The sequence below is a fragment of the Triturus cristatus genome, chromosome 7 (assembly GCF_964204655.1).
Source record: "Triturus cristatus chromosome 7, aTriCri1.1, whole genome shotgun sequence".
Taxonomy (NCBI): Eukaryota; Metazoa; Chordata; class Amphibia; order Caudata; family Salamandridae; genus Triturus; species Triturus cristatus.
In genome coordinates this window covers 1,562,371,088-1,562,515,266 of record NC_140590.1, presented here as the reverse complement: position 1 = coordinate 1,562,515,266, position 144,179 = coordinate 1,562,371,088, and the positions used below count along the sequence as shown (strand labels likewise).

Here is a 144,179-nt window from a genome sequence, read left to right as displayed (position 1 = left end):
CTTATAAACATAGAAGTGAAGATCTTTGCGAAGATCATCTAAGCCAGGCTTGGCCGGGTGATTTCTACGCTGATCTACCCTGACCAATGCGGGTTCATGCCCCACCAAAGCACCCGGCAATGTGTACGCCAACTACAGATGGCCCTAGCCCGGACCCGCACTACACCAGGGCCTTGTGCACTCTTGCTCCTTGACTTCGAGAAGGCGCTCAATTTGGTGAACTGGGGCTTTATGCAGGCAGTCCTGCTCAAGAGGAGCTTTTGCCCATTGATCCGAGCGTACATTGATCTTCTATATTCTATAATCCCAGCCTATGGCCCGGTTGTTAATAAATGGAGTGAACTCTGACTCTTTCCCTATAAGAAGGTGGAAAAGGCAGGGGTGCCCACTGTTGCCCCTCTTGTTCGCCCTCACTATTGAACCACTTGCCCAACTGATACGATGTGATGCCCAGACAGGAATGGCATTGGGAGGGATGCATGGAGGGTAGAATTGCTCTATAAGCTAACAACGTCCTCCTGTACCTGGCTGAGCCCTGGTTGACCGGACCTAGATGCTGTTGTCTTCTAGCACTCAATGAAGAGGCTTTGGGCCTCAAAATGAACTGCTCTAAGTCCCTATTGGTCCCGATCCATGGCGATAGCAAGACCATGAACTGGCAATCCTACATACCCATGAAACGACTGAGTTTCAAATATCTAGGCATTCACATAGCCCTCCTTCCCCAGTTGATCTGAATTCTCAACTTGGTGGATCTACCCGGTGGTCCCCTCCGCCTCTTAATATACTGGACCTCTTCAAAATTATGGTCCTCCCGCAATATCTTTATATACTTCAAAATTTCCCGCTGTTGATTCCTGACCGGTGGTTTAGAGACCTTACCTCCAGTGTCCGTGACCTTATTTGGGCTTCTAAATCACCCCATGTGGCCTGGTCTATGTGCAGGCTTTTAGTGCACCATGGCTGTAAGGCAATAGCTGACCACCAATTATATTACTGAGCCATGCATATACTCATGATTAATGATTGGCTGACTGGTAGGTGGATTGACCCTACATATCGAGCAGAACTCGCCTTGTTAAACATGGATAAAGTAAGGAGTTTGCTGTATGGGGACCCAATCCCCACAAACCTCCCAGAGGTAACAAGGGTAGTCTTTCAGGCTCGGAGGATGACTATGCACTTTCTCTGCTGGCACAACAAGCTCACACAACAGACCCTACTATGGCAGAGTCTCTACCTCACTCATACCTCCGGTTGAAGAACCAGAACCTTTTGGACCTGGCGGCGCAGGGTACGCCTTAATCTCCTGGGTTCTCCTGCTTAGCTACACAGAGACACGGGGACACTCTGCCGGCGTAAAAGATTAGATTTATTAGCTGCAGCTAGTACAGTTGTCCTAGAAGTACACACGGTATGTTCTCAGGAGACTGCCACTTCACTCCGTGGCGCACAATCTTATATAGTATATATGTGACATATACATTAACTAAGAACACACCTAAAACATATAAAAGGAGCCAATAAGGAAAGTTGGAAAACAGAACGGAACCAATAGGAAAGGTTTGAAAACAGAGTATCGAGTAACTCGAAGAGGCCTATCCTCTAACTGTGTTTGTTACCCCACCCCATGAGCTAATTCATTAACTGACTTGTAGCTGTCTTGCAGGTGACGAGATACGTTTGTGTGTTTTTGGAGGATAGTTGTGAAACAAGAGAATACGAGCAGAGGACAGCGAAGGCCAGACGATAAGATAAAATCAGAAGAGAATAGTGTGAACCAACAGATAGTTGAGACAGGGATTTAGGAAAACCAGACAGGGATTAATGTACTCGGCCAGTCTCAAACACCAGCTTTTGTAAACAGATGCACAAGGTTATTAATACACTATTGCAGGAAAAGCAGAAAAAGACTTTGATCGTCGTGCTGCCTGAGTGAGGGCAACACAAAATGGCGGCGGAGCACAAAATGGCGGGTCGATACGATCACGATCGAAAATCGAAGTTCCTCACGGTCTGCATGGATTTCAGGGGTGTGACAATATTGGAAACACAACCCTAGGAGACATCTGTAAGGGGAGCCACATCAAATCCTTTCAAGATCTCCAGGCACAATTAGACCTCACCAAGACACAATTCCATAAATGTCTGCAACTTAGACATGCTCTCCTCAGGTACAGGGACTGTCTGACCTCATTATCGGAACATGGCCCGCTGGAAGCTCAACTACTAATGGGCACCTAGGGAAGGGGAGAATTTCCCATATTTACTGCACAATGTATTCTATTCTATTCTATTTGTGCGGACTTATATAGTGCATGGCTACCCAGAGGCTACCCAGCGTTGCAGCAGACACAATAGATGGTGAAACCAGACTTACAGGTAGGTAAGTAGCAGAAAAGCCAGGTCTTCAAGGCCTTGCGGAAGGGAAGTTGCTGCTCCAATAGGTGAAGTTTCAGTAGTTGAGTGTTCCAGAGTCTAGGGGCCAGGAAGGAAATAGAAGGGCCACCCCAACAAGATCTACGGATCCTGGGGACCTTGAGTAAGTGTGCTGAAGAGGATCTGAGGACTCTCCCCGGCAGATATGAGGAGGCTAGAGGTCTTCACAAAGAAGGGTCTTTTTTATTGATTGCCCTGTACATAATGCAAAGAGTCTTGAACTGCACTCGGCATTCCACAGGAAGCCAGTGGAGATCTCTCAAAGCCTTGGTGGCCGATTGATGTTTGGGAATGTTCATCAGGAGTCGTGCTGCAGCATTTTGCATGGTCTGCAACCTCCTGACAACATAACGGGTGAACCAAGTAACAGGGCATTCCCACAATCGAAACGAGACGTCACAAGGGCCTAAACAATCACTCCTCTTGCAGGTCCGTAGTGAGACCAAAATCAAGCCAGATCCCAAGGTTCTTTATCAAATATTTAGGGGTGGGCAATTGACTCAGGCAATCTGGAAGTGGAGTGGGCTTAGGACAGTGCTGCAGACATTGTTCCCCAACAGCATGACTTCTGTCTTGTCCTCATGAGTTTAAGTTTGCACCTGACATCCAACTGGCTATTTCCTTAAGACAGAAGGTCATGGATAGATGACCAGAACTGGAGTCAGGAGAGATCAACACAACCAGCTGGGTGTTGACAGCATAGGAAACCAACAAAAGCTCATATGTTTGAATAATAACAACAAGGGAAAGCAGATAAAGGTTAAAGATAGTGGGGCTCAGGGAGGAGCCCTGTGGAACCCCACAGCAGAGAGGGAGACTGGCACAGAGACAAGACTCATCTTGGACCTGGAAGGTGTGATTATCCAGGAAGGAGAAAGCCAGTCCAGTGCTCTTCCCTCGATACCGACTTTAGAAATTCTCTGCAAGAGAAAGTGATGGTCCATGGTATCGAAGGCAGCAGTGAGATCTAACAGAATAATGTCTGCAGATCTTCCTTGATTCAGGAGACGCTTAAGCTCTTCGACCACCGCCAGGAATGCTGTTTCAGTGCTGTATAGAGGGCGGAAGCCCATTTAGGTAGGATAAAGGAATTGCTTAGATTCCAGGAAAGTGGAAAGATTTTTATTGACATGTTTTTCTAGCAATTTAGAGGCTCCGGGTTACGGGGAAATAGGTCTATAGTTGCTCAGATTGAGAGGATCAAGATTCGATTTATTTAAGAGTGGCTTGACTATCGCATGCTTCCACTGAATGGGCACTGGCCCACAGGACAGGGAAAGATTTAACAGTTCTTTCAATACTGGAGCAATGAGACCAGACCCTTGGAGAAAATGTAAAGAAGAGCAGGTTCCAAGAGTGAGCCTGATTTTACAGTATTTAGAATATCTTTTACTTCACATACGGTGAGAATTGGAAACACTGAGAGAGAACACTCTAGTGAATCCAGAAGAGATTTGCTGAGACCAGAATCCACGAGATTAGCAGTATTCGAGAAGAAGGAGTAGATATCCATAATTTGTTTCTGGAAGAAGTGAGCCAATTCAACCGAGGCCACTGAAATGGGGCTGGCTGCTGTAGGCTCTGTGATATCTTAGAGAATCGTAAATATCTCTTTTGAGCAGCTGGAGGAGTTGGCAATTTTTGTGGAATAAAAAGCAGCTTGAGCGACTTTTATCTCTGCATAATAGCGCCTAATGGAGTTCCTATATTCTGATCACGTCATAGGTCTTTCTCAATTTACTTTCCAGGAGCTTACACTCCTTCTTCCGAGACATTAAATGGGTAGTGAACCAGGGGGATTCATGAGTACGCTGGACGTCTTTTTGCCACCTTACTGCGAGAACCAGGTCCAATGATTTTGCCACCCTCTCACTGAACTGCCAGATTGACATGATCCAAGGGATTGGGTTTGAGGCTTCTAGGGCTCTAACCAATTTACCAGATTGAGTTTGGGCCTGGGTCATTCCAACCATCTGACCAAGGGAAGAGGGGCAAGAGGGAAGGCCAGGGGAGGGTGAAAGGAAGGAGAATATGGTCTGACCAGGTCAAGGGTAGAGGGGTCTGGACATGAAGGTTGCAGATGTTACTAACATCAAGGTCAATGGCGTGACCCATATCATGAATGGAGCTCTCCGCTTGCTGCAACAGCCATGTCGTGCAATAACGTTTTGAAAGCACTGTCCTTCATATCATCCACATGTAGATTGAAATCACCAAATAGAGTGAAATTGGGCCTTTCCGTAGCTAACCCAGTGATTGACTCTGGGAGAGCTTGGAGAAATTGTGAGTAGGGGCCTGGGGGTCTGTACAAGAGGATTCCAGAGAGGCAGAAGGGGGGACATAGTGTAATAGAAAAGACCAGGCTCTCACAGTTTGGGATGTTAAACAGCGATGAAGTACATTTTAGCGCTTCCCTATAAACAATTGCTTTCCCCTCACTGGCTTTGCCCTGCCTATCTATCCTTGAGATGCCACAACCAGGAGGAAGGGCTTGAGTGACATCAGGCCCAGAGTCCTCCGACAACCACGTCTCAGTAAGAAACATGCATCCAGACTAGACTCAAGTAAAAGATAAAAGAGATCCAGCTTATGGGTGGCCAGGGAGTGACAGTTAAATAGATAAAGGCACCAGTCTACAGGAGGGGAAGTGGGGGCCTTGTAAAGCTGACTTGAGCCGGGCTGCGCTGGCAATTAACAGGTGCTACAAGACCACGAGGGTCGACTAAGGTCGATAGCATGCATACAAGAATCTAATGGTGTTGTAAGTGCTAGCAAAATGGCCACGTGAATAGGGTACCTTTTCAGTTGCAAAAAATGGCAGCATCCCTGGTCTCAGAAGGGCGCATACGGGATTGCCTTAGGCGTGCCTTCGGCGCACCAGCGGAGCGTCTCTGCCACATCCTTCATTTAAAGCTTGCCAGCCTCAACAACTAGAGCGTGAGAAAATGGCCACACTAGGTGCAAACAGTGCCAAAAAGAAAATCACAAAAAGATCCTCACTTCCCTTCGTCCTGCCTCCTAACAACATGAATCCCAGCAATTCCGCACAGCAGTTTTGACAAGAAACAGATATTTCAAAAGCAATTGTGCATTAAAAACAAGCATTTGAAATGCAATAGGTCTCGCATTTGCGAGAGTTTACGCTATTGGCATTGTAAATGACAATGCCTTTTATATATTTGTTTTGATAATTAACACATAAATAAAAGGCATTGTCATTTACAATGCCAATAGCTCAAACTCTTGTAAATGCGAGACCTATTTCATTTCAAAGAAGCTGTAGCCATTGTCCCGGGCTGCTTGAAAAGTGAAAGGGCGCATGGCGCGCTGAATTTTGCAGGAAAGCATGTTGTGCCTGCAGTAGGAGAAACTCATTAAAGAAAATAACGCTTACAGACTAAATAAGACATACTGTGTAACAACAGAAGTAAAAGGGCCAGTCCTCATGGGAGGTTACACATGAAGACAAGGCTAAGGAGGGACTAACAAGCCTATTAACGAATCAGAAGCCAGCATTTATAAAGGACAATGACACAAGCCAATGGAAAATTTAGGCGGAGAGTGGGCGGAGCTTCAAGTCCATACTTGAATACAGCATGCCTCGCAGAGCAGCACATGCGCTGCCCAGGCTCGACCCAAAAACGTGAGCACACAGCGCTAATCAGTTACACTCAGTGTCAATACCTAGGTATCCTTGATTAACAACGCCCCAATTGTCCTCAAAACCCTGAGATGTAAATTGGAGGCATGGATTGATGCCCTAGAAGATGTGGCTGGCATCTAGCCCATATGGTTCCCCTCAAGATAGCAATATCCTCCCATCACAGGCTGATCAAGATGCACTACTTTCACTACACCAGTAGCGGCCCGTGGTGGGAGTGCTGCTGGGCGCTGACGGGGGGCGGGGGAGGGGCAGGGTGTGGGGTAGTAAACTACGGATTATGGCTGATTAGAAGTAAGTAAACATATAAATAAATAAACGAAGTTCGTTGTGTGCGCTGAATCGCATTTGGCGATGCAGCGCGCGCAACAAAATTCGTTTTATTTATTTATATGCTTACTTACCTCTAATCAGCCATAATCCGTAGTTTACTACCCCCCACCCTGCCCCTCCCCTGCCCCACGTCAGCTCCCAGCAGCACTCCCACCACGGGCCGCTATTGCACTACACACACATAACCCCCGGAAGTTATGGCAGACGGGGAAGCAATCGACTCCGGCCTGTTTCCGATGCCCCTACCCAGATGCAGACATGACATGGTCCTGCCCTCCGATCACCCTATACTGGGAACGCAGAGCCTCTACTCTTTCACTTGTTTTAGGACATACACTCACACTGACATCCAGGGCCGGTTCTAGGATTTTTGGGGCCCTGGGCAGAAAGGGATCGTGCGAGGCCCCTCTAATTTACATAAATGACACTTTCAGGGCTCCAGGAACTGCTCTGTGCAGACTCCTTCTGGGTCACAGCCCCTCCTCTCAGTCACCTACAAGCACCTCTTTACAGCTCCTATCGAGCTGAAGGTGTGAGAAGTGTTTGTTGCCTGAAAGTTAAAACCATGGGGTTGCTTGAGTGCTAAACAAAGGGCGTCCCGTGTGTCTCTGAATGGGCAGCCTGGCAGGAGGCATAATTGCAAGACAACCCTGCAATATGTGTCTCCTTGCAACTGGGACAAGAATAAGTGTCTCCCTCCCCTAGGCCACCCCTCACCATCCCTGAGAGGCCCAATTGCAAGGAGACACCTTTCTTTCAGTTGGATTGGCAGGGGTACAAGAGACCTTTGTGTGTTGCACTGGTGCGGGCCCCATGCTGGTGGTCTGAGTACGAGGCACTGGGCAGCTGCCCACACTGCCCATGCCTAGCGCCGGCCCTGGTGACATCCAAGGAAGCTTTATAAGGTATATTGGACGACCTTGGCAATACTAGGGGGGAGGTACGTTATCAGAATGGCCACAGTAGTGGTGAAAAGAGACACAGCCTGAAACAGGGCTTTCAGTGGGATGAAAAAATTGGGGGATCTCTCAAAGGTGTGGCCAATGTAATTAGGGCGTGGCTTAAAACTCATAGTCTAAAAAATTTGTGCTTAGCATAGTGTCTCACCTTACTGGTAATTTACTGCTTTTGTTATTACATCCAGATATATAATACAACAAGTAACATTCAGGGCTTTAAGTGGGCCGGCTCTCACCAGGTCGGAGCACCGGCTGTTTTTTCAAGGGGGGCTCGAAACGGATCTCTTTCGGGCTCTGTTTTGTGCCTACTGTCACTGCAGGCCATTTTTTCCTGGACTGGAGTGACAGCAGGCACATCGATGTGCGCGTGCTCACACTGCTCTCTTGTCACTAGTGGAGAAGTGCCGGCATAACGTCATGCCAGGTGAGCGTTGTAGGGGACGGAAATCCCTTAAAGAGAGTCATTTTCTTTCTGGATTTCCCTTCTCTTTGTGAAACTCAGGGAGCAGCAACACTGTTGTGGTGTCACCAGGGCTTTAAGTAGAAGCTTTTTCAATATTATATATAACAAACCATAGTTGCTGCTTATTTATCTAATGCAACTAACAACCATTGACAAAGCCAATAGTCCTGACATGTTGTAGGTATGATGTTACTTGTTGTATCATATATCTGGATGCAGACAGAAACAGCATGTCGGGGGCATTGTTTTAAGCCACGCCCTTAATTACATTGGCCACGCCCCTTTGAGAGACCCTCCAGTTTTTTCATCCCACTTAAAGTTCTGGTAACATTACACTACAACAAGCCAGGTCTATTGGCTTTGCCAATGGTTGTTAGTAAGTTAGTAACATAAGATAAATAAGCAACAACTATGGTTTCGTTGTATAGAATATTGAAGATGCTTCAAGTATGAAATGACAAGACTATGAAACAACTACAAAGAGTATCTTTGAAGTAACAACAAAGGCCTTGCTGCAGCAGAGTTAATATTTGTTTTTGCATCCTGAGGGTGAGGGCAAAAATGGAAGGCGACCCTTCTCAGCACGTCCTTTTTAGGTCGAGGACTACCGGTCTGCCGAAGGCAGAACCGGAAGTCGGAGATTTAATGTTTTCTAGAGTGGCTCTTTAGCCCGCCTCTCTTTTTGCCTCTCCTCCATTGGCTGGCTTCCTAAACGGAGGCCAGCCATTGGAGGAGAGAGCCGTCCCTCCAAATAGGCTCCGTCTTTTTCAGATTCGGGGGCGTGTTCCTTGCTGTTCTTTCCACTTTTTAGCCACGCCCTTTTAGAACAGCAGGAACACGCCCCCGAATCCGAAAAAGTTACGATTCTTCCATCCGCCATTTTATTGCTGTCCTCTGGCCGTGAGGATCCATCCGTCCGGCGCCGTGTTGTTGTGCTGGTGGAGGCGCTGCCGGGGCTTTCTTTAGTAGGTGTAACATGCGAAAGCAAGAACCTGTGGTAGAGAGAATCTGCTCCTTCATAGTGATTCCCTTGTCTATCGTAACTGCGAGGATGTTTACCTCCTCACTGGGAGCGGGGGCCTTGCGTAGCTCCGGGGCCACCAATCCAGACTCCGCAGATCTCGGGCTTTCCCAAAAAACAAAAATCTCAGTTTCCCCTGGATTCAGCTGGAGACGTTGTCTAGCATCGAGCCTTGAAAAGCCTTCGGATGTAAAGAGAATAAAAGTCCTCTCATTCCTATAGGCTCCATGCAGGCTGCACCATGCACGCGTTGGGCATTATTGATTCGGATGCGCGATAATACCGCCCGGTAAACACCACATGTTGCTGTGGGATCGGCAATTACCGGTGCAGCGTTACTTCCACAAAACATGGGCACTGGGTAAAACCTGGGAGGGCTGAACCTGCTTAAACTGGTAGGAAAGAGGGGAAGTGCAGGTCCTGGGGACACAGAGTCTGACAGCGCAGATCATCCTTAATCCTAGCTCTACCTGACTTCCAAACCCGTCATGAGTGATCCTCGACACCTCAACATTGCCGACTTCTAGGAGCCCAAGAAGCTATTGGCATCTCCCTGCCTTCAGAGTCCCTGGTCCCTGCTGCAGCACTGCCCCATCACCTCTCACTGCCCTTGGACACGGATACCTGTCCGGAGAGTCTCTGTGGAGCGATAAGTTGGTCTTAGGTAGTGCTTTAAACCACACTTCAGCCTTTATCACGCCCTGAAACTCACAATTGATAGTAGGCTCCTGGGAACCTTCCTCTAGGCTGATAAGAGACTATATTTTCGGTAACTTCCTGTTAAACTTGTTACGCAAAACTTCTGAAATTATATTACGCCACCTTGCTTAATTACACACCATTCCCAGCAAAAATGTAACATCAGCTCACAGGCAAATGCAAGAAAACACGAGAGGCTGCTGTCTCCATCACTTACGTTGTTGTGCTGTGTTTGCATTTTGCATCATTTTACAGCATTTTTGTAAATGTTCACCTAATTTTGCAAAACAAATTACACAGATTTCTCACACTGCTAATAATTACCAACCTAAGAAGAATGAAAGGCTAATTGGCCCTGCTAGTATTCAGGCTTCTTACCCGAGTTCACAGAACACTTCAGTAGCAAGCATTTATTTCGCTGAGCCATCTTGAAAGCTACAGATGCCCTCGGTGGAGGGGACTTGTGTATACTGTGCTGAGCTGGATGTGTGGGACTTGGATATACTGTGCTGAGCTGGATGTGTGGGACTTGTATATGCTGTGCTGAGCTGGATGTGTGGGACTTGTGTATGCTGTGCTGGATGTGTGGGACTTGTGTATACTGTGCTGAGCTGGATGCGTGGAAGTTGTGTATACTGTGCTGAGCTGGATGTGTGGGACTCGTGTATGCTGTGCTGCGTGGGATGTGTGGGCAGGCTTTTTATGTATAGTGCACTCTGTTGGATGAGTGGAAGTTGTGTGTACTGTGCTGAGCTGGATGTGTGGGACTGTGTATACTGTGCTGAGCTGGATGTGTGGGACTTGTGTATACTGTGCTGACTGTTGGACGGGCTCTCCTAGCCCGTTGGAAGCCAGTCGGAATGACCGGTCGCATTCCTTTCTGACCGACTGCATCACAATGGGTCGGTCCGAAAGGAATCGGACCGGCTGATTACGATGCGGTCAGAAAGGCTCAGACCAACCGTCAGAGCCCTTTCCAACCGCATTGTAATCAGCTCCTGAGTGTACCATCTCCTTCATAACACTAGGGCCCTCTCAATGAGTGTGTCGACAATTGGTACCCGCTGTTGTCGCACATATCGCATTATGCTCTTTGTGATAAATGTTAGCTGGTCAAACTTGCCGACATCGATCGGGAGTTAAATACCCAGTATTGACCGGAACACGTGGATTTTGATGCCAGCACCAGAATCCGCAAGATCTTCCTCTAAACTTGAACTTCTTATTTTAGGTCGTATTTACTGCACCTGATAAATTCTGACTCGGCGTCGTTGGACTATATCAGGGGCCATTACTATCACACTCCTCGTGATAAGCGCGACAGTGAAATAAAAAACACATTCCCCTTTGAATGTGAGCAGGTCCTACCTGTCTTAATTTAAAAGGAAACAAGCCTGGTATTTACCGGGACATACAGATTTTTGTGCATCAAAATATACATTTTATGGCCCAATTCCAAGGGCAAAACTCCGGATAAGCGATAATTATTGCTTCAAAACACCTCAGTGTTGGAATTTAAAACCAGGTCACTTGTAACGAGTGCCTGGATCAGCACCTCACAGCTAGACGGATTTAAAGGGGCAATGTGGCCCCTAACAAGCCAACATGGTCACGGCTGCCTCAGACACACACTCTCCACCTACATGTGAAAGTACATTTAAACTATTACATTATTAAATTAATTTAAATATATTAAATGAAAATAATTTTAGATTCATTAAAAAATCCCACCTACAGTATAATGTTTGTATTTACTTAATATGTATCAACAATTACAAAAAGCTATGTATAGAACTAACTGACATTCATTTAAATGTTTTTCTTTAAAACTTAAACTTGAATTTCTTTTTAAATTAAAGAGTTTTGAAATTTTTTATCATAACATTCTTTCTCATGTATGTATATTTTTTAACCTTCAGTTTATTTTGTATATATATTTAGGAAGTCAGAATAAAATATTTAATGTAACATGTTTTCCTATGGGATGAAATTTGAAGTCCCTCCCTCCTTTATGTTTTGTGGGAGGGAGCTGCAGTGTCGGTGGATGGCCACGTGGGGCGCTGGACTCACTACAATCACTAATTCACTCTCTCTATCTCACTACCTCACTCTCTCTCTCAAATACACTAAATCACTTACACTCACTCTTTCACTACCTCACTCTATCTCACTACTTCACTACATCACACGCTGTTTCTATCTTAATACCTCACAACATCCCTCACTACCTCACTCTCTCTTTCACTACCTCAATCTTTCTCTCTCACTACCTCACATCACTCACTGTTTCTATCTCACTATGTCAGAAAATACCTCTCACTCACTAACTCACTCTTTCACTACCTCACACTCTATCTACCTCACTCTCTCTCACTACATAACTCTCTATACATCACTACTCCCCTCTATCTATATCACTACCTCACTATCTCACTACTTCTCTCTCTAAAAAGATCACTACCTCACTCTCTCACTACCTCACTGCTAATGCAATAGGTATCACATATGCAAAAAAAAGCTAATGCCAATAGAAATGACAATGCCATTTATTTAGGGATACAAAAATGATAAAAAAATAATGAGCAATACCAATAGCTCTACCTATAATATTGCCGAGACCATTGCATTGTAAATGCTTGTTAGAACTGCCGGTGCTGAGCACCGACAGGACCCGACCCACGTAAAGCCCTGGCCTGAAACTGGAAAGGGGCCACTGCACCAACGTTGACTGTGTGGAGGAGGGGAATGGATCAGTGTACCCCACTGGAAGAACCCATTTACGTGGCCCGGGGGTGCCCTCGCAAACATGAGCGTCTATATGGAAATGGATGAAATACTACGGCCTACTGGCTTTTACTAGGACTGTTCGTATATCCTTCTTTGGAACGTGTTTAGGAGGGACAATGATTGTGGTGGCAATAGTAGTGTTGTGTTTGGCTTTTCCTTTTGATTCCTTTTCAATGTCAATTTGGTTATAAAAAAAAAGAGGCAGCATGAGTGGACCTTTGCCTAGGTAAATCCTTGGCTGGCTACATAAAAAAATGAAATACTTAGCATGGCAGCAGCTGTTACCCTCGCTGCTGCTGGTGACTGGCCTCTGAACACAAACATCTTCCACCTCCCCAGAATCGTCCACACTTAGGCTAGTTCCAAGTTGTTTGTTGTGGTGGGGAGGGGAGGGGGTGTTGGTGTGTTGTGGTAGGGGTTGAAAGGTAGATGGGAGGGAACAGAAGGGGCTGAAAAGGTATACAGCGATCGCAACATGTTAAAGCTATTAGAACTTTAAACTCAATCGCTGTAGTAAAAGGAGAGGGACCTTGGACCGTAATGCAGAGAGCTCATTAAGCCCCTCTGAAAACTGGCGCCCTGGGCCCGGGCCAAGCTCGCCCATGCCAAACCCGGCTCATGCACACTACAAACTCCATGAGAATTTTGAGGGCCGCAAGAATAGTGCAGCTCTGATTACTTTGAACCCGGTGAAAGTCAGCTGAAACAAGGGGTTACTGGGGGAAACAAAACCGTTACCAATTGAACCTCGTTATTCCCCATTTCTTAGGGTTCCCTTCCCTCTGGATCCAATTCGCAATGGGAAGGGTTTTTTTTTTCCTGACACCATTTACTGGTAACCCCAGTTTTCTGTAACTGTGGAGGTGGGGCAATACAGGACTATTTCCGGGGCCATGACTCGTAATAAGGGCCTTAGTGGGCTTCCGTACTGCCGAGAGAGTAAAGAGGGAGTCTCACAATCCAAGCTACACGCCACCAGGTGTGGCTTCTAGGCGCGGCGGAGAGCGCCTAAAAAAAGGTCTCGAGAGCCCTCGGCACAGGCACGCGCTTTCGAGAATCTTCGGGCGGGATTTCCGGGCTGGTATGCGTGGGAATGGACCCATATAGGTCAGTGGGGAGGAGGGCGAGATCTGATGAGGGTCCCAGTCCCATGGGGGTGCTGCAGCTGCGCCTTCTGAGGGGGAGTGGGGAGTGAAGAAGAGGAGGAGGTGAAGGAACATGACAGCTGAACCATCATCCTCCTGCTATTAATAGGGCGTCCCAAGAACGAGCGAGGAAGGAGCACGCGCGCGTCTTGTTGCTAAATAAGGAGGCGCCGCTCTTCGCTAGATTGGAAAGATTGACCAGCAACTGCCCGTCGGTCGCCCAGCTCTGAGGCAAGGTTTGATCCTGGGCGTACTGCGCGCGACGGGGCACCACGTTACCGACCACAGCACTTATCAACCCCAAACACCCACTAACTCGAACCCAAACAAGCATCTGCAATGCAATAGGTCTCGCATTTACGCGAGTTTGAGCTATTGACATTGTAAATGACAATGCCTTTTATATATGTTTTGGTTTTTAAATATAAATGAAAGGCATTGTCATTTACAATGCCAATAGCCTAAACTCGCTAAATGCCAGACCTATTGCATTCCAAATACTTGAAGGCATCTCTGAGTTGCCCCCTTCTGTCTCCCATGGCCCCAGAGGAGCTCCCCGTTTGCGAGTTAAATAAACAAGCCGGTGGTCAGAGCTTCGCACAAAAGACCCTCCTGCAATAAGAGAAACTCATTAAATGAAATAGTGCTTACTGCTTACAGACTAAAGAAGACGTACTCTGTAACAACCGAAGTAAAAGGGGCAGTCCTCATTGGTGGTTACAAATGAAGACAAGGCGGTGATAAGGAGGGACTAACAAGCCTAATAATGAATCAGAAGCCAGCATTTACGAAGGACTATGACACAAGCCAATGACAAATACGAGCGGAGAGTGGGCGGGGCTTCAAGTAAATACTCCAATACAGCATGGCTCGCACCTAAAAACCAAAGAGCTCTTACATCCTAGCTACCCGGCGTGAAACAGTCACGTGACCAGTCAGAAACGAAGACCTGGTGCTCACATGACCACCTCACAGAAATTATGATATTCTACGGGTTTATCTCTATAACTCTCACTCGCGCTGAGTAGTTTGGGCCTGTGGTGACTCATACCTAAAGATGTCAGACGTGGGGCGCAACCCCTCCCCCAAAGAAAATGAGGACAGTGATGCCTAAAATGGCCACCACCTGTGGTATGATGGTCCGATTACTAGTCAGGCCGCCTACTAAAATTATGCTGAGTGGGCCCCTTGGTACAGTGATCTAGTGGTTGAAGCGGAGAAACATATCTATCACCTTTCTCCCAGGGACATACAGTGTCCATAAAAGCCACAAGTATGGGGTATCCTTGAAGTCACATATTATTTCTGTGAGGGGCCAGGCCTAAGTGAAATTTTAGGGGATGTCATCATACTTTACAGGGCGTCATCTTTTTGTGCACCGCTATTTCTCTCACCTCATGGGTAACAGTGTGGGCAGGCACTGACAGAATCCCTTGTGGAGATGGTACTGCTTGTGCACATCCCAGCTGACTTCACTGTCACCAGGTAGCATGCTACCCCTCCCCAAAACACTTCAACACCTCGTCAGAGGTAGCAAGCGCTATGTAAATACCACAATACAGTCCAGTACATCAGTGACTTAGGGCTCTGCCTGACCTGGAGCTCTGACGGTACAATCCAGGCATACTTACATTCTGCCCCCAGCGCTTTAAGTGGGCCGGGTCTTGTTGGTGCTCAGCACCAGCAGTTCTAAAAAGCAGGGGCTGAGACGGGCCTCTATCGGGCTCTCCATTTTTGCCCTCACCCTCAGGATGAAAAAAATAAATCTTAAATCTGCAGCAGGACCAACCTTCACTACTACTTCAAAGAAATTTGTTACAGTTCTTTCACAGTCTCAGCATTTCAGTACTAAAGCATTTTCAATATGCTATACAACGACACCATAGCTGTTGCCTATTTATCTCATGCAACTAACAAGCATTGACAAAGCCAATAGTACTAACTTGTTGTAGGTGTAATGTTGATTGTTGTATTATATCTGGATGCAATGACAGAAGTAGCAAAATACCAGTTGGGCAGCACACTAAGCTAAGCACAGATTTTCCGCTTACTTGTTTTTAAGCCATGCAATTCATTAAATCAGCCATGCCCCTTCGAGAGACCCCCAGTTTTTTCTATCCCACTTAAACCCCTGTCTACCCCAAAAATCCAGACCTGCCTTGAGCTCTGACCCTAAAACCCGGATTCACTTAGAACTTTTCTCCTAAAACTAGAGTTGCTTACAGCTCTCCCCCTAAAATCCAGAGTCACTTACCGCTCTGCCAATAACACCTCGATCTACCTGCCATTTTGCCCCTAAAATATGATTCACTTAGAGCTCTAACCCTAATACCCAGACTCACACAGAACTCTGCCCCTAAAATACAGATCCACTCGGAGCTCTGCTCTGAACAGGCAGACTCTGCTGGAGCTCTAACCGCAATACAAGGCCGAACCTGCCTGTAGGCAGGGCCACTGCAATTATGCGGCAGGAGGGGGCTAATTATGCAGCAGGGTTGAGTAAATTATGCAGCAAGAAAAGGCAAATTATGCAACATATTTTTCGAGAGTATTACTTCATTAGTTCATCATTTTTAAATTTGTTAACACTGTCTGGGCATTAGATGCACATCTTTAGTACCAGTTTAACACCCAAATATAGAAATAAGCTACAGAAAGGTGGCCACTTGATGTTTGCAAAGTGTCTTCCGCTGTGCAGCAACATGTGTTGCGGCATTTTTAGTAACTTTTGAATCGTTTGAGCTAGAAACAAATTATTTATCGTTAAAATCCGCAGATTATCAAGCAGATGATGGATTATGAAGCAAATCTAAATTCCTGCAAAAAATCACTGCAGCAGCACAATGACATAATTCCAGTGGCCCTGCTTATAGGGCACAGTGGCAGTGCTTTAAGGGTTAGGCTGATAGTTGACTGTGTGGGCCGATGTTTTTGGCTGTTTGGGGGCCTGTTTTATTGCTTAGTGCAGTGACTCAAACTGTGGTCTGCAGCTCCCTGGGGGTCCGTGACTCTTACTCAGGCGGTCCGAAACTATTCAGAAAATTAAATAATATTGGTAGGGCAGGCTTTATGGTTGTATCACTGCACTGGGCGGCAAGTACAGGAGCACTTCACTTTAAAATATCATATGGGGTAGCAGGCATATGCTGCAGAGTTCTTCGTCTGATTTGCAATTATTGGGCAATAATACAAATATCAAGTTAACTGTCGTGATTAATATACTTGCTGGAGAGATCTAAGTTTTGTCTAGTGGAAGTTTTGATTCATCACATAAAAAGAGGGTAAATGATCCTGCTGCAAAGCACACCGTTTATCATCCAGTGCACAGATTTGTATTTCATGTAGATAAACCCAGTGGGTTATGATTTTGTCATAGAGATCCTCTTATTAATTGCATGAAATACAATCCATATAATATGGCACAGTAACCAGCATCAAACAGCGGAATACAAACGTCATTGCACTGGTCTTAGAAATGTATTGTTTTTTTTCCATCAATCTCTTTTTAATTCTGAGGTTGCTTAAGAGTGTGCCTTTGTGTAGTAAAACTTTCATCAGGGCAAGCAACTCCAACCACTGTGTTACACTTTAAATTCTGACTCTTACTCCAGGCCAAGCAATCTTAACATTCAATTCCCACCAGTTTGAATATAATCCAGCTCATACACCCCGTAGCCCTCATTTCCTATACATTGATTTACACACTTGTAGGAATCATAGTCGTTGTATAATATGTGTTTGTGTGCGTGAGCTGTTAAATGCTTTGATACCCTATATTTGGAGGAGTAGCGCTGTAAAAATATCAGCAAATATGAGGGAGGGGCGATCAATAAATGAGGGGCACCGCTGGTGGTTGCAAGTGAGAAATCCATGGAAAAGAAGGTGATTGTGGGAGTGTCAAGAAAGATTGCCATATAGTGCGCCATCAGCGCTAAGTCCAGCCCTGGATTCATAAAGTATATACATATAAATATATATATTTATTCCTGCACGAACTTCCGGTAGTATGGGGCTTAGCTGCGCGGCGGTCTGTGGTTAGGATCCGGAATCCCTCAATATCGCAAGAATACTTTCTCTGCCTCAGAAAAAGAAAGCACGGACACCCAAGGATGCTTGATCTGTTTATTCCAAAACAGATGCCCTTCTACCGACGCGTTTCACTTTTACGTCTTGTTCACAGTACCGTGAACAAGCCGTAAAGGTGAAACGCGTCGGTAGAAGGCGTATATATATATATATATATATATATATATATATATATATATATATAAAGATAAGCGTTCCTGGCTTGCTCCTTATCAGCAAAGAAAACAGGTACAGACCACAGCGTGCATTTTCAGTGCAGGTTTATTGCATCCTTATTCAGCTAAAATCGTACAGCAAGTGCCCGGCATGACACGTTTCGACAGCATATAAATTTCCCCTGAAGATATCCCAAGCATGTGTCGGACCCGTTTTTTAAAGAAAGGCGGGATTGGTGTTTGATTAGTGTTTGATGTTATGGCAGCAGTCGGCGCTGCATTTCCGATGCGCCTCTCGTTCTGGTGCTCCGCTGAAAGCCGGCATCTCTTCTGGTGTGACGTGCTGAATGCACACAGCGGCGCCCCCCTGCCCAAGACAATGCTCATGGTATCGGGGAGAGAGCAGCAGATTCCTGCTGATTGGGACATCTTCAGAGGACGATTACCGCCATATGTTCACGCGGCAGAGAGTGGGTGGACTCGCAAGCTGACATTGTCAGGGCATTACCTAATGCACGAACCGGTTACTGAACCTGAGCTCGCGACGTGGGACTGCCTACATGCTCTCTGTGAGTGTAAACTTCTCGGACTGCAAAGCATTGTGGGGACTACATCTACCAGCAACCTTAGCGCATGCTGCATACAGAGGTAGAAACATCGAGCCTCTGATTGGATTATCTATGCTCCAATGGGAACACATCTAGCAGTTTGTTAAAGCCCCGTGCAAAACAACAAAGACTAAACACATAGCTGGCAATGATTAAGGCATTCGCCGAAACGCGTCTGCCTGGTGTTTCCTGTTTTTATCCGGATGGTGGCAAATAAATTTCCCCTGAAGATATCCCAAGCATGTGTCGGACCCGTTTTTTAAAGAAAGGCGGGATTGGTGTTTGATGTTATGGCAGCAGTCGGCGCTGCATTTCCGATGCGCCTCTCGTTCTGGTGCTCCGCTGAAAGCCGGCATCTCTTCTGGTGTGACGTGCTGAATGCACACAGCGGCGCCCCCCTGCCCAAGACAATGCTCATGGTATCGGGGAGAGAGCAGCAGATTCCTGCTGATTGGGCCATCTTCAGAGGACGATTACCGCCATATGTTCACGCGGCAGAGAGTGGGTGGACTCGCAAGCTGACATTGTCAGGGCATTACCTAATGCACGAACCGGTTACTGAACCTGAGCTCGCGACGTGGGACTGCCTACATGCTCTCTGTGAGTGTAAACTTCTCGGACTGCAAAGCATTGTGGGGACTACATCTACCAGCAACCTTAGCGCATGCTGCATACAGAGGTAGAAACATCGAGCCTCTGATTGGATTATCTATGCTCCAATGGGAACACATCTAGCAGTTTGTTAAAGCCCCGTGCAAAACAACAAAGACTAAACACATAGCTGGCAATGATTAAGGCATTCGCCGAAACGCGTCTGCCAGGTGTTTCCTGTTTTTATCCGCATGGTGGCAAATAAATTTCCCCTGAAGATATCCCAAGCATGTGTCGGACCCGTTTTTTAAAGAAAGGCGGGATTGGTGTTTGATATATATATATATATATATTACCTACTGGCGGTCGCCAGTAGGTAGTTATAGTTAGGACAACTTTTCCATAGGAAATCCGCAACATTCTATTTTGAATAACTTTGGCGCCGGTCGATGAATCCTTGCGAATTTCTCAAAATAGGTGGGGCGCTATGCTCCGCTCCTACCCTGAAAGTCTCGGGGGGATACGTCAAGCGGGGGCTGAGATAAAAGGGGGGTCCCAAAACGCGTTTTTCCCATGCATTTTTCCATAGGACCTTTAGAACGAGCTACAGCCCGAACGGCTGAACAGAATTACTAGAAATTTGGCAGAGAGGTAGTCCCTATGTCAAGGAAGTGCCTTTTGTAGGTTTGGTGTAAATCTGTTCAGTAGATTCTGAGAAAATAGCCTTTAAATCAATATATATATCTGAGCCCGCTTACGGTACGCTTACCGTACGCTTACGGTAAGCTTACGGTACGCGTACGGTGGCGTGCGCGAGCGCGATTCTGATTGGCTGTTAGATCTTAGTAAACATTCGAATCGGCCGAAACCAGGAAGCGGCGGCCGCCATTTTGTGTGTTTCACTCAGAAAAAAAAGAGTGAAAACAAGAAAAGGGGGCAATGAGGAGAGTTACAGACCCCCTTACATTTGTGAGGGGGTCAAAGAAGGACTGTAAAGTACAAAGAAAACATTTATTGATTTTAAAAAAAATCACGGGGTACGCATACGGTAAGCTTACGGTAAGCGTACGGTAGAAAAAAAAATAAAAAAATAAATGAAATTCAGATTTAAGTGTTTAGATATTAGGGGGCTCTAAAAAGAGCCGTTGTGTTTATGAAATGATTTTTTAGTGGTACCTACAAGTAAGTACCGATGCAGAGTCTAAGGTTCAAGAGGAAGACTCTGTTCCCTTCATCATTGAAGTGCACACCATCTCCTCTATAAATGTCTTGCATGTCATAACGCAAGTTGTTGTGGTAAATGGCACCCATACCATAGTCACGGAGGAAAGCAGAAACAGATTTGTTGACGTGCTTTCTTGCTTTGTCATCGCACCGCGTGCCCACCGTGCGTGCACGGCACTAACTGCGTAAAGTGGGCGCGCGGTGCGCGAAGCGCACCGCGTGCTCACTGTGCGCGCACGGTGCGCGAAGCGCACCGTGCGCGCACGGAACGAACTGCGTTAAGTGGGCGCGCACGCCACGAATGGCGTAAAGTAACTTAGCATTTAAAAAAACGTACAAATTCACAGAAAAAAACCATAGGTTTCACACACGTTATAGTTAGGAATTAGCATTTAAAAAACCTTGCAAATTCACTGAAAAAACCATAGGTTTCACACATGTTATAGTTAGCGGAAATTTTACTGATAAAAAACCAATGAAATTCCCCCGTTATAGTTAGTGCAGGCAACTATAACTCACGCGACCGCAATCTTCTGCTGATGACATATGTGTCTTTATGAAAAAAAAATATTTGTAATATATGTATAGCTAAAAATGTATGGAAGAAGACATGGGCAAATAAGTGTCTAAATACAGTATTAGCATCAGTAGAGGATTGCGGTCGCGTGAGTTATAGTTGCCTGCACTAACTATAACGGGGGAATTTCATTGGTTTTTTATCAGTAAAATTTCCGCTAACTATAACATGTGTGAAACCTATGGTTTTTTCAGTGAATATATATATATATATATATATATATATATATATATATATATATATATAGCGAGAGAGAGATATGTGTGTGTGTTTTATATATATATATATTTTTTTTTTGTAAACAAAGCTAAATTAAAAATGTTTAAATGCTCTGTAAATGTGAAGGAATTTGAAAATGGAGGCTAAAAATTAAGATGATATCCTTAGCTTGACTCCCAGAAAGAGTACAAGTACTTCAAACAGTGGTATGGATGATCAGTGGCCTCACTTAAAGCACTAACATGCTCTGACAAAAAGAGAGAATGCAATCATGGCAAAAAAAAAAAAGTGATACGGTGGAGCATAGCATATAGCTTGTCTTAGAAATAAACCCAGATTCTGAAAACCTCCAACCTTCCCATTTAAATTATCATTTCAATTTTGGTTTGTGAATTCAAGAAAACATTTCATAATTTGTTTATTTATTTGACGTATAATTATTTCTGTAGTTGTGTATTTTTTTGCGGTTCACATACTAGAAATGTTTTAGACAGGGATACCTGGTTTCACTAGTGATTCACTGGGGGTCCACGGAAGTCAAAAAGTTAATAACCACTGGTCTAGTGGGCTGGGTTTTACAACTGATTTTCCTAATCTTACTACAAACAGTGCCGGCAGCAAGCACAAATGCATGCAGTCTCCCATACCTTGCAAAACACCTATACAGCAGTTTTTAACAAGTTCAAAAGTGCACTGGTTTGCAAACCAGATGCGGGTCCCGGGCTCACTGTACCACTGGATTCAAGCTAGCCTGGTTGAGGAGGGGGTGATACCCCGAAACTGGTCCCAGGTTGCTTGTTTCTGGTCCAGAGTGGACCTGGCTTGGCAGTTTGGACTGAACTGTTCCCATGAGGAGCAGGGTCAAAACTGATTTGCATATGGCTGGGTCTAAACTGGGGTGGCATGGTGAACAAAAGAACAATGGATTTAACCCAGATCTCTTGACTGAGTGAATGTTTGATTTGTTCCGCATTCCGTCCATCATTTACGTGTCTTTTGCTTTGCAAATGTGAGCCACTTATTTTGAGCTATCTGATTCGCTAATGGGGGGTCACTTTTAGTTTGTTGCCTGTCATTATTTTGTTGTCCCAGTCCAACCCTCTACCGAGACTAACTTAGAACTCAGCCACTAATACTCAGACTCACTACTAGGTATGACCCTAAAGATCAGTCCTTTTTAGCCTTAACCCTAAATCCAGACTCAGAGATTTGCCCCCAAAACACACACTCACTCAGAGCTCTGCCCATAGCACCCAGACACTTAGAGCTCTGTTCCTAATACCCAGACTCATTTAGAGCTCAGCCCCTAAAACCTAGAGAAACGAATCACTCTGCCCCAAAATGCAGACTCACTTAGAGCGCTGCCCATAATAGTCAATCATTTAGCGCCCTACCACTAATATCCAGACTGCGCCCTGCTTCTAGAACCGAGATTCACCCAGACCTCTGCTTCACAAACCTGGGCTCATCTAGATAGCTAATCCTACAACCCAGATTCACAATGTTAGTTCTTTGTAATCTTTTCCGTATGTGAGCACAGTGGGTCAATGCACCTGGTGTAAACATCAGGTTGAGAACTGTATGACACACGTTTGTACCCACTAATGCTGACTCAGGCCTTCATGCTTCGGGCATTGAGATAAACTGAGCAATACTTCAAGTGCAGTAACATCTGTTATTTACTGAGCTACAAAGCGACTGGATTGTGGCAGTGAGCTCTATGTGAAAAACAGTATATATTACATGGTTTTTTTTCTCACACTTCCTCTCTTCTAATCTGTCGCACTCCAGGCCTCTTCCTCTTTTCTCCCTATGCTATTGGAATACTCTCTCCGACAGACTTATCAATCGGTGCAAAGGCATAAAAAGTGATGCAATCCCACAAAAATCATGGCTATAGTAGTTATTTTCCACTATAAAACTTTATTCAAGCTGGAAAGTAGCATTATTATAATAGAAATAGTGCTTTGTGCTACTTTGCGAAGAGGGGGTGTTTCGTGGGTGTTACATGGGCGTTTCCACGCTTCCCTCCATCGATTTTGGTGCAAAGGTCTGTTTACTAACAATGGCAGCCAGGCCTTTGTGCTAAAAAAGAAGGCCTCCTCCAGGACTGGATTTGCCGTAGCGGGCACCGGGTGCTTTCCCGGTAGGCCGCAAGAGTGGGGGTGGTTTTCCGACATTGGGGGGGCAAGATTTGTTACTGGGGGACAGTTTTGCAGCACTGCTGCAACATCGGCCCCCTGTAACAAAAGCGGCAGCAGTGCTAAAGCGGCAGCTGTGCTGCTTCTCATTAGCACCCACCTTGCCGCGCGGGGCCGGGCCAGCAGAATTGCCAGGGATGGATTGTGCTCCCAGTCCGGCCCTGGCTTCCTAAAGATAAGCGTTAGGTTAAAGAAATCTTTTAATTTCTCCAAACATTTGCCGCACTGCTTGCGAGCTACACTGTACACACCCATACAATGTGGGGAAAGTGTTAAAGTTAGTCTAAGCATAGTATTTTGTAATGAAAAAATACCCTGCCAGTGCAAAACCTGTGTACTACTTCAGTCCCACAGCTTTGCACCATAATACAAAGGTACATGCGTGGAGCTATGTTTGAGCAGCAGCGCAAGAGATGACCGCAGCAGGGCTACATGTTTGTAGACGGTCTCAATGCGTTTTTTCCCCCTGTGCAATGCAGCACATTCCTTTGGTTGCTGCACTACACTGCACAACTTTTTAATAAATCTACTCCTCTGTCTTCTGCTTCTATTTTGTTCTCTCTAATGTTTCTATTCCTCTGTTTGAAAGTAATCCTTGTTGACACTTTGGATCGAAGAGGGCTCAATGCTAATCACGGCTGCTCCGTTTAATGCTTTCTGTGATTCCAGACAAATCATTCGGGCATTTGCGTAATTTTAAAATGGACACAAAGGCACTTGGCACCATTTAAATGATAGTACCTAGTAGGAGTTGAATGTAAATTGTACTAGCACTCGTTATTAGTGTCGCTACTTTACATCGTATTTTTTATTGTATAGATTGCCTGTGCTAATTGACAAAATGGAGTAGTAAAATCTGAAGTTCTTAGTGTCTGAACATTATGAGGCTTTGTGAATAATAAACCATACCATTCTCCTTCCTCACTCTACACATTGGACATTGCACCTTTCTGGCACTCAACAATAAACGAAAGAGGGACCCTGAAAGAGTTAAATGGGTGGGGAAGAAACCAGGGAAATAGCAACTACCAAACACACAAAACTTCCCTCACACATGTACATCTAACATTGGCAATAAGTCCATTAATTAAAGAAACCCACCGACCAAATATTATTTTTATAGAAAAAAAAATGTTGTTCATTTATTTATCAAAATATATCTTTCTTCATGATTTTCTATGCATTTTTTTTCATTTTCATATACAATATACAATATTTCTATAACAATAATTTTGGTCTGTGGGTGACTTATTGCCAATGTTAGATGTACATGTGTGAGGGACGTTTTGTGTGTTTTGGTACCTTTCTGGTACTCTCCATATAATGGCTTTCTCCGTCTCATAAAGTTGCTTTCTTTCGTCTTGCCACCCCAGCTCATAGAAGATACACAACAGGAGAAACAGTCTGGCTACTCACAGTCATGGCCGGGCTGGCCAGCCAGGCAAGCGGGCAATCCCATGGGAGGCTGGAGCCCTAGGAGGTCAGTTTTGACTCTTGGTGGCAGGTTTCAGCCTCCAGGAGCGGTGGTGCACATTATGCAATCCCGACGGCAACTTGAAAGAGTTGCTCTGGTTCTAGCACGCATTAGCACTTCCGCACATGGGGGCTGAATTTATCATTTTTGCCAGGGCTATTTTAAGTTCCCAGTCTGGCCCGGCTCATAGACACATTTTTTCAACCTCTGTTTCCACTCTGTGAGGACCAAGTATCACAGGACAGGAGAAGGGAACCTGGCTCAGATCCTTGTGTCTGCTTCACAACCCCCTACTTCCCTCTCCAACGACTTTCAAAGTTTCAGCCTCAAGGTATCCTGGTCCTCAGGCAAGGCGCATTTTGTGCCATCATACTTTATTTTTAGTTCTAGTTTGACAGTGCCGCTGACCGTAAGACCTGTCCTTTATAATATACATAGAGCGGGCTTTGGGTCAGTCCCTGTTAACCATTGGCTTATTTGGAACCGACTCTTTCAGCCATTGGCTTGATACATTGTCAACCACACTTTGGCTCACCTCAGAGGAGCAAAGCTTTCTCATCTATTACCATTGACTATTTGGTTATCTTCCTGCCACCTAAGGAGTGCTTGAACTGTAATGCAAGGGGGAATATTTTTCATTTTATAAAGTACACTCAACCAAACCTCTTTTTGTCACATTCAATTTTAAACCCAATCACCCGTTGTATACATAAAGGATTTTTTTTTACTACCAACAATCCAAATACCGTCTGCACTGCCTCGAACACCACCACGATGCCACAAACCCACTAATTCTACACACCACCAATACCATGACTCCCAACAATTCACCAACAAACCATTCACCACCAATTTGAATAATCCCACCACAAATAATAAACCATTGTAGGAGAGTAGGGTCTGCTATCCTATGGTCACCCCAAATTTTTGCTTTTTGCTTCACTGGTTTTTGACATATTGAGGCTGTGGGCCTGCTAATCAGACCCCCAGCCTGCTGTTCTCTCTAACTAAATTGACACTATGCACCCTAGGTGCATAACCAATTGGAATTGGATCACCCTGTGAGCCCCTGTACCAGTGTACACTAGGTACCCAGGGAATTGGTGTATCTAAGACCTACCAGGGGCTGAAGCATGTATTATGCCACCCCAGGTCTGGCCTAACAAATTTGACACAACTGGCTGATCACTCAGCTGGGGTAAGTTGGTGTAACCACCTCTTACTTAGGTGTAGTATACCTATACCTAACCTTAAATGGGACACCTGGTAACCTATAAGTCACTCCTATGGCAGGCCTTAACAATCCTGAAGGCAGAGTGCTTGGTTCCATGTGAGATGGTGCTCTGGCATGAGCTGAGCCTGTCTGCAGTGGTCGGAACAACTTCCTTCTACCGTTTCCAGATATCGTCATACCATATACTCTTGAGTGCATTATGAACCTCGCGGTTAAATGCTATCTTTGGTTTGGCTTTATCAAAACATGTCGAGTAAGGTGTCATACGAATTGGAATACTAACCCCTCGCCAATTCTGGCGACGGGGCTAGCATTCCACCCTTCTAGAGGGACACGACATGTACAGTAGCTGAAACCCGGGTAAAATCAGACATAGCCTCAGCTCCACAAAATGGATGCTGCCACCACAGACACAAGTCTGCCCTCCTGCTGCTGGGAGACTTCCAGCTTGGGAGACATGGGCAAAGGGTTTCCTGCCAGGGGAGGTGCGAGCACCACCCCAGACAGGATTTTGTGTATTGGTCAGGTAGGGCTTGAAAGGAATCAGACATGCCTGAGGCTCACAAGGAGCCTCGGTGCATATGCCAGTTCAAACCGGTCCTGGGGCACACCAGCCCCGGACCTGGGGCAAGCTGGACAAAGGATTGGGGGTGTAACCACGCCCTTCCTGGTCCCACCCTTAGGGAGGGACCTAGCAGGTAGTCCGGCCCCTAGAATCCGCTTAAAGGTAGGAGCTGTGTCCTAAGACTTCAGACATCCTGGAATCAACTTAACTATAAGAAGAAGACGGGAACTTCGACGCTCTGCTGCACAGAGGACAGAAGGAAATCTCCCCTATGGTCAGGGAGTGACCATCTTGCTAACGCAAGCACCAACCAGCCATTCGACGTCTGCTTTGCCGCCGCCTCCCGCCGGAGCCCGAGCCCAGAGCCCGACAAGACCTGGACCTCCAGACCTCTCACCGCCCGATCCACAGTCCCTGAAAAGAAGGAACCCGTGGAGGCACCGAGACACGTGGAGCCAGCCATCTTGAAAGACCGATGACAAGCTGCAAGCGCAACAACAGAGGCTCCCTCCAAGTTGTGCTTTGGGTCCTGAGAGGCCCAACATCCGAGCAGCATCTGCACCAAAGGTGAGCCCTCCGGCATCTCCACGATCTGCGTGGGGCCCCTCTGCACTTTGCATCTCGACGCGCCTGCCCGGTCCCTGGCCCGTTGGCTAGTGGCCATTTTGGCGACCTTGTTTGAAAACTACGATGCTGGTCTGGTTGCTCCAGACTGGCCCCTGCTTCCCTTCAAAGGAGCAGCCCCTCTGACCTTGCCGGTCAGAGTAATCAGCTTTCTTCATTCTTCACAACTTCTGCTTTTACCAAGGCTTGTTTGCTTCCTTCGAGTTGCCGACACCGCCGACAGCGAGAGCCTGCGTGCTACAGCTCGTGAACCTACTCCTGGACGTCGTTGACCTTCAGGGACCACGTGGCTGCGGAGACAAGCTACACCTCATCACCTGTTTGCACCCGACATCGCCTGGTACCTACCTGGTGCCATGCCGGTCACTGGCTAGTGACTGTGAACACTGTCCCCTCTGCTTTCAGGTCTTCTACAACTCCGATCCACTCTTGGATCCACCACATCTCTTCTGGACCGACCGCCTGCAGCATCTTTGTCATCAGGCTCCATTGAATCGATAGAAGAAACCCGACGCACTTCGAGACCTATGCACCCGCTTCCTGTGGGTGAGGTAAAGCTGGCACTCCGGTGCCCAAGTGTAGAGAAACATCTCTAGTGTCTGTGTTTTGAATCTTAAATTCGTAGTCCATCCAGAAGACCCTTCTAGCAGTAACTTTTGAACTTTTACGCACCCATTGAAAACCTATGGGAGCACGCGTGTAACTTTCCTCACTGCACACGCGACCCGTGGACCTCCTGGTCACTAACTGAAGTTAGCTCCTTGTAGGCCCAGAGATTCTAGAGGCCCTAGGCCTTTTCCCTTTCCTGTTCGTGGTACTTATACCACTATTTTAGTATATGGTTTGATCGGCCACCAGGGCCTATCCATATAAAGTGCAACTTCTGTATATTATAACATTGTCTTGTTTAACGATTTGTGCTCCTGTGCTCATAAAGAGTCTAGGGGATACTTGGAGTAATAAATACATATATATTTTGAATATATATCTGTGTGGTGTCCTTTCATTGGTATAAAGGGGGGTTACATATGGTAAAACAGCTTGCTTAACACGCTTTAACGAGTTTAGCCTCAAAGACTGCATAGCCTACGCTACCACTAGGGCAGCTAGTCCGAAAAGGTTGACTTACAACCACACCATAAGGGTTGCTTGGCATGGTACAAGGTGGTCACTTTAACTAGTGAACAGCATATACCAGGCCAACTTCTCACATTGGTGAGCAGCGGTTGGATTTGAGCTTGCTGTGTTTTACCTCTGTAATCTCTTTGTTACCAATTGAAAGATCATACAGGTACCTTTAGGTACATATAAAACAAGATAGATATACTTAAGTTCTACTGAACTTAGTTGTTGTAGAGCAAAGGGAGTAGCACACCCTGACTACAACTACTAGATAGGTTTAGTAGGAAAACCCAAGTGTAGGTAGATTGCAACACATCCACCCACACTTAAGAGCAATGGCTGGGGCAGAGGGGTCCAATGTACCCATCTCTGTTGAGAGTGACCCCCAGAGGGCACCATCCATCTTTGCTACCCTAAACCAAAATGAGCTCAGGCAGTTGGCAAATATCAGGGGCCTTAAACAGCCTAAGAACCCTACCTCTGCTGAACTCAGAGAGCTTTTACAGGCTGATGAAGATCAGAAAGCTCTCAAGAAAGCCTCCCAGTTAGGCCCCTTAGGGACTGGAACAGGAGGCCCCCCTTCTGAAGATGCTACTGAGGTACCCCTTTCCAATAGTCACCCCTATGGACAAGGGGAGAGGTCTCCGGGGAGAGCCGTCTCCAGCGATCGTACAGACGAGTAACTTCCCCCCCACAGATGTACACCACACTAAGATAAGGTTTAACGTTCTTTATAAGCAATCTTTAGGTACGATAGAATGGTACAAGGAGGTCAGGACTCAGGGGTCCCCTCGATTCTAGTCTCTTGGTTGGGAAAGGGGGTAGCGGGACAGTCTTGTTACCAATCTGGTAGATGCGATGATATGATGGATAGCTCACAATCCTCGAGCTCGGTGTTCTAGCTGGACGGGCCGCGGCAGCGCCAGCAGGTCCCGGTGAAGGGGGTCGTTACACGGTCCGCGGCAGCGCCAGCAGGTCCCGATGAAGGTGGTGGTTACAACGGTCCGCGGCAGCGCCAGCGGGTCCCAATGAAGGTGGTAGGTACAACGGTCCACGGCAGCGCCAGCAGGTCCTGACGAGGATGGAGGATGCAGAAGGCCGCGGCAGCGCCAGCAGGCAGGATGATAGTTCACAAGGCAGGGCTACGGCAGCGCCAGTAGTCCGTCAAGGATGAGTTCTTCTCGGTGTCTCTCGACTCCAGGATACAACTGCCTTCCTGCTCTGGAGCTGCCCCAGTTATAGGTCTGGCGCCCTTTGATGTCCGGACCCTCGCACTTGGAGGTCGGGAGGTCCGGGATGAGGGAGTCCAGACACCCAGCAGGGGGGTGGAGCCAGCGCCCGGGGGAGCTGGGGGGCGATCGGCACCTGGTGGGAGAGAGCCATCGACACTTCTTTCTCCCATCGACCTGCCAAGTAGTCCGTTCACCTCCTGGGTGGATGGTGGTGCCGGGATGTCGGGGCCTGGCCAGGCCCAGGGTTAGGGTCGAGCTGAGGCCACGCGGCCTCGTGGTGCAGTGTCCAAGATGGCGGCCGGGCCGGGCGAGGGAGCCGGTAGTGGTTCGGCCCCATGATACAGAGATGTCCGGGGGCAGGAGTCCCGGCTGGAGACGGGGTGTGGGTTGTTTCTGTGGGTAACACCTGGAGGGCCGGGGCTCGGGCCCTGTCATGTGGGGAGGGAGCAAGCCCTTCATGTGGCCTGTCCAACATGCGTCCCCCCCAGCTGAAGGCGGGGAGAGTCATCCATCCTCTTGGGGACTCTCCTCATCGAGGCGGAAAAAGCGTGACAGGCCATCTGCGTTGGCGTGGTCTTGGCCCGGTCGATGTTCCACAGTGAAGTCCATCCCCTGCAGGGAGATGGACCAACGCAATAGTTTGGAGTTTTCCCCCCGCATCTGCATTAGCCACTGCAGGGGTCGATGATCTGTTTGCACCCGGAAGTGGGTACCGAAGAGATAGGGCCGGAGCTTTTTGAGGGCCCACACCACTGCGAAGGCCTCCCTCTCGATGGTGCTCCAGCGCTGTTCTCGGGCCAGGAGGCGTCTGCTGATGAAGGCCACCGGTTGGTCAAGTCCCTCGGAGTTCAACTGGGAGAGGACCGCCCCGATGCCGTGGTCGGAGGCATCTGTTTGTACGATGAACTCCCGACTGTAGTCGGGGGCCTGGAGCACAGGGGCCGTGCACATGGCGGCTTTCAGCTTCTCGAAGGCCGCTTGACAGTCTGGGGTCCAGTTGACCTTCTTCGGGTGGTTTTTGGATGTGAGTCCCGTGAGGGGCCCCACAATGCTGCCATAGTCCCTCACGAACCGCCGGTAGTAGCCGGTGAGCCCCAAGAAGGCTCGGACCTCGGTCTGCGTGACTGGAGGCTGCCAGGACTGGATGGCAGCAATTTTGAGTTGCAGAGGGGCCACCAGACTGCTTCCCACCTGGTGTCCGAGATAGGTCACGGACCCCTGACCAATTTGGCACTTGCTGGCCTTGATTGTGAGGCCGGCCCGTTGGAGGGCCTGCAGGACCTCTCGGAGGTGGTGGAGGTGGTCGGACCAGTGGCGGCTGTACACAGCGATATCGTCCAGGTAGGCGGCGCTGAACTCCTCGAGCCCCGCCAAGACCTGGTTCACCAGTCGCTGAAAGGTAGCTGGGGCATTCTTCATGCCGAAGGGCATGACTTTGAAGTGGTAGTGGCCATCGGGGGTAGAAAAGGCGGATCGTTCTTGGGCCCGGGGTGTGAGACCGATCTGCCAGTAGCCCGCTGTCAGGTCGAAGATGCTGAGGTAGCGGGCAGCACCCATGCGGTCGATCAGTTCATCCGCTCGGGGGATGGGATGAGCGTCGGTTCTGGTGACAGCATTCAAGCCCCGATAGTCGACGCAGAATCGGAGCTCAGGAGTGGTGCCGGGGGCAGCAGCTTTGGGGACCAGCACGACCGGGCTGGCCCAGGGGCTGTCCGAGGGCTCGATGACCCCGAGCGTGAGCATCTTTGATACCTCCTCTTGGATGCAGGCCCGTACCCGATCTGGTACGCGGTACGCCCGGTGTCTGATAGGGGGACTGTCCCCAGTGTCCACGTCGTGCAAGCACCAGGGGGTGACCCCTGGGGTGAGGGAAAACAAGGTAGCAAACTGCAGCAGGAGGTCCCGGCAGCCTTGGCGCTGTTCCGGGGTGAGGGCATCGGAGAGCCGGACCCCATCCACGGAACCATCTTTCTCACGAGTCTTCAGGAGATCAGGGAGAGGCTCGGAGTCTTCTTCCGCTCCACTGTCTGTAGCCATCAGGAGGCTGAGCTCCGAGCGCACAAAGTGGGGTTTGAGTCTGTTGGTGTGGAGGACCCGGAGGGGGTTCCGGGGAGATTCCATATCGATGAGATAGGTGACGGGGCTCTTGCGTTCGACCACTTTGAAGGGCCCCGTCCACTTGTCCTGCAAGGCACATGGTTCGGTGGGGGACATCACCCACACTTGTTGGCCAGGTTCGAATTCGATGGAGGAGGCATTTTGATCGTACCATTTTTTCATGTCCTCCTGACTGGCCTCAAGGTTCGCTTTCGCCATTTCTCGGAATCGCCTGGTCTGATTGCGTAGGGTCAGGAGGTACTTGAAGACGTCTGGAGGGGTCTTTAGGGGGGCCATCTCCCAACCTTCTTTGACTAGGCTGAGGGGCCCTCGCACAGGGTGCCCGTACAAGAGTTCGAAAGGGCTAAAGCCGAGGGACTTCTGGGGAACTTCTCGATAGGCGAAGAGGAGGCACGGAAGTAGTACATCCCACTGGCGACGGAGGGGCTCTTCCAATCCCCCAATCATTCCCTTGAGCGTGCGGTTGAACCGCTCGACTAGTCCGTTTCCTTGAGGGTGATAGGGGGTCGTGAACCGGTAGGTGACCCCGCACTGTTGCCAGAGGGACTTCATATACTTCGAAATAAAGTTTGTGCCTCTGTCGCTGATGACTTCTCGGGGGAAGCCCACCCGGGAGAAGATCCCCATTAAGGCCCGGCCGACCACCGGGGCTGTTACAGTTCGCAGGGGCACAGCCTCGGGGTAGCGGGTGGCGTGGTCCACCAGTACCAGGATGAACCGATGTCCTTGTGCTGTACGGGGGTCCAGGGGCCCCACAATGTCTATTCCCACCCTCTCGAACGGGGTGGTGACAACTGGGAAGGGTTGCAGAGGTGCTTTGATTTGCGGCCGCTCTTCCCGCTGGCCTGGCACGTGGGGCAGGACCGGCAGTGGTTGAGGACGTCGTTTCTCATCTTCGGCCAGAAAAAGTGGGTCACCAGGCGACTGTAGGTTTTGTCCTGGCCCAGGTGTCCAGCCAGAGGGACATCGTGGGCCAAATTTAACAGGAAGTCTCTAAAACGGAGGGGCACCACCAGCACTCGACTGGCCCCTAACTCCGCGATTCTCTGCTCACTGTACAATAGGTCGTTGTCCCAATAGATCCAATGGGCTCCGGTGGTGTCCCCTGCGCTCTGGGCGAGGGCTTGCTGGCGGAGTCCCTCGAGGGAGGGACAGGTCTTCTGTTCTTGACGGAACTGTTCCTGGGTGGGCCCCCCTCCTTGATGCCACTGATCCAGGTTGGGAAGGTCCTGGGGCTGAGCGAGCCCTTCGGGGGTTTGCTCTGGGGGGTTGGTATGGTCGGTGTCCTCTACTGGAGCGATCGGGGGAGGAGGTGCTGGCCATTCTGGTTCTTCTGGTCGGGGGATGGCACGGGCGGCCATGGACCGGGTGGTTACGCACGCCCAGTCCGGGAGGCCCAACATCCCCAGGTGCTCTTTTCTTTCTACGGCGGCCCACGGGGAACACTCAAGATCATTCCCCAGGAGACAGTCCACGGGGGCATCATCTCGGACCGTCACCTTCAACATGCCGGAGACTCCTCCCCATTCGAAGGGGACGCAGGCCATCCGACATAGACTCTCCGAATTGTCGGCTGAACGGACGGGGCAGAGAATGTTCGGCAGGATCTGCTCTGGTTTTACCAGGTGACAGCGGACGGCCGTCACACTGGCCCCCGTGTCACGTAGGGCTTCGGCCCGGCGTCCATTAATGTTCACCCACTGACTATATTTTCTGGTGTTGGCGGGTAGGGGGGCCCGCGGGACCATGTCTCTTCCCCCTAGGCACGCTAGAACCATGGCGGCCGGTTCCCACTCTTGTTGTCCCTGCTCGTATTCTTCCTGTTCTTCGGAGATTTGTTCTCCCCCCAGGGCGGCGGCAGCTACCTGGCGGGGTCTCGGAGTTTGGTTCTGTGGACAGTTCGGGTCATCGGTGTAGTGGCCGACTCGCTGGCATCGGTGACACGTGACATTGGCTCGGAACCCCGGCCGCATCGGGGGGGTTGCCCCGGCTGGCCGGGGGCGGGGTGCTGGCAGCGGGAGCGGCCGGGACGGTGTCTCTTCCTCGTCCCTGGCCTCCTCCTCCTCCTCGGGGACGGTGCTGACCTTGGTTGTTCCGGTTCTGTTCGTGCGGCCCTCTCCGGCCCACTCGGGTGCTTTCCCACCGGTCAGCTTCGGCGGCGAGTTGCCGTGGGTCAGTCAATTTACTGTCGAGGAGGTGCTGCCTGAGTTCGACGAAGCAGTTGTTAGAGAGGTGCTCCCACACCATGAGATTAAAAAGTTGCTCGTAGGTCGTTACGTGGCTTCCCTTGATCCTACCCTCGAAGGCTCGGCTGAAATAGTTGACATATTCCACCCAAGTTGTACCCGGGATTCGGGTGCAGTCTCGGAACCTCTGGCGGTACATTTCGGGTGTGAGCCCATATCGGGTGAGGAGGGCAGCCTTCATGTGGTCATAGGATGACATCAGATGGTCTGGGAGCTGTAACAGGGCATCGCGGCCTTCATTGACGAACCTCCCCCATAGACCGGCTCCCCAGTCACTTCGATCGATCCGGTGGGAGGTCATGGCGATCTCGTAGGCCTTGAACCACTGTTGTATGTCATCCTCTCGGACATACTCTCGAACGACATCCTTGGGGATGTGGACTTTCTTTTCTGTCGCTCCCGGGGTGCGCGGTCGCTCGGGCACCTCCAGTTCTTTGTTCTGCTTCCGTAGGTCTATTTCTGCCAGTTTGCGCTCGTGTTCGTATGCTAATCTCTTTTCTTCGAGCTCTCTCTGCTTCTGTTTTTCTTCCCGTTCTTCTCGGAGCCGCAGATGTTCTAGGTTCAGTTTTTGTTCGGCTAATTTTAGTTCACCGTCCATTTTGAGCCGTGCCATTTCTAGCTCATGTAGTCTGCTTTTTTCTCTCTCTTGGATCTCTTCCTGCGAGAGACCCGTTCTTCGCTCCTCGGGAGCCGTGGTGTTCCTCTCTGATGCTGTAATGTTTTGGTCCGGGGATCTCGCGGCCCCGGTTTCTGCCCACGACTCAATGGCGTGCTTGAAATCGTCTTTGGTACTCAGGCCGGTGGTAGCAATGCCTAGTTCAATGCAGAATTGTTTCAATTCACGATGGCTGTACTCTTCCAATTTCTCCATCTGGAATTTCTCGGTGGATCCGCTCTCTTTGGTTGACATTGTGGTTTCGTCGTGGGGTGAGCTACTCTCTGTACGATTACGCGTTGATTCGGATCGCGCCGCTGGCCACCAATGTTAGACGGACCGGGAGGGTCGGCCGAGGACAAGGGGAGAGGTCTCCGGGGAGAGCCGTCTCCAGCGATCGTACAGACGAGTAACTTCCCCCCCACAGATGTACACCACACTAAGATAAGGTTTAACGTTCTTTATAAGCAATCTTTAGGTACGATAGAATGGTACAAGGAGGTCAGGACTCAGGGGTCCCCTCGATTCTAGTCTCTTGGTTGGGAAAGGGGGTAGCGGGACAGTCTTGTTACCAATCTGGTAGATGCGATGATATGATGGATAGCTCACAATCCTCGAGCTCGGTGTTCTAGCTGGACGGGCCGCGGCAGCGCCAGCAGGTCCCGGTGAAGGGGGTCGTTACACGGTCCGCGGCAGCGCCAGCAGGTCCCGATGAAGGTGGTGGTTACAACGGTCCGCGGCAGCGCCAGCGGGTCCCAATGAAGGTGGTAGGTACAACGGTCCGCGGCAGCGCCAGCAGGTCCCGACGAGGATGGAGGATGCAGAAGGCCGCGGCAGCGCCAGCAGGCAGGATGATAGTTCACAAGGCAGGGCTACGGCAGCGCCGGTAGTCCGTCAAGGATGAGTTCTTCTCGGTGTCTCTCGACTCCAGGATACAACTGCCTTCCTGCTCTGGAGCTGCCCCAGTTATAGGTCTGGCGCCCTTTGATGTCCGGACCCTCGCACTTGGAGGTCGGGAGGTCCGGGATGAGGGAGTCCAGACACCCAGCAGGGGGATGGAGCCAGCGCCCGGGGGAGCTGGGGGGCGATCGGCACCTGGCGGGAGAGAGCCATCGACACTTCTTTCTCCCATCGACCTGCCAAGTAGTCCGTTCACCTCCTGGGTGGATGGTGGTGCCGGGATGTCGGGGCCTGGCCAGGCCCAGGGTTAGGGTCGAGCTGAGGCCACGCGGCCTCGTGGTGCAGTGTCCAAGATGGCGGCCGGGCCGGGCGAGGGAGCCGGTAGTGGTTCGGCCCCATGATACAGAGATGTCCGGGGGCAGGAGTCCCGGCTGGAGACGGGGTGTGGGTTGTTTCTGTGGGTAACACCTGGAGGGCCGGGGCTCGGGCCCTGTCATGTGGGGAGGGAGCAAGCCCTTCATGTGGCCTGTCCAACAACCCCTTAGATGAGAATCATACTACAGAGGATGAAAGTGATAAGGGTACTGAGACAGAAGGTAGTGGGGATGAAGGGAGAACTAGCCCAGTGCCAAGTGTTATACGTGGCCCAGCTAACCTAAGGCTACTGGGGACTGACAAGGGGATCATCCCATTGGATCTCCCTGGTGGACTTAACCAGGGGTTTGGGAGGCAAAGGAATCACTCAGGTGAATCTAATGCTTCTCATGCCTCTAGAGGCTCTCAAGGTCACTCCAGAAGAAGGATGACCACCCCTCAGAGGAGGGAACATGAGGCCAGAATGAAGGAAGCTCAGCTGAGGATCAGGAGACAGGAGCTAGAAGTAGCCCTGATGGAAGAGAAAGTGAACAAGGCTAGGCAACCTAGAGAGAGTGGGTCTATACCCACTGGTGGCAGCATTGTCCCTAAAGACAAAGATAGGGTCTTTGACAATAGGAACCTGTCCACGGTTGTGCCCTCCTACAAAAGTGGGGATGATATCCACAAATGGATGACTGCTCTTGAGAGAGCCTGCAAAGTGCAGCAGGTTCGTGAAGACCAGTGGGCAGCAATCTTATGGCTCTCCTTTGAAGGAAGAGGCAGAGATAGACTCCTCACTGTTAGAGAGGAGGAGGTCAGAAACTACAGAGCCCTGAAGAGTGTCCTAGTTGATGGGTTAGGCTTAACCACTGAACAGTACAGGTTAATGTTCAGAGACACCCAGAAGACACAGACTCAGGACTGAATACATTGAATGTGCCACTAAGGCTTTGGAGGGTTGGTTGCTGGGAAGTAAGGTATCTGATTATACAGGATTGTACAATTTGATGATGAGAGAACAGATTTTAAATAACTGTCAGAACCAGCAACTGCATCAACACTTGGTTGACTCAGATCTGACCTCTCCCCAAGAATTGGGAAAGAAGGCAGACAAATGGGTCAGAACCAGTGTTAAGCAAAAGAACCAGAACCAGGGCCAAGGGGGTGATCAGAAGAAAACAGACCAAAAGGGTGAAGATCAGAAATCTAAAGACCAGAAGTCTTCAACAGGGCCCCAAACTAGTACTAACGAGGGTGGGTCCCAGCCTAAAGGGAAGAAGAAAGAAGGTCCAAAGAAACCCTGGTGCAAATCTTGCAAGAATACAACTCACTGGACTAGTGATTGTAAGAAGGGTGGAGCCCCCAACACTGTTGCCCCTAAGGCACCTGCTCCCAGTACTACTGTTAGCAGTGTTGGTCCCCAGACAAAGGGTGTAGTGGGAATCACTATGGGAACTGAAGGAGATTCTGACTTAGACAGAACCCTGACACAGGCAGTCTTGATCTGTGATGGGGACATGGATGTGTCCCTGACTGTGAGCCCCAGTATCCTGGGCAAGTACAGACAGACTCCTTTAATAAATGCAAAAGTGGCTCAAGCCTACAGGGACACATGTGCCAGTGTCACTATGGTGACACCAGGCTTTGTGGACCCTGGACAGTACATACCAGGTGAGAATTACCTGGTGACCAATGCCAGCAATGCCACTACTTCACATAGTGTGGCAGTTGTTAACTTCTCATGGGGAGGGGTAACTGGCCTCAAAAGGGTTGTGGTTAGTGCAGACCTCCCAGTAGAATGTTTGTTGGGCAATGACCTAGAGAGTTCTCTATGGTCAGAAGTGGAGTACAGGACACATGCAGAGATGTTAGGTATATCACCACATGTCCTTGCTGTGACCAGGTCACAGGCCAAAAAGTGCCTTACTGAACCACAGGTCTTGGATCCTGGAACAATGGACCAAGCACCTACCAAGAAGAAGAACAGGAGGGTTAAGGCTGTGCCTTCCCCCCTGCCTCCAAGTGATGATCAGCCTTCCCAGGAAGATGATCTAGAGGACCCTGAAGGAACTGTCCCTGAAGAGCTTGAACCTGATCAGGTTGAGTTTCTGGGGACAGGGGGACCTTCCAGGGCTGACTTGGGGCAGGCTCAGTTAACCTGTCCATCTCTTGAACCCCTCAGACAGCTGGCTGCTGCTGAGGCTGCTGGGAATGCTCAAGGTACCCATAAAGTGTATTGGGATGATGGGCTCCTTTATTCAGAGGCTAGAGACCCAAAACCTGGTGCAACCAGGAGGTTGGTTATACCTCTGCAATTTAGGGGCTTCCTTCTTACCATGGCCCATGATATTCCTCTAGCAGGACACTTAGGCCAGAACAAGACTTGGGACAGGCTTGTCCCTCACTTTCACTGGCCTCACATGAATGAAGATACCAAGGAGTTTTGTCGCTCCTGTGTAACCTGCCAAGCCAGTGGCAAATCAGGTGGCACAACAAAGGCCCCCCTAATACCACTACCTGTGGTGGGGGTTCCCTTTGAAAGAGTGGGAATAGATATAGTGGGTCCCATGGATCCTCCCACTGCATCTGGGCACAGATTTATACTGGTGGTAGTGGAGCATGCCACCAGGTATCCAGAGGCAATTCCCCTTAGGACCACTACAGCTCCTGTTGTGGCCAGGGCCCTGCTAGGAGTATTCTCCAGAGTGGGGTTTCCTAAGGAGGTGGTTTCTGACAGAGGTACCAACTTCATGTCAGGATACTTGACAGCTATGTGGAAGGAATGTGGTGTCAACTACAAGTTCACCACTCCTTATCACCCACAATGCAATGGGCTTGTTGAAAGATTCAACAAGACCCTAAAGGGTATGATCAAAGGATTACCTGAAAAGTTCAGGCGAAGATGGGACATCCTTCTACCCTGCCTTCTGTTTGCTTACAGAGAGGTCCCACAAAAAGGAGTTGGCTACAGCCCCTTTGAATTGTTGTTTGGGCACCCTGTGAGAGGCCCACTGTGTTTAGTGAAGGAAGGATGGGAGTTACCTCTCAAAAAGCCTAAACAAGACATAGTGGACTATGTACTTGGTCTCCGCTCCAGGATGGCTGAGTATATGGAGAAGGCATCCAAAAACCTTGAGGCAAGCCAGGCCTTACAGAAAGCTTGGCATGACCAAAAGGCTGTCTTGGTTGAGTTTCAGCCAGGACAGAAGGTATGGGTGTTGGAGCCAGTGGCCCCAGCAGCACTCCAAGACAAATGGTCTGGACCCCATACAATCCTGGAAAAGAAGGGAGAGGTTACCTACTTGGTGGACCTAGGAACTCCCAGGAGTCCCCACAGGGTACTCCATGTTAACAGGCTAAAGGCATATGTTGACAGGGCAGACATGGGCTTGCTCATGGCTAAAGATGAGGGACAGGAGGAAGAGAGTGACCCTCTCCCAGACTTGTTGTCTCAGAACCCTGAAGATGGCTCAGTTGAAGGAGTGACCCTTGGAGGCAACCTCACTGATCATCAGCAGATTGAATGTAGACAGGTTCTACAATCATTTCAGCATATGTTTTCATTGATACCTAGTCAAAATGACTGGTGTACCCATGTGGTGGACACTGGTGACAGTCTGCCTGTAAAGAACAAACTTTACAGATAACCTGACCACGTCAGGGACTGTATAAAGGCTGAGGTACATAAAATGCTGGAACTGGGTGTCATTGAGCCCTCAGAGAGCCCCTGGGCTAGCCCAGTGGTTCTGGTCCCCAAACCTCACACCAAAGATGGCAAGAGAGAGATGAGGTTCTGTGTGGATTACAGAGGACTCAATGCTGCCACTAGGACAGATGCACATCCTATTCCAAGGGCAGATGAGCTCATAGATAAACTGCTTCTGCTAAGTTTTTGAGCACATTTGATTTGACAGCTGGCTATTGGCAAATCAGATTAGCTGAGGAGTCTAAGGCCAAAACAGCATTCTCAACCCCAGGTGGGCATTATCAATTTTTGGTGATGCCCTTTGGTCTGAAGAATGCACCTGCCACCTTCCAAAGGTTGGTGAATCAAGTCCTTACTGGGTTGGAAGACTTTTGTGCAGCATATCTTGATGACATTGCTGTCTTTAGCTCCACCTGGGAGGATCACCTGATCCACCTGAAGAAGGTACTTGAGGCTCTGCAGAAGGCAGGCCTCACTATCAAGGCTACTAAGTGCCAGATAGGGCAGAGTAAGGTTGTGTATTTGGGCCACCTTGTAGGTGGAGGCCAAGTTCAACCACTGGAGAGTAAGATACAATCCATCAAGGACTGGTCTCCTCCAACCACCCAGACTCAAGTTCGAGCTTTCTTGGGCTTGACTGGGTACTACAGGAAGTTTGTTAAGAACTATGGGTCCATTGTGACTCCTCTTAATGATCTGACATCCAAAAAGATGCCCAAAAAGGTTCAGTGGACAGTAAGCTGTCAAAAGGCATTTGATGACCTGAAGAAGGCCATGTGCTCTGCACCTATCCTGAAAAGTCCTGACTACTCCAAAGAGTTTATTGTCCAAACAGATGCTTCTGAGTTGGGTGTGGGAGCTGTGCTGTCACAACTTAATGTAGATGGTCAAGACCAACCCATTGCTTTTATTAGCAGAAGGTTGACCCCCAGAGAGAAGAATTGGTCAGCTATTGAGAGGGAGGCCTTTGCTGTGGTGTGGGCCCTGAAGAAGCTGAGGCCATACTTGTTTGGCACTCACTTCAAGATTCAGACCGACCATAAGCCCCTCTTGTGGCTAAATCAGATGAAGGGTGAAAACCCCAAACTGCTTAGGTGGTCCATTTCCCTACAGGGGATGGACTTTACAGTGGAGCACCGGCCAGGTACAGACCATGGGAATGCAGATGGTCTCTCCAGGTACTTCCACTTAGGACATGAAGACGAGACTGGTCAAGGCTAGTTTAATGTCCCTGCGTTTGGGGGGGGGGGGTTGTGTAGGAGAGTGGGGTCTGCTATCCTATGGTCACCCCAAATTTTTGCTTTTTGCTTCACTGGTTTTTGACATATTGAGGCTGTGGGCCTGCTAATCAGACCCCCAGCCTGCTGTTCTCTCTAACTAAATTGACACTATGCACCCTAGGTGCATAACCAATTGGAATTGGATCACCCTGTGAGCCCCTGTACCAGTGTACACTAGGTACCCAGGGCATTGGTGTATCTAAGGCCTACCAGGGGCTGAAGCATGTATTATGCCACCCCAGGTCTGGCCTAACAAATTTGACACAACTGGCTGATCACTCAGCTGGGGTAAGTTGGTGTAACCACCTCTTACTTAGGTGTAGTATACCTATACCTAACCTTAAATGGGACACCTGGTAACCTATAAGTCACTCCTATGGCAGGCCTTAACAATCCTGAAGGCAGAGTGCTTGGTTCCATGTGAGATGGTGCTCTGGCATGAGCTGAGCCTGTCTGCAGTGGTCGGAACAACTTCCTTCTACCGTTTCCAGATATCGTCATACCATATACTCTTAAGTGCATTATGAACCTCGCGGTTAAATGCTATCTTTGGTTTGGCTTTATCAAAACATGTCGAGTAAGGTGTCATACGAATTGGAATACTAACCCCTCGCCAATTCTGGCGACGGGGTTAGCATTCCACCCTTCTAGAGGGACACGACATGTACAGTACCTGAAACCCGGGTAAAATCAGACATAGCCTCAGCTCCACAAAATGGATGCTGCCACCACAGACACAAGTCTGCCCTCCTGCTGCTGGGAGTCCTTCCAGCTTGGGAGACGTGGACAAAGGGTTTCCTGCCAGGGGAGGTGCGAGCACCACCCCAGACAGGATTTTGTGTATTGGTCAGGTAGGGCTTGAAAGGAATCAGACATGCCTGAGGCTCACAAGGAGCCTCTATGCATATGCCAGTTCAAACCGGTCCTGGGGCACACCAGCCCCAGACCTGGGGCGAGCTGGACAAAGGATTGGGGGTGTAACCACCCCCCTTCCTGGTCCCAACCTTAGGGAGGGACCTAGCAGGTAGTCCGGCCCCTAGAATCCGCTTAAAGGTAGGAGCTGTGTCCTAAGACTTCAGACATCCTGGAATCAACTTAACTATAAGAAGAAGACGGTAACTTCGACGCTCTGCTGCACAGAGGACAGAAGGAAATCTCCCCTATGGTCAGGGAGTGATCATCTTGCTAACGCAAGCACCAACCAGCCATTCGACGTCTGCTTTGCCGCCGCCTCCCGCTGGAGCCCGAGCCCAGAGCCTGACAAGACCTGGACCTCCAGACCTCTCACTGCCCGATCCACAGTCCCTGCAAAGAAGGAACCCGTGGAGGCACCGAGACACGTGGAGCCAGCCATCTTGAAAGACCGATGACAAGCTGCAAGCGCGACAACAGAGGCTCCCTCCAAGTTGTGCTTTGGGTCCTGAGAAGCCCAACATCCGAGCAGCATCTGCACCAAAGGTGAGCCCTCCAGCATCTCCACGATCTGCGTGGGGCCCCTCTGCACTTTGCATCTTGACGCGCCTGCCCGGTCCCTGGCCCGTTGGCTAGTGGCCATTTTGGCGACCTTGTTTGAAAACTACAATGCTGGTCTGGTTGCTCCAGACTGGCCCCTGCTTCCCTCCAAAGGAGCAGCCCCTCTGACCTTGCTGGTCAGAGTAATCAGCTTTTTTCATTCTTCACAACTTCTGCTTTTACCAAGGCTTGTTTGCCTCCTTCGAGTTGCCGACACGGCCGACAGCGAGAGCCTGCGTGCGACAGCTCGTGAACCTACTCCTGGATGTCGTTGACCTTCAGGGACCACGTGGCTGCGGAGACAAGCTACACCTCATCACCCGTTTGCACCCGACATCGCCTGGTACCTACCTGGTGCCACGCCGGTCACTGGCTAGTGACTGTGAACACTGTCCCCTCTGCTTTCAGGTCTTCTACAACTCCGATCCACTCTTGGATCCACCGCATCTCTTCTGGACCGACCGCCTGCAGCATCTTTGTCATCAGGCTCCATTGAATCGATAGAAGAAACCCGACGCTCTTCGAGACCTATGCACCCGCTTCCTGTGGGTGAGGTAAAGCTGGCACTCCGGTGCCCAAGTGTAGAGAAACATCTCTAGTGTCTGTGTTTTGAATCTTAAATTCGTAGTCCATCCAGAAGACCCTTCTAGCAGTAACTTTTGAACTTTTACGCACCCATTGAAAACCTATGGGAGCACGCGTGTAACTTTCCTCACTGCACACGCGACCCGTGGACCTCCTGGTCACTAACTGAAGTTAGCTCCTTGTAGGCCCAGAGATTCTAGAGGCCCTAGGCCTTTTCCCTTTCCTGTTCGTGGTACTTATACCACTATTTTAGTATATGGTTTGATCGGCCACCAGGGCCTATCCATATAAAGTGCAACTTCTGTATATTATAACATTGTCTTGTTTAACGATTTGTGCTCCTGTGCTCATAAAGAGTCTAGGGGATACTTTGAGTAATAGATACATATATATTTTGAATATATATCTGTGTGGTGTCCTTTCATTGGTATAAAGGGGGGTTACATATGGTAAAACAGCTTGCTTAACACCCTTTAACGAGTTTAGCCTCAAAGACTGCTTAGCCTATGCTACCACTATGGCAGCTAGTCCGAAAAGGTTGACTTACAAACACACCTTAAGGGTTGCTTGGCATGGTACAAGGTGGTCACTTTAACTAGTGAACAGCATATACCAGGCAAACTTCTCACAACCATCAATACCACATATATCACCACCAGCAGTGCCACCAGCAACAACATCACCTCGACCAATACCACCAATACCACAGCAGCAACGCCAACACCACCAAGCACTGGCAAGTACAGTATGCCAGCCTTTAAAGTGATTGTATGATTACATCTTTTCTGCATGCCTTTGTTTGCATGCGCTGTTGTTTTAAACCCAGAACTACTGCGTCCTCATTGCTTATTTTTCCGTGACACCCACAGCAGGTGGCGCCATAGACAACTTATTTTACACTGCATCTCCAGCAGGTGGCGCCATAAACTACTTCCTTTACCCTGATTCCCCAGTTGGTGGCGCCATAGACAACTTCCTTTACACTACATCCCCAGCCGGTGGCGCCATAGACAACTTCCTTTACCCTGCATCACCAGCAAGTGGCGCCATAGACAACTTCCTTTACACTGCATCCCCAGCTGGTGGCGCCATAGACAACTTCCTTTACCCTGCATCACCAGCAAGTGGCGCCATAGACAACTTCCTTTACACTGCATCCCCAGCTGGTGGCGCCATAGACAACTTCCTTTACCCTGCATCACCAGCAAGTGGCGCCATAGACAACTTCCTTTACACTGCATCCCCAGCTGGTGGCGCCATAGACGTCCTTTACCCTGCATCACCAGCAAGTGGCGCCATAGACAACTTATTTTACACTGCATCCCCAGTAGGTGGCGCCATAGACAACTTCCTTTACACTGCTTCCCCAGCAGGTGGCGCCATAGAAAACTTCCTTTATACACTGACTCCTATGCCTGGAAACCACTCTGCCTTTTCAAGCGCACAGGCCGTTCGGAAAATCTCCCAAACTTCTAATATGCAGCAAGGGAATAAGAACATGTAGGCAGGCAGTTTAGGCATGCTTTGAGGGTGAGAATCTCCAATTAACCTGCCGCCTTGTCCAATTTCTAGACGAAGCAGAAAAAATGTTAACTTCTAACTGGGAGACACTTGGTAGGGCCATCTTATGATTCACCTAAGCTCTACCTACCTTGGTGCCAGGACCGGATAGAATGTGTACCTGCTCGTCTCACCCACTGGGAGATATCCAGCGTCCAAGCGCCTGCACTATCTGTAATGTACAAAAAGCAATAATCTTAAAGCGTTTAACAGAGCACTTGCAAAACCAATAATTATGGGCCGGCACAAGTTACCAGGCGTACAAGGGCTCGAACTTTAAACAACTCAGCGATTATTGTTTTATCAAAGTGTATTTTAAAATAGGGTCTTATCATATTGTACTTTTTTGACATATTGCTTTACATTTGCAATGGTTTTTAGTAATCATGCAATAAAAGTTATCTTATCTAATATGCAGCATGGCATGACGTGTGCCCAGGGCCACCAGAATGAGCAGACCACAGATATGAATATGTTGCAGCTCACAAAATCTCTAGTAAATAGGATACAGTATAGTGCCCATAAAGTACCCTGTTTCAAATGTTAAAATGCCGCTGACAAACTCCATCCTTTGTAACATCGATTGAACAGAATTCAGGGCTTGTATATCTGCGTTGAGCAGGTGACTTCAGCAGGTTACGTCAAGCAGGAGATCTGGGGGCATATTATCAAGGACCATTTCGCCGCTTTTTTGGCTTTAAAAGCCAAAAAAGCGGCAAAAATTACATCGCCCTATTTACTAGGCGGCGCTAACATGCATTAGCGCATGTTAGCAGCCGGATTCCTAACGCCTCGCCTCGCATCTCTAATGAGTTGCAAAGTAGGCATTCTCAGAGACAAAGTAGGCGTTCATATGATAATACAAAATGGAAGATGGCGCTACCACACCAGCGCTGTATTTACAAGGCGGCCCTGGACTTGAGGAGGGATATCAAAACTGCCGCTAACCGCGGAATTCGCAGGATGCTAACGTCTGCTCAAAACTTGACTTAAGCATGTGTAACATGGGAGGTGGATTGACATACTAAATCCACACTCCCATATTAACAAGCTTTTCACTTGCGCTCATGAATTATCGCTGTATTTCCCGCGATATTGGTGCCTATAGCCGCTATAGCTGGATTTCATATCGACTTTGGGAAACGCGTTGGTAATACCGCGCTGACTCGGCGATGAAATCCAGCGATAGCCGGCGATAGGAGTAAAAGCGCTTATCGCGCTTTGTGAGCATTATCGCAATTTCTTGTTAATATGCCCCCCTTTGGCCTTTTATCCTTCCGAGGTCGGAAAACTATGTCCCATTACTCTTGAGCTAAGCAATCGCAGCATGTGTTATTTGCAGCGCTTAGAAAGGGCAGACGTGTAGTCGGAAGTACTAAATAAAAGTTATTATTATATGACAGGTACACGTAGGCAGTGTGTTTATAAAATCTCCAACATCCTTGTACAGAACAAAGACTTTCCCACGCGCACATAACTTTAGCTATTGCTATTCCCCAGTGTGCAAATCTGGAAATTACTCATTCGAGGAATTTCTAAATTTAAATTGGAATTTCCCACAAATGCAAGCGTGGTACTCGGCGCTGACATGTATTTACACACTGAATGGGCAGTCGGAGTGCGTGGCACCGCCTTCAAACAAAATAGGAAGAGGAAGTGATGTGTCTTTAAAGGTGGAAAAATAACCGTACAGCCCTAATGAGAAGTATACAGGGTACCCATAATGCCCTTCGGAGGTTTCTGCACAGAAATAGTGGCATTTATAAAGCGCAGTGTTCACCCAATAAAAGATTTTGGCGCTAGGCGAGTACCAATCCTGGGACAAGGGCACTCAACTCGGCAATAATTCAGTTCACAAAACATATGATCATTTCCTATGAAGGTGCGTGATTTAAACATGTCATTTCCAAGAGGCGTGGATGAAACATACAGGGAAATCCCAGCAGGTGCAGCATCTCTAAAGGGAATTGCCACTTGTGCGAAGACTGAATCTACAGCGTGCCAGGGTGTGCTCAGACTGAGGACAGAGAGGAACGCTGCTGCACTTAAATGAAACACCCCCTTTTTCCCCAGTCGCACAATGGTTGGACCCGTGCCTCCCAAGGGCGCTCTCTCTGTAAGTGGGTCAGGACGGCGGAGTTACCACAGGAATGCTCGGAGTACGTATGCGGTGAGATGTGGCAAGAGCCTCATTCCTGGTGTGGGAGTACCCCGTGACTCACCAGCGGCCCGGTGGGCGGAAGGCACCCATTGGGCCTGCAGCTTTCACCGGGAGAGCCCCGTCCGACGTATGCCTGCTGGAAGGCCCCACACTCCACACTCAGCAGGTGCACCCGCACAGGATGGCCACCGAGGCAGGATGTGGCCGGAGGGTACGGGCAGGGGCCAGGAGGCAGGGCTTCGAGCGGCGGACCTACATCTGTATCAAGGACAGGCAGGCCGGGTGAGTACAACCGTACGCTTTACTCTCTATGTGCTGGGCCGCCTCTAAGGCAGCTGCCTGGGCGCGTGGCGCACAACGGGGGATGTGCCAAATAGCCATGGCTTCCTTTGTGCAGGGTGGGAGGGGCAGACTGGCTCTTCCGCCTGGGTAGGGGCATGCATCTTACTGCTGGCCATGCTCAGGTGTGTGTAAATGAAGCAGGACCGTGGTATTTTCTATCTTCCTCAGCTGAGACGTTGGGTCTGGGATTTCAAGAGTTTGAGGCCTGGCTCCTCAGCGGACACTCTGTGTGATCCCGGACCACTGTCCTTGATTGTCATTCCTCGCAAGTATATGAATAGTTGTATCAAATCCAAGCAGGGCGCAAGTCCTAAAAAAGAGAAGTGAGAGGATTAACCACGTTAAGCGGTATGCAAGTGACATCATGGTGCGTGATGTCAAAGTGCATGAAGTCACAGCGGGTGACATGCAGTGGCTTCACAGGAAGTGACCTCTCAAGAAGTGACATCATATATTAAGCTCTCACACATATATTTAGCAGGTCTATCGTGAATACATTTTAGCGCATTTCATAATTTAACACATTAGATTTTGTGTCGGTGGTGTGCCAAAAAAAGTGTTGCAACCCGACACAAAAGCTGGGCCTCGACTCATACATTTTTTTGTAAACACTGCCACAAATAAATTGGCAACAAGGAGACATATGGCATTTCAAATATCTTATGGGATTACCTGCTGCAGAGATCTTTCTGTGCCCAGTAAATCTCAGGGAACAATAATAATGGTAAAATTACTCTGGGGGTTAATGTGTTTGTGTGAGAGATCTGTGTTTTGTCTGGAGCCAGCCTGGAATCAAAGTAGCACAGAGGGTTAATGTGTCTCCTGCTAAGCACATCGTGTAAAATGCAGATGAGAGATTTGTATTTCATATAGATAGGTTAAGTGGGTTACTGATTTTAACATAGAAATCCTTTTGTTACTTGCAGTTCATAAATTGTAATCCTCTTAATATAGCACAATAAGCTATGAAGGACCTCTGACTCCTACACCTTGTAACACTCACTGTCTCACATAACACATGGTACATTGATTTACACACTGGTTTATTGTCAATATATAATATTTACATGTGATGTAAACAGTGGGCGAAGTGGGGGAAAAAAAGTAGGGGAACTGTGGGCGGAGAATCAGAGGGCGGGAATAACCCAAGGATTGGATCAGTGGGCGGAGCCAGAGGTGTGGCCAGAATGCGCAAACATCCCAATTTTTAGTATCTGTTTGGCATTTCACTGCCCAGTTTAATCAAACAATGGATACACATAATTATTTAAGGTTATAATGAGTTATTGACAATAAAATACATTCACAAAGTGGGATATGCTTTTAATCACAGAATGTCCCAAATACGATAAAATGTGGACGCACAAGCCATTTGTCTCCGAGCTATGGAGTTTCTGTCATCAGCACTTCTCCCTTTTTCCACAACAGCAGTTCAAACATGGATGGCAAAATATCCTAGTTTGCAAATGTTTTCTATATAATTATGGTTCTGACATATTTGCCTCATAATGCAAGATCTGCTGCATGATCTGACCATTTAAACTAATACATTGTTTGTAGCTCAAACGTATTAAAAGTTAATAAAAAATGTGACTTGTATTGCCGCGGAGTGGATGGCCTATTGCAAAGGTTGACTGATCACCTTTCTAACTGCTGCATTTGTACTGGTACTAATAAGGCAAAATCTTTCCAGAGACTGTTAGTATGTGTACACATGTCAAAATAATAAAATATCAGAAAATATCCTGCATTACGCTGCAGCCTTTTTTTAATGCATAATTTAGTCAACACTGCAGCATAATTTTGTCCTCCTTTGCTGCATAATTAATTCCAGTGGCCCCACAGCAGGTAGCACATGTTAAAAGTGCTTGTGAATGAAGCAGAGGGACTGTGAAGTGTGCAGCCTTAGCACTAGTGGTGCCCTGTGCATTAATGTTTGTTAGTGCCCCCCCAATGACCACCTCTGCCATGGATTCCCACACTACCACCCTTTAACAGTGCCCCTCAAGTCTCCATAACCACACTCTCTCTCAGATGCATTTAATTTTATTTACAGAGCCACTTATACCATATACCATTGTAGGGTGTCAGAGCACTTTACATCACACACATTACACAGAGACAGTCAATATGTGTGTAAATCACTGTATAGAAAATGTTACATAAGACTAAGGACTACAAGGTGTAGGCGTCACATGACAACCATACTACTAGGCCGTATAGTTTAATAGTGATTGGTCTTGAGAAACACAAACTCAGATTTTAAAATGTAATACCATGGTTGGGGGTTCTCTTTAATAATCAGCTTTGATTTCTGTCCAAAAGAACACTTTTTGCAACATTAGGATAATCAAAGACTGGGGGGAAAAACATAACACACTAATATATACCTTGCAGTTTGTATGCAGCTCTTAGATTGCAGTTAATAGCTCACTGTTCTATGTTAGGATTTTAACTTATAAACTGCAAGCAACAAAAGGATCTCTCTGACAGAAGCAGTAACACACTGACCTATTTACATTATGTGCACTTTGTGATCTGCATGGTACATGTTCTTTGCAGCAGGCACATTCACCCACTGAGTTACCTTTCCATGAGTCAAAACTTCCACTAGACAAAATTCCGATCTCTCTCTAGGAAGAACATTAATCACAAGCGTCTTCTTGACATTTTTATAGTTGCTGAAAATTGCTGGAGGCCAGGAAGGAGGAAGCAAGCACTTTTAACCATAATATACTTGCAAACATAATGCCTCCACCCAAAGTCAGCACCCGGTGCGGTCACACCGTTTGCACTACCCTAGAGCAGACCCTTCTCAAGGGTCCTGGACCTCAGTGACAGAGTCACTGTTGTTCTAGGGTGTGCTGCTTCATAGGCCTGCCCGCAAGACTGGAGGTGAACTTCAATATGGATTGTGGTGGACAAGCCTTGAAGGTTAACCCACACTTGCCACTGCTAGGGTCCACCTGCTGATGCTAAGACACCAGGGCTTTTAAGGTCTTACGAAGCCTTCTTAGGTCTAGCATGGGATTGTGTTCCCTCATAACAGTGGTCTGGTGGTCTGGTCATTAAGGCTGAACCTGGTTCCCCAGTTCCAAATTCGGCAGCTCTGGGCATAGTGCCATATCCTCTCCCCCACTGAACACCAAACTGCCCCACTGAGAAAAACTCAGACTGCCTTCAACTACAACCCAATTGTTGCCAGCTATAAACACCTGGATGCGGTTCAATTTAAATTACGCACTAGATAAGAGCAATTTGCAGCCGACAGAAAAAAAAGTAACATCATCCTGGAGAAAGCAAACACTCATAGGGAATGCAAAATTTAGCAAACCATGTGAAATGTAAGCAGGAACAACATGGTTACCTCAACTCTTTTACACTCACTATTCAGAAATCAGTGAGTGCTTTTGCCTGAAAAGTTAAGGACATGACTATAGGGCCCTGAATGGTCCCATTTCAATGTCCATTGCTTATATCCTTACAAATCGTATGGTAAAAAGGCCACATCCCTGAACGCAGAGCCGCAGTACACATTTTGTTTTCCAACCCATGCATTGTAGTACCTCCAGGATTGGTGCACTAGTTCCAAGAGTAGGGTAAACAAAGACAAGAAAACAAAAAAATAGCGCTTCACTGGCAAACTCTGTAAAAGTGGAGCCTATTTGTTTGGGTGTGAATAAAATCAATCTGGCCAGTTTGTTTCCACTTGGTCTTACTTTATTTACTTATTTTTCATATTTTTAATCTTTTATTACCGATGCTGCACTTTGGAATTAAAATGTCAGAAAAATACAACATTTCCTGCAAAAGAGTTTTTCTTTTTTTGGATCCATTCCACAGGGAAGAAAATAAAAGAAAGGAGAGGAAAGAGAGTGAATATGCTCCGGTACGGCCTACCGCCCCCTCCTCCCCTTTGGCTGTGACAGAAACCAAGGCAAACATTTGTTTGGAATAGGGGGTCGTAGACCCCCTATCGTATTTATTAACAAAAACAAACATATTTGAAAACAAATATACAATTACGCAGAAATGACAAGACAGGATTTGGTACATTTGACTTATTCCTAGCTTTAACAAAACTCTAATACATAATGTTCCTATCCTAGTCTATGCATATTGATGATCACATTTCTGCGTATTACTTTGGGCCTACGGCAAGGTCAAATGTTGGCCCCTCCCCCTTTAAGCCAATTGTCCAGCGCCCCCTAACCAGAGTGCGCATGTGCAGGGGGCCCAGCTGACCCGGAAGTACTTCCCACCAGGCAACCCCCATACGTTCAAGACTTACTCCATAAAGGGGCCATGCAGACAGCGCAGCTTACTTACGCCCGCGTGCGGGGTGGCCAACCAGCCAATGGAAAGCGTAACCCCCCTTTGGCCCCGCACCCTTCCAACCAACCGGTTGTAACTGCCCCTGGAGTCTGGTGAGAGCCACATATCCCTCCCCTCTGGGCGCCCCACTTAATAAGGCGCCCCCAAAGATTTGTAAATTTAATCTGTCCAACCGATGACCTTACCGCACAGGCCTGCATAGTTGACCGACTATTAGGCCCCCCCCCAAGCCCTAGGTCATACTCACCTTTGAAATTGGTCCAGCCAAGCTAAAATGTTGCCCAGGAATATCTCGTTCCCCAACCGAGAGAGGTGAACCCCATCCCGCAAGTAGCAGACGTTCCCTCTTATGCACCCATGAGCAATAACTTGTAATCTGGGGGTCCTAAACAGCTTGTCTATTTTATTATTGATCCTCTGAACCGAGTGGTTGAGAGCCCTCACCAATTCCCCTCCCCGTCACTGAAGCCTTGGGATCATGTGAGACCACACAATAACAGCACCTGGGCAGCGCCTGGCCAGCCATGCTGCCTCTGACAGTACTGTCTCAATCAGGATCCTCCTATTTAGGTGCACCAAGTCGTTACCACCAAGATGTAAAATGATAGCATCGGGGGGAGTGCCTAAGGAAGCAAGCATGTGACCTATCCGTTCTCTGAACCTGTCTAAACGCAGCCCCCCGTGCCCAAAAAAGGAGACCCTGAAACCTAACCGCTTTGCGCGCGCTGCCCCATTTCCTGCAATAAAAAAGTTACTTAAACGGGAGACATAAGAATGGCCAAAAATACACGCATGACGTTCCAACTTGGCGTCAAGAGAATTTACTTTCGTCTTGGTTGTGTCTTCTTCTTGGTGAAGTGTCGCTGTCTCTCTTCCTGGGTGACAGGCCAAGGGAACTGACAAGAAAACGAGGAAAATAGTGCTATCAGTACCATCGTCAGGGAGTATCATAACATATGCACTCGCACATAGCGCCTGAAACAGTTGGAGGACCACCGCCCAATCTTCTGTACCTCCCCTTCCCCAAGGCCCCGTGCGACTGCCTCGGTGGCAGCACCTATCCTGAAGGAATGTGTTCCAAAATCACTGGGGTCCAGCCCCGCTCTGCCTACCGCCATATCCAAGACCCGTTTAAATTGAAATTTGGTCAGTGGGTCCCCTCCCGTGTGCATTAACAGCGGCCCCCCCCTGTTAATTGGTCTGTATGGCATAAACGCCTCCATATGTGACACCGGGCAGCAAGGGTTCCCCGGTGCCCGCCGCAAAATGACTACCTGCCCCCGTCCCTCCTGATCTGTCTTGGATCTTCGAATAGTAACCTGCAATGCATCGTTATGTAAGAGTATGTCACTGAGCTGCAGGCCTCCCCCCAGGTCCCCTTTATTCTTAGCTACCAATTCCCCAACCATAAAGGCACCATAAAAATCTAAGGTGAAAGCTGAATTGAATAATAAACATTCCATCACAGTAGTGCAGGTCTGCTCTAGCACCTCCAAAATTGATGCCAAGGTAGTAAGACCTATCGGGCGCCTAGTGTCAGGTGTGGACCCCTGTAGGCGCTGCCAACCTTTTAATGCCTTGCACACTACAAATGTCTGAGTGGGGTCCCGCCTGCCACTCATTTGTGCAAAAATGGAAATGGCTGCCATGTGTCTCCTAGCTGACCCCACTGTCCGCCCTTCATCCCGCAAGTTTTGCAAGTAAGCGCACACCATAGCCGAGTTCGCCCAGTGCCCCTCCCCCTGGCCCCCTAAGAAATTGCAGTATGCCCCAAACGCCCCTTCGTATGCCTTCCTTGTTCCGGGCGCTAGGCTAGCTGCCACCAAGTCCGTTAAGTGGGGGCACCAATCTGCCAAAGCTGTTCGGGGAAAGGCGTTGGGTGTGGTGCTGCTCTCGGGAGATGCGATCTGAAAACCTGCATCTTAAAACGAGACAATACGTCAGCGGCGTGATTCAATACCCCCGGGACATGTTTTGCCCTAAACTGTAAGTTTAACTGCATGCATTTCAAAACTATCTCCTTGATCAAACGTAGGATCATTTTACACTTTGCCGACTGACTGTTTATGCACTCAACTACTGTCATGTTGTCAGACCAGAAAACAACTGCTTTGTTTCCCAGTTGTTCCGGCCAGACGAGCAATGCCACCCAGATGGGGAACAATTCAAGGAAACCAATGTTCGCCGTGAGTCCAGCGTCAATCCACCATGCCGGCCAACGCTGTGCCACCCACTGAGTGGCCAGTATGGCGCCGAACCCCTCACTGCCCGCGGAGTCTGTCATTAATCCCAACTCTGCAATGGAGGTGATTGGGCCGGGCCACAGGACAGAGCCATTGAAATCCCACAGAAATGCCAACCAAATACGCATATCCTGCTTGACCTCTTCGCTCAGTCTGGTGTGATGTTGCTTCTGCTTTAGGCCAGACATTGCTTGCGCAATGGATTTAGAAAATGGGCGTGCCATTGGTATGATACGCAATGCAAAGTTCAGTTGACCCACCATTTGCTGCAACTGATGTAACATTACCCTTTTTGTTACTAAGCATTGCCTCAGTGAGTCTCCAAACCTTTTCACCTTATCCTTGGGGAGCCGTGAGCACCCCACGATAGAATCTAGCTCGATCCCCAGAAATTCTATGACCGCGGCTAGTCCCACGGTTTTTCCCTGTGCCAGTGGTACCCCAAAACTCTTCATCAATGCACAAAATTGCTCCAGCGCCTGCTCGCACACCGTGCTCCCCGGTGGCCCCAGAAAAAGGAAGTCATCAAGGTAATGCAGCACATGTCTATGCCCCATCGCCTGTCTGAAAGACCATTCTAGGAAGGTGCGCAAGACACAGAACACCCCATAGGCATGCACATGTCCATGAAGAACTTGCCCTCGAACTGGAAACCGAGTAGGTGGAAATCGCTCGGGTGGACGGGTAGCAGCCTGAAAGCAGATTCTATGTCTGATTTAGCCATCAGCGCCCCTGGGCCCAAACCCCTCAAGAGTTCAATTGCCTGATCAACAGATGCATAACGCACAGAGCAGAATTCCTCATCAATGGAGTAATTTACCGACTGCCCCCTTGGAGCTGATAAATTGTGGATCAACCTGAATTCCCCTGGTTCTTTCTTTGGGACCACCCCCAGCAGAGAACACACAAAGTTATGCACAGGAATCTTGTCGAACGGCCCACCACTCTGCCCAACCTACATTCTTTCTCCAATTTTTTGCCGCAGCTACCCTATTGTTCTGAGTGACCGACAATTGGTTCCTGCAAAAGGATGGACCCACAAAATCCGCCACTGGGATTCTAAACCCCTCCCTGAAACCTTCCACCAGCATCCTCGGCGTGGACGTGCATTTGTATCTGTTTAACCAGGGTGTCATTGCATGCAGAAGAATCGGGGACCTAGCCTTACTGAACCCACCTTCAATCCAATTTTTTGCCCCCCCTCTCCCTCTGTTTTTTAAGACATTTGGCTTCGGGATGCCCTGAGTTGCCACAGAAACTACACACATGTTTGAATCTGCATGTCCCTGGAGGCTTATCGCAGGTGCGCCTATTGAAATCCCAACAACATCCCTTCTTCCCAGCCCCCCCACCTGGTGCAGATGAGGGGAACGACCGAAAGGGCTGCGGCCTTGGCGCGTCCTTTGCAGGCTCTGCTGCCAGACCGCCCAAGTGATCTAACCAGGCTATCCCCTCCACCTGATTCCATCTTAGAGTAGGATCGGATGCCCTGATTCGCCTGAATTTCTTGTCATATTCCAACTACCCTGTGCCCCCCTTCATTGCCTGCGCCGTGCTGATCCTGGACAGATAACAAGCCATTGCGGGCGCCTCTTCCGGCAAACGCTCTGTCATCACAGCCATGTAAATATTGAACGCCAGCATCCAATGCCTGATGTTCTCCTCTACCCTGTACTTCTGCATTTCGTTCGCCCAATCACGCGCGGGCAAATAATCTTTTTTCTTCCTCATCTCTTCCCTCTCAACATCATCTATTAAGAGTTAAAAAATGTCAATGTATGTCCCCTTCCAAATCCTCTCCTTAACCTCCTGCGACAAATGGCGGGACAATGATTCATACGATGTGCGCGATTCACCCGCACCTAACAATGGCAATGTCTGCGGCTTACCATGCGAAATTCCTGCAGTGTCTTTGGGGATCACAACCAATGGAACTTCTTTAAGCTTGCTTTGGTCGATTAGCTGTCTTGCCTTTTCCAATGCGTCCGCCCCGGCAACACCTGCCGCACTCAAGTTCAACCCCATGCCCCCAAGCCAGGGAAGCACGGCTGCTAGGCTGGAGACAAAATCAATCGAAGGCGTTGGTACCCCCCCGGGTGCGGTTGGAACACTTAGAGAAATGTTGGGCACCCCTGGCACCGTTACCACCGCTGTGATGCTAGGATGTACTGGTGCTGGTGGCAAAACAGGGTGCACCGGAGGTACCGGAATTAGTGCAGGGACCACGGGACCTGGCACCCCTACCGGATCTACGGGTGAAGGCTCGCTTGCCGGTGGGTTGGGGGACGCGGGCACTACAGGCAGAGCTGGCTCCCAGGGACAACCTGCGATCCTTTCTTTGCCCTGTTCTTTTTTGGCAAGGGCGGGAAAGCTTCTCTAGGGGGTAGAGCGTCCCTACATGACCTCCCTGAAGACCCATCCTGCGCATCCAGCCTGTCTGCCAGCTGTGTCATGGTGCTATCCATCTCCCCAATCTTCCTCATCAGAGCGTCTAACACCATTGTAATATTAGGACGCCGCTCGCCGCGCTTAACCTTTGGGGGCATGGTAACCCTACTCCGAAAACGTTACCACTTGTTGTAGGAGGAAACACGACTGGCCACAGCACCCACGACACCAGAGCCTCACTACTGGCTAGCCCAGCAAGGCAGGTGAGCAATAGGCTCCAACCCGCTTGGCTCCTAGCAGCGCCGGGATGCAGGCCCTGTACGTGTCCTCAGGCACCCTCTGATCCGCTCCGTGACGGCAGGCCCTCTCGAAAGACGACTCCCCGGGCGTCTTCCCGATGTGCACCACGCCAGACGCTCACTCAATGACTCCCACGATTCTCCCCCCCGAGTCCCGCTGGATGAAATCTCCGATGCGCTGCCTCAAGCACCCTCCGATCTGCTCTGCTACAGCAATGGCGGCCGGATCCGCTCTCCCGCTCGTCGCCGGGCAACCTGCAGGCAGGAGATAAAATTGAACAACGGAGACCCAGAAGTCCGGCGAGTCCGTATCCGACGAAACTGTAAGGACAAAGGAAAAAAGGTTAGAAAACCCTCCCGAGGGAGGGGGCACACGCGACGGGTGTGCTTCTGAGGGGAGCGGAGTGCAAAGAGACTGCACTTCACGCTCCCCGCGGCTTTAAAGGGGTGACCAGTCACCAGTTGGAACTGGTTCCAGGCAAGGATCACCCGTGACCCGGAAGTGATCAGATCACTTCCGGGGCGCGGAGGAGCCTTCCATGACCCGGAAGTGATCCAATCACTTCCGGGGCACGATCCTCCGACCAATGCGGTGCTACGGGACTTGAGAGAGACGGGGGCACGGCCGACCACCATAATGGCGACGGGGCCGATGCCGGCCCCGCCTTCCTCAACTCTGTCTTGAACTCACGGTTTTCAGTAAGAGAAGAACTGCTAGACAGACAGAGAGGGAAGAAGGGAAGAAGAAAAGAGGGGGGGGCAGCTGAAACGGCAGAGCCGAACTGGACACTGTCTTTGTCTTCTCTGGGCAAGAAGGAAAAGACAGAGTCCTGTTACTTCTCTGCCGCCCGCCCGTCATGAACGCCTGGAACGCACAGCTTTATGTATAGGCGATGGTGATTTATTGCATCCTGGGACGCATTTTCAAAATAAAAAAGTTGGGGAACGGAATTCTTATAATTAGAGAAGTAGGGGCACGCCGTGCCCTTCTGATCCCGCCCACTTCGGCCACTGGATGTAAAGCGCTCTGACACCCTGCATTTGGATGAGTAGCGCTATAAAAGAAATAAAATAGTGGGATTTAAATTCTTATTTGTGTAAATACTGGGACAGACCAACACATCTAACATTTTTACAGTGCATGCAGATAGCAGACATATGTATGCACTGTAAAAATGTTGGTCTGTTCAGGGGACTGAACAAAGTCACTAGCATGACTCTCCTAAATACCTGAGTACCTGTGGAGTGATACGACAAGCTATGTGCATTTGTTTCTTCTCGGTTGCATTTGAATGGAAGTGTGAGGCACCAGACCACGCCCAGCCAGGACACAGCAACAAAAGGAGGCCTGATGGCCCCTTACGTCCGCCTTTATATTTGGCCTAACTGGAGAGACAATAACAAAAGCCCCTCATTGCCTGCACCCTGATGCTGGGAATGGAACGCAGACAACGTGCAGGAGCAGCTGAACATGTCCCGGGGTCTGGTCTGAAAATGACACCAGGACCAGTTCAGCCCATTTCAGTGGGCCCGCTCCTTGGAAGGCTGGACGGCGTATACTCTGCGAAAATAGTGGGTGGACGCCGTCTACCCGCGGGCTTGTGCTCTGAATCCAAGGAACCCACGTGCTGGCACAGGGTGCTGTTTGTGACGGATATGTTTACAAGGCAAACAACGTTTCTTGTTGGTAAGGTCTCCCGTCCACCGAGACAGCTTCACCAGCAGACCAGTCTCGCCCAGTGCTGCAGTGGAGAGAGACGTCATGTGCATAGGGAAGCAGCAGCGCTCAGTAGGGTGGCGTCTGAGCGCCGCCTAGCGACAGAACATGGGCTGCGTCGTCGTTGCCGATCCAGCTGTAATCTAAGCATTTGTGAAGGAAATAGACTTGGGCCCTAAAAGGATGAGCAAATGGGTTTCAGACTGGCTTCTTATTGGCCGCATGTGAAAGCATGAAGCATGACCAATAAATACGTAAGCATCGGCAACAATTCTGCAAAGTCTTTATTATGTAAAGAACAGTGCGTGCTCGAAAACGACTTTCTGAATCAATACACTGCTCAAACTTTTATGAAGAAAGATAGCAATAGGTTTCATAGCTTTGTGTGCCGCAGGACATTTAAGTGCCCATCAGAAGCGCCTGGTATAGTACCAGCTTCACATGCAAACAGTGTGTTTCTTTCTATTGTATTACATCCCCATATTGCATGTTATATTCCTCTGTACTTCTAAAATCCAGCTTGAAAACTGACCACTACTCAAAACTTCGGATTGTCGATTTTCCTTTTTCTTTCAAATGGCCCTCTCTCTCCCTCACATCCTTTTCAGTCCTCCTTTATTTGAGCAGGTCCTCCTCGGAGTCACATGTATGTGTGCTTTGAGCTTTAGTAAAGTATTTTTTGCAAATTGCCCTCAACTTATCTCAAACATCTCACACACTCCTTCCTAGTAAGTCATGACCTGCAACCTAATATTACCCAAATACAGTGCTTAATAAAAAAAAAGTGCCAGGGCTCGCGCCAGGAGGCCACAGCAGCGTGCATCACATAACGCCCCTGCCATGCTGCCAGTGGTTTTAACAACACAACTACTAACCATCACACTCCTACAAGTGTGACAATTCAGACTATTCCAGGCCCCCAAAGCTATGAGAATGGCTTGGGCAGCAGGTAATAGTCCTTTTTAATGTAAATGGAATTAATAGTTGACTGTTGTGGTCATCTCAGAGAGCGCCACCTTGTGGCAGACTGCTACAAGTGCCGGTGTTGATAATTGAGTGCTGGTGCGGAGCACCTGAAACCACCGGCTCAAATTAAGTACTGCCCAAATCTCTTCTAGTGCATGTATAACCCCATAAACCATCTGCATGAACTCATATACCCTTCCCCAGACCAACTAATGATCAAACCTAACTCTTGTTAATTTAATTTATCACAAAGAAACTGGAGTGAATGCGAGGGATGGTTTTGCTTGAGAACACAAGACTAGTCCCTATAAACATTAATAACCAATGATACTGGTTTAATCGCTTAACTTGGGTTCCGGAGCATCGTGCCGTAAGGTGCTTCAAAGACTTGTAAGGAGTACTAGGCACTATATAAATGCACTTGCAATTGCACGCGATGCATATGCCTTGTGCGTCTTGACGCATTTATAAACATGCATATCGAGGCATGAAGGACAATTTTTAATTTAACAACATAACATGGAAGGTGGCCACATTATATTGGTAATTTAAAATTAAATAGTAAGAAGAAGTGCATGCAAGCGCAATAAATATGGCAAACAGATTAGCAGCACTTTGCATTTGCCAGACCCCCATAAAAATAATAAATGAATGAAACAAAAATATGAAGCAGGACGGGCATTGAGGAGCAAGAGAGGGGTAAAAACTGAGCATTCATAGGCCTCTAAGTATTGTTAGGTTTTGGAACCACAGATCTTGCCAACAGGCACCTAAAAGCGTCAGTAGCTAGGACCTATAAAGGTCTGAGCCATATGAGGTGCATTCTAAGTTTAGGCCCTTTAAATATAGAATAACATCACTATGAACCACAGATCAATACAAGAACATTTTAGTCAATAACCCTGATTTATCATCTTGATGTGTTATGTGTTGTGCTTTGACGGCTTCTCAGCACCACAAGCCCCAGTTCAAGGAAGTAGCTGTTCCGTGCAAAAATATACCACAAAACACCCAATACACAGAACTAAGGTCTTTTCAAACCGCACAGCGTACTAGGAGAGTTTCAGTTTCAACCTCACCTCTCTAACTCAGCTAATGTGGGAGGCTCAATGCAACAAGCCAGAGGTGGAGGAACCCAGAGGACTTCCACACGATCAATCACAGACTCTCTGCTGATACCATGGTGGCATATTTCGGACCTTAGCGGAATTTGAGTTCTATGGCAGTGCCTGTAGATTGGGAGCTATACCGCTGTGTGCAGATGAACACCAATGACAGGCGGGATTTGACATCCAAAAAGCAGACTACATACTGTCAAACTCACATTTTTTTAAATCTATGTGTTAATGGGAATCTGTTCTGAGTCACCTCTCAGAAGAAAGGTGAGTGGAAGACAGAGTGGCATGCACCTCCCCATTTCAGAATTGTAACCCAATACATATACACCAGTGGCGGCCGCTAGCTGGGGAAACCGGTGGGAGGCGCGTTATTGAAAAAAAATAAAAACGTACCTGAAAGCATGACATCCGCTGCCTCCCACCTCTTCAGCTCCAACGTGATGATTCTCACACAGGCTCCCAAAGTGCCCTGCGCCAATCCAGACGCTACTCTCATGCTGGTATTACCCAGCATGAGAGGAGCGTAGGGATTGGGCAGAGCGGGCTGGTTCCACGCTCCAGCTCGGACTGCGAGCCTGTGCTCCCGAGCCCTGCGGATATCTCAAAGCAACAGCCTGGAGATATCCAAGTGCGCAAGTCAGATTGGCCAGCCGTGGATGACCGGCCAAACCTACATGAGCACTACAGCCAAACCTGCCATTCACTGACTTCACTGGTGGCCGGTGAAGGAAAGAGTAATTTTTAAAGCCCTCTGTATCGTTCATAAGTCCCTTCAGGGGAAAGGATCCCCCATTATTTTCGTCCATGATTTACCCATACAAAGCTAACAGAAAACTCCGGTCGGACGACCTCTACCTTGTGGTGGTACCTAGAGTTAAGAGGGCCAGAAGCGGTGGTCGTCTCTTTTCTCTAAATGCTGCCAAACTATGGAACGCATTGCCACTCCAGCTCCGGAGGGAACCCAACCACTTAGTCTTTCGAAGACAATTAAAAACTAGTCTGTTCCCCTAAGTCACCATATCTCCATCTGATTAGGCATCAGATGGGAGGCCTCCGGGTAGCCATGCACTATACAAGTGCCCTTTCAATTCAATTCAGTTTCAATTCAATTCACTGGGAGTGCCTGAGCTCACCACTCCTCCTGCTGCCGGAAGCCCCGCCTTTATTATCATTTTATTTTATGTGCGTCTGCTGGCTCCAGCAGCAGGGCGACGCCTCTCAGCTATAATGTAGGAGCCACCCCTGATAGACACAAAAACTGAACTATTCAAATTTTTATCGATGGGTAGAAATATGCTTCTGTTAAACTATGAACAGTGTCATCTTAAGGATTTCAGGGGCCTTGAGCAGGAAATATTTTGGGTCCATATTCTGAACAGCTTTGAATTACATTGCCCATTTTCTACTAATGCAAGCACCATTATACCGGGCAATATTAACTTACACATTAAAGGTTAAAATAGAGAAACAGGCAGAAGTTAGATAGTGAAAAAGTTCACTTTCACAGGACGCCCTTGGAAGGGGTGAGTCCTGGGCAATTGCCCACCTTGCCCAGGCCTTAAAAAGTCTCTAACTGTAAAGTAGTCCAGGTCAGAGGGGAGACTGCTTGACCATCCTATTGGGAATATCAGTTAGTGAGGACACCGCTTTCATCCATCCTCTTCCCTTGGGAGCCATTGTGCAGAGCAGCTGCGATCTCGCGCCTGCCCTGTGGGCAGTTCATGAGTAAAAGGTGGACAGGTTGTTTGAAACTGCCAACGTACCTTTCACTGTGCAGGCAGGCTCCCCTTAGAGAAGAAGTTGAAGTGCAAAAGAAAAAGTAGAGGTACTGTGACTGTGGACACACATGGAGATTGGTCAATGGTGCATGGTCAGAGGTGTGGCTGTAAGAAGCACAATACCCATGCTTTTATTATGAGGTCGGCCTTCGACAGCAATGTTTATTGTCCACCTGACACATACACACATGCCATACAGTGCAGCTCTGAGGTTCACCATCACCTCCTGTCAGTTCAGGAGCACATCCTATTCCTTACCTATCTGGCCACCTCACGCTTCTCCTGCCTCGAGGTCCATTTTCCCTTTCGCTTTTGTCCGTTCCAAATATGTATTAATCTTGTCTTTTCTCCCCTAGTTCACTACCACCTAAGCGCACATATTTTATTCGAACCAGAGCATTACTAATGTGGGACTTTCCATAAGTGTTAATTGTTTCCCAGCCTGATCAACTTAAACAATTTATAAGCACTCCCAGGATTATCAATTGTTTTTATACATATTATGAAGTATATTGTGTGTGTTATTGCTTTTTATAGTTCATTGTTTTTAGGGATATTACTGTTTTTAAAAGATTGTATTTTGATATATTTTTATGGTTTTATTAAAAGTCAAAACCAATTAAAGAATTATTATATTATACCACCCAGTGTTCTTTGTCCCAGTATCCTCTGGCACCTCTTCTGTCTGCAGGTTTTCCAGGTAACAGCCTGGAAAGCAGAGGGGATAAGGGATCAGCCGGTCAAGTGGGAGAAAGGGAAGACCTACCTTATGAAGGTTCTTTTTGAAATACCCAGGTTCCTTATGGGCCAGTGCTTATGGCCAAGCATAAGTGGAAACCAGTGTAAATTGCTCTGCAACAAAATAAACTGGAGCACGAGTAAAATGAATTTCCAAAATACATATAATACCAGGAACTACAGTAGATGCCGTCCTCGCAGTCACCTCTTTTTCTGTCAGTTACTTTCAAGCCCAGGACAGGGTCAGATTAGTAAGGCGGGCACTTGGACAACAGGCCGGTATCTGAGTCACAGCTGTGAGCTGCTCTTTAGATCTCGCCAGAGCCAGCACGCATGCGCTGCACTGCGAGGCTTTTAGTAAGGGCTTTTAAACTCTAAAAACACGCTTGTGTGTGTGCTTTTTTATTTTATCACCCGCAATTGGCCTTTGCATGCGTCTTTCTAAGAAAGACAGCACGCAATTGGTCCAAGGCGGGTGCATGTCCCGCCTTCTCTGTCCCCTGGCCTAGGGTGCTCTGGCGCGAGCAGCAGCGCCATCTGTTTCCAATTATCACGCCCGCGTCTCACGGTCGCTTTAATTGGAAACAGATGGCGGTCAGCGCTGGTCGCGCTGGTTATCTTGTTTTTACTTTCCAAAGCTCAGGCCTGGGGGTGGGGTGCTTGGTCTGGAAATGCCTGGGGGTGCACGCGGAGGAGAGCAGGAGCTTTTACAAACAGCTCACACAGAATGACCTTAGTGGCATGTGCCTAAAGGAGGAATCTGCAGAAAGCAGCTGTTTCCCAGCACACACTGGCCTCCGCCAGAGAGACTGAGACAGGCAGTCCGGTACCAGAGACACCCCTCCTATATATCTCGCGTAAGTACTCAAACACACAGGTGCCCTCGCGAGAGACACATACACACCGCTCTCTCACAGCACGATTCAGTGGTTTTGGAAAGTGAACCCACTGAAATCATTCGAGATTAACATTTTTGGGGATTAGAGGAGGAAGATTTGTAGGGGTGGGTGACCTTACTCAAGCCAATGAGATCCTTTTACTTGTTTGGGGGTGAATGGCAGCGACAGTGTTTAATTTGAGGCAGGCACTCACACGACCCCCTTGAAACGAGGAAGAGAGAATACAACACATACACAACACTCCTTACTCACACAGTATTCAGCTCTACAGGCCATCTCTCGCACTGGCCTGTGCCGGAAATAGAGCTATGTATTAGACGCACAGAAACACCGGCCTCAACCAGTCACTCACTGATCTCTCGCCGCGTTTCATGAATCACAAAGACACGCACGTGCATGTCTCTTAACTTCGTGCACGTCATAAGAGGGACTTTTATCCACATTCAAGGAACCTGTAAGTATTACAAGCGTGGGCCTACAAATCCCAGCATGCAATATGCTGCAGTGAGCCATGAATAATTGAGAGGCACCCTGTTGTTTTAATATTATTATTCAACTACAATCCACTACCACTATAGTATTAACCAAGTCTGCGCTTTTTGCTGCTCGGACTGGTGTGCCTTGGCGTCCAAAAAGGTAATTTGCTTATTTTGGGTATCTGTGAGGCTGCAGACCTGCCCTTCATTAAACATACTCTGAAGACAACCGTAATGAGATTCGGGTCACCTCTTTGATAACGCCCACACAATCATTCTGCTGTAACCCCTGAATTATGTCGGTCCTTATTTTCACCGCACCTCTTCTCCTGACATTCAATGAGGCTTCTCTTTGTGTACCCTGTCGCTAGAGCATTGCAGTCTTCACCACAATCTAGCGTAAGTAGTACTACAGGTGCAGACAATGCTGCAGTGAATATCCGTAAGTTCTCTGCAAATAACCCTGAAACTGTGCTGCTTGTTCCAAGCTCAGTCTAAGAATGACATCATGCAGTGCCATGGCGTAAAATGGCACCCTCTCATGCAGAATGGGAAGAGGGGCCCCTGAGTCTGCCAAATGACGGAATGGTGCCTCTCAATAGTAGTGAGGATGGAGAGGCCTGACGGGTTCCCCCAGCCAACGCGTTGCAAGGCCTGCAGGGGCTTGTGTTACTCCCCTGGCCTCATATTCGGTGGCCTCCTCTGCTGTGCACTGGCGCAGTTCCGACACATGAAATGTTTCAGTTTACCAGATCCTTGCACTTCTGCCCAAATGCTTGGCATATCTCTTTCAGTCTCTCGGGGCATTTCCCACAGTGCATGAGGGGTGTAGTTGTGTTGGCTGGGTTACTGGCTGTTTGGTGTGCTGGGCAGTGCTTGAAATGGAAAAATAGAAGTGTAGGTACTCTGTACCAGAGTACCTGCTTGTTTCTGATAAGTGCCGGTACTCTCCAATTAAAAGTATAGCATTTCTCTTGAGAAGTGCCGGTTCTCTTCCTCTCAAAATAAACAAGCATTGGCATAGCCAATAGGTCTCCCCTTTGGGACCTTATAAGTGTTTAGTTATCCAGCACAATATTCTTGGTGCAACAACATCAACTGTTGCATGGCTAAACACTTATAAGGTCTCAAAGGCGAGACCTATTGGCTATGCCAATGCTTGTTTTTTTTTTACCAGCGTGGTGGCCGATTTGGCCTGTGTCTGTGCTGTTCAGATGCTATCAGCGGCCCAGTGGGGCCCCTCAGCGGCCATTCCCGAGGCAGATGGGCCACTGTTATCTCCCTTTTACCAAGAGGACGGAGGTGTCATTCCCAGCTGTGGTCCGTGCAGGTAAGAGCGGTGGGACGGGTAGGGGGCGGTGGGGGGATTTCGATATACGACGACGAGGGAAAATTAATTATTTATTTAATTTTCCCTCGTCATTGTCCATTGAAATCCGCCCACCACTCTTACCGGCAGAGGACGCGGCTGGTCATTCCCAGTCTCTAACTGGGTCGGCCCACTAATGTATGCAAACTGAGCAGGGGCAGGGGGCCTGAGCAGGGCTGTGGTTCACCATTGTGCACTAATACGTGCACAGAGTTCTGGCAACATATGCATTTGTTTTTTATCTCAGTGAAGTTAAGAAAGCATACGTCTTTTAGAGAACTCCACCTCCTTCTTTTTATAATAACACCGAAGCATTTTTTTTGCAAAAAGGTGCAAACCGCAAATGTGGGCCACTTTTTCTTTAGGGTGCCCGGGCCTCTTTTTGATGCCAATCCAACGCTGGGCCAGTATACAAAAAACAGAGCGCCTGGGAGGAGAGACAATCATTATTGTTGACACACTGCAGTCCAACTAATGAAATATAGATAGTAGCCAGGAAAAATGGACATGGAAGATAATTTGATACTTTACATTCTTCTGCTAATATCTTTTATCCATTTACTTCTTCTCTCTGGCTCCTTTCATTGACACCCAGGATGAAATGCGGAGCAGAGTTGTGACTATGAGGTCAGACACAGATTTATAGAATGGATGCACTAATCCACTAAGTCACCAGACCTTGTTTCCTACTGTTGCTTCTCTTTTTCACTTCCCATTGCTTACTTGTTGCCTCTTCCCCTTAATGGTCCTTCTCCTTGTGGCACTGCCCTGCGCCAAAACCTTGTAAATGAGGCCCTTAGTATGAAAATCATGTAACTAGCATCATTTAAAAGTATGGTAAAGTTGCTTCAAATTTACAAAAAAGTACATTTTTTCAAGATGCTGAAGTGTTTCACCTTAATACATCAGATTATATCTCTGCATTGATAGGTATTTATTAAAAGTGATTGTTTTGAAATATAAACTTAGAAACACCCAGGCATCCACCCCCACCCTGACGACAATGCCACCAGTCACATCAGAGGCAGGTTCTTACCCAACATGGGGCCGTGATTCTTATTATAAATGGAGCAACATCAAAGTCTGTCAAAGCGGTTTGTCTGCAGTGCAGTTCCTGATTTTAACGCATTCTTATATGTGATAATGAAGGAAACGGAAGCTCGGTGAAATAAAATATATGCATAGGATCACACAATTAGTTCAACCAGGGAAACTGGGATTCTTCTCATATTTTCTGGTTTCTCACTGTGCAGTTCAACTACTAGACGAAGGTCCCTTTCTTTCACCTCTTTTACTTCAAAAGTCTCTGCTTTGTCTTTAATTTTTGGCACATGAGGTTAGAATGTTAATGTTAATGTTACTGGGAACTTATAGAGCGCACGGCTACTCCCAGGAGTGTCCCGGCGCTAGAAAAAAAGGAACCAGTGACAGAACCAAAACTGAACGCCCCGAAGTCGCTGAGCTATTATGCAAACAGCCAAGTTTTTAAGCTGCGTCTGAAACTGAGGAGATCCTGCTCCTGACGCAGAACTAGAGGCAGGCTATTCCAAAGCTGAGAGGCCACGACCTGGAATGATCGTCCACCCAAGCAAGAGCGGAAGAACCTTGGGATCTGTGAAAGTAGCAGATTAGAGGACCTCAAACTTCTAGATGGAACATAGTGCTGACACCTATTTCTCAAATACAAGGCCCCAGTGTTATGGATGGCCTTGTAAGCCAGCAGTAAGGCCTTAAAGTTTACCCTCTTGCGTACTGGAAGCCAGTGCAAGGACTTCATGTGAGGAGTCATATGAGTCCTGAAGTCGACCATAAGTATGGCTCTGGCCGTGGCATTTTGTACCACCTGAAGGCGGCCAATGAGATAATCCGGCAGGCCGAGATAGAGAATGTTTACATAGTCAAGACATGACAGGATCAGTGCTTGAACTACTGTCTTCCTATGGGATACTGGGAGTAACGGAAGAAAATTACGCAGCATTTTCAGTAAGCCGAAACATGTACCTGCCACAGCCTGAACCTGGGATTTCATGGACATATCCTTGTCCAATTTTACCCCCAGATTCTTGACCGTTGTGGCTGAGGTAGTGGGATGTGGGGGCAGGCAGTAGCCACATGAGCTCAAGGGTCCAAGAGGACCTTAATATGAGCCAGAGCCAGGCCTCTGACTCTAGCTTGGCTCAAGCTTTCAGTGGCTCATTCACCTCTAAGACTGGGCTTGGGATGGCTGAGTGATCTTCAAAGATATGTGTGATGCACAGGTAGGGCCAATGGCACGGATTTCGATTCGGCCCCTGCCTGTCACTCACTCCTCATCAGGCTGATGCATGCATGGCTTTAAGTGGGTTAGGTCCAGCCAGGTCTGAGCAGTCATTACAAACTGTGTTCGACATAGATCCCTACTGGGTCCTAAACTCATGTCCTTTATAGGCAAAAACAATTTTCAAATTCCCAACGACTGTAGTAAGCCTTGAAGTAATCCACAACAGTGATGCGATGATATTTAAGTTTCATTTTAACTTCATCTTACATTCCCTATGAATATTTGTTTTGACCATGTACTGTGCTTCTGTAGTTCTTTCATGACATATGACTCTTTTATGTTAAATGAGGTGCCTACAGATGTCCCCTATCTGAATCTTCAGTGTGACAGTAGGTCACACAGCTAGGGGCCGATTAAGATGCACACTGTAAAGGCGCCGACTGACGGCTGGCTTCCAGCGGGCTCAAGGAGCCCGTCGGCCAGTTGGAACTGGCTTGTAATCCCAAAGGACGGGCCTTTCCACCTTTGGGATTACGATTCACGGTTTCCAGCATGGTTTCCATGCCAGCCTGTCCAACATGGAAACCATGTCGGAAAGCGTGTTTGGTAGGCCCCCAAAAGTGTCCCCATTGCGTGCGTGGACTCTGGTTTGGGGCTGAGCATCCCTGCACCCCGTGGCAGGCACCTTGAGGTGCCTTTCACGGGGTGCAGGGATGAACAGCTTCTCCCATTTCCCTATGAGAGCATGTGTTACTGCCGGATTACGGCAGTAATGCATGCTCCCATAGGAAAATGTAGGAAAGTGACCGAACAGTGTTCGGTCACATCCTAATTAGGCGGTCGGGATCGCCGACTAGAGGTCGGTCGTTCCCAGGATCGAGACGGTGTCGGGCGGACTTAATTTCACCCAACATCGTAATTGGTCCCTAGTGTTTGTGGTGGTTCCATATCTGCGCTGAGAATTGCAGCACAAACAGTTACTTTTAATGACAGCTCATTAGCATTCATACGATTATTTCCTATGGCACTTTCTGTTGTCATTCTGAAGCACTGTAAATAATGAATGTTCTGATAAATCGGGGCACATGGTTAGTACAATTGCTAGAGTCACAGTTGCATGTGCAAACTCAGGGCTGGAATATACATGTCAACAACGTGGTATACATCATTCTGAGTCGGCTCATTGCGATTCCTTCTGTCACGAGCTGTTACAGCCAACAGTGGTCAAGTCACAGTGCCATATCAAAGACATCATGTTTGTTACAGAATCTTCGGTTACTGGGCTATGATTGCTGAGTACACATAAGACAACCCCAAGTCACTGTGCAGTATCAAGAATCTTGATCAGATTCCATAACGGTGCTTCCCCGTCGCACAGATTTATTGCGCTTTTGTTGCCCAGCAGGTACATGTCCTTCAAAGTCAGTAATCCCTGTTTACGGCTCAGCATGGGCACAAGTGGCGCAGCTCCAATCGCACCAGCGTCATGGGCATCAACCACACCCACTGTTGTGTGTCTGTCTGCTGGTGCCATGGGGGTGCCTCTGACTGTGGATTCTGACCATGAGTGTGAGCCTCCAGTGGGTGCCCCCATTGTCTTTAAAGACCCACAGGAGGGTTGCCACCTGCACATAGGAAATACTGGACATTTCTGTGTAGTTTGAGGTTATGGAAGGGCCATGAGATGGTACATAAATAGCAGTTTGTGTAAAACCCTCTGTATTCTTTTTCTTAAACATTGTAATTCTGCCTCTGCTTCCAATAAACGTATTAAGAATAGTTGGCAGCTCTAAAATACTTTTGGCGTGTTTGATTTTGATGTTTCTGCTTTGTTTATTTCAAATGAGAAAAATACTGGAATTTGGAGATATTTGTGATTTTTTTAAAATCTACCTTGGCATGAAAATACTATCCAGAACAACAATCACAATTACAATCCTCTTAAAGTAACTTGGTCAATGTCCCTGCGCCAGAGCATTACAAGTAAGGTTGGATCTCACATTTGAGGTTTAATTATGATCGCTTAGAGGCTTTCGTTACAGATATCCTTGCGTGACCTATTCCCTCACTTGCTGGTTTCCTTTTGCGACTCTCCGATGGCCATGCATAATCTGCTGTGCATGGGGTGGTGCTGGTGGTGTTGACTTGGACTTGGTGTCTCTTATCCTCTTCCTGCCTCAGCCTGATCCATCCACCCCACTCAGTGACTTAGGAAGCGGGGTGCTGTGGGTGCGGGCCGCCCCGCGTGTCATCACTGAGGTGGGTGACAACATTGCAAAAATATGTGTTTTAAACACATATTTTTGCCATTTTGTCAAGGCGGGGGTTACAAGTGCCATCACTGAGGGGGGTGACAAAATGGCAAAAATATGTGTATGTGTTTTAAACACATATTTTTGCTATTTTGTCAAGCCGGGGGTGACAAGAAATGTTCCGCCCTGGGTACCACCTGACCTTGCTACGCCACTGACCCTATTGTCGCTATCTCCCTTCAAGTCATTGCGTCTTGGGGTTCTGTCACAGGCCTGTGGGTGAGAAGCAAACTCCTAGTGCCTCCAACCAGCTGAAAGCTATCTATTTGCTAGATCCGTAGTGCATTCAGTGCAAGCCACACTTACACATCATCCGACAACAAGAGTACACATAAGACACAATTCCAGTCACTATCAGATACAATGCACCAAGATACAGCCGGACAACTCCTTGCCTATATTCTGCATGATCCTAAGTTTCCCCTCACTATTTATTGTGCTCACCTCCAGGAGCTGGTTGTCCTCAGTCCTAACATTCAGATAAATGTAGGAGAGTCACTAACTCATAGTATCACCGTTCATTTGGAGTTTTCCATCTCCATTCATCCAGGGCCTGATGTACAAAGCAATATTGAAGTCGCAAACGGCTCAATTCTCAGAATTGGGCTGTTTGCGACTACAAATAAGTATTTTTTGATGTACAAAGCCCTATTTTGCAAATCACCAACTATTATTACATCGCAAATTAGATTTGCGATCCAGTATTACGAAGGGCCATGTTTAGAGCATCCCTTCCAAATAGCAAATCGCAGCAGTATGTGTGAACGTTTTGCGATCGAAATGCAGTCGTAAAACATTCTCATTATACAACCTACTTCAAGTAACCCAAGGGACCCCTTCCCCTTTGTGAATGTTTGTAAAAACATTTTTAAGAGCAGGCAGGGGACCCATGGACCACTGCCTACGCTTAAAAAATGAAAAAACCCTTTTTGTTTTTATTTTTAAAATGCATCCCGTTTTCTTTAAATGAAAATGGACTGCACTAAAAAAACATTGCTTTGTTTAAAAGCAATCACAGACATGGTGGTCCGCTTACCACAACAGGCAACCATCCCTGTGATATTTTCAATTCCTAATGGTGTCACAAACCGAGACCTACCTCATGAATATTAATGAAGTAGGTCTATTTACGTCACACTGGGAATCACAGAAAGTGTAAAACACACTTTCATAAATTGGTGTTTGCGATTAACAGATAGCGAATTGCAAAAAATCGCTATTTGGAAATCTCAAACCTATCCCCAGGTACATCTTTCCCCTAGTCTCAAAGAATTCTCCCCATGCGGTTGTGCATAAAAATATTCTTTATTTTTATACTGCATTTCTAACAAGCATACTGCTGCAGTCAAGGCGTTTCGGTCTTTCCTAGAAGAGCTTCTTCAGTTTAATTCTGTTGCCATAAATGTTGCAACTCATATGTAAAGCATGTTCGAAAGACAGCACGCTTTGATGACACAGGCACCTTTACTCATGATTGAACTTGGAAAAAGTGTAACATTTGTGGCTAAAAAATATTGGCTAAGCCAATAAATCCCAATGGCCAGACCTATTGGTTTGTCAATGCTTGATTGTAGTGGCAGCACACTAACTTTGACTCTGGAGTGGCGGTAATGTGATATGTTGAGGCTTTATAGAGCTGATAAATAAATAAACATTTTGACCGCAGCTTAAGCTGTTGTCTGTGGTATGCCTGTGCTTTTCCCCCTTGCACCCACACGTCTTCTTTTGCTAGGCATAGGCAGGTACACAGGTTGACAGGTTGTCAGATCACTTCTGTAGTGAGAGTAACACCTGTTTCAAACTCGGTATAAGGTGTTATTAAGCATGCGCAGGACAGCTTAAAAAAAAAATTACTGCAAATTGTAAAACCGCTGCCAGTCTACCATGTGTCATTGTTTCCATGACAGTAGCAGTGACAATGCATAACGAAAAGTGCTGGAAACAAGAAGGAAACTGTGGTTTAGACAGCTTTGTATTTCAGCCATTAAAAGGGAATCGTTCTGAACTTACCCAACATTTCTGAGAACAACATCTTGTTAAAAACAGGTATAGAAATCTGAATTTAAATCCTCAGATGGCACAGTGTTTCTGACTGGTGGGCAGGGGAACATGTGAGCGTGGCACAGTGTTTACGGGAAGGATGAACGTGGCATACTGTTTCGGGACAGGACATGCATGAAACAGACATTGTGGGTGGATTGAGGGTGACACTGTGTTCGTGACATCAGACTGAGAGTGGCACAGTGTCAGGGCGCAAATTGATCTTGAAATCCAACTCATAGGGCACGCCAACGGCTAGGACATTTGGTGCTCCGCGACTGGAGCTGTCAATTTCTGTATAGATTAAGTACAGTAACGGCTAATATAGCGCCTGGCAAGAATGACAGACAAGAGATGTCGTTTCAAAGCTTTATATAAGAATTATCAGGCAATTTACATAGAACATGCCATGAGTAAGTTTAGCAGCAAAGCATATACATCATAATTCTAAAGAACTCAGTATAGTTCTAACGGAAATCGGTCATAGAGTCACCTTCTAAAGGTGGGGAAAGGTTCTCCGGTACATAGAAATGTACACGTCCTTTTATAGGACTTTAGACAAAGACATCCATATATTCTACATGAATACATGGTTCTCAGGATATGCGCCAATAGGGAACGAGCAAGGAGAAACATCCCTCCATCTTTGGGTGCCAAAACTACGGGCATCAACCACTCCGATAACTCAATCTCGCAAAAGATCACTGACGTCAACATTCTTTTCAACTATTGCTTAAAAGGCTTGCGCATAAGGTGAGTACCCTTGCATACCTTATATACACAAGGCTTGACTTCATTGTTTTAATACAATACGATGCGCAAAGTCTTTGAACAAACCTAGTTCATCTTTGAACATTTCAGGAAACCCATTATAGAAACTGTCCCCACTTCAACACTTAGCCAGTATCACTTGGTCTCGTGCGTTGTGATTCAGTATAATCCCCAAATCCCTTTGGTGCCTCCAGCCAAGGATGCTGTCTCCCCTCTTGGCCACACTTACCAATGGTTTATCAGCCTTTAAATTGAATTGTCTTAATGACATACCCTAAAACTTCAATGTTAGCCCAGCCATAACTGACCGGGTTGATATGTGGCGGAAGCAACTTCTCATTGGAAAATCTGACATCCCAAAGCTCATTCCCAGTCATGGTAAATGGAGAACCCGAATCTGCTAATACTATAAAGTTCTGTCCACCAACATCAACTTTGCATTTGGGCATCACCACCTGCCCTTCATCTACACTCTTCTGTCCATTCTTCACATTCAAAACCACTGTGTGTACACCTTCCACGCTCTCAACCATACGTACTCCCTTAGAGGACTTGCAAACTTTTTGCATAATGTCTGTTGAGGCCACACTTGTGAGAGGTTTGATTTCTTGCATAACATTTTGGGTTGTTGGACATATGATTGAAACCACCACATCTAAAGCATTTAGGTCTACTGCTATTGGATGGAGCTTTGAACAAGGTCTGCGCAGTAATTTAAAAAGCATTGGTATCTGTATCTTGCTGTGTCTCTCTGTTCATTGACACTGCTTTTGTGCCGTTGTGTCTGGTGTCACGGTGTGGCTCCTTATCTCTTTAATCCATCCAGATGCCTTTTCGACTTCTTTCACAATGTCAGTTGCTTCCTTAAGTGATGGATTTCTTGGCCAGAGTTTCTCCTGCACTCTACTACTGTTAGTGCACCTCACTAATTGGTCCCTGATAAGGGAATCTGTAAGATCTCCAAACTCACAGGTGCGCGACAATACCCTTAAGGAGGCTATATAATTGCCCACTTTCTCGTTTCGCTCCTGTGCTCTGGTAAAGAATGTAGGCCTAGACGCAGATTTATGTGAGGCCAAAAGTGCTGTTCAAGCATCTTTAGCGACATTTAAAATACATCAGAGGGTTCGCCAGCACCTTCACCTAAGGGCAACACATCAATGCTTTTATAAATGTTACGGCCTTCTATCCCAAGATTGTGTAAGAGAAGAGCCTGCTTCCTGTTCGTAGAGAACTTCTCTCCACCAATGGCTACCACATAAGAATCAAATAATTTCCTCCAACGTTTCCACGGTAACACTGGTTCACCCATATCAGATAGGAATGCTGGGGGTTGTGACATATTGGTAGTTTGAATTGTTTTTATTGTTCTTTGATTTTTAGATGCTATCTGACTCTAGAGGTCAATGTAGAGTGCGTCGTTTCAGTGAATATGTTATATGAATTCTGATGTACATGCTGATGTAACTGCTGAAGTATGGTCACAGTTTTGATTGTACGTGTAGTGTACATTGCAAATCTTTAATAAACAATAAAAAAAAAGAGGCTCTATAGGAGACAAATGTATTAATGTTACCCTATACAGCAGGGCTGTCCAAAGTAGGTCCAGGAGGACCTCGTCACTGACTTTCAGGATAACTAGTAGAGAAGTGTGGCTCAATGATTAGAGTGGCAGACCCTGATGCAGAGGTCTAGCCCGGGACCAGGGTTCAATTCCCCGCCTTGGCGGGTCTTGGGCTCAAAAAATTTCCACGGACCTGATAATTCTCGCCTTGGTGCCTGTTCCAATCATGGAGTCCCACTCTGCAACTCTGGGCAATAGCTTGCTTAATCTCCACAACGGCCCCCACAACGCTAAGGATGCCTGGCCTCCACCTTGGGGGTGCCCAGGAGTGGACGCCTCACAGGGAAAGCCAGGATGGGTTCCACAGCGGTATTCGTACAAGCACCTTGAGACCCTTGCGGGTGAGTAGTGCGCTATACAAGTATCAAATTTACATTTACATTTACTATATAAGATGAATTTAAATATCAGGCATTTAAATTGTACTTACTTGCATAGCTTTGTGGATTCCACCCTCCTGTACCCACGTTGGACACCCCTGCTACACAGTAATGGTTTTAGTTATAAATTGAACAGGAGCCGCGCTGATTGTCCTCAGGTGCTGAATGTAATTCTGTGAATGGGAATGACGATGCCAGGACACCATATTGCAGTCCAAAGTGCTGCAATGAGTGTGGGTACGGTTGTGGGACCCGGCGTGTTCACACACAGGGCTGTTATTTTATCTCAAGACAGATGAGTCCAAGATCTCACAGAGGGTAGCCATTGGGTTTTAAGTTCTGCCTTGGCTCCATAGTACTCCTAGAAGGATTTTTATGTCAGAATACTGTTAGCAAAAATATCATCTGTCAAAAATATTGTGTCCTAAATTTTGATACTAAAATATTGTTTCAGTTGGTGTAGATTTTCTATTTATTACAAATGCCTATATGTTTATAAATTATATTTAGGACACCATGATACTACACTAGCTGGCGCCTAGTTTTGAAGTGGGTTTCATATAAAAAAATATTTTTTTTATTGACGGTTGACTCCACGATACAGACCTATCATTAAGTTAGGAAGATGTGGAATTAAGACTAGTGCACCCATACTGATGTATGCTGTATGCTTACCAGGACAATATGATATTTGTTGATATTCTGGAAACAATTAAGTGTAGATCAGTGTTTGCCACCTCAATGGTTTAGCATACAAGCATTTCAATGTAACACCCACCTTCGCCCTGCCACAGTGCTTATAATGGTTGTGGGGCTGGCAGAATGTTTATAATAGGACTGTGGGTTTTGCCTGTAAGAGGAGTCTGGCAATGTTTGTAAGCATGGGTGGCTGGCTCTGTTTCACTCATAAATAGCATGAGTGGCTGTTAGTGGTTATTTTTTTTTTTTTTTTTATTTTTTTTTTTAAACCGTTTATTGCAGTTCGTAAAAGTTACAGGTATGGGCCTACAACCATCCGGCCGGCCGCTAGAATGACAAAAACATATTGCACACATACAGCAAACGTCTCTAGGCAGTGCAGAGCAGTGAAACAGGAGTAATCAATGGTGCAGGCCACACAGCTCCAAGCCCACAGTACGGTTCCTTTTTCTTAAAACAAAACAACACCAAAAAACCACACCCGCAAGGCAACCCGCGATCCAAAATAACAGCACGCGCTCCATAAGTGGGGGATCCAAACCAGTAGCAGAACTCTGGAGGGGGGAATGGGAATAGATCAGGGACTGGGGGACCGCGCGCCCGCGGCTGAGGGAGGGGGGCCATCTAGGGAGATGGAGCAGGCGAGGCAGCCGGCAGCAGTGGTGGCTCACAAATACCCCCGCGGTAGGCGTTCCAGGGGCCCCAGAGTTTCACCCACGCCCCAGGCTTACCTCTCGCCACATACACCACCTTTTCACGAAACATACACCAATCCATATGCTCTTTCCAGGCCGACACCGCAGGGGGCCTCTGGGATCCCCACAATTGAGCAATGTCGCGCTTGGCTATCATATATCCCAGAGTCACCCACCGCGTCTGCGGGACCGAATAGTAATTCGGTTCCCATACATTCAGCAAGCATCTCCTCGCTTCAGGCAGCAGCGCAACACGCGTCACCACACGCAGGACCTCATGCACACCACGCCAGAATCGCTCCACCTTCGGGCACTCCCACAGTATATGCATTGCCAACGCACCACAGCCACGCTTACACATTCCGTCACCAGCAAAACCCATACGCAGAAGCCTTGGCCCCGTCACGTAAACCCGGTGAAGGATCTTGAGCTGGACGAAACGAAGGCGAGCCGGGATGGCCACCTCTTTCGGAGAGGCCACCGCGGAAATCCAATCCTCATCGTCCAGCTCCAGCCCGTCGGCAACCCAAGCCTCGCGGAGATTGGTCAGCAGGCACGATCTATCGTTGATCAGTTTTTTATATATGAGGGAGATCGTGCTGTCCGGGACATGGCCATCTAGGACTCTGTCCTCCAGGGGGGAAGACTCCGGAATGGATGCGACATCCGGGAAGACGGAGCCCAGCGCATGCCGGACCTGTAGGTACCGAAAGTACTCACTGCCCCGCAGCTGGAACTCCGCCTGCAGCGTCTCAAAAGTTTTGAATCCCCCCCTCGTCCAGAGATCTCCCACCGTGCTGATTCCGATCGTGTCCCACTTCTCGAAGCCCTTCGACGTCCACAGGGAGCCCAACCTCTCAGACGCATACAGCGGTGATGCCCGGGTCAAACGGTCCTTCCACCCCATAGCTGCATTAGCCGCGTGCCAGACACGCACCATGACACGCGTCGGTCCCGTCAAACGGGAGTCGGGCGCGCCCGCGTAGAGCGCTCGATTGTAATCGCCACCGGGCAGGAGCATCTTATCCATCTCAAATGCCGGGTTCAAGGCGGGCCCGTAAAGGCCATGATTAATTGCAGCTAGCTGGGAGGCCCAGTAATACCGTTTAATGTCAGGGAGGGCGACCCCCCCATCGTACCACGGGAGCGTCAATTTAGCCAGAGCAATGCGCGGCCTCCCGTCCCAGAACAGGCGCCGCTGGAGGCCCTCCACCTCACGGAAATAGCGTGCCGGGACCAAGTCCATAGTATTCTGGAGGGCGTAGAGGAAGCGTGGCAGGGACATCATTTTAAACAAGGCCGCTCGGCCGAGCGGCGAGAGCGGCAGACGCCGCCAGCGCACCACGTCCTCCCTCAAACGCCGGAGGGGGGTAACAAATTCCGCTCATAGCGGGCCTCCGGGTCAAGAGTGATATAGATACCCAGGTACCGAAAACCTTGGGAGGCAATCTGGATCGGACAATCCCGTGGTAAGGCCGGAGCCTCCCCGGAAAGCACATATACACAGGATTTCGCCCAGTTGATGACCAGGCCTGAGTTGCGACCGAATGAACGCAAAACATCAACCAGGACGATCAGTGACTTACGCAGGGAGGCGAGATACAGAAGGATATCGTCAGCATAGAGGGACACACGGTCCTCATGCTCGGGGGTCCAGCGGAGACCACGGATAGAAGGGTGCCACCGCAGCCACTCCGCCAGGGGCTCCAGGGCCAGAGCAAACAGGAGAGGCGACAGGGGGCAGCCCTGTCGCGTACCCCTCCCCAGCGCGAATGGGGCCGAGACTCGCCCATTCACTACCACCTGCGCCAATGGGCCCGAATATAGCAATTTGACCCAGCTAATGAAACCCGGGCCAAACCCGAATTTTGCCAGCATCGCCCAGATGTATGGCCATTCAAGCGTATCGAACGCCATGGTGGCGTCCAAGGACGCCAAGATGGCCGGCTCCCGCACAAATGGGACACGCGCGAGCACCCCGTGCAAGCGCCGCAGATTGAGCGCCGTGTTGCGGTGCGGTATAAAGCCAGATTGGTCCTGGTGGACCAAATCGCCTACCACGCCAACCAACCTGTTGGCCAACACCTTGGCGAGGATTTTGGGCTCCGCGTTCAAAAGCGAAATCGGCCTATAGGATGTGACCCGTTCACGGGGCCTCCCCTCCTTGTGGATCACCACAATTGTGGCTAGACGCTGGTCCGGCGGGAGGGAACCCCGCGAGTGGGCCGCCAGGAACATCGCGCGCAGGTGAGGCGCCAACACATCCGGGCGTAGCTTGTAGAGCTCGATGGGAATACCATTGGGGCCCATGGCCTTGCCGGATGCAACCGAGCGAATAGCCAAGGCAATTTCGTCCGAAGTGGGAGGGGCATCCAGCGAATCCCTGTCCTCCACCGTTAGGGAGGGCAGTGCGATGTCCCGAAGCAGGGCATGGGAGTCTGCCTCCGAGCAGGGGGAAACCGGGGAGTAGACTTCGCGGAAATAATCCGCGAAGCAGGAGACAATGGCTTCCGGCTCAGTGACACACGCACCATCAACACTCTCAATCAAAGGCACCACACGGCTCGCTCTCTCCCTCTTATCCAACCACGCAATCAATTTGCCAGCCTTATCACCCACATCATACAATCGCCCCTGCTGCTCTCTACTGAGGCCCCTGGCCGCCTCCGTGACGAGGGCCCGATAGGCCGCCTGCTTTAGGTGTAGAACATGCAACTTGTCGTCTGTTACCCCGCTTCCCAGGGCATCCTCCAGTTCTGCAATCTCGGCCTCTACCCGGGTCACCTCCTCCCGCTCGCGCCGCCGGGCATGGGAGATAAAGGAGAGGGCCTCCCCTCTAAGGACTACCTTGAAAGCCTCCCACAGGGAGATGGCCGAAGAGACCGACCCCACATTCTCATCGAAATACCGCTGTAGGGATTTGATCAAATCGGCACGAATGGTGGGGTCGCGCAAATACCATGCATTGATTGGGGCAACCCTGCCATCCCCCCTCGGGAAGACATCGAGGTGCAACAACAATGGGGAGTGGTCTGAGATACCCCGCGCCAGATGGCGCACCTCCCCCACCCTCCCTGCGTGGGCCGCCGGGACAAGGATGTAATCAAGCCGCGAGAGGCTACCATGGGCACCCGAGTGGAAGGTGTACTGTCGCAATGCAGGATGCTTTAATCGCCAGCAATCCACCAGGCCAAGCGTGTCCAGAAGGCCGGGCAGCCACGCCTGTGCCCGGGGGAGGTCCCTAGGGGGATGGCGATCCATAGACCCAGAGGCCACCGCATTAAAATCCCCTCCAACCACCAGCAGGCCACTCGGAAGGTCCAGAAGGAGGCGCCCCAGGTCCGCAAATGTGGTGGCTTGTAACCCAGGCGGGACGTACACCGATATAAAGATAAACACTCTACCCTCCATTCTTCCCACCAGAACCGTGTAGCGTCCCCTCTCATCATGGCGCACCTCATCAATCTCCAACGGGAGCGAGTTCTTGATCATAATACCCACCCCCCGCGAGCCCGAGGTGAAGCCAGAATGGGCCGCCAAACGATATCCCCGCCGGTTCATTGCATGAAAGGAGTTACCTATAAGGTGCGTCTCCTGCAGGAAGACAACATCTGGTGAAATACGTTTTAAGTACTGCAGGACCACACCACGCTTAATCCTATCCCCCAGGCCGTTAACATTCCATGACAACACAGCCAAATCCCTACCCCCCATCATACGTCGAAACAATCGGTCGTCCCCCATCGAGCATCCTAAAAACAACAACATAGTAGCGGGTTTGCCCTGCGGTGCTAACAAACAACACACCCCCCCCACCCCCCGGTCCCAACAAAACTCCCCCCTCCCTGCACCCCTGCATGAGCCCAGACAGCCCCCCCAAAGTGCAGTGTGCCTGTCGCCCCATAGCTAAAATACTAACTAGTCCCCCAGAGGAGGAGGGAAGCCCCCAACAGACCCCGCACGACCTCCATAGGAGGGAAAAATACACAATCAATAAATGGTGAAGGAACAACGTCCAGAGCAAGGCCTATGCAGTCACCCCTCAATTCTGCTCCGGCGGGCCCTCCTCGCCAGCCGCGCCCCCCCCGCCCCCCCGGCCCCGATCTCCAGGCAGAGTGTCCAGCCAGTCCCCAGCCGCCTCGGGCCGGTCGAAGAAGTGCGTGCGACCATCCACCTCTACCCTCAGCTTAGCTGGAAAGAGCATTGAGTACTTGAGGTTCAGGTCCCTCAGGCGACGTTTAACACCAAGAAAGCTCTGCCGCTGCTTCTGGACCGCCGGGGTAAAGTCTGGGTAGAAATGTACCTCCATGTTGTCAAGCTTGACCGGGCCCTGTTGTCTGGAGGTCTGGAGGATAGCATCTCTGTCCCGGAAATTAAAAATCCGGGCAATGAGAGGCCGCGGCGGGGCACCAGTCTTAGGTCTGCCCCCGGGGACCCGGTGAGCACGCTCCACCGCAAAAAGCTTACTCAGCCCTCGGGGCTGGAGATGGGTCAGGATCAACTCTTCCACGAAAAGATCCGCTGCCTCCGCCTCTCGTCCCTCCGGCACCCCCACAATACGGACATTATTCCTCCGGGCCCGACCCTCGGAGTCCTCCAGTCGCCGGTCCATCAGGGCGCTCGCCTGGCCAAGCCGGCGCACCTCCTTCTGGAGGGCCACCACGTCTGTCGTGAGGCTCGTCGTGGTGTGGGCCAGGGAGTCGACTCGGTCGTTTGTTTTGGACAAGTCTGCCCTCACAAGGCTCACATCCACCAGGACCGAGTCTATTTGTTGCGCTAAGGTGTCGAAACGCTGGTCCACCGAGGCCTTCATCTCTGCGATGGCGCCCATGACGTCCCGGAGGGTCAGATCCACCGGATGAGCGGATGCCTCCGTCGGGCCCACCGGGGATGCACGCGATGTCTCCGGAGAACCCTTCTGGAGCGTGTAGCGGTCCATACTGTTGGCCTGGTGCGCCGTGCCACGGCGGGTCGTCTTCACCTTCGCCCGGTCGCCATCTTGTTTGGTGGACATGCTGGCTCTTCCACCGTCGTACCGAGCACCCCAAACGGGCCGCTATACCCAGTCACGGGTGCCAGGGGGGGGGCAGGGGCGACCACCGAACCGCGGGTCAACCCACCGCCGGCGGGTCAGCCGGGCTCCTGGACAAAGCCACACCACCACACCCCGCTCCGCAGTCCGACCCTGCTTGAGAGCTAGGAGGGCGCAAAAGCGAAAGTGAAAGTGCGGGGTACGCCAGTCGCCCAGCCCCGTACGCCGCTGTTATTCACTTTGTCCCCGGATCGCCCCACTACTCCAATCCGGGGGGCCGGCGAGGAGAAGGCCACAACCTTCGATCGATGCTCCCACCGGCGTCCGGGGTCCGATTCGAGCCCAAAAAACGGGTGGCGCCTCAGCTCCGGTTCCCCAACACAGTCCCCTCAACAAGGACAGGATATCGCCAGGATTAATTCAGGAGGTCGCGGAGGTCCTCGGGAGCCTCGCACCTACGCGGCCATCTTGGTTGCGCGCTAGGCTCCTCCCTGTTAGTGGTTATTAAAAGATTGGGAGGTGCAAGGCTATTTGATTTGCACAATATTTATGGTTGGCTGGCAAAGATTTGGGTATATTCATAAAGGGGCTGGACTGACACTGTATTCAGATAAGGATGTTACTGGCACAAATGTAATCAAGGGTTTGCATGTGGTACTCTGAAAGTTGTCGCATGAAGGGCAGGGAGTGTGAGAACAGACACTGTCACCCATGGATCACAGACATCCATACCTTTTAGGACGTCAGCCGGTGACTGTTGCCCAGGCTTTTGGATTCTTGAGCCATGCCATTATCCTTCCACATATCTATAAAACCTTCCAGGCAGCTATCACCCAATGGTTTGTTATCTATGTCCTAATGATGACCTCCAGTCATGAAAGTCAAAACGCCGTCGACTTGCACAAGCCAAATTTGGACTCTGAATTATGACATGATTTTATAAACTTCTTCATAACTGTATTAATTCATGCATAACTGCGGTTTGAAATCTGGTCCAATATGCTGGAGCATTCTTTATTATTTTTTCACTTGTGCTGTTTAATATTTCTTCATGAGCACAAAGTGTTCACCTGTTCACTTAGTACACAACCTCAAAAGCACCGTTGATGTTGCATTTTGATTTATGTAAATCCAATCCGTTTGTCTTTTGCTGACAATACAACTGCATTAATCATGTTCCTGGGACTTTTTTGTCATCCTTAAATCTATACACTGTAATTAAGTGTTTTCTCAAATGATATCCCTTTATTGATTCCCTTTGAGACATTGTTGCATATTACTACAATTACCCATGTGTCTCCTGTAGTTATAAATAAAGCCTGTATGTGTGACACGCCATCTGACCAGCTAATTTTCTTAACTGCTCTGGTACCAAATGGGCTTCAGGGCAGAGGGTGGCATTTCCCAGGACTGGGGGAAGCAGGGTCACATATCAAAGGCAGCAGTTGATTTGAAGCCTCTAGCCCTGATATGCTATATCACTAGCCATCCTGTTGGGGTAGGTGTGAACACCTTCCTCTGGAGCAGACATTGTTTCTGGCCTCTGAGAGCGCGGGCTGTCACCTCTGAAACTTGTCTGTGGGGACATGTTGGTAGAGACCAGTCAGCCAGCACACCAGAGGACTAGCAGGTTTCAGAGGGTACCTCTAAAGTTCCCTCTGAGTGCCTGTCTTCATATATTCGGACATCAGTACTGATTAATCAGGACAAGAAACAGACGAAATAGACATCGCAGGGGAATACCTGCTCATGCAGTTATGTCCTCACATGTAATATAATGCACCCTGCCTTAGGGGTCCAAGGCCTACTGTTGGGGTGACTTACATATAGTACAGGCAGTGTCTTTGGGCATGGCACACAGTGAGTATGCCATGTCATGTTTTCGAAAATGGCTTGCACCATTTCACACATCCTGTAACGGAAGTCTGGGTGCAGTATTTGTGGAGGTACTTTTAGGAGGCATAATACATCCTGCAGCCCATAGGGGCCATCTTTAGCACCCCTGCCCTGGGCACCATAAGTACCATTAACGAGGTACTTGCTAGGGTGCAAAAGTCTTTGCGAATTTGTTTAGTTTCTTGTTTTTAGGGAAATAGCTCTGGCACTAGGGCCTAGTTAGCAGGGTCCCAGTACACTTCCCAATCAACAACATCAGCACCAGTGAACAAAAACTGGGGGATGACCATGTCAAAAAGAACACTTTCTACACCCACCCATTGCAGGAACTAATAGGTCAACTGAGGAGCATATTATGGAGTCCACCCAGAAGAAAAAGAGAAGCAACTCACTGAAGACACCAAGGAGCGCAGGAGAGAGGGCGTAAAGCAGAGGTTTGGGTCAACTGTGTTGGCCAGGGTTTCACAGGCCCAGTTAGGGACGACACCACACTATGACATCTTTAACCTTGCTGCCATGGATGGAAGCCCTACAAGGAAGCCTAAGAATTTGAATTGGAGCGCAGGAAGGGGAGGAGTGGCCAAGCTAACATGGCGCTTCAAAGGGAAGAAGACCAAACGCAGCGTCAAGGGAGGAGCAGGGGATGTAGCCCGGGTCACAGCATGGCATCAGAGCAGCTGGGAAGCGGGATAGGACGGTTGGGCCATGATTGCCCAACATCCATTGTTGTCAAAACCATTGAAAACTTAGCTAGCTTTTAATTAAACAAATATATATATTTAAATGCTCATCTTGCGCAAAAACATTTCAGAACCAATGTATGCTGTGTTGGAAACATAGACGCTTTTCAATTTTTATTTAAAAAAAAGTTTATCATGAAGATAAATAAACGTATTCAGTAAACAAGGGTTTGTTTTTGTGAAATTAATGCTTTTCCTGGAAAAATAGCACATGTTTTTATTGCTGTGGAATTAAAGAGTTTTTAACTACTCATTTTACTTATAGTTCTTGACAATTTTCATTAAACACTCAGTTACTGGCTCTTCAGTTGCTGGAATCACAGCACGTGCAGGTGGGAATTGCGTCTCCCTGCTGCTGTTGGCTTCGATGCGTCACTGCCGCCATCTTACCTCACTGCAGTTATGGGTCTGGGGTAACACGTAGCAAGTAAGCGCTTACCTCTTTAGGCCTGTGTGGGCGCTTAAGGGTCTGTCGGCCTGCCACACCACCAGTCCGTTAAAATATTTACAGGTTGCAGAAAATGGCTTATTTAATCGGGGATCCGCCATAAGGAAGGGATGGGGTGTGCAATTTTCCAAAGGCTAGCATACTTTCCGACTATACGCTTTAGATGTGATATGAGCATGACATCTGTTTCAGGTGTCATATGACTCATTGTCCTAGAGTTAGAACTATGAGGTGTACGTTTACCACTGTGCAGAAAGCGATATACATTGTGGTGGCCTAATCACGTCTTCATCTATAATGTATATGATGGCCCTGGGGTATGTTGTAGGAGGCCTGACCGCAACAATGACACATTTTTCATCTCAATGAGTGCACAATTATGAAAAGTTGGGGACTTTTTTTTTTTTTTTTTGCCGCAGCCCACATAGACTTTATGGATGGAGTTGTTGGCCGTGACTTTTGCCACAACCCTTGTAGCCTTCTGCGATGGAGTAGCTGACCTTGGCTTTTGCCCACATAGCCTTCACTGATGAAGTTGTAGGCCATGATTTTGCTACAGCCCACATAGCCTCTGCTGATGGAGATGTTGGCCGTGACTCGTCTTGCAAACTAACATTATTCTACTGCGCCCCCTTCTGTACTTGTTTATGAGAACACTGGAGATTCATCTGAGGCCTCAATCTCAGTGAACATAACCTGCCAAGATGGCGTTGGGGATCATAGCATACCAGAAAACTACAGGCTTTACTCATTGTTCATCCTTGCGTAGTGGCTCAGGACATATTACCATCAGACTCCCTCCCAGAACCTCAAAGAATTGAGGATTGTCTATCCACCCTCAATATATCTATTCTAGCACCCGTTTTATATCCTGCTGATAGAACCCAGAGCTGGTCTTCGAGTGTTTGATAAGCTATATCCTGTTAATAGGATCCCATCCAATGTCAGCCACAAGACAGCTAGAGGGACTTCCTGTGCATCAGTCTATCGTCGCTCCTTGTACGGCCATGCCACTGATCTTTTTCATGTTGAGGATCAACATGCCATTCGCTTTGTGGTCAAACAGAAAAATGCTTGGTAGATGTACCGAATTCAGCACCCAACACCTAGGTATACCATTTTGACAGCTGATAGGTAGACACAAGGTGTTGCCCTCCTACTTGAAATCAGCCTTAATCTGCCTGTATTATGTCTGGTGTATGATGTCAACAAGGACAGAATTGCCTGTAATGTAGTGGAATAGACAATATTGCTTTTGCCTAACACTTCAGCAGATTGCTCACATTAAGGTTGATACCTTAAATGAGGATCTTAGCCACACATAGCTGTGTCACTGGTTGTGCTGCTCTGACCAAAATGCTATCCCGTTTACATGTATAGATTACGTGCTGGGCAGCGTCCTCCAACAGTTGAAAAGTCCTTACGACGAAAGGTCTTTTGAGAGTTCAGGCCGCTTCGTCTACAATCCCTGCTCAATTTGCCACATTTCCATAAAACATCGGGTCCAGCTTTTCGACACAACACTTTAACAAAGGCCACAAATGTGTTATCCCATTAGATTGAAAATAAGTGAAATCCATAGTAACACCTAAACAAGTGGTATAATCAACTTCTGACATGGTCAAAATTAAAATATAGGAATGCTCAGAAACCCTAGGCTAAATCCAAGAATATCCTCTGTACATGAAAATAGCCACAGTTAGATAAGTCTATCTTAAATCCCCCATGTAGGCTTGTTTTCCACAATAATGGGATAAATTATATACCCAAAATCAACACGAACAAGGTGATGTAAGTGATAACACGAAGCTGGATAAAGAGCCGTTTATTTCAATGATAACTTGACCTAGATTTAGCTAATATTAAAGATTCCTTTCTACGGGGCTGGACCAGTGCTTTACCGGTGAGTTGAGTGAACAGGCCAAGACAAGTTTCACTTGGTTGATATCTCCCTTGAGGAACTAATCACTGCAGTCAGCCCTCTCTGGTCCATGTCATGTTTTACATCTCAAGCATTAGGGAACTGGGTGACATTCTTTATCCCGTGTTAAACATGAATGGCTCCTTCCATGCTATAATGATACAAAATGCTCTAACAAATCACATGGAGCCCTATGGCGCTTAGCAGGACTTCTCTTGACGGCACACACATTGCTAACTACAGTCCAATAATGCATTTTCATTCCAGCTGATAATTCAAGACATTGTGGCCACTATCCAATTTCAAGTCCACCTTGAGCAGCATGCCAATTTAGGTGATTACCCGTATAGATTCCGGCCAGGAAGTGGCAGAGAGGTCACTCTGTTGGATAATCCGAGTGGTCTCTTACCAGGCACTGGATCACGGGGCGGCAGTAATGTTGATGCTGCTAGACCTGTCTGCTGCCTTTGACATTGTCAACCACCAACTGCTCTTAGATTGGTGGAAGGGGTAACACTGTGATGGGAAATGCCAGAGATTGATTTCTTTAAGACTGTAGTCTAGTCTCTTGGTGCACCCGTCAGCGCCCCAATCTTTAGTCTTTAACACCTACACAGATCTGTGCCAGATTGCTGAGAATACACAACTCATATTTAAGCTCACAGGATATCCTTTTCTTGCCTAACCTGTTTTAAAAACACGTATAAAAGCATCCTAAGCTGGATGAAGGCCGACTGGCTCAGCATAAATGACGCACATGCACCTTTGTTATGAGCCTCTCTTCAGAAGCGGACTCTCACCAATGAATGCTATCAGTCAAATATCGCTGAAGATACGGGCCGCATTAAAAAAAAAAACTGCTTTATTTCAAAGCAGTCCCAGACATCGTGGTCTGCTGAGCCCAGCAGGCCACCATCCTTGGGAGGGACTGTCATTCTCAATGAGCTCGCAAATTGCGAGAGGCTCATTCATAGTAATGCAAAAGAACAACTGATGAGGAGCCTCATTTAAAGGTTATCCCTTTTTAAAATGTGTGGATTCCAGGTGAAGCCCTAAAGCATGGGTGCAAAAAGGAACCAAAATTCATGTGAGGTCACAAGCTGAATTTGTACAACAAAATGCTAAATTTAGCACAATACCTCTGTAGGCGTATGGTGCAAATGTTATTTGTGTAGGGTTTTGTGGATGATTCATGTGAATGAATGAGGCTGTTTACTCAAAAGTACCGGGCACCGTATACCTGTGCTGCCGTGGTCTTCATGTCAATATTCTGACTGGTATGTTTTCCTATACAGGAACTTCAATAAAATGTGCACTTTTAAGATTTCTACATTACCTGATGCTGTAAGTTGCTTCCAACAGAGTACTCAACTCTTCTGGATATGGGTTTCCTCCAAACTGATGTGCCTTTTAATATGGGTAACCACCCACCATCTGCATGCCCAGGCTACAACAAGCGTAGATGTCGGTGACAACTACTTGATAATCACAGAGTACAGTTCTTTTCTGTTTTTTGTGTTTGCTTTGTTCGCCCTAAGTTGGCAGGGTATGCCCAGATGTGGGTCCCTTGCTTACTTTGCCACTGGATTCAACTAGCCTGGCTGATGAGGGGTGTTACCCCGAAACCGGTCCTAGGATGCTTGTTTCCGGTCCAGGGAGGACCTGGCTTGGCAGTCCGGGCAGGACTGTTCCCATGAGGCACAGGGTCGAGACTGATTTGCATATGGCTGGGTCCAAACTGGGGTGGCGAAGTGAGCTAAACAACGATGATGGATTCAAACCAGATCTGTGACTGGGGTGAGTGTCTGAAAAATTTCAGCGCTCTGTCCATCATTTCCTTGTGTTTTTTTTCTTCTCTTTTTTACCTGGATTCAAACTTGGAAAAGGTGCAAACTGACACTTCCTTGTAAACCTGTCTGGGCTGTCATGACTGTGGCCGCTCCCTTCCTCCAGTAAGTGAGGTGCATGCTAAGTGAGTTGTGGAGTACATGAGGTGCTGGTGTACCCAAGCTTCCAGGGTATGGGTGTAGCCCCTAGAAATTGTGTTGTTATGATAGACAGTGTAGACCTTTAGGTAGCTTGCTTCTTTTGTCCCCCTGCATGTCAATGACCTGCTGCCCCACCCCACGTCTTGTTGTGGTATACTAGCCAGGTGTCTGGTTCAGATCATTCACCTCAATAGATCAAGCGGGTTCATATCGGCCAGCCTGTGGCCTGAGAGAGGTAAGACCTTACAAAGACTATAGCCAGAGTCATTGCGCCTGCTCTTACCTGGAAAAAAGGTACCTGCTAACTGTCCTTCTCCCCTACTTTGTGTCCAGCTCTGGTGGAAGGGCTAAAGCCGGAGGAACATTTGTAGATTAGTTGAGGTACTGTGAGAAGAGGTGCACATTTCCCGTTAGCATTATGGGCACCTGCCATATCGTTAGGACCAGAGTGACTTGTCGTGGGATGTTGGTTGCTGTAGGACTGGGTCTGAATTGGTTTCTTTGCAAAGTTCGTGTGTTGCACCAGTTTTCAGTGACTTTTCGGACTGGCCTCAACAACTAGTCTTTAAGGACTAGAGCTGACCTTATGAGCCAAGTTATCAGTCAATCTTTTGACTCAATAGAGCATTCTGCACCAGTAGGGCGGAACAGGAATCTTGGCTGTCTCACTGCAGGAGTTAGGACTAGGCCCCGGGACGAAGGAAGACAACTCAGCTTTTGCTTGCACCTGAGGGAAAGGAGAATCTGAGAACCTGCCTGCAGACACCTAACAGACCACTCGAATCCGCTGATGTGAAGTACTGTCACGAGGACCCACTGCCGGAAGATAGGAATCTGTCTGGGACTGGACTGTCACTACTGCTGCCCTGCCCAACCCTGGAAGACCGCAGTACAAAACAGGTCAGTTTTCTCTGCTCTCTCCAAGTCTCTCCTGCAATAGAATCCATTTTTAATAGCAGTGTCCGCCCAGTGAGAAGAAAGGTCTTGTTATTTATGCATTTTTATAGAGCGCAAACTTTATCCAAAGGTATCAGAGCGCTTTACCATAGAACCAGTTACATTACATAAGGACTTCAGAGTACATGAATAACATAAAATATACAAAACAAATAAACTCTAAACTCACAACATAAGAATGGTAGTAATTGCACATGTCTACTACAGATACTAGCGTTTAGAGTTACATATATACAAGTTGCAAATTCACACAAAGTTACATTTTAAGAAGAGTTGAAGCGATTACGGTTGGCCCAATATATATTCCATATTTACACAGCATGATCTTCTCGCCATTGCTGGGATTCTTGCGATGCATGTTCAGCCAGGCCTCAGGTGCTGTTGCACTCACGGGCGGAGATCTTGGGCCTGGAGGGATCCCCGAGTTGGTGATGGCTGAAGGGGCAGGCAGATACGTGCCACAAAGTCAGTCCTCCCGACGGGCTCAAGCACCCACACCTGCCACTGACACCAACCAAATGTCTACTGAAACGCACAACTGGCAGCTCACATCATACCTGGAGCACAGTTGCACTTTCTTGTAGACCTCCCCAAGACCCCTTTCCTTCCCCTGTGTTGTCTCAGCAGTCCCAAGCACCCCACAGTCCTTCCAGGCCTAGCTAGGACTGGCCGAACAGCGCAACCCAAGACCAGCCACCACGGAATGGTGGGATACCGGTGGTGGAGATTTCTAAACCACTGCTGGTGGGTGTCTAGCAGCCTCGCTGCTCAGCATGCACTCCTTGCAACTTCTGATTACCTTTATTTTCATAAATTAACCTTTGATTCCCTTGTATCTTGGGGGCTCTTGACCCACGGTGCCACTTTGTTGTTCTACTTTTTTTTAATTCAGATATAGCTCGTTTTTAGCATAAAGACGATTTATGCTTATTAAGCTCGCCAATGAAAAATGTTGTTCTCCTTTACTGCCTTGTCGTCCCAGCGTACTGTAGATGGTCTCCTCAACCATCTCCCCTATTTTTAATGAAATCTTTAGTGCAAACTTTGCTAAAAAAAACTATTGCAGATCCGTCCTTCCAGTCAAGCCATCACCCTATTTCTTTTTCTGCAGCTAACATCTACATTTTATAGATAAAATGCCTGGCTTTCTTGAATCCAATTCCTTGCTTGAGCCCGCACTGAAAAGATCTCATCCAAGACTTGGCACTGAATCAGTCTCCTACCGCGACCCTAGATGATTTACTTCTGATCTGTATTTTGGTGGATGGGTTGCTCAACTTTGATCTTTTTGGTTATCTGAGTGGCTTTTGACACTATCTTTCATCCCATCCCCCTGCAACTCTTAGCTGACGCTGGGATGAGGGGAAGTGCCTTAGCCTGGTTTATCGCTTTTCTGACCACAGTACAACCACAGTACCTCCTGATCCCCACTTTATTCAATGGCTATGTTCTGCCACTCACTATGTTGATTTATTCATTCAGTCTTAATTTATTCATTTCTTTCGCATGAATATCTCGGTTTTATAGCCACACGGTTGGCCCCTCAACTCTCTTAAAAGATAACCCTAGCAGTGCCTCTCTTGTTCTACTAGAGATAGAAATGTTGGTATAATTTTTGATTCAACACTGTCTTTTAAATCTCACATTTAGAAAGATTGCACCATTTGCAATGCATGCCTTAAAGCACTTGAGAAGATTCTGCCCCTACTCTTGCTTAAAAATGCTAAACCTCTATCATCCAGCTATTATATCACCTTGTCTGGCCTTATCTCCCTAAATGTATGATGTCATAAGTGAAAATGGCTCAAAATTCTGCAGTCTGATTTATTTCAGGCCTGACTCACCAACCTATTGAATTGCTGATCTGTATTAGCTCTACATTCATAAAGGGTCATATTCAAGGTTCTGACCATTTTTCACAAAGCCTAATATACCCTTGGCGCAGGCTTTCTACAACAGAGTTACTTGGTATCAGCGTCTCATCATCTTTCCTCTATGCCTGCTGTGTTAAGCCTTCTACCCAAGATCTACCAACTCCGCTGTGGCAGTAGAGAATTTGCCTAATGTCCCACAATAGAATTTAAAACATCTCTTCCATTACGCCTTACACAGAAGATCAACCATCTTCATATTAGGAAAGCGCCATCGTGACGCAGGAGTTATTCCTAGAGGAGCAATATTGGCAGCCATTTTAGGAAGACGCGTGCAGCGGTAATCCGTTCCCTTTTTTAGTGTTTTTTAGGAACCTACTGTGAGATAAGAGAAAGCAAAAATAGCATATTTTATAGCTTTTAAAGTCTGGAGTTTACTGCTTAAATAAGAAGTGCTTGCACCTATCATTGTTATTTTTTTCTGACCAAATAAGACATTAAATGTCACCAAGTAAGGGTTTGAAGGTATATTGGTTCTAGTCCAAGCTTCCTGGCTGCCCATAGCCTTAAGCTTGTTATGTTAATTATATTTATAGAGTGCGCGGTTACCCGGGGGTGTTCTGGCGCTGATAGCTCAACCCCCCAGCGCCACCAGGCACGCTTACTGCTCGAATCCCATCCCAAGCCTCTATAATACCCCTGTAAGTTGCTGCCACTGCCCATGCCACCATCAGGACATTTTATCCTTTTCAGCTTAAAGGGGCCCCATCTGTGCTGTTGGGTGTTAGCTCCATCTGGGTAAACTCAGTGATGGAAGCACATAGAGGTGGCTGAGCCACTGAAAGCTCGAGCAAGATGCCTGGCTCTGGCTCAGTTCGTGGTCCTCTTGGAAACTCGGGCCCAAAACGCGCTGAGCTTTCACAGGAGGGGATGTGGCCTTGTGGCTACAGCTGCCAGCCATGTAACATGTGGAACGCAGTTTAAATCACAGTCTCCACTTGGCATCCTGTGAAGCTGGGTAAATCTACCTTGGCTGAAAAAATATGTGTAACTTAGTCTGTGTCTGTTGTAAATCACTGTAATATCCTTAGGCAAGGTTCCCACTTTGTAAAGCTTCCAGAAATAAAATGTTGATTCTGTCTGTCACCCACGCTCAACCTCCAGGACAAAGAATTAGTGAACCTTTGTTGTCTGAAATATACATCTAATGGCTGAATTCTACAGTGTGAAACTGGAAAATGTGAGCTCAATCATGGCATCTCTGCTTAACCAAATTGTGTGATGATAAGAGAATAACTTATACAACCGAACCTCATTTTTAGGTCTCGCCTGAGCCAGTGCATGTGCTGTATGGAGAGACATTTAGTGTACCTGTTTTGAAAGTGCTGCCACAGCCGGCCTAGCGCTTGCGTTCACGCGAGCGTGCACGCGCGCAGCCGCTATCTGCCTCCCTTCCAGCGCGATCACTGCTGCGCGCGCACTACTCGTGTGATTAAAGTGTTTGCACAGCCAGCTACACGTGCGCACCACTCGCAGGCTCACCCCCTGCTCACCCTCCCGCCACAGAGCGCGTCTGGCAGCCGCGCGTCCAACTCCCGCTTCTCCCCCACCACATATCGCGTATACATGGACTGTCGGCCTTTGCTCCCTCCTCTTTAATTAGCCCTCCTAGTGCCCCATTCCCGCTGCAACACACAGACCTCTAATTTATGGTATACTCACGTCTCGTGGCCACGCGTCCAACTCCCGCTTCTCCCCCTTCCCCACCACATATCGCGTATACATGGACTGTCAGCCTTTGCTCCCTCCTCTTTAATCAGCCCTCCTCGCGCCCCATTCCCGCTGCAACACACCGACCTCTAATTTATGGTTCCCCCACCACATATCGCGTATACATGAACTGTCAGCCTTTGCTCCCTCCTCTTTAATTAGCCCTCCGACCTTTAATTTATGTTATACTGAAATATATTTTTTCATTTCGCGCCACCGTTGACTGCAGCTGACCCTATGCGTGATCTTGGTGTCTGTGGCGCTGACACTCTGTGATATTCGTCTAACAGTGTGTGATCTTAGATGAACACGGCACCTCTCCCCAGCCCAGCACAGCGCTCAAAGAACATGCAGGGTCTCCTCCAGCAAGCCCCCACAGCGACCCTAATTTTACTCAGTGGTGTAGCAGATACTATATGATCCTGGTGTCTGTGAATCCGCCTGTCTAATCTCTAACAGTGTGCTCTGTCATTGTGTGATCTTGGTGTTTGTTGCAGTCTGTTTGTGGTATCTATGCGCGTTATACCGTGCCTGATCTTGAGTTCTGTGCAGCTGACGCTATGATCCTATCCTGTTGACAGTATCTGTGATCTTGGTATCTGTACGTGGTCTTCGTCTAGCAGTGGGTAATCTTGGCGTTTGTGACCCTCACTTTGAGTGTCCTTGCGTTTTCTATGCAGCTGACGCTATGTGTGATATTCGTCAGCTTTGCTCTAACACTGTGTGATCTTGGTGTTTGCACCTTTGTTTCTTGATATCTGTACAGCTTACAGTATTCATCAGTGAAGCTGACACAGCGTGTGACCTTAGTGTATGTGCAGCTAACACACTACATTTGATCTTGGTCTTGCAGTGTGTGATCTTGAGTGTCTGTGACTCCCACTAAATATACTCACTTCTATTCAGCTGCCACTCTGTCTGATCTTGGGCTGAGATCTGCGTCTGACTGTGTGTGATCTTGGTGTCTGTGACTCCCATTCAGTATACTCATTTCTATTCAGCTGCTAGTCTGTCTGATCTTGGGCTGAGATCTTCGTCTGGCTGTGTGTGATCTTGGTGTCTGTGACTCCCATTTTTATACTCATTTCTATGCAACTGACATTCAGTGTGATCTTGGGCTGAGATCTGCATCTAGCAGCCTGTGATCTTGGATGAAGCCAACACCTCTCCCAGCCTGGTACTGCGGCGCTATGACAGCACATAGATCTGACCTGCTTGCAGTACCGCAGCTCTATGACAGCACACAGATCTGACCTGCTTGCGGTGCGCATAGCCAATAGGTCTCGCCTTTGGAACCTTATAAGTGTTTAGTCATGCAACAGTTGATGTTGTTGTACCAAGGATATTGTGCTGCATAACCAAATACTTATAAGGTCCCAAAAGCGAGACCTATTGGCTATGCCAATGCTTTTTGTTCATTATCACCTATTTGAGCATTTCAAGTATGTAATGGCGTTGTAGAAAAAACCCTTGTGTTTGATTAAATAGCCTACAATGTTACACCATCTATAAGAAACGTACATGAAAACTGACTTACACTTCTTAGTAATCGACAGTTGACTTACCTCTTAGTTCACTAATATTGTTATCTGGGCGGGGGCAAGAATTTTTTGCACTTCATGTTTAAGAACTTCACTTTTAAAAAATACTTATCAATTCGTCTGATGTACTAAGGAAAAACACTTCTGCCTGGTATAGAAATTCACCTTTTTTTTTAAATTTTGAAGACACATTATTATATTGGTACATGATGTTTGTTGCATCATTAACATGCCAGATATTTTCAAGGCTCCACTCGAGCTCCTAGAGTCAGAGTCAGCCCTTGGCTCGGGTTTCCCTGTTAATTTGTTGGCCTGCCCACCTCTAGAAGGACCCACGATCACCCAGTGAATGAGAGAGCGAGAGAACTTGTAATCTGCAACTGCCATCACAAACAAGCTAGCATCTTTAAGAGCTGTGCCTGAAATGGAAGAGAAAGAAGTGTGGGTACACCATACCAGGGAACCTGCTTGCTTCGGATAAGTGGTGAGAGCCCCCAATTGAAAGTATTGCACCTCAGCTGATAATTGCAGGCAGGCGGCTCATTCTTGGGAGCGGAGGAGCATTGCCCCGCCTGATGCGAGTGCAGCAGTCAAACGCAAATAAATAAAACGGCATGTCCATGTCATTTTATTTATTTGCCACCGTACTGGCTCGAGCTGTGTACAGCCCGAGGGTTGGGTGCAGGGCTGAATCCAGCAAAGCAGGAAGGCAGCACTGGTCTGTAGTGCAGATGAAGGATTGGCCGGCTGTCTACAGCTGTCCTATCCGACATACGCACTGTAGACCCAGCAATCCAAAGGCTGTGAAACAGCCTGGAGATTGCTGGCACAGGCTCCCAGCATCAAAATGAGCGCTGGGTGAGCCTGCTCCCACCAATCCTGGAGCTGATTTCTCAGCATGATAGCAGCCCCAGGATTGGTTGGAGATGCGTTCCACAAGCAGGAAGGAAGTCCTTCCTTTTCCTGCTGTGGAAAGCGAAGAGGAGTGTCACCGGTCGAGCTCCTAAATTTATGGTGAGTCAAGTGCCTTCGGGCTTTGCCATTTCTTATTTACAGTAGGCACCACTGGGTACTCTGCGTCTCAAAATTAAGCAGTGCAAGTACTAAGTACCTGACTGTATCGGCCCACTTAAAGCACTGATTGAGAGTTTGCTCAGTCCCAAACCAAAGGTGCTCATACTGTACACGTAATGAAAGTACATTTCAATCATGCCTTTCACAGTCTTTGTTTTAAAGGTTTGTTGTAGGAAATATAAAAGATGAATATATTGCAGAAAATATAAAACACAAAAATATAGTGTGACAACAAGCCCAAGCAGAAACAGCACAGCTGTCCATGGTTAACCCCTTTGTTGCGCCCGTCGGCCAACGGCCGTTGCGAGCACTACCTCGGTAGTGCTGAGCACGTCCGTTGGCCGACGCGGCCCCGCCCACTCAATGAAACGCCCCGCACCGCAGCGGAATTACCATCGCGGTAAACGGGCTAAAAAACAGTTTAAGTACAAATTCCCCATTGACACAAGTAAGGTGAAAAGGGCGCTTAAGGAAACAATGGGGTAGGAAACTTAAAAGGATATAAAGTTAAAGGCCAACTCATATTTAAAAGGCCTAAAAGCACTTCTGATTTTAACACAAGTCCACCGGCATCCACCCCGTGCCTTCAAACAGATCGTGGCCTGATTAAACAATCGGAACAGGTAATCAAATTAGTACAGAGCACACAGAGATCTAATGTGCCTCATTAGACAATTAATGCAGGGAAGTAAATTAGTTCTGAGCACACGTAGGTCTTAGGTTTGCAATACCGGAAGCATACACTTCACTTAAAGTACATTTACCATAAAGCACACATGCATCCACAACAGAAGAACGCTCATTTGCTGAGCATTGTTGAGAGCATAATAAACAATGTGTAATAGATTGGGTCGGAATTCGGAGTTATGAGGTCACATGTCTTTGAGTGTTTTTCCATCTTAAATCTGTAACTTGCAAGTCAAACATTATTTACTACCTGTAATAAACATTTGTGACATCATGAATAAAAAGACCTGTATAGGAAAGTATAATCTGCCTCTTATGGTTACCCCCACTTTTTGCTGGATGTAATGCTGTTTTTAACTAGTCTAACTGGGATCCTGGGCATCAGGACCTCAGTCTATCTGCTTTCTCCCTACACTATTATGCTATGTACCTAGGTACACTCCAGATTGGATACTGTGGTACCCTTGTCAGTCCCTAGTTTATGGTACCCATGTACCCAGGACATAGGTACCCCTGAGGCCTCCCATGGGCTGAAGCATGTATTATGCCACCCATGAGAGGCCATGCTAAATGGAACTACAGGCTTGCCATTGCAGCCTGTGTAAGTTGGTGCATGTACCACTTACTTAACATATAGGTTTACTATATCTAATGGTCACTGCACTTAAACCTGTAAATCACCCCTCTAGCAGGTCTTTACAATCCTTAGGGCAGGGTGCTTGGGTCTAAGTGAGAGGGTGCCCCTGCATGAACAGGACACCCCGGCAGCCTACGGAGTCCATTCTCCCGGATTGTCGGTGAAGCAGCTATAGACTACTATAGAGGGGCATTATGCGACCATGTGATGACCAACTCTAAAATGGCTGAAATAAACCCTATCATGTTGGGTGTCAAACATGTTGTAATCATACCCCCACACCGGTAACCGTGTGGGAGGTGATCCTACCCCTCAGAAGCACCCTTTGTGTGGCCCCTGGTGTTCCTGGTACCAGCCTTCTAGCTCCGGATAGTACAAAATGGTTGCTGCCGACCAGAGACACATTTCTGCCCTCCTGCTGCAGAGCCAAGCTCGAGCAGGGGAAGGCAGAACAATAGGCATCCTGTCACAGGGAGGTGTGACCACCTCCCAGACAGGATTTAGTGTATCAGGGCTGGGTGGGTACCACTTGCCAGCGACTACAAATCTGCATGAGGGACACATTTGGTGTCCCTGTGCATAGTCCAGTTCAAACCAGTCCTGGGAGCCACTGGCTCCAACTCTGGCGCAAAACTGGACAAAGGACATGGGAGTAACTTCCCACTGTCCAGGCCCTACTCTGGGAGGGTCCCCTGAATCTTTCCAACCCTCCCCCGTGGGTACTTAAGGGCTTACCTGGCTGTAGGACCTTCGATTCGTCATGGACAAGATTCAGTACAGAAACCACTGCACTTCGACTGTCTGGGCACTCTGGACTTTGCTGGACTTCGTTTGGGCCTGACTTCATCTCCCTCTCAGTCTGCTGCATCGTCTGTGTCTGTGCACCATTCAGATACTACCTGCGGAGCATCCAAGACACCAGAAGATAATCTACCTTGGAGTGAAGGATTTATTCCCCTCCATTCGCAGGCACCGCAACAGTGCTGACAGGTCTTCTGATCCCAAACTCGTATGGACTCCGAAAGGCTCAGCAACACAGGAGGTGAGTTTCCATGCCCCTCTAGTCCGAGCTGCCCTCTCACTGAGTATGAGGCCAGAATCCCTTGTGGGGGCTGCAATACCCGAACACCTGTGTACCGCGTACTCCTGCAAGTGTATGTGCTTGTTGACAATCCTGCGACAAGTGCATTGGGCTCTAAGTAGCCCCAACCTCTGGCAACGTTTCCTAGAAAGATCTTCAACCACCTCACGCCGAGTGCTCCAAGGCCTGTTGTTTTGTGAAGCTGCCTGAGTTCCTCTTGCGACTCCTGTGCCTCCGGCCTGTGGGTCCAATTGATGGGCACCTTTAAATTCCTTGGGCTCCCCCGATTGCTTGGGGCCCACCCTGTCTCCCCTGTGTGTGGTGAGTCTCCTAGACCTTGCTGGTCCGAACCATACACTTCCGTGACTTCGTGCGTGGGTTGCTTTTGCCAAGGCTTATTGGTGCTCCCACGGACACCGACCCCTCAGCACTCGATATCCTTTGTGGGACAGCTCGCATCCAGCTCCTGGTTGTCCTCAACGTCGCCTGGTCTCCGCAGCTGCAGACTCAAGGTCACCGTCAACTATCCTGAAGCACCCGACATTGGTGGGCATTCATCTATTGAGCCCCTGGTCACTCTCAAGTGACCCAGACTCTGTCCCCTCTGCTTTCAGGTACTCTTCGACAACAATCTACATTGGGATTCCAACTGACACTTTATCCTCTTCCAGCAGCGGCTCTTCTTCGAAGTCCTCCATTGGGTTCGGCGGCGCTTTCCAACGCCACTTCACACCTATGCACCCGGCTTCCTTGGGTACTTCGGTTTCCACGGGTGGGGTGGCTCTCCAACCTTCTGTCTTCCAAGGGGTTTCTTCGTAGTCCACTGGGAAGGTTCCTTAATCTATAAAAATCCAACTGCGACTTACTCATACACTTGTAAGGAGCACGCGGTCGTGTTCTCACACTGCACACGCACTCAGTGGGTTCCCTATCTACTCACCTTGGAGGGTCCCTTGCGGTCCCAGCAATTCTATGTCCTCTCGACATTGTCCTGACTTGAGTCGTGGTTCTTATAACACTTTTTCGGTATATGGTTTGGTCCTCCCCTGGGGCCCACTGTGTATTAGTGCTATTTACTGTGATTTCTTTGCTATACTATTGTTTGCTTTGTGTCTATCTCCATGTGGGAGATACTGGGACGTACTAGAGAATATTCTATAATAAATAAATATTTTTATAAATACCTTGTGTGGTTCTCTTTCATTTAATCTATACTATAAGATTGCATTCTGGTAAACCAAGCTGCTTTACACTCCATCAAAGAGTAAGCCTAAAGGCTGCTCTCCACAGCTACCACTAGGATAGCTTGATAAGGTTGTCTGAGACCTCTTAATTCACCATAAGGGTTGTCTGGACTGGTGCAAAGTGCACACTTACATTAGTGGACAGCATATACCAGGCTGGCCTCTCACAGCCTGGTATATGCACAGCAGGAATGTGAGAAAGTCTGAGAAAGTCTGTGTAGGACTGAGGGGCAGTCCGTGTTGGGTGCTGTAGGTCTTTCTCCCAGTTGCAGCAGTTAGTAAATACTGTCTTTGAATTGCCAAAGAGTATGTGTGGTTATTCCATTTTGAAGGGTCCATAGTCACCCTGCAGCAGTTGGCGAGCCAGCCTGGAGATACTGTTTTGCCCCCATGTAACTGCGGGCACCAGAAGACCGCCTACCCCCCATTGCAGAGACCAATGCGCACTTTGTCATGAGGTAAGCAGACACTGTGTTTTAACTGAAGTTCTGCCTGTGCACAAGGTTGGGGAGGATCCGGGGACTGCTGTCTCTTTAAAAATGAGGACAGAGCGGATCACGATCTTTGTTTGTGCATGAAATGTGTCTTTCTTGGCATTGCTAAACATAGATGTAGATATGTTATAAATATAAGATAAGGTTGAAAAGGACCGAAGTGTACCTCATGCAAGATTGTGGAATGTGTACATGTAATGCACAAAATGTTAAGGCGTCTACATGACTAGTCAACCTGTGATTCTCAACGACGAGTTGGAAGTGATCATTTTGGTAATTTCAAATTGGAAGGTGCCAAAATGTGTTCCATTTGACACCGAGGGACAGCTGAAAGACTGGTTTAGCCAAACTTTACCTCCAGATCAAATCTGAACACTCAAATTACTGGTCCTGGACCTCATGGTCCTGGACCTAATGTTCAGAAAGCCACTCCATGGTCTCTAAGATGCACGGATTGAAAGGAATCTCCTCTGGGGCGTGGAAGGAAGTGGCCAGAGGTTGCTAGTTGCATTTACCGAAAAGTAGAATAGAGATGTGATTATAACCTTAGAATAGAAGTTTGTTGCATATTGTTTGGCTGAAGATGAGCGTGTGCGGGTTTCAGTGAAAAGTAGCAAAAGTATGATGTTTGTTGTGTAATATCGTATACCATGCAATTTTGTTTTGAATATACATTGCATGAAGGTTTGTATTGTAATATGCTCGGTATAATTGGTGAAACAAAATTTAAAAAGATACATGTATATCACAAAAGCGATAAGTCCGAAAACTAGACAAAATGTTCCTATTTTTAAGATTCATGCAAGCCTTTTAGAAACTAAGTAATATCTGATCAGATTGGAAAAGAGGTTAAAGTCAAAAAAATATGAAATACGTCTAATTATTGAGACTCTCTTGCATATGCAGAAGTTCTTCCAAATAATAATAAGAAATTACAAAAGTATAGCCTGGAGTGGCTTAAAACTTCCCAAAAGCACACGTTTCCCTGGCCAAAAGAAGGAATTTTCAATGATGATATAATTGAATATGTTGTTACATACCTCTGAAGTAAATATGCAGGAACTAAGTTGCAGAAATGCGAAACCACTGTAGCACTGTGGAGAATCTTTTGCGAAAAGGCAAAAGACAGCTCAACAGAAGATACCCCGAGTACCACATCTATTCCCACCCCCATATGATCCTATGAACACCTCAATCCTCTAGGACACAAACCCATTGTATACTTCAGTGGACTGCTGGATTCAGTCATGAAGGGCACTATCACCGTGAGCAGGCTCTAGCCACTGCAGCCTTTGCAGTGCAAAAAGCACACCCATAGTTATGGGGCCACCTTTGACAATCTTCACAGAACATGCAATATTTGCCATTATTCAGAAGGCGAACTCCACCATGACCACTCAGAGAGTGTCAGGATATGAGCTGATACTGCCACTACCTTCTTTGAAGGTTGTGAAGTGTCATACAGTGAATCCTGCGACATTCTTTGCCCCCTGCGATACTGGACTCTGAGGAGGATGTGCACGACTGTGCAACATATAGTTCTAAGGAATGTAGTCAAGCACCAGAGGATCCTATATCGGGAAGCATTGTCTACTTTGTTGACAGCTCTTCTACTATTGAGCAGGAGACAGGAATTAGACACACAGGCGCAGCAGTAGTCAGAACACAAGAGAATGATTCCTCAGGTACACCACAGGTAGTGGAGCAGCTGACATTACCAGCACACACTATTCCATCCAAAAAGCAGAATTAATGGCACTAATAGTAGCCCTTAAACTGAGAGCATGAGAAGTCATTACCATATATTCAGTTTCAGCTTATGTAACTACCACTGTACACTCCAATACCATGTGATGAAGCAGGAAAGGGTTTCTTAAATCCGATGGTAGTCCTGTGATGCATAGAAACCTCTTATAGGCGCTACTAGAGGCACCTGCGTTACCACAGGCAGTGGCCGTTGTAAATTGTATAGCATGTGAGAAGTTGGCCTGGTATATGCTGTCCACTAGTTATAGTGGGCACCTTGCACCAGTACAAACAACCCTTATTGATGATTAGGTTAAAGACAACCTTTATTGAAAGCTATCCTACTGGTAGCTATGGAGAGCAGCCTTCAGGCTAACTCTGGAAGGAATGGAAAGCAGCTTGGTTTACCAGATTATAACCTCCTGAATGACCAAATGAAAGGAGAACCACACAAGGTATATATATAACATGGATGTATTTATTACTAAACACTATCTACTAACCTCTTTATGAGATTAGAGAACAAGGGGACACAATATTACAGTACTAGAACGACAGTAAATAGCACAATACCCCATGGCCCCCACTTGCCAGTGACCAGGGGCACGATAGACGAAGGCCCACCGATGTCGCACGTTTCAGGTGCGATGAGGTGAAGCTTGACTCTGCAGCCACGGGGACCAGGAGACGTTGACGACGACCAAAGTCCGCAGGCGAGCTGTCCCGCGAAGGATGTCGAGTGCTGGGGGGGTCAGTGTCCGGATTGGAGACCAACAAGCCTTGGCAACTGCTACCCGCGCGGTCAGAGAAAAGATGCTTCGGTGTGGGCCAGCAAGGTCCTGGGGACTCCCCAAGCGATGGAGAGTCAGGGCATGTTTGGAGCAGCCAGGTAAACCCACTTAAAGTTACAGTTCCCTCCTCAGGGACCCACAGGTCGACGGACCAGAGATCGCAAAGGGACCTTGAGAGGAATCACACAATACCAGCCCACGGAACACTTGTGGAGTGTAGGCCAGTAATCTTCGGAGGAATCACTGCTCGGGATCTGGACTACAAGTAGCCCAAAGCACAGCCTCAGGCATCACCAAAAAGCATATGCTGCTGCAAATGTGTATGGTGTCCAGAGGTTCGGGTTGCACGATCCCACAAGGGCTGCGGGTCTCAGGTTTGCTGAGAGCACTGGTTGGCCTCGGGAAAGCTTAGGAACCCACCTTCTGTGTTGCAAAATCTTCGGAGTCCGTCAGGAGCTGGATAGATGCAAACCGGTCAGATGCGTTTTAGGTGCCTGCCTTGCAGGGGAGTAACTCTTTTACTCCAAGGGAGATTCTTCGGTCATCCAGCGTAGTGTAGATAGTTGAAGTACTTGGTTTCTGTAGCAGAGTTTCATCCAGGTAAATCAAAAGTCCTGTAGCCAGGAGTTCCTACTTTATACCCAAGGAAGGGGTGGGACAAACTCTGAGGACCCATCTATTGGAGGGTCAGGACAGAGGGGTGGCTACACCCATGTCCTTTGTCCAGTTTCGCGCCAGAGCAGGGGCTGGTAGCCGGTTTGAGCTGGACTATGCACAGGGACACCAAATGTGCCCCCAGTGCAGACATCAAAGCACTCTGAGTGCACCCACCCAGCCCCAATACACTAAAGCCTGTCTGGGAGGTGGTCACACATTCCTGTGACAGGATACCTATTGTCCAGCCGTCCCCTGCCGGAGTTTCGTCCAGCAGCAGGAGGGCAGACTCGTGTCTGTGGCTGGCAGCATCCATTTTGTGATGCCAGGGTTTGCAAAGCTAGTACCGGGTGTACCGGTGCTGTCATATTTCTCCCTCTAGTAGGGTGGAATCATACCTCTCACACCAGTTACTGTTGTAAAGGTATGATTCCAAGGTGTTTGACACCAAACACAACATGATTCCATGCAGCCGTTTCAAAGTTAGCATTTACCGCGAGGTTATAATGCACTTAAGTATATATGGTATGGCTGCATCACAAACAACCCCGGAATAGAGGTTCCGAAGGCTGAAGAGGGGCTCTGCTCATGCAGGTGCACCCTCTCACATAAAACCCAGCACCCTGCCTTCAGGATTGATAAGGCCTGCCATAGGGGTGACTGATAGGTTTATATGTGCAGTGATATGGATAGATATAGTGAACCTATATCTAAGTAAGGGGTGCATGCACCACCTTACACAGGATGCTGTAGCAGACCTGTTGTGTCATTTTGAATGGTCTCCCAGGGGTGGCATAATACATGCGGCAGCCCTTGAGAGGCCTCTGGGGTACCTATGCCCTGGGTATATAGTATACCATATACAAGGACTTAAAAGGGTACCCCGGAATCCAATCTGGAGTGTACCTAAGGTACATGAACAACCAATTTAGGGAGAAAGCAGATAGAGTGGGGTCCTGATTGGCAGGATCCCAGTCAAACTAAGTCGAAAACCAGCAAAACACCAGGCAAAAAGTGGGGGTAACCATGCAGTCAGATTCCACCTTCCTACACAGCACACAAGTGGACAGGATTTTGTGTTTCGGGGTAATGCACTAGCAGATCAGGCCGCTAAATATGCAGCTAGGCACACGCCCCTAACTGTACCATCAGACTCACAACTTGCCCCTATTCTGGTAGCTCAGACTGCCTCACCACCGGAGTCTAAATCCATGATTACCACAGACGACATGCCTCATTATATAGACACAGCGAGGTTACACCCGAGAGAACTGCAGGAGGCTACTTCCTTGCATGAAAAACAGTTATGGGAAAATAGGGGATGTATCGAGTCAGGGGAGGACTTAGTGTATAGACAACTACCTACGGGAACACCAGTGATGACACAAGGGTAGAGGAGTTGGCCTACCGGCTAGGGCGCTCGACCTCGAACCTAGGGAACTGGGTTCGAGTCTTGGTAATGTCGCTGAACATCCTGTGATTCTGGGCAAATCACTTAATCTCCCCGTGCCTAACAAAAAATGAATGTGTGTCCTCATGTAACGTAACTGGTGCTATGTAAAGCGCTCTGATACCTGATTGGATTCAGGTCAAGTTTGCGCTATATACAACTCTGCCAACAAAAAAACAAAAAAAGCTGTGCTTGCAATAGCTCTGATCAGATCAATTCACCAGACTGGTTTGTTCCCAATTTGCAAGACACACTTACCATCTATCTGCATGAATTTATCATCTGCCAATAGTTTTTCCCTAATCCCGCCCACTAAAAGTGATCAATTCCACCATTCTGCAACCACAAGGTCCCTTTAAAGCCCTTCATCTGGACTTTGTGGATATGATAGATAGGTGCAGTAACTACAGGTACCTTATTGTGGTGGTATGCCCATTTTCCCGATGGATTGAAGCAGGACCATGCATCCATTTTGACGCCAATTCAGCAGCTACCTTACTAATTTGTGAAGCAATTCCACGATGGGAAATCCTAGAAGGGATAAGGTCCGATAATTGCATTAACTTTTCAAATGCAATATTTGAGCATATTACAACACAGTTAGGAATAAAGCATAAATTGTCCTCCGTGTACCACACTCAGAGTAATGGTATCATTGAGCGTCTGAATGGCTTCCTGAAGAGTAAGATCAGTAAGTTAGGCCCTACACTGAACATGAAATGGTCATACTGTTTGCCAATAGCACGGTTTTCTCTTAGAAATACACCTAGTTCAGATCATCACTTGACATCCCATCAAAAAGTGACAGGGAGGTCTATGAATTTCCAAGTCCCTACCACTAGGAGTAAAATACAGGGAGAAAACTCGTCAGAAGTCTTGAATGATGTGATGCACATGTATTTGTGTGAACTGATGAAATGTGCAAGATTCATCTCCAAACAGGTAACCAAGGAAAAGCACGCCACTGCTGAGGTCAACCTCCCAGCTGCACACCTGGGGGATCAAGTGTTCATCAGGAATTTTGTCCAAAAATGGCAAGACAAACACTTCAAGGGCCCCTACACGGTTATTCCGGTCACACCCCTCTGCCCTCAAACTGGATGGCAGGAAGCCCTGGTTTCATCGCAGCCATGTGCGCCTCAACCCAGCCTCTTGGCAAACATCATGAACAATGCAAATGCAACCAGAGGGGGGGCGAAGATTGTCATCATGAAAGCACCCCCCTCCATCTCTGCTTTTGGACTATTTTTTGAAAGAACACAAAAGATATGTATTTTTATGTTCCTTTTTTGTCTCTCAATTCTATCCTTTTTGCTCTTTGTTAGCCACAAATACTCTATTTCTAATGTATTTCATGTCTGAAGAAAGCTCTCTAATAGCAATATGACCCGGAACGCCCACACTCAACTGTCAGAGATATGTGGTATCAGGATATGTCAGACATAAGCTCAGGGAACACTGATGAAACTTGTTTTGTGTGCTCCCTAATTTCTCATGCTACTGGATCTGAAAGACAGCATTCCATGAGAGAAGTACCCCCAGATACAGCTCAATGCTTATTACATCTCTACTTGTGTAGGATTAAGGCCCAAATCCAATTAATACATGTCAAAGTGGTGCCTTTCCTAATTAACGCCACAACATATGATGCATTACCAGAAGTGCTATCCATTCTCACAGATAGGCATGATATCAAGGAAGAAATATCATGTATGAGAAAGACAGGTCGACCTACCACTGTGGATTGAACCCAGATGGTCCTAGATTTAGGATTTTTGGGAGTAACATGCCTGCCAACCGAGTGTAACAACTATTTTGTAAACCCCTTACCCCCTCTGATTGTGTTTGAAGGCCAGGACTTAGAGTCACAGGGTCAGTCTTTGCCCATGACCAATGGAATCCCAATATTGAATTTTCCTGTAGGGCTATGTCTTTATGGAATGTCATTGATGTCCGCCAGGATGCAGTAGGGAAATGTACACCTATCTGGGATTAAAACATTTCATGTTATACTTGGGTGGACAGCACTGTGAGCCCCCAGACTGTCATAAAACGAACTTCTGGTTCCTTCTGTTTCAGGGGAGATGGCACTATTAACGTGGGCCAGAAAATTGGTTGTACGGCCATGGTTTTCCAAGCCAACATCATAGAATTTTACTGGAAGTGCAGAGAACTTCTGTATGCCCAGTTACCACCAAACTGGGGAAAAATGTGTTTGTGTCACCTTGCAAGCTTCGGTTTTGGTAATTCCCGGAGTCAATATATCCATTTTGCATAAACACCCCATAAGCCATCCAACGACCTTGCTACACCACAACTGAAGGAAATGAACTGCAGAGTATTATGGTACAAACACTTGGAATAATGTTTCCCAGAAATATTGCCTGTTTAACGATGCTCATTGTTTTTCAGGAGCATCCTGACGTTTGTTCAAGCCAAAGCAACAGCTTGCTGGCTTCAAATCACGAGGTGGGAGCTCCTCAAGGTCATGAACAATACCAATGATGGCTTCAATGCCATAAATGAAGATCTAGGTGCTATAAGAATGATGGTTCTGCAGCACCGCTATATACTTGATCTCATGACGGCGATGCATGGAGAGGTATGCAAGAAACTAGGGACTGCTTGCTGCATGTTTATTCCGGCAAATGATGCAGACAAAGGAACTTTGCTAGAAGCAAAACAGACACCGCATAACCTGAAAAAGAAAATGATAGCTGAAGAAGGTGCCCCAGATAGTTGGTTGAGTGGTTGGGTTTTTTCACTGCCATCCTGGATGTCTGGGCTGTTAGGGGCTTTGCTACCAACAATTGTGGTCCTATTACTAATATATTTTGTGATGCAATTGATTCTAGCATGTTGCCGGAGAGTAGGCGCCAAGCCCGGAGGGATGATTTTAGTAGTAGATTCCCAAGGCAACCTGTACCACCTAGTGCCAAGTCCAGACCAGGGTCTGAAGGAAGGAGTTGAAATATCAACTAGAGTGGGGAATTTTGTAGGAAATATAAAAGATGAACATCCTGCAGACAATATAAAACACAAAAATATCACAAGACAACAAGCCCAAACAGAAACCACACAAATGTTCATGGTTAAAAAACAGTTTAGGCGCAAATCCCCCATTGTTACAACTAAGGTGAAAAGGTCACTTTAGAACACAATGGAGTATTAAACTTCAATAAAGGATTTACAGTTAAAGGCCAACTCTTGTTTAAAAGGCCTAAAAGCATTCCCAATTCTAACACAAGTCCAATGGCATGCATACAGAGCCTTCAAACAGATAGTGGCCTGATTTAACAATGGGAACAGGTAATCGAATTAGCCCAGAGCACACAGAGATCTAAGGTGCCTGATTAGACAATGGGTGCAAGGAAGTAAATTAGTTCTGAGCACAAGGAGGTCTTAGGTGCACAATCATAGCATACACTTCACTTAAATTACATTTACCATAAAGCACACGTGCATTCTCAACAGAAGTATGCTCGTTTGCCAAGCATTGTTGAAAGTATAGTAAACAATGTGTAAAGGACTGGGCCGGAATTAGTGGTTATGAGGTCACGTCTTCAAGTGTTTTTCCATCCTAAATCTGTAACTTGCAAGTCAACCATTATTTACTGTTTGTAATAAACCTTTGTAATATCATGTATAAAATGGCCTGCCTGTGAGCAGGAATTTGAGAAAGCCTGAGTAGGACTGAGAGGCAGTCCGTGCTGTGTGCTGAAAGTCTTTCTCCCGGTCGCGACAGTTAGTAAATAAATACTGTCTTTGCATTGCCAAGAAACGTCTGTGTGGTTATTCCATTTTGGGGAGTCCAAAGTCACCCGCAACAGTTTCTTATACAGTATGGAGTGGACATTTGCAAATCACATGCATGTCATTGAAGTGTGGTGAGACATATAGGTAAGGACAAACTCTGGCTTCTCTTTATGTTTGGCCGTTCTTCTTGCCGCTGTAATACATCACCACTCCCGATTTTCAAGCTAAAACATTTTTTTTTTTTTTTTTTTTTTTACTTTTATTCGGCTTCAAACTTCTTCAAGCCAACTGCTTGACTCTGGATTTTTCGCTTAATGTAATTCTTACTGATTCTCAGGGCTTTAAGTGGGCCGAGTCCTGCCGGTGCTCAGCACCAGCAGTTTGAAAAAGCAAGTGCTGAAATGGGTCTCTATGGGGCGTTCCATTTTTGCCCTCATCCTCAGGATGGGAAAAAACACTTTACTCTGCACCAGTACCACTCTTCACTGCATTTTTATGCAACTCCAAAGAGACTCGTTATAGTTCTTTAACAGTCTCATTTCAGAACTGAAGCATTTTCAAAATTCTATACAACGAAGACGTAGCTGCTGTTTATTCATCTTATGCAAATAACAACCATAAATAGTCCTGGCTTGTTATCAGTGTAATGTAACTTGTTGTATTATATATCTGGATGCAATGACAGAAGCAGCATGCTAAGTACAGACTTTTAACTTACTTTGAAGCCACGCCCTAATTACATAGGCCGCGCCCCTTTGAGAGAAGCCACCCCAGTTTTTTCATCCCACTTAAATCCCTGTTGACTCCCAAATACTGGCATGGCCATGTTGCCTCCTCTCCCGATCCTTCACCCTCCAGCCGCTGCTGCCCCCAGAAACATTTCGGGATTCCCAGCTCCCCGCCTTTAACACAGACCCCACCCTCGTCACAGGGTCCCGGTCAGTCTCAACTGGGGAGCCGCTGTCGTCTCCTTTCTCCCGGGCTCTTTCCCTCCGAGTCCGTGGAGGAAAGGGGCGGGCTCGGCCGTGTCAGCTACAGGCCGCCCCGGAAAGGGAGGAGGGAGACAGGGAGAGACTGGGAAGAGAAACATCGCAGTCCCGGTGCCCGGCCGAGGAGGCGGCCTAACGCCGCACCGGTGAGTGGGGGTGAGCCGGGGTGCAGGGAGGGGAGACGATTGGTCAGACAAGCGGAAGAACGGGTGTTCTGGGGCCCCAGCCCGCGAAAATAACCCCCATCACCTGGGTTAGTAGTGTAAAGCAAGTGTAACTTCCGTACATTGGGACCCGTGGGCGTTGGTGCCACCGAATTTATGGCACTATTGATAGCTTCGTCCAATCCGGGGGGCTGGTAGGGGAGCTCACAGGTGCGCTCTTACCCCTCCGCCACAGGTGTTCATATATCATGCCGTGTTCAACAAACGGTGCGTTTCCTCTTCACTTTATTGGCCACTTCGCAATTCTGAGGTGAACACACGGACTGACTCCCACTGAGCATAGACCTTCCCCTATTAATAGTGCCTTCACCTTTAATCTCTTTACCACCTGCTAGTTGATCATCGGACCCCGACAGTGACCCCTCTGAACACGACCTCTTTTCGCCATTTGTTTTACACCCGTGCAACTCACCTATCCGGAAGAACCCCGGAGATGCAATGGGGTTGGGGGGACAGAGACGTGGCCAAAGAGAATACATTACTCCAAATCTGCTTTGTTGGCATTTCCCCGACAGGTGTCTGCATTTAAAATATAATGCACATACCTGAAAGGAAATGCAAGTTGAACTATTCGGTGTAAATGTAGTGTTTTTTGTAGCTAAACCCACTTTGGTTAATAAGATCACTTCCTATATCTGTGCGTGTAACGGATTTGAATCATGGTTGTTGGTAGCGATGTGTATTTACAGTGCTAGGAGAACCCTGGCTTTGACAGAAAGCACTATGAATATGCAAGTCATTAGTAAAAAAAAAATGTATTCCACACAGTATTAAATAGGATGCCTGTTTTAAAAAATGTATTGCACAGTATACGATAGACGGCGAACAATATGAGAGAAGCTACTGTAAAATATGCACACAAAAACATTAAGGGTCTGACTCAGTTTGGCGCACAGCATACTCTTGTCACAAACATGGCAGCTGTCCCATTCCCCATATCACATGTGCATTATAGTTTTATATTTTTAGTAATACACAGTCATATGTTACTGTTGCAAAATTGTTTGTGGGCTTCAATTGGAAAGACGAGTTCCAAAACTGGTAACACCCTATCGAGCGCCTCTGAAAAACAATTAGTCTTTGACACCTGAATCTTTAAATGACCCCATCAATTAAAGCCCACATTGGCTGTCAAGCAGCCTTTAGATTTGCTGATTAACCTGTTACAGTCATTACGTTTCTGTCAAGCAGCAGGCACCCTGGAGAGAAGGCTTGTTTCTTCTTCTGCTGTCTGTCCCTTTTCTGCCTTGGCAGCACAGGAGAAACCCTCCTCCATTTCAGTTTCAACTCAAGATCACATTATCAGATCAGGGAACAGTTGTGTTTTTAATAAAACCTGTTGTCCAAGTATGGGAATTGTTTTGTTAAAATGGGGGGGAAAGCATGGGAATGCCTTTATAATAGACCCCACCCACTTTAACTTCTGGCTCAGATCTAGCTGTTTTTTTTCAGTTACCAGTCTGAAAACAACCACCTTGATGTCCCTAAAGTTTAAATCAACGCCGTACCATACACGTTCTTCCTGGAGCACAGAACCACCTCTTAGTGTAGTGCAGTTCTCATGTTTCCAAGGTCCATTTGCAAGTAGTTCATCCATTCCAGATTTTTTCATTGCAGTCTGGGATTTGAAGTCCTGTTGGTCATATTGTAAAACCAGGATTACAAGACCCCTGCAAAGATGAAACTGGATCATGCATGGATCTGGGAATATTGGGAGCTACATTGTAGTGTCTTGGAGAGCCTAAGATAAGGCTAGGGGTCAGTCAGTTCAAAGACTCCCTCAGGAATCCTCCTTATGGTACCAGTGAGCAGTACGTTCACTTTGAGTACCAGCCTGTCTTGGGGTTTGTCACTGAAGAGTGAGTTTCCTTCAGACTGTAAGGGAGCAGTGAGTCTCCCCAGTAGGGTCGAGTAGCGGCCCTTTAAGTCTCCTTCGGGACTCTGCACCAGAGTGTAGGTATTAAGGCTCCCCCGATATCTCTTGTTGGGTGTTAAAAGCTAACTTCAGCTCAGGCTCAGCATTGCTGTGTCTGCTATACTCCTTGATTAGGGCTCCTGCGTGGGATGTTAGCAGTGATTCTACTGAGTCTCCCTCAAGGTTTCACCTGAGGATACCAGAGAGCAGCAAGCATCACCTAGGGCTCTGTCTTATGGAACCAGACTCTGCCCTTTTGTGCAGCGACAGAGCGTCCCAGTCCATGCGTGGGTAGCTCATCCAGACCAGATTTTTATATTAACATTCTGTGATTTGTTGTCCCGATTGTATTGAGGGATAAAATAGGACTACAAATCCCAGAATGCTACATAAAACCCTTCTAAAGAATGAGGTACTTGCACATGGAACTGCGAAACGTTGAGAGTTCTGCAAAGTTGAAGTGTCTAACAAGGGCCCAGAGGGGCCTGATCCACCGTGACATATTTACAGGTAATTTATACGAGATACATTTTCATATTCAGATTCTAAATGGAAGCAGTTTACATAGTAAGTGTTTGTCCTGTTAATGTGGCCTGGTTCTGAACCTCCCGGACTGAAGGTCGGACACCCCTGGGGCACAGCAGTGGGGATATAAGGCCTTTAAGTCCTCGGATTACATTAAAGTTAAAAGTATCTTACATAGATCTAATATCCAAGTGAGACTGTTTTGTCCAAATAGTGAAAACTATCTATATAACAATAGAACCGCTTCATAATTTTTTTAGGAAGATTTGGGATAATCTATTTTTAATGTTAATTCTGTAATTGTCAACCAAATACCTTAATACATTTTTTTTAGACAAATATTCTGTTGCCACTGGCCAGCCGAGTACTGTAAATCCTCACCGAGCCCCCCCCCCCCTCCCTCATCATGGAGATGGCGACCCATCTCTGATGCTGTGTTGTACAGACTGGTTCCTGCGTCCACCAGGACTTATTCCAGGGAGTGATGAGTAGATGTGTACAGAGGGGGCGAGGAGAGGATGCTGTACTCTGGCGTCCGAGTTGAGGCAGAAGAAAACAGGAATTTATTTTAAGGGTTAGAGTGAAAGGAGGCCACATACTGACCTTCAAGCTGAGGTTACAGGAGACAGGACCCTGAACGTAAAACTTAAGGAAAAAGGCCCGAACCAGGAATCTCGCGCCTGAGGAGGAGCCTGGACTCTGACCTCCAAGGAGAAACCGAGAGCTGCAATTTAACTTCGGAGCAGGGGGTGGATTGAGCCACATTCCAACGGGGGAGGAGAAGGCTTTTACATGCCTCTGAGACTGGAGTGTAGGGGGGATTGCAATTAATACTGGTACAGGTGGTTTGTTTTCGTTTTTTTATTGTGTTTCTTGTTATAGGGCAAAGGCCTGGGCATAGCCTGGTGGTGTGTTTCAGACAAACCAGTAATCGGCAGTTCATAAACGTGAATCAAGTTCATCCGGAAGATTGCAAGATCTTTGTAGGCCAGGTTAGGGGTAAACAGGTAAGACTGGAGGTGCAGATTACGTAAGATCTTTTAGAAAGTGCTCTTCGTATATAATTGTTTGAGTCTGGACGGCTTTTTCAATCGTGTATCTGGGAATGTCTATGTTCAGCAAAACGTGGCATTATAGTGATACGTATTCAGGTTTATCCATTGATTGGCCAGTCAAAGGTGATCTAACTCATTTGGGAAGATAAAGTCTTACAGATATCTGAGTAGGAGGGTGAAGGACACCTTAACTTCAGTGCCAGGAAAAACAGGTTAAACTAACTTCTCACATGCGGGAGGTGGAAACTAGCAAGGAACATTGCATTGCAGACAGAGGTGTGTAGACTCTGATCCGTAAGAGAAAGAAGAAAGCTAAATTCTTATTTCCAAGTTGGAGGCAAACAACCTGGACTCCCACCTTAAAGCTACTGATAGGACGGCTCGTACTATGAGCCCTGGACAGATGTGGCAGACTCGCTCGCCTACTCAGTCTCGTTTCTGTCGTTTGGGTGGGGCTGTGTTCCAGGCATTGCAGTTTCATTCCCTTATTGCATTCAATTCGAGGTCACGTGTGTTGCTGGTCTTGATGAGTGGGCAGAATGTGAACCTCTTATTTTGTGGTAATGATTTTGCAAAAGGTATGCAGAAAATCAGCCTTTAACAGTTGTCTTAGTGGGAGACTGGATCATTGTGCTTTTATCAGTTTTTTTTTTTTTTCTTCTGATGTGAGCTGTGATGTGTTGGCTACAAAGTAAATGATGATTTCTTACTGGATCCAGAAGAATTTGAGCCAATTTCCTCTAGTTCCCAGAGCCTTTTACGTGGCCTTTACCATCAGCGGGAGGGTGAGATTGATGCGCAGAGTGCATCCCTCCATTTGTTGTTTATTGCTCTGTGCTGTTTTCACAGGTCTGGGCCAGAAGTTATGGCGTCCAGGATCCTGCACCGGCTTCGTCGAACGATCTCAAAGCTGGAAAAAGATGAAGATAAGGCTGAAACTGGGGGCCTCGATGCAGACGTGCTGGAGGAATGTCCTGAGAGCCGGGACTTAGTGGATGACACAGACGGTCTGTCCATGCGACTGAGCGGGACACTCAGCTTCAACAGTGACCGAGAAGATGAAGATGACGAGGAACTAGACTGCCAAAGCCTGGAAGCGTCCTGTGACCTGGAACTCCCACAAGACTCCGAGGCCGACAAGGAGACAGTGGGTACAGACACCCTGCACTTCTGGGGTCCACACATAGAAGGTCCCGACACTTGTCTAATGAGGGAACCTGGGTGGTCGAGGTGTTGCAGTGTGCTTATGTTTGTGTGTATTAGGGACACATTTGTTTAATCAACAGCTGGTGTACTGTTTAACAATGTGCTATGGTGTTTATCCAGTCTCTACATGCTAGTTCAGCAGGTATAAAGGATGGTGCGACCTATGCATATAGATGTGGTATTTTGCTTCCCAGGAAGGTAGTGAAAAGGGACCTTGTCACCAAAGCACTGTCTCCGTTCATTCTGTTAATTAGTATGTCTCTTTCTACAATCTTCCTGAACTAGTTCGGTTGTACCCTATCTGTTTTACAACTCTTTCTCCTCTTTGTGAGTCGTGGAGCGTTTGAAAATCTGTTTCTCTGTTTCTGTATAAATGGCATTTTCAATTCAACCTATGGGGTTCACTTCTTCCTCTTGACAAGTACTGCAGCTGGGTGCTTCTTCAATCGGATGTTTGTAAAAAACAACGGAAAATGTAACTTGGATTTTTTTAAATCTGAAAATAATGATTTGGTAATAACGAATTTGAATGATCTGCTACATGTTTCTATAGAATATAGATTTTTAGTTCGAGCCTTATTTTATATAAATATTTTGAACATGATATTTTTTATGTGAGAGTAGGGAGGGAACCCCACTTCAAAATTCTTATTTCTGTCTGCCCTGCGGGCCACCACATTTTATTACATCTTTGGAGTTGCACTCTAACTTTTTATAGCTGGCTCCACAGTGTCACCCAACACCTTTCTCCCTCGTCTGAAGGAGCTAGGTTCTATTTACTGCAGAGCCTGGTGACCACAACACAGCTGCTTTCCCTATCTAGGGCGTGAAGCTTGCAGGCACGCTGCTGTCTACCACCCAGCAACTATGAGCACAGGTAGGCCATGTTTAGGGTGGCAGGCTGGGAAGTTCAGAGAGCAGGATGATCCCAGCTCCTGTAAGTCTGAATTTGCCCCTGCCTTGGCACATGATCGGGGGTCCACTGCAAACACTTATTCTCCACCAGCCACATCCCTCTCTCTGCCTGTCCCCCACACAAGGGTACTTTTAAATATTTCTCTATAGTACGATATAGAACCCTTGGAGTGGATGCTAGATATATCTAATGTATTCCACCATAGATTTACAGGCATAGACACTAGCTAAATCATTTCGACTATGTGTTGTCCTCTACACAAAAGGCTAGCAGATCTTCTGAATTTCTTCATAGTTTTGTCGCTTTTTGTCCTCTTTACATTTCATCATCTGAACGACCAAGGCGGGTTTCATCCTATGGACTTTCTCAGGACTGTAAAAACAGTACGCTCGCGTTGGGAAGTTTGTTAGTTCTTTGATACAGCCACCATAGGGTGTACAATAGTACATAAGAGGAGGGTAGTGGAGAAAGCTACTGTTCCCCTAACAACTATTAAAAGCTTGCAGATATGGGCCAGACCCATGCCACATTGTCTGGCTATTCACGGACCATGTAAATAATTGCTGTTTATATGCATTGAATGCAAGATTACCTTACATGGATCCCCTAGAAACCAGCTCCGGCCCTGGTGGACGAAATTCTGCCTATACGCTTGTCTCTATTTTGCCATGCATGGCACACAAAGGAAGTTGTGTGGTGTACAGTTTTCATTCACTTCCCTTTTATATATGGTGAGGAGGTTTGAATGGTTTTCTAGTTTACATGAGGTATTTGCTTCTCAAAATGCTTTTTCTAAAAGAAAACTGGTGCGAGATTGTGCGGTGACTCCCAACAGACCTTGAGGTGTGTGTTTTATGTCTCCTGTGTAGTATGTCTACTCACAAAGAGCAGATTTGTGTATGAGAAGGACGTCTGAAACCTCTTGTGTACACGAGACCTTCGTAGTGCATTTATTTTGTTCAAGATGTACTTGTGCACTCTTGTGTACACGGTGTTTGGTCCTGTGGTGTTAAACGACATCCTTTGTGTCTACATGGCCTTCTTTCAAGGTACAATGTTCTCCACTTGAAGCAAATTATCACTAGCTATTATACTCGTGCCACCATCTCACAGTTCCCTTTGTGGGGGTAGTCGTGTTTTTGCGCTGTCATGCATAGAATACTTTGAATGCAATGAAGTCATGTATGATCACTCGCATGGACAGAGTTCTTTGCTATGCTGTGCAGCTTTAGACTTCAAAGTCCTGTATCTGACACCCTTCTTTGCTTGGTACATACACAAATAGCATAGATTACTGCACAGGAAGCTCATGCTTGGAAGCTCTCTTGTTCAAAAGGGCCTTCCTTTGTAGTGCTGACTTATTCACACTTAACTGGTCAGGGGGGATTGGGGAGTGCGGGCATCTACGATTTTGAAAAGAAGACAAGGTAGTCTTTTCACACTTTTTTGTTTTTCCTCCTCAGAGCAAAGCACAAGTGAGGAATGTAGCCAGGCATCCATGCTAACAAAGCAGCTTCAAGAGTCGTGGAAGAAATCGCAGATCCGCACCATGCCGCAGAGGCTATCCTTTGACGTGACTGATGCCAGCGTGGTCCGTGACAAGGCCTCCAGATATGTGGTGAGCATTCTTTCACCTGTGTCCTAAGCAGGGGCAGTCCGTTACTGTTCTGTCTTTCACTCTCATTGGGTTTAGAAAGTGCGAAAAATTCAAGAGCCCGCCTTTTTAAGAGGTGTTTTGAAAAAATAAAGAAGAAAATTAGCCAGGTTTTTATGTTGTTGTTTAAAAAGATTGGACTTGGTCGTCTAGCCGGGCAACATCCCATGTTTTGATGGATCTGTGCAAACAAAAAATCTGTTGAAGACGAGTGTTTTTTCTTATACAAGTTTTCACCAAATGCATTATATAACGCCTCCTGTGACTTTGAAGTGTGTTATGGAGCTAAAGAGAAATTCCTATTGTGCATTATAAAAGCGCCTTGTGGCAGTCACAGCCAATGGTCTATGTAATAATAAATAAAAAAAAGAACAACGCTATTGGGAAGGCTGTTCCAAAACAACTGAGAAGTCCAAGGTATAAATTGTTCTAAAACCCTTCAGAGGGTGTGTATCCATAGAGTAAACACTGTTTTTTAATCCTCCAGTAGAGAGTGACATCCATTTTGTAGATCGAGAAGGATTCCTTCAGGAGATCTGCATCCCTTACCAAATCTAAAGAGCAAGCGTAAAGCATTGACCCTGAAAACCATGGAGAATATCCTCTGTCTCCTTTCTCGTAAGCTCTAGAGAATCGCTTTAGGAACTCTACATCGACAGTGTAAACATCGAAGAATCCCCAGGAGCAGATGTGCATGTCATGTGTAAACAACAAATAATCCTAGCACTGCATATGCTGTCACAGATGGCCCCATCTGATTTGTAAACTCTGGGACATGAACCAGCTCGGCAGTGGTCTGCTTCTACATGGCCAGCTTGCAAACCTAGCAAATCACCTAAGTGGCTAAAGTTGAAACAATTCAAAATCCTTGAAATCCGCATTGATAATGTAAAAACCGCGAATCCCTTCAGAAGTGTTATAAGGCCAGTAGCGTAAACCCTGTAAAATCCCTGCAGAGCAGATTAGTGCAAACACCACAGTGTGGGGAGGCACTCCTCTGTCCGTGCAAACAGCAATGTTCCGTAGAAGAGGATCATCCCCAATCTGGAATTAGTGCAGAATGACATAGGTGACGATATCCATCCTCATTGTGTAAACACAGCAGAGTTCTCCCAAGGACACATCAATCCAGTGTCAACACTGCAAAATTCCAGAGCTTTAGTCTGCCTCGTTGGTTTAAAAACTGAAATATCCTTACAAAGGGTCTGTATCAACAGATTAAACACAGTTCATCCAGTATTAGGATCTGCACCCAGAGTAAATATGGTGTAGTCCCTGCAACAGATATCAGACTATAATGTAAACCATGTTAAAACCACACAAAAGAACTCTCTAGACACATTGCCAAAAAATGCTCATTTAGGAATCCCACATGCATAGTAAAGGAAACAAAAGTAGAATCTTCAGAAGGTCCAATTTTGATGATTTTTCAAGAAGAGCTTCCTTCTGCAACGTAAACAATGCAGAATCTCGAGTCGTTTTGCATCCATTATTTACAATGCAGAATCCCCCCCAAAGGAGATTTGAATCCATATTGTAAACAATGCAGAACATATTCTGAAGATGTGCATTCCAACCAAAAGCTAGAGAATGCCTCCAGAAGAGATATGTGACTAAAGTGTCAACTCTGTGGTATTCACATAGAATGAAGCAAGTCTACTGTGCAAATGCTGCAGACTCTCTGATGAGATATGTATGTACCTGTTGTGTGTAGAATTTATTGTAAGCCAGGAATTGGAATCATATACCGTCACAGATGATGCATCTAAACACATTTCCACCAAGAGCACAGCCTCATTCCTGACGCATTGCATGAGGTACTGATCACGTGAGCAAAAGGTTGCTTTTCATGGGATGCGCAAAGGTGTTTTTCAGCCAGTTGCTCACCACATCCAATTCTTAAAACCGTGGATGTCGATAACTGGGCCAAGGGTGGGCACGGCTGCTTGCTTCACTGACACAAATCAATCGATAGAATATAAAACAACATGATGGTCCTTTAAAATTTGTGTATCCACTGTGGAGAAATGGATGCAGGACGCACTCCCTGTGATGGGGCTTTGATAAAGACACCCCCCCTGAATCTTGACCCTCCCAGGAGGAGGTACAGAACTTGCAGATTATGTTATGAATCGGAGTCTTGTTCCTTCCTTTGTAAGGGGTGGCCGCAGGTCCTTGATCGAAAAAATGAGTCTCTAGAACAGTGCTTCAAATGAAAATATAGAAGTGCAGGTACTCCTTGTCCCAGAGTACCTGTTTGTTGCTGAGAAGTGTGGGTAATGTCCCAATAAAAGCATTGGAGCAGTTCTGAGAAGTGCTGGTACTATCCCTTCCAAATTATAGAAGTGCAGGTACTGAGTACCCCATAGTTCCTGACCATTTAAAGCATTGCCCTGGGAGGGCAAACCTTACTACAAGTTTTGCACTTGTTGAGAGGACAATTACTAACTACTTGGTGTCCATGGCCAATGAGGAGCATGAACAGCCTTTGTACCTGTATTTGTGTGCCCAGGAGTTGCAATGTGGGGTTCATGCTTCTTCTCGTCCTTTCCTTTTGCTACCACAGAAGAAGCTGTTCAGGTAATCCTCATATTCTTCCGCTGTTTCCTGCCTTGAATTTCCACTGTGCTGGCTTTCCTCAGCTTTTTTTTGTAGTTCGTGTGTGTCGTTTCCACAAAGCTTTTTGTTGCTTCTGCAGAATGATCTCCGCTGTCTCCGAGGGGGCTGTGTTTGCAGTTTTGGCAAAGCCTTCTCCGGAGAGTAGTGTATGCTGTTACATCTTGTTTCTCGTGCACGTCATATAGGGGCAGCCCAGTGTTGCAGCGGCTACCCCACGTTTGCGCTTTGGTACCCATGCCGCTGCTCTTGCTGCCCCTGGTTTCAGTGGTCATGAAGGTAATTATTCTCTGGTATGTCCAGCCCTTGCTCTACTCCTGGCCACTAAGCAACAAATTGGAGATTGTTCAGTGGCTAAGGCTGGGACAAGTGGTTGGTCTATTCAGCTAGGTCATTAGAATTGACAGGGTGCAACATGTCACATCTGCAACCTCATGGCATTTTAGGGCCAGATGTAGGACCATTTTATTTTGTGCCTCGCAATTTGCGACTAATTGCGAGGTGCAAAATAAAATGTACAACAGTGTGTTAAACACTGTTTGCGATTCCCAATGGGGTCGCAAATTGCGAGGCTCATTAATAATAATGAGAATGCTGGACAATGCAAATATTCACCCCCAGTCACAAGGATCTGGGTTAAATCCATCATTCTTTTGCTCACCACACACCCCAGTTTGGACCCAGACATATGCAAATCAGTCTTGACCCTGTTCCTTGTGGGAACAGTCCAGTCCGAACTGCCAAGCCAGGTCCTCCCTGGACCGGAAACAAGCGTCCTGGGGCCGGTTTCAGGGCATCACTCTTCATCAGCCAGGCTAGCTTGAATCCAGTGGTATAATGAGCACGGGACCCACGTCTGGGCATTCCCTTCCCAATTAGGGCGACATATACAAAAGAAACAATCGATGGACGGAATGCTGGACAATGCAAACATTCACCCCCAGTCACAAGGATCTGGGTTCAATCCATCATTTGTTCTTTTTGCATTTGTCACCCTGAGTGGGACGGGTATGCCCAGATGTGGGTCCCGTGCTCTCCATGCCACTGGAGTCAATCTATCCTGGCTGATGAGAGCTGAAAGCCTGAAACCGGTCCTAGAATGCTTGATTCCAGTCCAGTGAGGACCTGGCCTGGCAGTTCGGGCTGGACTTTTCCCATTGGGCGCAGGGTCAAGACTGATTTGCATATGGCTGGGTCCAAACTGGAATGGCATGGTGAACAAAAACACAATGGATTTAGGCCCAGATCTCTGTACTGGGGTGTATGTATGACATTGTTCTGCATTCTGTCCATCAGTTGTTGTTTTGCATTACTATGAATGAGCCTCTCGCAATTTGCGAGCTCATTGAGAATGACAGTCCCTCCCAAGGATGGTGGCCTGCTGGGCTCAGCAGACCACGATGTCTGGGACTGCTTTGAAATAAAGCAGGTTTTTTTTTTTTTAATGCGGCCCGTTTTCCTTAAAGGAAAACAGGATGCAGGCAGTGGACCCTGGGACCACTGCCTGCCCCTAAAATATTTTCGCATGTATTTGCAAAGGGGAAGGGGACCCCTTCCCATTTGCAAATTCATTACCACCTACTTGAAGTAGGTGGTGATTGCAAGTGTTTTGCGACAGCAATTGCAGTCATAAAACATTAGTACATGGTTTTGAGACTTGCTATTTGGAAGGGAACGTCCCTTCCAAATAGCAAGTCGCACAACCTGTTTAGCGAGTCACAAATAAATTGTGACTGGCTAAATAGGCTTTGTACATGGCCCGATGGTTTTGCATGTGCAAACGGGTTTGCAAACCCGTTTGCGCATGCAAAAACGGGTCGTACATCTGGCCCTTAGTGAATTATCATCCGTGCTGTTTCTGCACAACTGAGCATTTCTAGATCCTGTGTTATAGTCTATAATTCTGAGTTGTGTCCATGGTGCCGTGTCTTCAGAGCTTTGTGTTTTGCGTACAGCTGTACGTGCTGTGCAGTTTGTGCTAAGTTCTGCGCTGAACTTTCGCACAAAACTCTGAGCACTTGAAAACGTTAGAGATCCCGTGTGAAATGACAGCCTCTCTTGATGTGTAAACAAGAGCATGTGAAATGGGCGAACTCGCTCAATTTATAATTGCTCACCAAGGCAAACACTTAGTTCATTTTGGGTTGCACTGCAGATGAAAGTGAAATGTTTACTCCTCTAATGTGTGTCAAACTTTGACTTTAAAACCTGGCAGCCAGTCAAACCACACATTGTAATTAAGTTTGTCTTCACGTTGAAAAAACTCATATTTAGTGTAAGTTGATTGTGCCAAGTGTTCCCTTTTATAAGTAAATACACACAAGTCTTGCTTAATGAGGCAGCTGTGTTTTGCCTTGGAAACGCTGTACCTTCAGGGTACTATGTCTGAGTCTATTGCACAACAAGAGAAGGCAGAGACCGCCATTAGGTTCGCAGGCCCATCCATCCTGTGGTCTAGCGCCACCCATTTTTTGGAGCCTAAAAACACTGAAATGGTACTATGCCGCAGGCCTTGTGACTGAAGTCCATCCCTCACCAATATATTCAGTCAACTAACCACAAAACCCATCAGTACCTAATCCTCGTTACATAGAGATTTTAATAAGCAATTGGCGAGCCTGACAATAAAAAAAAAAATATCTTGGGGCTCCTGGGAGATCTCCATGCCCTGCATTTTTAAACTTTGGAAGATATAAACTCCCGCTCACAAGGGCAAACTCTTTAACTTGTCATAAATAGAATATTTGTGTGCTATTGTTCAGTTCATTTGGTCAGTTCGTTTTTCATCCCTTGTACCTATCATTAGAGCTGCTGCTAAGTTCTGACCTTTCTAATTTTAAAATGCTAAAGAAAAACCATAGCACCACCTATATGACTGCCTTATTTTGCCAAATTAGCAAATATTTGGGAGGAAAAATAATTATGGACCACGTTGTGTACTCATAGGGAGTCGACCCCCCCCCCCCCCACACACACCACCCTCATACACAGACAAAGGTAGTACACACTACTTATCTGATAACTTTCTATAGATGATAAAAAGTAAATAAAATAAAAAAGACAATCCAAATCCCCTTTCATCATTTATGGTCTATTTTGGAGAAGTCCGTCCATGCCAAAGAAGAGAGACTCTTACTCGTCGCTACAGATCTGTACTGTTGAGGACCTTGTAGCCTCAACGTGCAGCACACACTCCTGGACAAATAATGTTGAACATGGTAGCTAGAGACTAAGAAGCTTTTTTCGTGTGTGTAACGTATACAGAAGACCGAGCCTAACTTCTCAACGGATGTTACAGCATTGGTCATTGGTGTTTTTTATTTATTTCTTGACGCTAGGTCAAGTAAACATTACCCAACCTCCCACAGGGGGGCTTTTGGTAATGCACTGGAAAGAACATGAACATAGTAACGGGACATTGGATCTCAGTAGAAGCCGCCTGCCGCTTAAATCACCTGCTCATCCCATAGGTTGCTGTGCAGGAACGCCCCAGTCAGCCTCATGAAAAAAATAACACGCACTCTGTACCCACTCTTTTTTTTTTTTTTTTTTTTTTTTTTTTTTTTTACATTTACTTTCTATTGGTCTATATAGCCTAAAATAACAGAAAGGCAGCACATTAGTATGACATACGTAGTAGTACGTCATAGTATCAACTACGTTTTGAGAGAGCACTTTACCATATTGAGTAGAACAATAAAGGAGATCCAACTATTTATACCTGCTTCCACTTCTTGGCTGCAGTGTAATAGCTATGCCCCTGTAAGTAGGAGTTACCTGATGGCAGTACTAACTGCATTGACACAACCTCTTAGGAGAGCCCTGGTTCTGCGCCTCACCCTGCAGAGATTTTTCTAACAACCGGAGTGGTGTTTCGGGTCCTGTCCCAGCCCCTCAAAGTGATAGATTTTACGTTTTGGAGGGTCTTATTTTAGCTGCTCTGTAATTCATACAGGTAAATAAAATGGCTATCAGTATTGTAAGTTCAGGTAGTGACTGTACATTCATTCATGTATGGTTGCGTATTGTTATTGGTATACTGTATGGTGTGTTACGAACAACCTCCTCCTATAGTAATCTTTGTTTTCTCTACCATCCGACTCCTGACAATGCTACTGTGCGCAGAGTGTCATGGCTTGTCAGTGTATTGCTGTGGCCCCGAGGGTAGCTGGGTGTGGGCCAGCTCTAGCAACAGAGGTCCTTAGTCTCCTTGCCTTGTGCAGGAGAGACATCAGTGGCGTTTGTAATGTACATATGTAACAATAGAGCTAGAATCGACTACGTTGTGATGGTTTCATGAGTGAACTTGATCACCTAATTTTTGTTGCCAAAGACCACCTACGCTTTTATTATATATTTTGGCCATGCCACAATGCTTCACCGCTCTCTTCTTTTACATATTTAATGCTTACTAAGGAGAGCGCAAAGCTAATTTCCTAAATTGATTTTCTTTACATTTAGAAAAGGCCTCTAATTATCTCTCATCACTACCATTAATCACTGGGCAGATATTGATCTATGTATTCTTAGAAGAAACCCTTGCTGCGTTACCTACACTCACAAGGGCTCTCTGCTGTAGGCAAATCCCTGCTGCAAATGGTCCATTTACGTGTCACTCGCGCATATGCTACTTGCCCCACTGAAGAGAAGTCCGTCTTTTCCCGCTTACCACCTAAAAACTTTACACTGGAGTCCATAGAGATCAGCCATATTCCTCCAATCTATCCCGCAGCCTCTTTACAGTACCATGTGCCGAAACCAAAATCTGTTTATAGCAAATGACTCGGGTCTCCCCTGATCTAAGAATAGAATGGCTCAAGCCCAGGGCTCCACCTGGAAGAGCCTTGGAGAGCTGCTTCACAGCCTCGCAGCTTGGTCTCTGACTGAATATCTTGCGTGTTACTGTACTTCACCCTCTGACCGTTCTGTCTGATTACACACACACAGTCCTTGCTCTTGGAGCCTGCAGGCCTTCTGACAGTCAGTATCAGTCATTTGTCATAGGACAATTAAGCTGTAACACCCAACGGCATCGCTGACTCACAAACACTAAAACTACACTTTTCATGTACTCCTTCTCGTAGCAACCACTAAATGATGCCTATGCATGGGTACATAAATTATAGAATTATGTGAATCCTGAGGCTTTGTAAACTTAACATCCATCACTATGAACATTTCTGTGACAGAAACAAATGCATGTAATGTGCAGGGAATGGGCAATTTAACATTATGGCTCCATAGTTTTTCCATAAACGTCATTTCTGTTGTAGAAGGTCCAAATTCCTCTCTCACCGCGGTCACATTTTCCAGTTCGCTCATTTCCTGCTCTTCACTGACATGACGCTCTGGCCTAACTTCTGTCAAACATTCTAGGCATTCAAAGGGCTTCAGCTCTATATGAAAAGCTAGAGATGGTGATCTTTCTTGTTAAAATCCCACAAAGACGGCTTAATCTTTACTACACCACGCCCATCTGTGCCATAGGACTAGGCCACGTTACAATGCATGCGTTTACAACACATGCCATTACAACGACTGCGTTGTTGCGCCCCATACCATTACAATGCAAGTCATTACAATGACTTGCTGTGGGGGGGGGGGGTTGCTGGATTTTGGAATAGTATAATGTACTATTCCAACTCCAGTCTGCAACACTAAGGAAGGTGTTGGATTTAAAACCTTTGTCCCCTACAGCAAGTCGTTGTAATAGTATGCGATGTAACAACGTGGTCGTTGTAATGGCATGCGATGTATCAACTTCGTTGTAAACGATGTGTACCATGCTATAATATTGCATTACCGACTCCGTAGGATTTACACAGACATATAGTGTCTACTACGCTTGTTTGGCGTGGCAGTGACCGTAGAATGTTTGGTAGTAGTTGTAGAGTGCCTTGTCATGAGTGTAGCAAGTCCCGCTGTGACACTAGTATGTTTTGCGGTGACTATAGCATGTGCATGCCTCACTGTGATTATTGCTTGTCTGGTTATTAGTTTAGCATGGCTCTGTGGTATTCTTTCCCACCCATTCCATTTTATATTTCCCTTTTCATTTCTTGTGTTTGCACCCATTTTGTTGATCTTATCTTATTTAATCTAACTTGCTCATTACTCAATGTGCCCTCTCTCTCTCTTAGGTCTACACCATCTACCTGATAAAATCAGGTACCTTCGACCAATGCCCTGGCATCATCTACCGCCGCTACTCGGACTTAGAGAAGCTGAACCGACGGCTGCGTAGACTTTTCCATGAAGAGATGCACGAGATTGTCTTTCCCCGCAAGCGCATGCGCAAGAACTTTGCCGCCGAAACCATTGGGAAGCGCAGCCGCGCCTTTGAGAACTTCCTGACGCAGGTGTCCGCCATCCCAGACATCTGCCGGTGCAGAGAGTTCCTGGAGTTCTTCTACCTGAGGGACCTACAGGTGGCTCAGCGGCTGACGCGCACGGGGCTGTACCGAGAGGCTCTCGCGATGTGGACCAATGCGTGGCACCTGCAGGACCATCTCGGCGCGAGCGGCGCCGGCAGCCATGTCTTGTTGAACTTAGCAGGGCTCACGGTCTGCCACCAGGAAATGGACCAGCTGCTGGAAGCGCAGGAGTTCTGCCAGGAGGCGGTGCAGAGGCTCGAGTCTCAGGACAGGCATCCGATGCTGCCGGCCTTTCTGAGGGCTCACATCCACCTGTCGTGGAAGGTGGGAAAGGACAAGCGCCAGTCGGAGGTAAAACTCCAAAAACTGACAGACTCAGAGGTCGGCAGTCAGAAAGGACCAAGCCTAAAGGAGATTCTTGTCAAGGAGGCCTTGAGCTGAGCTCCTGCCGAATTCACTGCTTTACATAATCCTCAGAGACTTCAAGAAAGCACAGCTTTGAAATTCGTATACCTGACACCCAACTGTATACCTAATGTTTAAACCTCATGTATATGTATATAGAAGACATAGCACAGAACATAACTGCCGCTAGGAGGCGTAAATGCCAGCGCAGGGCACTACTACAAACTTTGAAAGCACAGAGCAGTATACTGCAGAGGTATAAATGCAAGCGCAGGCTATACCTGAACTTAGACTGAAATGTCAGCACCAGGTACACTCCAGACTTATGTGCACATGCTTCATAGGCCAGTACTATAGATTAAAGTGTAAATGGCAGCAGGGGGCAGTACTTGTATCTGTGAAGAGTAGATACCTACACAGGTTTGTAAATTCAGTCCTCGGTGGTAATCTCCATTCATGACATTGCATTCCAACTGTGGGATGCTAGCTTCTGAAGTTACTCCTGACAAAAAGTGTTCTGGGGATGAAGTGTCCTTTTTCTCGGTATTCTCCACTTAAGTACATCAATACCATTTTCCAACATATGGTACCTTACGGACAGAAGTAAAAATATGCAGGTGCTACATCTAGTGACAACAAAGGTGCTTCTGCGTCCCGCAACGTCCGCTATACATCCTTGTATTATGTTATCCGGTGTTATTCCAACCATCCTAATGGGGCCCTAGCCTTGGGTATCACCGCTCATTTCCAGGGTAGTTCTTTGAATGCAGTAGACTTACTTTGTAGACCCGTCAGACATCTCCCGATCTAAAAAAAAAAAAAAAAGCAAAACACACAATATTACTTAGTACTAAGATTATTTTAAGAGAACGGGCACTCTACTCTCACGCAGGCTCTTTCAGAAATGATGGAATGAAGTAAAAGAAGGTCCCAATAATTGTGCCATCCGGTTGCAGGGGGAAGGCGTGAGGGCCAGTAGGCTGCCCATCAGACCTGGTCAGTGTGCCCCAGAGACCCAGTAAAAATAGAGAATGTGACCGAACCAATAGAAAATTTCCAAAGCTTGCGCTTGAGCACCTCTTGAATTTAACCTATAAAAACGTATTATAACTCCCGAAGACTTTATTGTTCCAGTAAATTGCTCCATCAGCCAGCTTGATCAGTGTATGTCGCGCACCTTTTCCCCAAAGTACAGCTACTGGATGTGCATACACCACTGTGGAGCTCTGTGTGTGCAGACTTAATGCTGCTCCAGATTCCAATCATATCCTTGGTTTTCTCACTCGGAACTCCATTGCCTCTTCAGTTTATTCATTCTCATGGCCATTCTAAGATTACAGATTTGAATCAGTGAGGGGCCTCTGCCTTCAGGCAATAGTGGAAAGTGGTGGGCGTGACAAGCTTTCAACCACTTGAGGTCGATTGAGATGGAAGATTTCCACCTGGAGAAACTCCAGGTAGATGTCAAGACTTTGCGGTGTTCCACTGCCTTTCCATAAAAGAATACTTTAGGACGAAAACCCTCTCAAGGGACGACTGTCGGCCCTTAAAAATCTTCCACAATACTGTGAGCTTGTCTCGCCAGTTCAGTTCTCTCAGAAAAGGTGCTTTTTTTTTTTTTTACTGTAAAGCCACCAGAACCCTTCAGTTTTATGGTAGTTTGCTACCATTACTAATGTAAAGTTGTCTGTTCTGGCCGACATGCAAGTGTATGAGTCTTCAACAGGTTCGTGCCCGTCAAGTGATACATGTACAATCTGTCATTGCTGACCACACAGTCTTAATTAAGTTACACTCAAACAGCCTGCTCTGATACACTCTCCTCTCCACAGTGGTCCAAGTGAAGTAGCCAAAGATGTTTTGAAGCCAACGCAGACGCTGTAGTGATCCGTGCTTTTTTTCTGGGTGACAGTATGCAATATTTCCAGATTTAGGTGGCCTGACTGGGTTATATTAGGGGCCTGGCAAAGTTAACGAGAGAGTTGCAGCTTCAGCTGACTTTCTAAAGAGAGAAGGGTGCAAACGTCTACAAATTCACCCCTCTAGCTTTGTTTTTGCTCAATTTGGTACATAGGACCCTGGTACAACCCTTTCTGGAGCAGAAATATTATGCATTCTTGTTTGCTCTGCTCATATTATCTATTACCCACCAGCTCATCAGCTGGGTGCCGGCCATGGCAGATTTACTAGAGAGAGACAGCCCTCTACTGTAGTCAGCAGCAAGACCAGTTTCATCGTGTCATTGGGAGCGTATACTCGGCAGCACAGACATGTTTCCAATTTCTCCAAAGAAATGCAGAATTGATAACACCACTGTAAGGTGCTTGCCGTACAAGCAGGAGAACAAACAATCCATCCAACGATGAAAGCTAGCCTTACATTTTTGGGACTGAGGCGGACCACGTCATCTTCCTTGTCTCTGTCTATTTAGCTGGATGTGGAGTGGAAATGCTGTGCGAGTCCCCTACAGGTGTGAACTGAAATTCAGAATGATTTTCTGGATCATCGACATGTCAAGCCTCCCGTGACTCGACTCAATCCATTGGCAGTGAGCCATGTCTTGCTTCAAGACCGGTGGAGGAGGTCCCTGTACGCTTGATAAGTGACGAAGCCGCAAGTAGCTTTTACAGAGCGGCCTTACAGTATAGGTATTTGGTTCCTATGGAGGCTATACTTTATAGCTGGACACAACTACAAAGGGAAAGAAATTCATAAAGGCACCGCTAAGAGGAAAACGAAAGTGATCCAGGATAGAACAACTTCCAAAATATACACAAAGCCCCACCATCTCTTGCTGTGTCCATCGCAGACCAATAAACTGTTACACTGTGTGCATTATTAGGGGACCTTCATGACCTGATGGTTCTCTTGAAGAATCTCATCAAGAAGTGTCTTAACCAGTGTGAACATGCCAAGAGGAAGGTCCCGCAGCCATGGATGCAGTCTGTGCCATGATGCTTCAAATGTGCACTAGATTTTGGAACTGAGCAGAAGCACAGCACTGCAGTTAACACGCCTGCCTTTGTAAATAAGCGGAAAATTCAGCTACCTCAATAGTGGAGTGTCCTCTCACATGGCGGAGATGGGTTTTCCACCTCTTTGCTGCACTGCTTGGTTCCTCAAGGCAAAACTTAAAAACAAATGAAACAGAAGCAGTTATGGGACACTTCGTTCGATTACAATACAGAAGCAAGCGGGTTTGGTTGGGCACTGATGGGGAAGGTTTGTCACCCTCCCAGATCCTGTTATTTGGTCATCGTGTTGCTGGAGAGAGTATTCAGGGAAGCCTATAAGTGCTAACTGACCCCCACTGAGACTACAGAAATTCGCCAGAGGAGAATGCTTTCATTGTTCAAAGTAATCAAAAAATGTTTTGATGGTCGCTTCCTTCCTTTTTTCAACCTGTGAGAAATGGCCCCATAGAGCACGTGATCATAAAATAGTTTTTGTTGTATTTTCAAAATGCCTTATTGGAGCGCTCAGGCTACACAAGAAGGATGCCTTTTGTATGCATCATTTCTGATATAACCAGAAAGTGAGATGTAAGAACATTAGCCCTTCTAATTACTCACTTTAAAGGTGTTGCTGTGAAAATATAATTCTCATGCACCACACATTCTTTTTGCCTTCACTGGCCCTTTAAGTGGCCATGCACAAACGCTCCCTTTGGCAGTCAGTTTTCTGAAATCTCTAGGCCTCGTTCTTTCCTGCTTTAAATTCATCTGCTAAATTTGGAGTGGAGTTACAAATAGTAAAAATGTGATCAGGTAATATAGTACCTCCTACTCTTAGATCTTGACCGCCTGCCATTTGCAACATCCCACTCTCCATAGCTGTAACCACGACACAAACATCCTACAGGTTGACGGTTGTTACGGAACTGATTGCTGATGTGTATAGGGATTGCACGTGGTGACAGGGACCAGCATGCCCCGACGGACGCACATGCACCTTTGGCCTCTACCTGTAGGTCTGGCATATTTTCCAGTTCTGTCCACTAGGTTGGGCTAGTCTGATGTACGTGAAGGGCAGTTGAGAAAGAGTACAGAGGTTAAATATTTTTTTCTGGTGCTGGTTGCCTTAATGGCTTGCTGGCCTTGCACTTCACTGATGTTGTACGGTTCTCTTTGTGAATCTCCTACCATAGCTAAAAATACTGCCTTAGTGGCACCCTAACCTATAGTGCTGGACTCACCAGTGTTACCCCAGTTGCATTGCCTTTCTTGAACTATAATCCTCAGAGCTGGTTGCACTACTTTACACCAGATATTACAATCCCTATATCTCACTGCATTATGCCCTGTGGGTCCATCTGATGCTAGTCAATGTAATACACCCCCCCCCATGACCTCTGCCTTTCACTGGTTTCCCCGATAACTCTATAACCCTTTAACCAGTGGCCCTGATGTTAATGATACCTTGTTGCACTGGTTGCCTTAATACTTCCTTGGTTAGCACTTACTCCAGTCTTGACACGACATCAATTCTGGCATTGTTTGCACTAATGAATCCAAACACTCCAAGTTATGGCTGTACCAATTTGCCACTATCACTAAGCACCTGTTGCACCAAGGTGCTCCGATGCCACACTGCTTGGTGCTTGTGGCACCAATGCCTCTCTAACAACTGTAACTCCTGCCAGGGGTTGCTGCTCGCGGTCTAAAGCGGTGAAGCAGCAGTGGAGGGATACCAAAATAAGCACATACAAAAAATAAAACTTTACCAGTCTCCGCGTTGCTCCTCCCCCGATCCTGGGCTCCAGGGCCAGCTGGTGCACCCTGCGCGGGCTCCCAGATGCCTATCCCAGCACTTCCCTCATGCTGGGAATTTTATTCCAGTGCCTAGGAGCCTGTGGCTTTTCTCCATCCGGCTGTACAACACAGCCGGGTGGAGAAATGCTAAGTGCGCATGACTGTACGGCTGGCCAAATAGTCATGTGCACGTAGTACTGCCCATCACCCCTCCTTCCCACTGTTGTCATGCATTGCAGGGCCCCACCCTATGACCTCGCTGGCAGCCTGCAGGTAAGAAGAAAAATACAATTGGTTTGTTATCATTTTTATTTCTCCATGTGTATTAATCTGCTGCCACCTAGTGGGGTGACACTCCTCCGCCATAAAGGAGGAGCCGCCCCTGACTTCTGCTCTAGTTTAATAGAAATACCATGACCCTACGTATGCCCTGGTTAAATGGATGCCTCAATGACACTGTGACCCCTGCCACCGGTCTTACTAGTTGGATCTACACATTTCATTGCTCAGCCTAGTTTCACCTGTGCTTCCCTCATATAAAAAATGTTAGAAGTGCTACATTAAGGTGTATATGCGACTGAAAAAATTAGCCTCTGGCATTCCTGTCACTAGTATCCCGGGCATCACATGTGGCTCGAGGAAACCAATACCCCAATATGCTCTTTGCACTGATGTTTCCTCGTGATATTACTGGTTGTATTCTCGGGTCTCTGGCATTATATTCCCCAGTGAAAGTGGCACTAATGCCACTGGGACACCAGTGTCAACAGTCGTTGCACTTGCACTGCCATCTCAATTTAGCGCTAGCACCGATCTAACCCACAAACAAATTTATGAAGAGATTAGGAGTAAAAGGGACTTCATACATTTCTTTTTATACGTGAAGGGATTAGGAGTAAAAGGGACTTCATAATTTTTTTTTTGATACGTGAAGGGATTAGGAGTAAAAGGGACTTCTCATAGGAAGAGACTGTTAAAATCTATATTTGTATGTTTTTTTTTTTTGTTTTTTTTTAAATGGTTAATAAATTCTTGTTCGGAGCTGTTGCAGAACCAGCAGGAATGGGCAAGATCTCTCAACTCTTGAAACTGCACCTCTGCAAAAAAGTATTTCTGTCTGAAGGAGTTGAATGTAGTGTGTTTTAGAGGAAGGAGTTGAGAAATGTTCGCTTTTCATACTACCATGTTATTTATTTGAGTGGTGCTAGTTCTGTGATGTATATTGCTGTTAAGGCACTATGTGCCACTTTACCGTTCCTGGCATCACATTGCCAGCTTCAACGTTGGCCAGTTCTTTATCTAATGGCCTTTTTTTTTTTTTACTAAAATATCTTTATTTTCCCCAGGTGTGTTCTATCCAGGATGCTTCAAGCATTGCTATTGAGAGCCATGTACCAAATGCATAGATATGTACTTTACAAGCAATAAATGTTACTGAATACAATGATCTTTCCAGACCTCCTATTTGGCTGCTTCGATTCCAATGGCGTTAATTCCTGATTCAAGGCGGACTCTCATCTCCTTGGTATTGTACATCAATGTATATAGGGTCCTCCCCTCCCAGGCTCAAATTACACATTTGGCTGTCTGAAATAATGAACGAAAACCTGGTACTTTATGCATCTCAATTATTGTTGTACATTGCACATCTTCTGTTGTACTCCTTGCAATGCCACAGCTAAGTCCTAAAGGTCAACCACTGTTGTTTCTCCACCGAGTCTGGTAATTGCAAGCATGCATAGGATAAATGAGGCATTAAAGTACATGTATTACATACACTTGGGCACATTCAGATAGATTAGCCTGGTTGAGAATCCGATAATCCGTACGATAACCAAATGCAGCAAAAAAAAAATAATGTGTTCTTACTCTGCCCTTTCTGTAAAATCCATAGGTGGATGGCAGACTTCCGCCTAGCCTCCATAAATGGCTGCCTTGGAAGCCTTGCTGATGCCAGAACGTCCGGCTTTCCACACTTTCGCAAAGCATCCCTGGCCTGGTCCAAGTTTTTGGACCATAAAACTTCCATGCCAACTTCTAAAAGTCTGCAGGTCACCTGATTCCGGTTCAAGAGAAACCAATCAAACGTCAAAAGCAACCAGGCTCCTCGTCTTCAGTGGCACGCACGTGAACCACTGATGACGGAAACTCAGCAGCAACCTGATTCAGAAAAAACCTGCTGCCCGATCCAAGACTGATGCTCCTGAAAATACCAAATTTCCAATCTAGTCCAGCTCCACCACTCCTCTGCCTGTGATCCATGCCCACATTTCCACACATCATGGTTTGGCCATCAAAAATCTTACCGTCCACATCCCTTCACCTCCCTCTGGAAATGGCGATCACATCTGTGCGTAACTGAAAAGACCTTGAAACGTGGAGAGCTCACATAGGCGTCTGCTGCTCACTGATGACCCAGACGGCTGAACACTTAGTGTAAAGCAGGGATATCCCCTGACTTCTACCATGTAGCCTGCAGGGCTCGGGTAAAGGGGACCACCAAGACCTAGAAACCCTGGTACTAAAGGCCACCTGTTGTTCAGACACTGCGGAACCAACCCTTGAAGGCTAAGATTGGTTTAAACTAAACCCCAGACCTCTCTGACCATCCCATCTCCCACCCTTTCTCAGAAATGGTACTACCTCCACCTCCGCTTCCCACTTCACTTCTCTCACATCCCTGGTGTGGTAAGTTACATTTGCCAACCACCTTATTCAGATTTTGAGCACATTGCCAAGAATATACTACACTTCCAGACGTGTGTTCCAGAAAGGCCTGCAGTTGTCTTTCGCATGCCTTAGAGAGGTGTCACCTCTGATGCCAATTTCTCTCACAAGGCTGCAGACTGTTCATGATATTGCTACATTTCGGGTGGAGATATTTTGTAATAACAAACACTTTTTGGCACTCTGCGTTGGATCTGCTTTTTTTTTTAATTAAAGGTTCCTCCATTCCTCTCTGCTGCTCATTGCCAGCATTTACTTGATTTACCAAGCCACTGCCACACCCATGGCTCCTCAGTTGTTGCCTCGCTCTTCTCAAATTTTTTTTTTTGTAAGGTTGAGCCTAGCGTTGCAGCACGCATGCGGTGCGTGCTCTGCGAGGTATGCTGTAGTAGGGTATGTTGTGGAAGCCTCGCCCACTCTCCGCCCATATTTGTAATTGGCTTATGTCATTGTCCTTGGTAAATGTTGGCTTCCGATTCATTATGAGGCTTGTTGGCCCCGTCTCAGTACCGCCCTGTCTCCATTTGTTGCCGCCCATAAGGACTGGACCTTTTACTTCGCTCCTAACACGGCATGCTTTATCTAGTGGGCGAGCACTATTTACTTTATTGACAATGGCGGCTGTCCTACTGCAGGCACGTCGTGCTTTGGTGCCTTCTTCACTCCCCCCCCCCCCCCCCCCTGTTTGTACCTTCTCCCCCCTCCCGTTGTCTGTGCCTTCAAATAACACGGGCCTCTCCCCTGCCGTCCCTCCCGTTGTCGTAATGCCTACCATGCCTTCGTACCTACGTTGTCTATGCTTCCCCCGTTGTCCGTTATCACTACCATTTGCAAAGCAATAGGTCTCGTGTATATGCGAGTCCTATTGCATTGCAAATGCTTGTTAGAAGTGGGAAAAGGTTCGAGTCTCTGCCTCGGCTCCACATCCTGTGATCCTGGGCAAATCATTTAATCTCACTGTGACTAAAAACATGAATCTGTCCTTATGTGATGTGGCTGGTGCTCATGTGAAGTGCTCTAGCTCCGGGTTGAGTTTGCGTTGTATAGCGCTGAAAACAAAAGTCTCGGCAGACATGCTTTTAGTCTTTACCATCGGGGCAGCGCCACTCCCTTCTGTCCCCATCCACCATCACCCTCCCCGGTTTTCTGTTTCCTCATTCCATGTTGTGCTGTGACACCTTCACTTTCGGTTCCGCGGGGAGGGTGAGGGCCGGGAGGCCAGTCACAGAGGACACAGCCGGCTGCACGCACTCTTCATGGTGCTGCTAGACCTCTTCCTGGGGCCCCGGGACTGGACCCTGCCCCTGGACAGCAATGAGGACGAGGGGAGAAAGGAGCCCTGCAGGGATCTGCTCGGGGGCCACATAGCCCTGCCTAGGGGGATGGAGGTGAGGAGGGTCCGGGATTCCCGGGCGGGACAGGAGCTCTCGACCAGCTGCTGCCAGGGGGTCACGGAGGGCACCACCCGCAGGCCTGTGCTACTGGGATTGTACCATGTATGTACATTGTAGAAAAAACATCTGTGACGGCTGATGGGCGTCACCGGCTCTGATTGCAGCCCCTCTGGGACCCTTGTTACTCTCCAGCACCAACTGCCCTAATTGCTGTCCCTCCGGGACCCTTGTTACTCTCCAGCACCACAGTCCCTGATTGGTGTCCCTCCGGGACCCTTTTTGCTCTCCAGCACCACCAGCCCTGACTGCTGTCCCACCCGGGACCCTTGTTGCTCTCCAGCATCACCGGCCCTGACCGCTGTCCCTCTGGGACCCTTGTTACTCTCCAGCACCACAGGCCCTGACTGCTGTCCCTCTGGGACCCTTGTTACTGTCCAGCACCAGAGGCCCTGACTGCTGTCCTTCTGGGATCCTTGTTACTCTCCAGCACCACAGACCCTTACTGTTGTCCCCCGGGACCCTTTTTGCTCATTAGCACCACTGACCCTGACTGCTGTGCTGTCCCTCCGGGACCCAGGTTACTCTCCAGCACCACAGGCCCTGACTGCTGTCCCCATGGGACTCTTGTTGCTCTCCAGCACCGCAGGCCTTGACTGCTGTTCCTCCGGGACACTTGTTGATCTCCAGCACCACCGGCCCTGACTGCTGTCCCTCTGGGACCCTTGTTGCTCTCCGGGACCCTTGTTGCTCTCCAGCACCACCGGTCCGGAGTGCTGTCTCTCTGGGACCTTTTTTGCTCTCCAGCACAAGCGGTCCTGAGTGCTGTCCCTCTGGGACCCTTGTTACTCTCCAGCTTTCACTCAGCTCTCACAGGCATGTCTGTGAGACGTTTTTAGGTCGAGCCTGGGCAGCGCATGTGCTGCTCTGCGAGGCATGCTGTATAAATGTATGGACTTAAAGCTATGCCCACTCTCTACCCATCTTTTCAATTGGCTGCTGTGACCGTCCTTTGCAAATGTTGGCTTTTGATTTGTTAATAGGTCTATTAGTCCCTCCTTAATACCTCCCTATCTTCTGTTGTAACTTCCCATCAGGACTGGCCCTTTTACGTGTGTCCTTACTATATAGCTTGCATTAGCCCTTCGGGAGAACTCTTTGCCTAATTAATCAAAACCGCACTGGCGGGACGCCAACTTTAGCCATGGCGGCCACTTTTTTTTGTTGTATTTGCAGCGCACTTTCACTTTCACAAAGGGGCCACACGCACTAATCACGGGACGGGCAGCTCAGCTCGACCAAATAGTTTTTAATGTTTTTTATTGACCTTGGTCAATTTAAACAAATGGTATTTTTTTCCTGTAAAAGCGCCCCATACTGCGCTTTCATGTTAATGGCAGCCGCGCACTTTTCTTTAGACGCAGGTCATCTAAAGAAAGGGGCGTGGCTGCCAAGTGAAAGCGCGGCATGGGGCACTTTTTTTGAGCTATTGGCCTTGTAAATAACAATGCCTTTTATTTATGTTTTAAAAACCAACACATAAATAAAAGGCATTGTCATTTACAATGCCAATAGCTCAAACTCTCGTAAATGCGAGACCTATCGCATTGCAAATGCTTGTTCTTGTATTTATTTGGTTTTCTTTTAATGAGAGCCCAGCACCTTCAATTCGCAGCTGGGCCACTACTTTCACTAAATTAGTTTTTGTACACTTGTGTACTTTTTTTTACAATTACCATTCTAGGAGAGCAGCTACCATCTTGCAACTGTAAATTAAGAAAAAATGTCCATTGCACCATGATGAGTTTGGCATGGTGATGCATGCATGAACATATGTCGTCACACTGGGGCCAAAAGTCAAAATTGCCCTTGCATCAAAGCATATGCAAGCACATGCATGATGATGCTGTAACAATGTATAGAAAAGCCAAATATGAACTAACACCTTTCAAAGGTAAGACCTGTTGGATTTGTCGATGCTTGTTATATCTTCGAGGTGGATCTCAATACCAGAATTCTAGTCTAGCTCAGTTCTGCGGCAGTAGGCTCCGGCTTGTAGGTCGAGGGTGGTTGGATAAAAGATCTTCCATCAAAGGTTCATTGGTAGCAGTAAATTGTCTCTTTATTTCCTTGAACATTCCATTGAAAGAGCAAGAAACACTCTCCTTTCAATTAGTTTAAGGTGTTTGCTGTACCATTCAATAGGTTACATTGTTTTACTTACTTTTTTATGTATCCCCACTTGTTAATTATGCTATTATACTTTGAGTAACCGATTTAACTTTGCATCACTGTATGCGTTTGATGTGTGTTTTTGGTCCCCCCCCCTTGATCTCTAAACTCAGCAATACAAATGGGGACATGTATGACAGGTGCCTTTAGTGTATCCTGGGTTCCTGTAGTTTCGCTTGTGTGTATCTGGTCGGGTGAGTGCTGTTGAACATCACTTGTGTGTGCTGCGCAAGATGGTAATCTGCCAGGTGTATTAAGTTCTCCTTTTGACATGTTAGCTAGCATTTACACCTCTCCTGTTTTATCCTAGTTGTTCCGGATGAGCGAGGGTAGATAGCCAGCCAGATCTTTGTAAAAAAACCACTTGTAACACCATGACTCCAGGTGAGTGCCCTCGGCCCCCATTTATACACTTTCAATAGAACAACTCTGCTGAGAGCTGTAGGGTTTGAGATACAGGCAGCCTCAAAAGAATTCCTACGACTTGCATTTTGTTAGTTGTCCATACATACATCAAGTCTGGTGTCCTATTTGCCTAGTACTGCCATCTATGTGACAAATAAGTCGCAGAAAAAGACACATATGGAAAGATGACTATATGTAGGTTATAGCTCTTTGGATTGCCGAACCTTGTGGTAAGCTCATCTTACATTAAGGGAAGATGACCGGAATGTTGGTGCCCAGTCCCCTTTTTATTTTAAAAGAGTACCTGTCCCAATATAATCATATTACATTACAGCCTATAAATACAATACATTATTACTTAAGATAAACATTTGAGAATGTTTGCCTTCTCAATAGCAGCTGTCACATGTGTAATGTCCTATAGTAAGGGGGAGATTTCTACATCTGCAAGATGTATATTTTCGCAATATTAATTCCCCAGTTTGCTTATACCAGTTGGAAAGGAGAGCAGTTGTCCCAATTACTTTGTTATAAAGAAAGAAAAAGTGGCAGCTTTATGTTGAAAAATCCTGTATTTAAAACGTATTGTCGCCACTGAAATATTTGCATATTTCTTAACTGAACTAGCAGAAGGTTGGGGCACAGACAGTCCAGTTCATAGGTGCCTTCCGCTTTACATCATTGTTGATTACATTTGTTGAAATGATCAACTTTTTGGTATAGTTCCTATGAGTTTAGGGTAACTACCCTAACAGTGGATAATCCTGGTAACTCTGAGAACGGTAGCGGCTATAAGGCAGCATACCAGCCGGGTCTCGTGGTGCAGTGGACAAATGCATCCACTGTAGGGACCTGTGTTTGACCTCATGGTCACAGGTTCTAATCCCGGCAGGTCCACTCTGCCTTTCATCCATCTGAGGTCGATAAAATGAGTACCATTGAGTTGGGTAACAATATGCATCTGTTATTCAGCGCCTTGAGACTTGGGTGATACGTGCGCTATACAAAAGTACATGTTATGTTTTTTATTTAAAAATCATAAATTAGGTGTTTACTGACAAGCACAGTGTAAAGTGTGATACGAAGGTCTATAACAAGGGAGCAGGCCTTTAATAGCCAGTAGAGCCCACTATGGAGAGCTCTAAGGCTATTAGAACATTCTGCCCCTGGAGGGCAGAATGTTCTAATCTGTAAAAACAAAGGCCTTTTGGAGCCCGAGTGGGTTTAAATCTCCTCGGCTCCGAGAGGCCTTTGTACACAGCAACAGCTGAGAAATGAAAAAAGCATTGGAATGTTGCTGACCGGGTTTCTACCGGTCATTAGAAGCCCAGAGCACACCATTGTCTTCAATAGGGCGCTCAACATTCCAATGTTCTAATTGTATTTAGACCGGTGGTCAAATAAGTTTTTGTATCTTTAGCCATAAAATGTAGATTTTGTTTCGTATATTGAGCCAATCATGTAATCATCTATTTGAACCATCATACATACCAAATCGGGATGTTGTAATAGATTGAAATTGCATTAATCGATTTACAGCTTGTTCTACTATAGATTCAAATGTTATATACTGTCTTGCCATTAGTGTTGAGTCTGGAATATTACAACTTGGTATTGAGTCGTTGATTTCATCTTCAGGCATGACTAGAACCTTGAGATCAAATTCCCTGAAACCCACAGTGCACCGCGAAACAGACCCCACTTCAGAATATGGTCATTTGTTCAACATTGTGATCTGTGTGCCCCTGCTAAAAAGTATACTCTTTGTTTGATTCAAGCCCAGGAAGGCAGTAGCGTCAAGTGTAAATCTACAAGACAACAAGCTGCAAACTGATTATTACAGGCAAGTAACACTTGCTCTTTACAGAATGAATCTACTGCAGATCCATATGCTATGCACACACAATAAGGCGGTTCCCTAACAAGGTTGGATAGCTCCATGAGGTTTAAAAACCAAAGTTGCTGAAGGCTGGCACATTTATCAGACCACAAATGGATAATAAGGCGGAAAAGAAAAACCATTGGCAAGTTTCCCTCGTCAGTCAGGCCACACAGCATTTCCCCGAGACTGGGAGTGCCGGTACTTGGAGGCGAAGTGTATCATTTCATAGTTTGGCTTGTGGCAAACAGATCTATATTTCACATCCCACAGATAGGAAAGTACTTCTGATGTAGTTTGCACTTTATTTCCTTCTTGTGTGTACACTGATTTCTGCAATATCATGGTCTGTCCATTGCATGTGTTCTGACAGTAGATGTATATGCATGAACTGGGCACAGAGTCCGATTTTCTGCACGGTTGTTAATACCTCCTAGGGAGTGCATGTATCCCTGATCCCTCTAAATAGTACAGAGCTGTAACGTTTTCTGTGTGCACTGACTTGGGGGCTGAAGCGGCGATAATTTTAACGTCGTCCTTGATAATATGTCCCTCAGTCTCTTTGAAGAAGGGATTTTTAGATACTGCCCCCACCAGTGCAATTGCCTTGAGTTCCAGTACACTGGTACTTTATTTATAATTATATTTCGAACATAACTTGTACAAAAGGACAGTTTCAGCATGACAGACAGGGGTGGTTTACATGAAACAAAAAGTGAGGATTAGCAATAAGGATAAAGAATCCCATTGACACAGCCACCTTCTTTTTTAAAGTACCAAAACCCACACTTGGCACGTAGTGGTACTGGTGACACTAGAAAGTTCTGGTTGGTTGATCTTAAACTGAGGATGGGAGTATATCAGGCTAAGGTATCAACAGGTAACTAGGGAATGTGTCACGGACAGCCTTAAATAATAGTGTCACGGTCTTGAAAATAGGCCTATTGGCACAGTAAACCAGCTCGGTTACTATAGCATGAGCAAGGTGGAGTGGGTGCATTGGATGTCTTTACGCGGTTCTGGTAGCAAAGTGTAAGAACTTATCTGAAGGGGAGAACTAATGTTGAGGAAGGTCTGCGACCACACATATAGTTTACTCAGAATTAATTAATTTTTCAATGCTTTGGCTGTGTGGCAAAGAATAAACTGGTGGATCTTTGCAATATTTACAACATGATACCGTGTAATATACCTTGCGGAGCTACTGTGCAAATGTCTGCTTTGGATCTCCACTGTTGCATCATTTCTGTAGCTGGATGTCCCCTCAGCAGGCTGATGGTAAACTTGAAAGAGTAGAGAACTGATTGTCAAAACAAATGGGACAAGAGTGTTGATACTTGCTATGGTAAACTGTGAGTTCACGTTTTGGAAGAGCGTGTCACATTCTTCCTTTCCCAATAAGCATCAACATGGAGGCTGCTTCAGACCCGGTCAACTTGGCAGTGGAGTGCTGGGAATCTGGATGATCACACAATGGGGTATTCCACCCTCTGGTCATCTAGACTTGGGAGAAACTGGGGGTGGGTCGAATACGACAAAGTTGAACCAGAGCTGCTAGCGTTACCTGTTGTGCCAACAGGAAGCACTGGTGTCAGAATCAATTTATCTGTTTTGACTGCCCCACCGTATGACCCCTGGAGTTATCTGTGTTCAGAAAGAATGTGTGGGGAGGCATGTGTGGCTAGCAGAACCTGCCTCACTTCCAACATCCTGAGGCTCAATCAGCTACGTAGGAGCATATACGAAGAAATGCATAAGATAATTTGGATACTTTTATTTCCCCTCACCTATAGTCAACAGCACCATTAAGATCCTATGTGACTCTGCTTGGCTGGCTTCTTTTACTCTGAGTGAATCTCTGTTCCAATAAACAAGGACCATCGCCAAATGTTAGGACCATAAGGTTTTAAAGACGCAAACCAGCTAGGATGAAACTAAGGGGAAGGTTGAACACATTGAGAAATACACTTGGAGTCTGGATCAGAGGCTGTCAATCTTGAGGACGTAGGTCAGGTCTCAGGGAAAAATGGTATGAGAATGCAAGGATTTCAAGAACTGCACTGTGACATACCTTTAAAGATTAATTCAAGAGGTGGCTTGCTTAGAGACTACTACAAAGGCTTGATCCACAAGAGATGGCAAGCATTGCAGATTGTTAAAAGTCTTGAAGCTTCAATGTGTCTCCTTGCTAAGATTCGAGTGATATGGGAGGGCAAGACATATTTTCATACAGCTTCAGTCTATCTGGGGCTTCCTGGTTGCTAAAAGTGGAGAAGTGGGAAGCTGGACTGCACATTGTCATATTGTAATTTTGATTAATTAGAGAAATGGGTATGATATTGTGTCCATATTCAATCGGGTCCTTCCTGAATGGTTATATATTTGATCTCCATTTTAGCAATGAGTTTACCTTCTCCTGCGCCCCTGAACCCTTACCCATCTTCCACCTAAATGAGGGTGGAAGAGGAGTATTGTGATTCAGAGTTATTGCTCAATTGAAATGGTTTAAATTTACATGCTTTTATTACATGTTGTGCTTTGGAGTTCCTTAATAAACAGATAAAAAATGTAATACCTTGCAGCAGTACATGTGGTAGTACGAAATGATATTTAAATCAATGGTAGGGAAAAAGAAGAGGCTGGGATCCAATCGTCTTCCAGCTGGTCATTAGTAATCAAAAGGAAAGGATCACTTGTTGCTGGCACCAAGGTTCAGGTGGTTGTTTCTGATATAGGTAAAAAAACCCTCAATCACGTAAAGCAGTACGGGGGCGGTATATCTTGGTTCTCCGCCTTGATATTTATATACGTGATAGCATCATCATTGGGTTTTTCCCATGCATCCTCCAACCTGGAGGGAACCACTGGATCTTCCAGTAGTGATCAGGGAAAATTCTGATAATAAAAGGTGAGAAGTGCTCAAGTGAAGTGATTAGTTATGATAAAAAATTCCTCACGCTACCTATATTCAAAAAGAAGTTTTTATTCTAATAGGTGCTGGGAAAAGGTTAAAAACATCAAGTTGCAGAATGGACATATTATGAATCCTCTGCAATGTTAATCAATGTGGTCGGTCGACATGTTTCAGCTCTTAGAGTGCCCAGAAAGGGGTCGGGGAGCTTTCTTCAGGACCTTCAGTGATAAAGTGAATTGGGATATTGTCCAATGTCATGTGGAAGTTCCAGTATCAATTCAATAGGACTTCGTCAGGGGTAGTACCTATATCCAGGGAGGGGGGAGGGAGGAGAAAGGGACAGGCAAGCATAAACGTCCTTGGTTAATGCAGGAAGGGCATATTGGTTAGTCAAGAATGCTGCAAGAGTAGTACAAAAGCAACTATAATTGGCAAATCTTTATATACATGTGGTATACATCTTAATCTGCAAGTGGACAATATCCCAATTCACTTTATCACTGAAGGTCCTGAAGAAAGCTCCCCGACCCCTTTCTGGGCACTCTAAGAGCTGAAACATGTCGACCGACCACTACGATTAACATTGCAGAGGATTCATAATATGTCCATTCTGCAACTTGATGTTTTTAACCTTTTCCCAGCACCTATTAGAATAAAAACTTCTTTTTGAATATAGGTAGCGTGAGGAATTGTTTATCATAACTAATCACTTCACTTGAGCACTTCTCACCTTTTATTATCATAATTTTCCCTGATCACTACTGGAAGATCCAGTGGTTCCCTCCAGGTTGGAGGATGCATGGGAAAAACCCAATGATGATGCTATCACGTATATAAATATCAAGGCGGAGAACCAAGATATACCGCCCCCGTACTGCTTTACGTGATTGAGGGTTTTTTACCTATATCGGAAACGACCACCTGAACCCTGGCGCCAGCAACAAGTAGTACGAAATGATTCCACGCCCATGGAGTGCCGGTACGGGATGCCTACGGTTCTACCACAGGAGGGAAAAGCTGGGGGATCTGGTGGGTGGTGGCTGGCTTTAGGCTAGGTGGTATTTATAGCACAAAAGAAGTAGAGCATGCCCGTCTTGAGTGAGTTCAGAATGAAGGAATGTGGTACCATCCTTCGATGAACAGCAGTAAAACAACGGAATATTTGCGACTGGTGAAATACTTGGAGGTTTTAAAGGGAAAAAGATTTGGATATCATTACATTTAGATGGCAGGAGAACCGCTATCCAGTGATGATGACACCTAGAAAGGCAGTGTAGAGAGAACAAAGGAGAAGGCCCAAGAGTAAAGCTCTGGGAGAACCAACAGTAGTAAAACAGATGAGGAAAGATTATAGTCAGATGTCTGAGAAAGAACCGTCAGAGTGATAAAAGAAGAACCCTTTGAGGGTGTTAGCGGTGATGGTTGAACTACTTAAGGAAGAAAATTAAGTAGGGTGATCCACAATGTCAAATGCAGAAGATAGATCAAAGAGAGTGGAGATTGATGAGAATTGTTTGTCACCTAAAGAAATAAAGTTAACTACGCCAGAGAGATCACTTTATGTTGAGCAAAGAACCCTGATTAAAAGAACCAAACATTCGAGTGCTATGGAAAGGGATTATGGCTACTGGTCAATAGTCAGAAAGAAAGTGGGGCTTTTCTAGAGAACTTAACCAAAACATGGATAGATAGAAGATATGAGTGAGTAATTAGACCAAGATTTTATACAGAGACCTCTAGAGGGTAGAGAGAGCTCGAGGTGTGAAAGTTTGAAGGTTGACAGTGTTGAATGACGCCCATGATTGATTTGCCAATTTAATTGAGGGGAATGTCCACTGAGGGTGATGCGTTTGTGAAGTGTGTGAGCTGAGCAGAGCGGCATTGGTGGGGTCTAGAGTGCTTAAATGGGTGTAGGTGGAGCTGGAGCAAATAAGAGTATATCCAGGGATTCACTTCTAATTGTGATTTAAGGATGCAGTGTGTTACAGAGAGAGAATATTGTGTAACAGTGTGTGTGCGTCAGTGAGTAGATAGTTGATTGTGAGTGCAGGTTGTTGTAGGCAATGTTGATGAGACTCCAAACAAAGGTATGCGGATTCAGTATTTTCTGGGTCCAAGAATAAAACATTAAAGGCTTGATTAAAACATTATCTCGGACCATATCTGTGTGCCATTTGCAAAGGAGTGAACACATCTTGGATTTCACAGTTGTGTGTCCTTCAAGGACTAAAAAGACACCCAATTGATGGACGGAATGCAGAACAAATCAAAACAT

At 47.1% G+C, this 144,179-nt stretch overlaps 1 protein-coding gene across 3 annotated transcripts; it reads left to right on the top strand.

The window, feature by feature from the left end:
* The first annotated feature begins 46,330 nt into the window (after positions 1–46,330).
* SNX21 (sorting nexin family member 21) lies at positions 46,331–131,804 on the top strand. 3 transcript variants are annotated; one of them, XM_085619382.1, is made up of 4 exons: positions 46,331–46,781; positions 113,284–113,585; positions 116,020–116,174; positions 124,967–131,804. In XM_085619382.1, exons 1-4 carry the CDS (start codon positions 46,681–46,683, stop codon positions 125,639–125,641), a joined length of 1,233 nt encoding a protein of 410 aa, XP_085475508.1. In that variant the 5' UTR covers positions 46,331–46,680; the 3' UTR covers positions 125,642–131,804. The 3 variants fall into 3 exon arrangements, with proteins under 3 accessions (XP_085475508.1, XP_085475509.1, XP_085475510.1); XM_085619383.1 differs by lacking the exon at positions 46,331–46,781 and adding an exon at positions 108,513–108,861; XM_085619384.1 differs by lacking the exon at positions 46,331–46,781 and adding an exon at positions 112,293–112,386.
* Positions 131,805–144,179: the final 12,375 nt, after the last annotated feature.

Bases quoted from the DNA above. Each gene is read 5' to 3' on its own strand.
- SNX21 (XM_085619382.1), top strand. From the start codon at position 46,681: ATGGCCACCGAGGCAGGATGTGGCCGGAGGGTACGGGCAGGGGCCAGG. The intron at 46,782-113,283 runs GTGAGTACAACC...CTGTTTTCACAG, and splicing joins ATCAAGGACAGGCAGGCCGG to GTCTGGGCCAGAAGTTATGG. The intron at 113,586-116,019 runs GTACAGACACCC...TTTCCTCCTCAG, and splicing joins GGCCGACAAGGAGACAGTGG to AGCAAAGCACAAGTGAGGAA.